Source organism: Schistocerca americana, chromosome 2 (assembly GCF_021461395.2).
Source record: "Schistocerca americana isolate TAMUIC-IGC-003095 chromosome 2, iqSchAmer2.1, whole genome shotgun sequence".
NCBI lineage: Eukaryota > Metazoa > Arthropoda > Insecta > Orthoptera > Acrididae > Schistocerca > Schistocerca americana.
Window position 1 is genome coordinate 1,049,468,872 of NC_060120.1, and position 138,602 is coordinate 1,049,607,473.

The 138,602-nt window shown below is 41.0% G+C and overlaps 1 protein-coding gene across 1 annotated transcript; it reads right to left on the bottom strand.

Moving 5' to 3' along the window:
* Nucleotides 1-14,074: 14,074 nt before the first annotated feature.
* On the bottom strand, nt 14,075-92,342 carry LOC124594928 (elongation factor G, mitochondrial). Its single transcript, XM_047133426.1, has 15 exons — nt 92,128-92,342; nt 91,832-91,987; nt 90,586-90,718; nt 76,711-76,915; nt 55,782-55,898; nt 55,548-55,666; nt 55,268-55,457; nt 55,005-55,176; nt 46,983-47,129; nt 32,820-33,014; nt 28,030-28,182; nt 27,797-27,914; nt 23,665-23,784; nt 16,440-16,600; nt 14,075-14,703 (listed from the first exon to the last, which is right to left on the bottom strand). Exons 1-15 carry the CDS (start codon nt 92,197-92,199, stop codon nt 14,521-14,523), a joined length of 2,241 nt encoding a protein of 746 aa, XP_046989382.1. The 5' UTR covers nt 92,200-92,342; the 3' UTR covers nt 14,075-14,520.
* Between the last annotated feature and the right edge of the window lie 46,260 nt (nt 92,343-138,602).

Below are 138,602 nucleotides of genomic sequence, written 5' to 3' on the forward strand. Positions count from 1 at the left end.
CCAGGGCAAGGTTCCTGAATTAGTATCTCTTATTGAAGGAAATAGTGCGCATATAGTATTAGGAACGGAAAGTTGGTTAAAACCGGAAGTGAACAGTAACGAAATCCTAGACACAGAATGGAATATATACCGCAAGGATAGGATAAACGCCAATGGTGGAGGAGTATTTATAGCAGTAAAGAATTCAATAATATCCAGTGAAGTTATTAGCGAATGCGAATGTGAAATAATCTGGGTTAAGTTAAGTATCAAAGGTGGGTCAGATATGATAGTCGGATGCTTCTATAGACCACCTGCATCAGCAACCGTAGTAGTTGAGCGCCTCAGAGAGAACCTGCAGAACGTCGTGAAGAAGTTTCGTGATCATACTATTGTAATAGGGGGAGACTTCAATCTACCAGGTATAGAATGGGATAGTCACACAATCAGAACTGGAGCCAGGGACAGAGACTCTTGTGACATTATCCTGACTGCCTTGTCCGAGAATTACTTCGAGCAGATAGTTAGAGAACCAACTCGTGAAGCTAACGTTTTAGACCTCATAGCAACAAATAGACCGGAACTTTTCGACTCCGTGAATGTAGAAGAGGGTATCAGTGATCATAAGTCAGTGGTTGCATCAATGACTACAAGTGTAATAAGAAATGCCAAGAAAGGAAGGAAAATATATTTGCTTAACAAGAGTGATAGGGCACAAATCGCAGAATATCTGAGTGACCACCATCAAACGTTCATTTCTGAGGAAGAGGATGTGGAACAAAAATGGAAAAAATTCAGAAACATCGTCCAGTACGCCTTAGATAAGTTCGTACCGACTAAGGTCCAAAGCGAGGGGAAAGATCCACCGTGGTATAACAATCATGTACGAAAGGTACTACGGAAACAAAGAAAGCTTCATCATAGGTTTAAGAGTAGTCGAATCATAGCTGATAAGGAAAAGCTGAACGAAGCGAAAAAGAGCGTAAAGAGAGCAATGAGAGAAGCATTCAACGTATTCGAACATAAAACATTGGCAAACAATCTAAACAAGAACCCTAAAAAGTTTTGGTCATATGTAAAATCGGTAAGCGGATCTAAATCCCCTATTCAGTCACTCGTTGACCACGATGGCACAGAAACAGAGGACGACCGAAGAAAGGCAGAAATACTGAATTCAGTGTTCCGAAACTGTTTCACTGCGGAAAATCGTAACACGGTCCCTGACTTCAGCCGTCGCACGGACGCCAAAATGGAAAATATTGAAATAAACGATATCGGAATTGAAAAACAACTGCTATCACTTAGTAGCGGAAAAGCATCCGGACCAGACGAGATACCCTTAAGATTCTACAGTGATTATGCTAAAGAACTTGCCCCCTTTCTATCAGCAATTTATCGTAGATCGCTGGAAGAACGTAAAGTACCTAGCGACTGGAAGAAAGCGCAGGTCGTTCCCATTTTCAAGAAGGGTCATAAATCAGATGCGAATAATTATAGGCCTATTTCGCTTACGTCAATCTGTTGTAGAATAATGGAACATGTTTTGTGTTCTCGTATTATGACGTTCTTAGATAATACAAATCTCCTTCATCATAACCAACATGGATTCCGCAAACAGAGATCATGTGGAACTCAGCTCGCCCTATTTGCCCAAGAAATTCACAGTGCCGTAGACACTGGCGAGCAGATTGATGCCGTATTCCTGGACTTCAGGAAGGCATTTGATACGGTTCCGCACTTACGTTTAGTGAAAAAAATACGAGCTTACGGAATATCGGACCAGGTTTGTGATTGGATTCAGGATTTCCTAGAAGAAAGAACACAACATGTCATTCTTAACGGTTCAAAATCTGCAGATGTAGAGGTAATTTCGGGAGTACCGCAGGGAAGCGTGATAGGACCTTTATTGTTTACAATATACATAAATGACTTAGTTGACAACATCGGTAGCTCCGTGAGGCTATTTGCAGATGACACGGTTGTCTACAAGAAAGTAGCAACATCAGAAGACTCGTACGTACTCCAGGAGGACCTGCAGAGGATTAATGCATGGTGCGACAGCTGGCAGCTTTCCCTAAACGTAGATAAATGTAATATAATGCGCATACATAGGGGCAGAAATCCATTCCAGTACGATTATGCCATAGGTGGTAAATCATTGGAAGCGGTAACGACCGTAAAATAGTTAGGAGTTACTATCCGGAGCGATCTGAAGTGGAATGATCACATAAAACAAATAGTGGGAAAAGCAGGCGCCAGGTTGAGATTCATAGGAAGAATTCTAAGAAAATGTGACTCATCGACGAAAGAAGTAGCTTACAAAACGCTTGTTCGTCCGATTCTTGAGTATTGCTCATCAGTATGGGACCCTTACCAGGTTAGATTAATAGAAGAGATAGACATGATCCAGCGAAAAGCAGCGCGATTCGTCATGGGGACATTTAGTCAGCGCGAGAGCGTTACGGAGATGCTGAACAAGCTCCAGTGGCGGACACTTCAAGAAAGGCGTTACACAATACGGAGAGGTTTATTATCGAAATTACGAGAGAGCACATTCCGGGAAGAGATGGGCAACATATTACTACCGCCCACATATATCTCGCGTAATGATCACAACGAAAAGATCCGAGAAATTAGAGCAAATACGGAGACTTACAAGCAGTCGTTCTTCCCACGCACAATTCGTGAATGGAACAGGGAAGGGGGGATCAGATAGTGGTACAATAAGTACCCTCCGCCACACACCGTAACGTGGCTCGCGGAGTATAGATGTAGATGTAGATGTAGATTACCAGTAGGTTGGTAACTGTGGTAGGTACTTACTGATTAAATAGTTGCACCCATAAGGCATTAACAGATGGTAGCATTGCTAGAGTATTGCCGTCGAAGACACCGTTTTTAAATTAGCTACATTTGCAGATAATTATCAAAATAGTGTGGAAAAAACAAATGGCATGGTACAATGGTCAGCACACTGGATGTGTGTTTGCGAGGACTAGAAAAAACCAATTTGTTTTACTATGATAAAGCTGTGTTTAGCACTGGCATGAAATAATTGAGAGTTGGGTGTTCCTAGTTACAATGTGTAGCTGCATAACAGACTTAAAGTTGCCTGGTTCTGTAGCAGCCACGTTATTTAAGGTGATTTCATTATTTGACTATCATCAGTGATTCCATATGTACATAATGTCAAGTACTGAATTAAATTATATTTAAAGAGAGCTGTATTACATGTTCTAAAATAGATAAATTGTCATATTGACATTTCCTACAGCCCTGGAAAAGCTTTTGTGGAGCTCATATCACATGATTATGGGAACTAATTGCAAGATGATATGACATCAATGACATTTGTGTACCCAGAATCTTACTTTCAAAACATAAGATGAGAGAGTCATATTTATGTGCTCCGTACTGGGAAGAAGACTGATAAAGAGTGAATCCACTGCCAGAAAAAGTAGCCGAACAAACACTGAAATTCATTCATATGAACACATTGGTAAATTAATGAAAATTAATAATTTGACATGCTTAGACCTTAAATACATCCATATGTACACACAAAATAACTTACATGTATAACATACTATCACTGGCTGTTATCTAGCAGTAGAAAACATTTCTGGAGTAAAACTGTGGTACTTAGCATCCAGAAATGACAATAACATTGTCATATGGAACTGATGGTTAAACGTTTTGTAGCTGCCATTTTGAGAATGAGAGGGGGCTTATGTTCACATCTTAGTGCATGGATTTTTACAGGTACCATAATATTAAAAGTCGTTTGTGGCTGTATTGTGATATGAACAGTCTCAGTGTGGCAGAAAGTCATATTATAATCAATGAATAGCTGCTCCAGTTAACAAATATAACTTTCAGATACACTAGTTAACGGCTTGAATATAATAGTCTGAACAGGTCGTAGACTATAATAAAAAACATATTAGTAACTGGTGTGACTATTCATTAATTCCAGTTACAGTTACAAAAGAACAGGACACTCTAAATGTGGAGCAACTATAAGTCTATTTCAGCTGTCAGCTGATGGAATCAGGGCTCAAAAAGCATAAAACAGTAGCAAGTGCTTACTCTAAAAGCAGACAACTTTGTAGATGTGGATGAAATACAGATCAGACTAACGACACATTGCTGGCATGGAATGATGAACCTACCAGCTGTTCTGAAAAATTCAACGTAGCAGAAAGAATATTTTCTACATGCACAAAAAAGGGTAATGTTGTGGGCATAAAGAACATTAAGCAATGGTCCAACTCCAGTCAAGCTTTAGCTGTATATTATTCAAACTGTACAAGCTATGTGATCAAAATCATGAGGCGGTACATCTAAGGACAGATCAGTATCTTGTATAGTGATACCTAGTTACAATGCATGGATTGCTATCATACTTTAGGTCAATATTGTTCCGTAGAAAAAACTTCAGGACAATGCAGCTAAGGTACAAAGTATTTATTTTACAGATACATATGGGTAAGAATATTATATAAAGTTAACAACCGAGTGTCTTACAAAAGCCTCTTCAGGAACTTCAGGATTCTTACTCTAATCTGCCAATACCTTTGTTCGCTATTGAAATTTGTGGTTAACAACAAGAGTGAATTTAGAACAAAATGTGAAATTTACAACCACAATTCTAGAATTAAAAATGATTTCCATGTAGATATGCATCCTAGTCTAGGGTACAAAATTGACGTTTGTAGACTGGTGCAGAAATCTTCAACAGGCTGGTGGTAGATGGTAGGAAGGAGCTGGAAATCCTCAGTCAGTCAAAAACAAAGTAAAACTGTACCTTATTAGCCACTATAATTTAGCAGAATATTCTGATCAAGGCATAATCTGCTCTGCTCACAGAACACACATTGTTCCATTCCTCTGTTCAATTGTACCTCAATACACTGTTAGACACAGGTTGCAAGGGGATGAAGTGTGAGAGCGAGTCTGATGAGTGGCACCGTAACAACAAGGCTTACGTAAAAAGTTCTTGACTTTCCTAACAGACATTCTAGAAGCAGCATTGGTCCAAATTTGTGCTGCAGACTAGACACAACTAGAAATAGCTGCTCAAATAGGGTGACATTAAAGTTCCAAATATGTACATTGCTTCCACCTCGAACCAGGATAATGAACACATGCACTCTCTTCTAGTACTGATAAACAGTTCATGCTCAACCAAATAGAAAACTGTATTCAATATTCCAGCCTTCCTCTCCATCTTCTGTTAACATGTCTGTTAGGAAAGTTGGGGTCGCAGTCACTGAAACAAAGGTGGTTTTCTTTGTGGTGTGATCTATTTTTGAAATTTCAATCACCAACTTTCTCTTCTGAATACGTAGATATTTTGTTGACACCCACCTACATAGGGAGAAATGATCATCATAATAAAATAAGAGAAATCAGAGCTCAAACGGAAAGATTTACGTGTTCCTTTTTCCCACGCGTCATTCGAGAATGGAATGGTAGTGTCGTAGTATGAAAATGGTTCAATGAACCCTCTTCCAGGCACTTAAGTGTGAATTGTAGAGTAACCATGTAGATGTAGACGTAGATATAGATAGGAAGCAATGTATCCTAATTCATGTTATTACATCCCAGGTTTTCCATCTTTTGCTGTGGGGTTACAGAACATGTTTTACCCATGTATTATGATCTTTTCAGAAAACAAAAATATATAGGAACAAAATGAATTTCAGAGAGGTATTTTAAAATTCAGCTCACTCTGTTAGTCCATGAGATACAGAGGGTCACAGATAAAAGTACATGATTTGGTGCGATTTTCCATAACATCCAGAAGGCATTCCGTGCAGTTCCACAGTTTCACTAAGTGAATAAAATAAAAGATTATGGAATACTGGATCAGCTATGCAGACATCGTAGTAGATGGGACTCAAAACATAATACGTAACAGGGTGACATTGTATGGTCTACAAGTAAATGCGAATCACAATATTCTCCTAAATAAATTTATTTTATGGGATTGACGGTGTGAATAATTTTTCATGTAAGCAAAAGAATGCAGAAAGTTGTACTTAATAATTCACACAGTCCAAGCAGTGGAGATTCTTCTGATTTGGAGAAATCACTTATGAGGTTCAGTCTTAGGTCCACTGTTGTTCTTCATTTATGTACGTTACCTTCCTTCTAATAAATAAACATAATGTGTTCCTTTTGCAGATGACACTACAACTGCAACCCTTTAGCAGATGACACTACGACTGTAATCAATCCAAACATACACTTGCAACAGACGAACTGGTAATAATGTTCTTAAATGTATTGTTGTGTGGTTTCTAGCAAGTGGTCACTCTCACAATTTCAGAAAGAAACAACATATTCAGTTCTGTACCTTTGTGGGCGCTACACCAATGATAAGGTGTGAAAACAATAAGCAAGATGAAAACTTCAAAATGTTTAGATGCCCAAACTGACAAGATATTAAATTGGAAAAATTCATTTCGGAACTCCTAGAAAACCACAGCTCAGCCACATCTGCACATTGAATCATTGCAAATATTGGAGAGAGACAAATCAGTAAGTCAACATGAAAACAAACTGAAAAAAATCCCTAAAATAATTTCTATTTTTTGTGATGTGTAGGTCTAAATGGTGCAATGAAATATGTGCAGATGTTTTAACAGAGTGGACCAAAGAATGGAAAAGTGGAAATGCTGAAGGAAAATTGAACACTGCAATCAATTGAAACAGTAAAGAAAGGAAAAGGAAAGGATAATTAGAGAGGCACTGAAAAGAGGAAACTGCAGAAATGGAAGAAAACTTTTCAAAAAATAATATCCATGATTTTATGAGCATACTGAAGTGATACCAATCCCAAGTGTCTGTTTCATAAATGAGAAAGGCAGACATAACTTAAGCAACAATGAAATTGTGAAATACCTGCAAAATATTGATTAGATTTTTAGCTGTCCAGAACCAATCCATAAGCTGGAATTAAACACTCATGAAAATCATGAAGAAGATTTATCTCAGACTTTCAAAGAAATTAGATAAGTAATTAAAGCTTTAACAACAATGAAGCTAGTGAATAAGACTATTACAGTGAAACCTTTAAAATTGTCACTACCATAAACAAAACAAAAAAGGGCTAAAATTAATTTTTGAAGAAATCTGAAAACAGAAAAACTCCCATGAGAGTGGAAGGTAGCCTTGATACATTCACTACATAATAAAGGCAATAAACCAGCTACTGTATTAACAGCTACAGATGAATTTCTTTGCTAACAGTTGCAAATAAAATATTATCCAATATTTTACTAAATAGAGTAGAAACAACATTGACCAACCATTTAGATGAATGTTAAGGCTGTTTTAGCAGGGCAGATCATGCTCTGAACAAATATTTAATGTGAAGTTAAAGCATACAACACAGATTACTGAATTCAGAAGGTACTGTCGCAATTTTTGTTGATTTCGAAAAGGCCTTTGATTCAGTTGAAAGAGGAACTAAAGATAAAATTATCCGAGAATTGATGTAAAGTCTAAATTAACAAATCTGATTCATGAAGAAGTTACAAACACAGTATCTAAAGTGAAATTTATTGGAGAAGTATCCAGCCCTTCAAAATAAGAACATGCGTACAGCAATGTGATTGCTTATCTCCAATTCTTCTTAATTGTGTACTAATAAAATCAGTGGGAACTGGGAGTGAAAAATTGAATGAATGGAAGATTTCATGTACAAGGTTGGAGAGAGGGGAAAAAATACTGGAATTAACTGGTTCACATTTGCAGATGACTTCCATATTATTCTGAAAATGTTACATCTGCTTTAATATAAATTAATCCTTTAGAGGAAATAGCCAGTAGGAGCATCTTAAGAATTTCTGGAGAGAAAACTACATTTTTAACAAACATTAAAAATGTCCTGAAACTCATGAAAAAGAGATATTGGACAAATAGAGAAGGTAAAAAAAAAATTAAATATCTTGGGAAGACAAGAAAACCGTTCAGAAAAAGCTGCTGTAGGGCAAAGGATACATAAAATAGGAAGGGCATATGGCACAACTATAAAAAATTTACAATAAAAAGTTCCTGTCTAAAAATTCATAAATAAGGCATTAGAATACATTAGTAAAACCAGAATGTCTATATGCTAGAGTATGTGTACCATTATACTATAATTAGATAAATTAGAAATGCTGCCAAGGTGATAATTACAAAAGTACCATAGAAAACATATCAAAGGTAAAGAGAAAAAACGTGGTATTTTTTTGGACATTAATATCAAATACAAGAGAGTATATCAACCGAAAAGATCTCGAAATATTTGTGTGATAATAAGTCAACAACACGTTGGAACCATAAAATAAAAAATAAATAAATAAAAAATATATATAAAAGCTGAAAAAACAGCTGACAGAGACATTCTGAGGGAAAAAGTGTTGTATATGGAAGGATTGCAAGGTAGGAGAGTGAAAAGATGAAAGTGTATGAAGAAAAGAACAACAAATAATGATGGAGGGAATAATGACCATGATGTTGTTACAGAAACAATGGTCACCAAAGGCATAAAGATCACCAAGAAAACTTGGAGAATTTCAATATTTGTTCCAACTGCTATAGTCACCAGCAACTTGCTTAAAGGATACGCTGAGAACATTTACTTTAGATGTGGCAAATACAAAACATATGTGGATAACCACTTAAGGAACCGCTGTGCACAGCAGCCGTATATCATTATGAGGAAGTGTAGGAACACACAGCAATCACTCGCAATCCCATTGCATTTTCAAATTTCAGTTATAAATGCACCGAAGATGGCTATTTATAGCTGAACTCTGTATATGCAAGAATAATAAGAAACCAATGGAATTGTGACTGATTGCTGTGTTCCTATCCTTCCTTGTAATTGTGGGTAAACCTGCAAGATAAACAGATACATACATGCATATCAAATAAATTAATGAAAAGTGACAAAGACACATCTTAGTTTGATTGTCACATACACTGTAGCCCATATGAAACTTCTAACTGAAATCCTTTGCAATTCTTGGAAGAAAGATAACACAGTTCTTGTGAAATCCTGTTGGGTAAATTCAGAGAATATTTACTCGAAGAAGACTGAGCAACAATTCTGGTGCCATCATTGTATATCTTACATAAGGATCATGAAAATAAGGTAACAGAGGGCACATACAAAGATGTATAGACAGTCATTTTTACTTTGTTCAACATGTGAATGGAATGGGACACAAAATCGACCTTATAAGTATAAAGTATCCTCCTCCATGCGTTGTACAGTGGCTTCTGGAATATATATATAGATGTAATTTTGGGAGTTTGCAGAGGGAGCATTATAGACCTTTTACTGTTCATGTTATATATAAATGACCAGGTGGATAACAATGGAAGCTCAGATAATGCTGTTGTATATAGGAATGTTGCTATTCCAAGAAACTGTAGCAAAATGCAGATACCCGCACAGGATTGATGCTTCGAGCAGGGCTATCAGTTGATCCCCAATAAATAAACATTACATACAAATGTAAATAGGTGGAAAGATACAAAACTATTCAATTCATTGAAGAAAGTTATATTTAGGAACCACCATGAGCTGCTTACAAAACAAACCTTTATTTGCTATCAGTTTCAATAAAATCTATCACAATAGGATGATATAAAATTATTTACATTGGCGTGTACTGCACTACAGGGCTGCTGTAAATAATTTTATATTGCCTGATGATGATCATTTTGATTGAAACTGGTAGCGAATGAAGCTATATTTTATCAGGACCTCTTCGTGGCTCATAAATATTACTCACTTCAAATATTTAGGAACTATAGCTCACCACTTTTATAAAGTTATATTATAGTACTCGTGATAAATCACTGGAAACAGCAATAACCACAAAACGTCAGAGAGTACCATCAGAAGTAACTTAAATTAGAACCACCATATACCACCTGTTGCTTGAAAGCAAATGCCAGACAGATTCATTGGAAGAATTGTAAGGAAATGTAGCTTATCTTCAAAAGAAATGGCTATAAAAAGCCTCACCAGTTCACGTTTAGTGTTTGTGTGTCTGGTTCATTAACAGGTAGGATTAATAGAAGAGATAATGGAGATTATAATATGAGTGGTGCATTCCGTCCTGGGCTTGATGAACAAGTGCAAAAATGTTACAGAAACCTCATCAGACTCCAGTGACAAATGGTATAACATAGGAATTGTGCACAGCAGGATGGATTATTGTTTAAATACTGAGATTTTATGTTCCAAGGACAGTCATGTAACATGCGAGTTGCCTCAAAATAATGTGTGCATATTTCTAAGTTTCTTAGTTACTAAACCTCATACATATACAATTTATGTCAGAAAATAATATATCCATTTTTTGAAACAGAATACTACATAAACTATTTGTGGCAGAATTATAAAAATCATGGTACAGTTATTTGAACAATGGAAGTGGGTAGTTAAGTGTTACTGGAAAAAGAGAAATTGTGAGTGAGGCTCCACAACATTACAGCACTGAATCTGGAACACATCCACTAACTAGGTTAAAGATTGGAAGAATCCCAGACAAGTTTGAAGTCAATGGAAAAGTACAGGGTGTAAAGCTGCAGATGATAGAGAAGTTTAATGACCAACAGAAATGTAGTTGTATTGAGTCAGGCTTTCACGTGATTCCTAGAGAATTCCGGGAGACAATATTATTGTAACATTGCACTCACGAGAGCAAGTGTTTGAAAAATTTTGTGAACTGAGGAAAGGGAGCTTTACATTTTGAGACTTCTCTGTGCTCCAAACAAGAACAATATCAATAGGCAAATAAAATTTTGTGATTGTGTCGAAAAAAGAAAAGTTTATAGATTTAATTTGTTTGTTGTATGAAGTAAACTTAACAGAACAGTAATGTGTCATAACAGCATGTACTAAGATAATGAAAATCCACACATTATTGAGCAGAAGCTTGTTAATTTACCACAAGTATCAGTGCTGTGTGTCTTCCACATGGCTGATTGGGTCATACTTCTTTGTATCGACTGTTATAGAATGTTTCACATTATCACTCCTGATCTTAAAGAATTTCTTGATGGTGTAGATTGTTACTTGGAATAGAATGGAGTATCTCTCCAATTTCAATTCAGTGTAAGGCGTTCCTGATCTCACATTCCCTGACAGATACACAGGACGAAAGTGGGGATATCTAGCTAAGTCTCTTGATTTACTGCTCCCTGTAGTCTTACCTTGGAGTAACTACAGAGAACAAATATATATTGCGAAGCCATAGATGCTGAGAGATTGTGACAGAGCTATTAGAGTACACATGTCAGGTAATTATATTGTTACTGATGATGCATTGTGGCAGGAGCTGTCATTTTGAACATTTAACATTGTGAGGTACACAGTACATCAGAAACTGCATATCTATGTGGTTTTTATTAAATGCAAAATCACTTGAGAAAACTATAAAATTAAGAGACAGAATGACAGGCCAGTAATTAGTTTCAAGAGATGAAATACTGCTGACACACACACACACACACACACACACACACACACACACACTTACAAGAAACTACAGTAACTTTTGAAATTATTTATTCCTACCTCAGGGAAAGTAGGGACAGGTCACTCAAGACACCAGCATGAGAGGAACTCATCTGTTGTCATCTTTGCAACATGTGGCTCCTACTCTTCCTGGGGTCTGAGTGAACTGCCCCTATCTTACCTGAGTCAGGAACAAACAGTTCCAAGCTAGGATAATTGTTTGTACTTTAGTTCCTGGTTTTTGGTAGCACTAAGAGTTTATCAGCTGAAGGTAACCACTGGCCACCCATTCTGTTTTGTAATTTTATCAATGCAATTTAATTAAACAAATATTGTTTTTCAGAGACTATATACATTATTTTTTACACATCTGTAAATAATTTTATATTTACATTGGCGTGCACTGCACTACAGGGCTGCTGTAAATAATTTTATATTGCCTGATGATGATCATTTTGATTGAAACTGGTAGCGAATGAAGCTATATTTTATCAGGACCTCTTCGTGGCTCATAAATATTACTCACTTTAAATATTTAGGAGCTATAGCTCACCACTTTTATAAAGTTATATTATAGTACTCGTGATAAATCACTGGAAACAGCAATAACCACAAAACGTCAGGGAGTACCATCAGAAGCACTCCCACGAGAAATTATGAGCTCATATGGATACTTTGTGACAGTTGTTCTTCCCATTCTCAAATGGAACAAGAGGGCAGGGCAGGGCAGCGTGGGGTGGGGGTTGGAGGGAATGACAGCAGTACCAGAAATACCTTGCACAATACTGATGGTTTGATAAGTGACCTACCTGGTGTTAATATTGGGGTTATTCTCACATGTTGCTCCACAGCTGATCTATGTACATGATTACTTAAGATATTTTGGGAAACTGTTACCACTGTTAGTATAAAGAAAAATACTCATTATTTTTTAAGTAGCTTTGACATGGCATAAGTCATCTTCAGATCTATATGGAGTGTTCAAATGAAAAAGTATGAAATGACATAAAAACCAGATCAACTGAATCTGCATATGCCGCTATGGAATAACATTGTGAGACACCTAGGCAACATGGCATGCGTCACCGCCTCCCCCTAAAAATTTTGAACTTTGGCCTCAGCAGGCAATGTGAAGCTCACCGCCTTTTTCTGATGTCAGAAGTCTGATACTCTGATCGAATTCCTCGAGCACAGAAATATCATTAATAGTGAAACTTACTGTGAGACACCTGATAACCCATGCAGATCTATCGAGAGCAAACAGCGTGGGAGTGATTCTGCTCAATAATGCCTGTCCACATATCTCCAAGGTCACACAGAGTGTAATGGCCAAGTTCTAGTGGGAACAGCTTCAACGTCTGGTGGCACACAACCTGGACATGTTGCCGTGTGAATTCCATGTGTTTGGTCCTCTAAAAAAAAAAGGGAAGGACTTCATCTCGGATGACAAACAGGACATAGTGGAGGACTGGCTTCTGTCACAGCCACAGGAATCCCGGGAACAGGGAATCCTATAGCTCGCGAAACACTGGGATAGTTACGCTTGAGCCTCTGGTGATTACTTCTGAATAAAGACTTCAGTTATACTCGCAGTGTTTTTTGTACTTTTACTTTTGAACGACCTGCATAAAAATAATAATGTAAAGCACACATTTGACAAGATGAGGATGGAAAAGTGAACTATAATTAAACTGTACTTTATTCATGCATTCATGGCACATTCCCCCCACGCAAAGGTTATGCATTCATACAGATATGCCTGTCTCAGTAAAATTACTGTGCGATTGTGGAAATGGTGGCCAGTAATGTAGATAACAGAGTGTGTGTCGAGGGCTCTGCCATCGTGGGAATAACGTGTAGTCCACTTGAGTGTACTGTGCAAGCTGGTGCATTGCCTTTAGCACAGATACCATTGATTTCCAGATAACTGTTAATATCTTTCATTTTCACCCTGTATACACCACATTCTCCTAAATAAAAAAGGGTTTAAATCATTTTACACACTATCCTTTTTCCCATGGATACTAATCCCATAGCAACTTGGGAGAGCCTGTGTGGCATTACGGAATGCAGCAGTAAAACATTGGTAATTTGAAGCTGTGAGCTGGAATGCATGTCATACTTGGATCGCTGTTTGGCAGCATGATGATGAATGGTGGAATGCTTTTTATTATTAAAACACAAAATACTGTGTCTTTGCTGGAGGAAGAGAATTATACAATATCCAATGTTTTAATTGTGTATAGGGAAAGGAAGATTTACAATTTCTGTCTGTAATAATTACGAAACAAAATGTATGTAATATTATTATGAGGCTGGCCCGCACAGAATTATACAAGGTGACAGGCATTACATTGCATATTCAAACATTCCAAATAGTCCTTGCAATTCTGTATTTATTATAAACAGATCACAATATACTCTGTTGTTACCAGTGAAAGGTATTCATCTTATGGAAGGTGAAGTTAACAATTTAAAATCTTTGAAAAGCTGAGAAATATGTCAACTGTAGTAACACAGAATTGAAAGTCAAACACAGTTTCTTAACTATGAACAACAACATCAAATGTCTCATACTTTTATTGACTGCTATATACAATATTTACATCTCATCCTGATACGAATAACTTACATTTCCAGATCAGAGAGATTGACTTCTAAAGTCCATCCAAAGTTTGTAATATAATACAAACACAATTGTCATTCAGCATAAATAGGTAACCTGTTCTTCAAATCACAGTTTTGTGGCAAAAGTTCTCTAGCCACATCTCTTCAACAAATAATCTCACAGACTGTATCTATGTCTTTAGACCACTGAATAATGTCTAGTAATCAGACATTCAAAATATCACAACTGATCGAGGAGAATACACTGAGTTATTACACAGTAACTCACAGAGACAGTAGTCAAATGGAACGAAAAGTGGAAAGGATATTGATTCCACAGTTTTCCCCCATTACTGTGATAACTAAATATAATTTGCTTAGATCAAATTATCTAAAGACTTTATTTAATTTTTCCTTTTCTTCTGCTGAGGTACATTTCCAATGCTTTCTTGATATTCTTGCATTAGCTGTTCTTGAACATCGGGTAGGCATGGTGAGTAGCGACTGTAATCCATGGCAAATTCCCCCTTCCCCTGTGTGGAGGAACGCAGCTCAGAGGCATAACCAAACATTTCATTGAGAGGTACCTGAAATCATAATATATGCATAATAATGATATACTCAACAGAGTATTAAAAATTTCAATTATACAGTATATTAAAACTGGTCCTTGAATTCATTTCAAACACTGCAGCATATCTGAAAGAAAGGGAGTCCTGTAACAAATGTAACACATCTACAAAATAAAGCAGGAAAAATAAATAAAAAGTGTGAATCAAAAAGGAGTTGATATGCTCTGGACTTCTTTTTCATTCCACATAAACACAATGGCTGCAATGTTATTTTTATTAAAACTGGTGACTATGTTAACAGGGACGGAGCTTATTAGCCATTAGCAGTGCTTTTGTAACTGTATCTGTCACATTCTTTTTGTTAGTTTACCCCTTGGTTAATAAACTGCCAATCTGACACCTACCATTATTTTGAAAATTGTATATGTTTTTATCATAAAAAATGCTTCCCATCAATCATTTTTATTTAATACTTTTCTGTATCAGAGAGACTGGCTTCAAAGGTCAAACCAAAGTTTGTGACATAATACGGACACAGTTGTCATTCAGCATAAATATCACTAGATCCTTCAATTAATACTGTTTCTTGAAACTTTGTACATAGGTTTTCATGGAATAATTAGCATATATTTTCAAGTGTCTGCCAATACAAATTTTTCAGTGTTTCCATGATCCCCTCCCATGAATCAAACAAACCTGTGACACTCTTCTTTCTTTTTTGGAAATCAAGCCATGGGTATTCTTTGTATTGGAATCAGTGCAGTGTCAGAAATGCTAGCGTTGTTTCTCAAATGAAAGATACTTAATCTGGTCAAGGGTTTGGGCTAAACTCTTTGTCTTTAAATATGTCTGCTTGTGTCTGTATGTGTGGATGGATATGTGCGTGTGTGCGAGTGTATACCTGTCCTTTTTTCCCCCTAAGGTAAGTCTTTCCGCTCCCGGGATTGGAATGACTCCTTACCCTCTCCTTTAAAACCCACTTCCTTTCGTCTTCCCCTCTCCTTCCCTCTTTCCTGATGAGGCAACAATTTGTTGCGAAAGCTTGAATTTTGTGTGTATGTTTGTGTTTGTTTGTGTGTCTATCGACCTGCCAGCGTTTTTGTTCGGTAAGTCACCTCATCTTTGTTTTTATATATAATTTTTCCCACGTGGAATGTTTCCTTCCATTATATATATATATATATATATATATAACACACACACACACACACAACCCTCCTTTCAAGTCACACTGCTATAGCCAGGTAGGATAATTTGCTTGCCTATTGGCAAATTCAGCTAAAGAAATGCATTTTAGTGGTCATATGATGGTGAACATATTTGATGTAGAAGCCTCTTGACATATGCAAGGCAAAAGTAAAATCAAGACTGGCAATAAAAATATTCAACCCCTTCTGAAAATACTTTGAAATATCACAAACCGACATTTCAGCAGTTCACTTCACCATCAATTCTGAACCAACAATAATGTTGAGACATTAATGTCATTTACCAACTAATTACATGTAAAGATAGTTTCCAATTCATTATTCTAAATCTTCTGTCAATAATCACAAGGATAAGACGGCGATTTTTGTGTAACAGCAAAGAAAGAAAATTATGCAAACAAACAAACATGAACACACATACAATAATTCATTTGTGACAGACACAAAAATTTATAGTATATTTTTCAAGTTTCATATCTGAAAAATCTAACATAAAACTGTAAATTTAAATTATAAAATCTATTAAGTGTAAAACTGGCAAACCTCAGCATAAATTGTAAACCAGCCTTCTTGACTGTCTGTCCCTGTTACGATTCCATGTCTCTTGCTTATATGTCCAGCAATGACTCCTTGAAATTCTTCCGGTGCAGTTATTTCAACTGACATGATTGGTTCCAATATTTGCCACACACCATTCTCAAACACTAAAATTACAAATGACAACAAATAAGTTCAAAATAACATATACAATAGAAAATAAACACTCCTGAAGCATAATTTTAATAACCAAATTAATTTATATGTAATTTGATACAATATGTCTACAGATTTTTTACATTTTACCCATTGCTAAGACTAATACAAGCCTTGACTGTGTTGACGTTTTGATACCATTTGCTATGGCCTGAAACAATGGCAACATGACCCATGCCAGCTTCTGTTGTCTAGAAGCCACAAGTGGCTCAGACTGCTATGAGTACACGAATATTGATGTGTGAAGTGGCAAACTGTTGTGTTTTGTGTTAAGTCTTGCAGTGGTGTCTGCACACTACTGTGGTGACCACAGTGTGGCAGTCTGCACTGCTGATAGGCAGAATAGGTAAATGATAGCTTTGATTGTGTAGGCCATCACATGAACAGATACAAGATGAAACACCTTGACTCCTACATACCGAAGGAACTCTTGAACAGCAATGGCTACTGCAGGAAGGTTTTGGAACAGAGAGTACTGTCCCTCCTTCACACCACTGCCAGAAGGGCAACACCCACTCATGCGTAGCAACAAATGTGTGAGACTTTTTATTAAGGAACAACATATTCCTGCCCTTACTTGTCACCCACTGAACATATATGACATACGTTTGGCCAACAACTCAATACTTGGTAATCTGCTCAAAACATCGTGTATCTTAACTTTGACAAGTGAATACTGTTAACAACCAGTTCTACACATAAAAATGCTTCCTAATTACAGTATGGACAGCTCTATCCATGATCATAGAAAAAGAACAGACTAATCTCACATTTACCAATTATTTTTTTAACAAAAAACTCAAAACAGAATTTTCTACCATGGAATAAAACTTTACAATAGACTGCCTGTTAAGATTAAAGTGATTACTATAACATACTTATTTTAAAAGGTACTTAAAAGCATATGTAAAGCAACGCATTCTATATAGTAAATTACTAGTCACACAGTAGGGACTTTGGCGTATAGATCTTTCATTTCACGACTCACCTTCACACTCATTTTTTGTTCTTTTTCTTCTTCATGTAGGCAACATTACACCACAGTTCTTTTGCTGAGCTGAATGTATCAGTCACTGTGGATGATGCTGAGTCAGATTTTTATTTAAACAAAGGGGAAGTTGTGGTACACAAAATAGAAACCAGACACCATTGTCATGGTCTTCTTGTTGGCTGATAGTGTGTATACTGACTGGTGCTAGGAAGTGAATGTACAGTACAGCACTAGCTTTTTACATTATGAAATAACTCCTTTACAATAATGTATAAACACAACACTAAACATTGGGGGTATGATGAATGTGCTTCATAATGCAGCTAATCTATGGTTTAAAGTTCAATCAAGTATATCCTTCTTGATATTGCAGTTCCTGGAGAACTGTGTTCCTGTGGGATGAATATTTCTTTTTTGTATACAAAAATGCAGAAAATTCAATGACTCCAGACTCTAATACAGACAATTATTTTTTTATAACACAAACTATTATACGTTGTGATTTCTATAGCAAGAAAACTCGCTGCCATTTTAGAATGAATGAAGGGACTTGATTGCCTCAATGCTACTGAGAAGACAAGAGAAAGAGATCTTGAAATGAGAATATGCGCTGACGAATTTGGCAATATTAACATTCAAATAGTTAAACCCAGACAACCATTCTGAGCAGTATTTGTGTTCAACTTTCTGGCAGATTAAAGCTGTATGCCAGACAAATAGTTGTACAGAATCTTACCTTTCACAGGCAATGTTCTTACTGACTGAGATATCCAGCCATGACTCATGACAAGTTACATACATGGGTCCAGCTGATAATGGGAAAGAGATGGCAGAGGGACAATGAAGAATGCAATTCATGTCCTTAAAGTAGGTAGTTAGATCGTACAGTGCAGGCTTTTACATCCAGTTTTGCATCTTCATTGAGTTTTGTTACATGGACAATAGACCATGGTGTAAGGCATGTTTCTGTGCCTAACATTTTGTCTCCTAATACTGGTGACATCGCCTGAGGGTATAAACACTCAGATAGTACCTTCAAACTCAAGAAACCTCAGCAAGCATCTGTAAAATTCAAGATTAAAACTACGAAGATTCAGAAAACTTAAAAGAGATCCCACAATTTCTGCTCTTGAGGTAATGAACAAGTGAATAAAAGCCCTATGGCTGCCATCATTGATTATAAAATTTTCTGAGTCATTAGGTGGCATCAAATTCCTCTTCAAACTTCTTCATTCCTTGAAGTTTTGATGGCATCTTCTTCAGGATTCCACTGGTCCGTTGATGGCAGAACACTCCAGACCACACGTGGAATTCTGAAGAGGATGCTAGCAGAGGGATCGAAATGTTGAGTAGTGAAGAAGTTTGAAGAGGAATTTGATGCTGCCTAACAACTAAGAAGACTCTGTTATCTAATAAAAAGCCTCTTTGATTTCTTCCACTGAAAGAAGTTGTTATCAAATTGGAAGTGTTGCCACCAAACTTGTATGGTTTATTAAAAATTCAAAAGCCTGGCATTCTGTAAAGGCCTACTGTTAGCATTATTGCCTGCCCGACCTATGGGATTACCAAACATTTGGCCACAGCCATTTATATGAAAAACTGACACTTATATTAACAGAAGAATAAAATTCAAAAGGTTTATCTTAATGAATTGATGTCACAGGTGGAATGTATTTTCACAAGGATATGGGAGATATCTCCAAACACTTAGTCAACTTATTTTCTATGGGACAACAAATTCTATGAGCAAACTGATGGTGTGGCTATGGGAAACCCACTCAGCACACTTGTGGTGAATTTGAAGTAACGGCCCTTCAGATGGCTAAGATGACTAAATCCAGTTTCGCCATGTTGATGCTGTTTGGCCCCGTGGAAAGAACAAACACTCTAAATTTTTAAAAAGTTCACAATAGACAAAGAGAAAGAAGGTCAAACTTCATTTTTAGAAGTACAGGTACTCCAAAAACATGACTGAACTTTGTACCCTAAAGTCTACAGAAATCCCATTCAGGAAGATAGGTTCCTTCACAAAAATTTCAATCACCATTCCAAACAGAAATGAGCAGTAATTAAGGTGTTGGTGGACTAGGCTAAAAGAATCTGTGAAAAACAGTACTTTGAGAAGAGCTTGATCGTTTAAGAATTACTTTCAGAAGAAATGTCTACTGTAATAAATGGTCCATTACATCCTAAAACATCTGGAGCTTCCAGCAGAAAAGAACAAGTTAACCAAATATTTTCCTTCTCCTCATAAAAAAAGTCATATGTCGTATTGTTAGGATGCTAAGAAATCACGGTACTGACTCAGTTTTTTTCAAACTGACAAGAAAAGTGCATCACTGGTTGAATACCGCAAAAGGACCTATGCGTGCCACTTGCCACATCACAGTTATACATAATATGTTTTATGAGGTGCATTCAAGTTCTAAGGCCTCCGATTTTTTTTCTCCGGACTGGAAAGAGATAGAAACATGCGCATTGTTTTAAAATGAGGCCGCGTTCATTGTCAATACGTCCCAGAGATGGCAGCACCGTACGGCAGATGGAATTTTACCGCCAGCGGCGAGAATGAGAACTGTTTTAAATACTTAAAATGGCGATGTTTTCCTTGCTTGAACAGCGTGCAATCATTCGTTTTCTGAATTTGCGTGGTGTGAAACAAATTGAAATTCATCGACAGTTGAAGGAGACATGTGGTGATGGAGTTATGGATGTGTCGAAAGTGCGTTCGTGGGTGCGACAGTTTAATGAAGGCAGAACATCGTGTGACAACAAACCGAAACAACCTCAGGCTCGCACAAGCCACTCTGACGACATGATCGAGGAAGTGGAGAGAATTGTTTTGGGGGATCGCCGAATGACTGTTGAACAGATTGCCTCCAGAGTTGGCATTTCTGTGCACACAATCCTGCATGACGACCTGAAAATGCGAAAAGTGTCATCCAGGTGGGTGCCACGAATGCTGACGGACGACCACATGGCTGCCTGTGTGGCATGTTGCCAAGCAATGTTGACGCGCAATGCCAGCATGAATGGGACTTTCTTTTCGTCGGTTGTGACAATGGATGAGACGTGGATGCCATTTTTCAATCCAGAAACAAAGCGCCAGCCAGCTCAATGGATGCACACAGATTCACCGCCACCAAAAAAATTTCGGGTAACCGCCAGTGCTGAAAAAATGATGGTGTCCATGTTCCGGGACAGCAAAGGCGTAATCCTTACCCATTGTGTTCCAAAGGGCATTACAGTGACAGGTGCATTCTACGAAAATGTTTTGAAGAACAAATTCCGTCCTGCATTGCAACAAAAACTTCCGGGAAGGGCTGCGCGTGTGCTGTTTCACCAAGACAACGCACCCGCACATCGAGCTAACGTTACGCAACAGTTTCTTCGTGATAACAACTTTGAAGTGATTCCTCATGCTCCCTACTCACCTGACCTGGCTCCTAGTGACTTTTGGCTTTTTCCAACAATGAAAGACACTCTCCGTGGCCGCACATTCACCAGCCGTGCTGCTATTGCCTCAGCGATTTTCCAATGGTCAAAACAGACTCCTAAAGAAGCCTTCGCCGCTGCCATGGAATCATGGCGTCAGCGTTGTGAAAAATGTGTACGTCTGCAGGGCGATTATGTCAAGAAGTAACGTCAGTTTCATCAATTTCGGGTGAATAGTTAATGAGAAAAAAAATCGGAGGCCTTAGAACTTGAATGCACCTCGTATATGCAGTCAAGTGAACATAGGAACAGCCAGAAGAAGCATTAACAACACCTGTCCTAAAGACAGAAATAGTTGTCCAAGAAACATGGATATATCAGCAGTAGCAGATCATGAACTGTAACCAGGAATCACGAAATTCATTCCTCCACTACTATTTGTTTTATCAAGATTCAATCATTACTGTGGTAGCACGTACGAAGAGACCACAAAATTGAAAAGCACGGAAACAATGTTAACAAAAAGAAGGCTTTAAATTAAACAAGTTGGTTGTCTTAGAACTAAATGAATCTAACAGCATCAACTCTTTCACCCTACAAGTTCCGTAACACAAGTTGGCACATCTCCGTGATCTTAGGAGGTGGCCTGATGATGCTACAACTCAGCCACTGCATGGATATGTATAAATAGTTTGGTTTGGTTGTAGCTACTATTCTAGTCTTTATAGCCTCTGATGATGTCTCCAACATTAGAAGACAAAAAGAAACAGACCTTAGACCACAGCCTAATGCCTATGTCATAAAAATGAACAAAGACAGGAAATTAGGTTTCAGGCAATAGGCTGGAGATGGTCAACTACAACAGAAATTCCTTTCTTGTGAGCATAGTGACTACCTACAATTTTTCTTCCAGGGTACTCGGTTCAGGTGATTTTATGGAACATATGTAAGATGTGGGTAGGGTACGGAAGTGTGTGTGTGTGTGTGTGTGTGTGTGTGTGTGTGTGTATTGGGGGGGGGGGGGGAGTTGGGCAGAGGAATGGATTTGGGGCAAGAGGTTCTAGGAAGCATCTAGGAATGAGAGTGGAGATTCGATGTTGTGCTCTACTTCTGGGATGAGATTACTATGGCAGAGTTTATTGGTGGAAAGAGTCCAACAGTTGGCAAAAACCTTTCATCAGGTAACATTGTGAGATCCAGGGCACTGATGGAATCTTTATCTGCAGGGGTGATGACAAAATACAGCTTCGCTTTCACACTGCAGATAGCCACCAGCTGTTATTGAAAAGGAACCTAGGGAAAGATAGTAAGACCATGTTGGAGGTGAATTCCTGGGATGTTAAGAGGGTGGTTACATGAGAGCGGGGAAGAGTGCAGTTGAAAAGAGGCATCAACTGAGAAAGGTAAGCAGCATAAAAGTGTTGCTATTGTAGGAATCAGAAGAATGATAATAGATCTTTGATGAGTCCGGCGTAACTGAATTTGGGTGGAATAGGTTGTCAAGTGTCCTGGGTTTCCCTGATTTCTACTTCTTGTGGGAAGGATGGAAGTGAGCTATGGGGAATTCAGCAGAGAGAAATAGTCCACATTGCAGGGTTTGTGTGACATGAGAGGTTGACAGGGCAGGAGATATGGGTGATGGAGTGTAGGAAATTGTATTTGCACAATAAGAGACAAAAGAAGCAGAAAAATTTCCATGATGCCTGAGCCATGGAAAAAAGATTCTGCACAAATTGATTTAAGAGAGATTAGGATTGGAGAATGTGATGACTAAAGAGGTCTTTGTCTGAGGAGGGGTTGGCATTCAGAATAAGGAATTTTTGTAAGAAGGCCATTGGGTGGATATCCTGGGTTAGGCAGTATTTCAGGAAGAGGATGGTTCTGTTAGAGGTGGGCTTTTCTGAAATGAATGTAGCAGGGATACATTAAGATTGCAATTAAGTTATTCATGTGTTCTTCCATTCATTGTTTACCTCCACAGCATTTATTACAATTTTTATCCTAAAAAATAATTCCTGAAGATCATTTATATTCCTTCCCTCTCCTCACCCATACATTCTATCCCTAATGGATCCCTGTTCTGGTTGGATTTCTCCAATGAACCTATGACTATGGCTGCTCTATATTGTGAAAAATACTATGTACCAGGAACCAAGACGTTGAATAGATTCCTGAATGTAAACAAGTACTACATACACTGACGAGTTAAACATTGCGACCACTGCTCAATGCAAGATTGAATGCCACCCACTGGCACAGCAGTAAACTCGCACTGATCTGAACCCAACTGAACGTATTTTGGACATTGGTAGGTGTCAGTTCTGTGTCCAAAAACAATCAGCATGTATTTTATGTGAATTGCAAGATTGGTGCATAGACATATAGTGCCACACACCTCCAGAAACCCACAAAGGACTTGTTGAATCTGTGTCATGTAGAATCATTGCTGTATCATATTCCAAATGTGGACCGGCATGTTATTAAGCAGGTGGTCATAATATTTCAGCTCATCAGCGTATGTAGCAACACTAAATGAAGCATTAAACTGGACAAATATAACAAAATGTAATGACAATGTTAGAATAATACCTTGTTTGACAGCTCCATGTGCTGCAAGCATGAATGCCAGTTCACTAGAGTCAACAATGTGGTGAGCACCATCAAATAATCTGAATTTCACCCCTGCTATTTTGTGGCCAGACAGAAGACCTAAGATGGAAAAAACACATTCAAAAAACAAGTACATTAGAAAAGCAAATTATCAGCCATCAAGATAATAGGCTGCAATTGCAAAAGAACAAACAAATAATTTTCTTCTGAGCTATTAGGACACTCATGACCACACGTTTACAAAATACTCTTGTTAATATTCTTTTTATTTTAAAATGTCAGAAATACTTACACAGTTGCTTATCAACCAATTATTATAAAAAAATTGTACATAGGATCTTTATCATTCGGAAGGTTCATGGCAATCATCTAATAAATTGTATTATAGAAGCTGAACCACAGTTTTAAACCATTTCAGATAAACATCAACCTTAGACCTATGGCTGCTGAACGACCAAATGGAGTTGAAAACTGTTGGTGAAATATGTAAGAACAGTTAGAAGATTGAGCATTCATTGGTGTCATTACACAAATAATGTATAGGTCGTCAACAATGTGAAGTGAATTATACAATACATTAATATTGTAAGTTAAGTCAGCTGCAGGGCATAGCCTGTGGATGATAACTCTGTCTTATTTTTGTCAATATCACATTCTGTATTGTAATAATGAAAGTCAGAAATAACGCCCACAATAATTGTGTATTCTGTGACAGTTTAGGTTCATACATAAAGATAGAAACTTTAAGTGGCAAAAATCTGACTGGAATCCAAGTAGTTTATTTGAAGTTTCTCATATATTAACACTGGACAGCAGTACACCTTCTCATTGAGCTAACGATTTTTGTGAAAGTTGTGTGAGCACAAACAATAAACTAAGATTAGCATAACCAAAAAACAACAGATGAATTCAGTGTGAAAATTGTGGCAGATGCTCTTGAAAATCATAGTGCAGCATGTGAGGAAATTTCTATCAACATCAGTATACCGTTTTTTAACAAATGAGTTGAACAAGAGAAAAATTTCTACACAGTGCTGAACATTGTGACTTTGTTGAAACAAATATTTGACACTGAAGGTCAACCTTTCTTGCACTGAAACATGACTATTGATGATATGTAAGTCAGGGACTTTTAGCAAGAGTTGAAATCACAGTCAAGTGGGGCAAGATCAACTGTCCCGAAGACCAAATTTTTTTGTAGAATCAAATGATGATCTTTAAAATGCATTTTTTATCACATGAACAAAGATAGCATTTTAAATAGAAGTTAGTAAAACCTTCTAAACTTTTGAATGCAGCAACTTAGTGTGTGTGTGCCCATACAAATGCGCACGCACCGCACATTACTCTGGTGATTAGAAAACTGAATCAATTTTAGAGAGAACATAGCAATATGCTCTCACTTATTAGCATGGCATTGCACCCTTACTGCCATGGATGTATGCACTGATCTATTTGAGAAGGGTGTCAAAGTCATATCTTTTTCTGAAATAAGTTGGCTCACAGCTGCTGTAACTGGTCCTTGATATCCTGGACACAGAAACAGAGCTGACATCCAAGCTGTTCCCACACATGTTCTGTCTGGGGCAGATTTGGGGATCTTACTGGCCACAGTCAAATCTCATCATGTAACATGAGCGGATGAGCATTGCCCTGTTCAAAAATGGCACCACAATGCTGTCACGAGAGAGAACACACGAGGACACGGGATGTCCATCCATGATATACCATTGTGCCATCAGCAATCTCTCAATAACTACCAGCCAACCAATAGCTGCCCACACCCTGATGCCACGAGTAACACTCTTGTGCCTCTCTAAAACATTAGAAGAATAAGACCTCTCTCTAGGTCACTGTCATACTCCATGGTGATGGTTTTCTTGGACTGCAATACTGGGGTCCATTGCTTAACAATGTGTGAAATAATTTGTCAGCAGTCCATGCTTCCCAGCCACAGCACAATTCCAAATGCAGCTGTTTGTGCTGTGGTGTTAATGGCAGCCTAAACATGGGATGGTAATTCCCTAATTTTGCTGCTGCAACACACTGACTAATAGTGCAGGATGACATAGAATGTCACAGGGTGTCCATTACTTGCTCTTGGATGGCAGGTGCAAATATGACAGTGTTCTTATGTGCTCAGTGCACAGTGTGGTAATTCCTCTTGTGGTGGTCAGATGTGGTCGAGGACCTTGACCTGTCCTTGTATTTCTGTGCACACCGACATCAGGCCACTGTCACATCCAAATGCCCCACAAATATATTGCACAAGTTGACAATCTGGCCAAACAGAGGTCCACAATGGAGCCAATTTCAAACTCTGTGAAGTGCTCGTAACACTGTTTCACATGAGCACAGGACAGCTCAGTGTCCTTCACAGTGATTACTCAACATATGACGCTGTTCATGACCCTTATAAACTCTACCAGGAGGTAGACATGTGGAATGCATGCAGAGAAGAGAGTAGGAAAAGAAAAATGAACTGGATGTGAAGAAGACTAGTAGGCACTAAGTTGTCTCTGAAATGGTGAAAAGTATATACCAAATTATAATTCTGAGGACTGCCAAGGCTCAGTTTGATTCAGTTAACCATAATGTACATTGGTTGGTTGGTTTGGGGTATAAACGGAACAAACTACAGAGTCATCAGTCCCTTTTTCCTGACGCAAACAAGGCTCGAGGTAAAACAACACCCAAATTAGTTTGGGAAAGTAAAAGGGGGTAAAAGGAATGTTTAAGCACACCGAAAGAGAAAATGAAAGAAATGAACAAAAAAGGGAGAAATGTACACAAGGAAAAGCAGATGAAGGTGTTGAAACCTTAGAGCAGATGGTCTGGACTGGCTGATCATAATAATAAAATAGGGTGAGCCAGCCACTCTGCACACTAAAATGTCCAGCCCAAAAAGACAACGCGAGATGAACACTCACAGGGAAAAAGACGAACAACAACACAAACAAAATGTAAAGATAGGGTGACAGAGAGTTAAATCAGAGGGAGGGTGGAGGCCTCTGAGAGAAGGCCAGACGCCCACCCTTAGATGGTATGATACAACCCCCCCCCCCCCCAATCATGAATAAAATGTAAAACTAAATCTACTGTTGAGACATTGGCACCCAATACTGAAGGTACAGTGCTGGGAAGGTTAAAAGTCCATCACAGAGCAGCTAAAACTGGGCAGTTAACAAGATGTGGACGGCAGTCATCGGGGAGTCACAGTGATACCGAGGTGGGTCCTCACGACGGAGGAGGTGACCATGTGTTAGCCACGTATGGCCAATGTGGAGCAGGCAAAGGACAACAGATTCCCTGCGAGTGGCTCGCACGGATGACTGCCACACATTTGTTGTCTCCTTGATAACATGAAGTTTATTTGGTGAACTGAGGGTGCGCCATTCAGTATCCCAGACCGCAAAAACTTTGCGGCTGAAGACCGATCGCAAATCAGTCTCCGGCAGGCCAATCTCCAGAGTTGTTTTACTGGTAGCCTGTTTGGCCAGGCGGTCAGCAAGTTCGTTGGTCAGTATCCCGATATGTCCTGGGGTCCAAATGAAAGTCACTGAACATCTACTGTTGTAAAAGGCATAAAGTCATTACCAAAGCATGTCGAGGGAAGCAGAGCCCTCAAACTTGCCGAGAAGAGAGAGAAAGTGCCCTAGGAGGGCTTCGGGTGGAACTGAGCCTTTGGGAGCTTGCAATAGGTCCAGCCGAAGCCGTGGCCGAGGTATGGACCGTGGAACTGTACGAAAGGGGACCACAGGAAAGGTGGTAGAGGGGAAGTGTCCAATTCAGCAAGAAACGACCGGACATGCACGACAAGGCGATTCCATATGTAGAACTTTCAACTATTTCATAAATGTGACTTTCACTGAACATACGAAGATCAAGTTTTTAATTGTATGTGACTCAACTCCCTATTTCATTACAGTCTTGTTTTCTTATTACACTCGTACCTAATAAATCATGAATTTGTTACACAATTGATACATACTACTTTCCAGCATAAAACTGTACAATGTGAAAGTGCAGCAATAACATAAAAGAAAAGAATGTAATGATTAGTACAGATAGAAACCTGATAAATATATGATGTAGTTTTGATTGCACAAACCTTTCTCTGCCATCTGACGAAATCCTTTCTCTACTCCAGGAATGAACTGCTTAGGCACATTTGTTCCCTTTGTTTCATCCGAAAACTCCAAAACTGTATTTGCCTCTGGAGGAAGTGGCTGGAAGAATTTTTTAAAATAATTTTTATGTTTGATGCAGTGTTCAGAAATTTTGCACTCCTTTGAGTTAATCAACATCACCTTAGCTTAATGCATTTGTCAATATCATTATTACCTCCAATACACCAATTACTCTTGCATACTGCCCAGCACCTCCAGACTGCTTCTTATGCAGATAGTCAAATTCACAGGATTTAACAAGAGTCTCTCTGAAGGAAACTTTGGGCTTACCAAGTACAACTTCACAGGAATACTCTCTTTGCATTCTCTGGAAATGCAGAATAAAATAAATACAATTTATCAAACAATGGAAAATACAGGATGAAATGTAACAATATAATGAAAAGGATAGTCGCTACTCACCATATAGCGGAGATGCTGAGTCGCAGAAAGGCATAACAAAAAGACTGTTGGACAGATAGCTTTGGGCCAACAAGGTCTTTGTCAAAAACAGACCCCCCCCCCCCCCCCCCACACACACACACGCATGCAAGCACAACTCACACGAACATGCCCAGTCTCTGGAAGCTGGAGCCAGACTGCAAGCAACAGTGCATTGTGGGATAGGCAACTGGGTCAGGGTAAAGGGGAGGCTTTCGCAGGGAGGGGGAAGGATAGCAAGGTAGGGATAGGGGACAGTAAAGTGCTGCTGGAAGTGTACAGGGACGAGGTGGATAGTAGAGCAGCTAGGTGCAGTCAGGAGCTTAGACGGAGGGCGAAGAAAAGGGGGGGAGGGGTGATAGTGGAAAAGAAGAGAAATAAGAAGACTGGGTGCAATGGTGGAGTAGAGGGTTGTTTAGTGCTGAAACGGGAAGAGGGCAGGGGCTAGATGGGTATGGACAATGACTAATGAAGGTTGAGACCAGGAGAGTTACGGGAACATAGGATATATTGCAGGGAGAGTTCCTACCTGCAAAATTCAGAAAAGCTGGGGTCGGTAGGAAGATTCACATGGCACAAGCTGTCAAGCACTCGTTGAAATGAAGGACACATTGTTGGGCAGCGTGCTCAGCGACAGGGTGGTCCAGTTGTTTCTATGCCACAGCTGACCTCCCAACCTTGTACAAAAACATGTCTCCTATGCCTTATCTTTCCAGTCACTCAACATCTCCCAAAGTCCCACCATCCGGCCACAGAGGAGCATTCCCCTCATGACTCAGTGCCATGCAAGACTGGAGCAACTGAATTACATTCTCCGCTAAGGTTTCGACTACCTCTCGTCATGCCCTGAAACGAGAAATGTCGCACCCACTATCCTCCCCAACACTCCCACAGTGGTACTCCGCAACCCACCAAACCTACATAATATCCTTGTACATCCCAACACAATCTCTACTCCCAACTCCATGCCTCATGGCTCATACCCCTGTAATAGACCTAGATGCAAGATCTGTCCCATACGTCCTCTCACCACCACCACCAACTCCAGTCTGGTCACATCCATCACGTATCCCATCAAAGGCAGGGTTACTTGTGAAACCAGCCATGTGATCTATAAGTTAAGCTGCAACCACTATGTTGCATTCTATGAGGGCATGGCAACCAACAAGCTATATCTCCACATGAATGGCCACCAACAAACTATGCCCAAGAAACAACTGGACCATCCTCTTGTTGTGCATGCCACCCAATACGATGTACTTCATTTCAATGACTGCTTCACAGTTTTTGCCATCTGGATACTTCCCATCAACATCGACTTTTCTGAAATGCGCAACTGGGAACTCTCTTTGCAATGTATCCTATATTCGCATAGCCCTCCTAGCCTCAACCGTTATTAGTCATTTTCCATACCCATCTAGCCTCTTCCCTGTTCCCATTACATCACCACACAGTCCTCTACTATTCCACCAATGCACCCAGTCTTTTTACTTTGCTCCTCTTTTGTTAACCCCCCCCCCCCCCCCCCCCAAGCTAACCTCCTGATCGTACCTAGCTGCTATACTCTCCACCTCATCCCTGCACACTCCCAGGAGCACTTTACATGTACCCCACCCCTACAACCCTATCCCTCCCCCCTTTCCACCCCTGCCTCCTCCTTACCCCCACCCAGTTGCCTCTTCCATAATGTACTGCTGCTCGCAGTCTGGCCACAGTTACAGACACTGTGGTCATGTTTGTGTGAGCTGTGTGTGTGTGTGTGTGTGTGTGTTGTGTTGTGTTGTCAATTTTTGACAAAGGCCTTGTTGGCCGAAAGCTAACTTCCTGACAGTCTTTGTGTTGGTGCCTTTTTTCAACTTAGGATCTCTGCTACATGGTGAGTAGCAACTATCCTTTTCATTATATAAATGCAATTTATCTCAGACTCTGAAATAACTAATTCCAAAAATTGTGTCAGTTGCTATCATCATATACACATTATTTATGAATAATTGTAAGAGCTGTCAACAAAAAGTGCTGAACATGAGACTGACAATGCTTGCATAAAGCCTTAAAAATTATTTGTGAGAGGTAGTTAGCAAACTGTAGTGTTCTTTAAGTCATAATACATTTGCACAATCTTCTTTATTATACATGTTGATAAAAACCTTAGAAGTATGGAAAACTGAAAAGTAGTAATCTGCAAAACGAAAAGCAGAATATTATGAAAACAATTTTACACGGCAAAACAAGAAAGTTCTGTAATTTGATGGTCCAAGTGGCCAAGAATTTTAAATTACTCTGAGTAACTTGTCAAACTGTTCGTAAAAAGCATCCTGGACACTAATAACTCACATAGAACTCGTCACGTGGAGAATCCCCAATTGAGCATGACAATAAGTTGGAGCTGATTTGTTCAAATTATTCTGCAAATAGTATTTGCTTGTGATTCATTCCTATTCTCTTGATCCAGAAAATGTACTGTTGCACCATTTAAACAAATCCTAAGTTGTCACACATTTAAACTTTATAATTTCAAAACATGGTACACTGCCGGAAACTGTGATGAGAATGGGACTATTAATCACATCAGAATACACGCAGTTTCAGAAGGACTGGAATTTCAAGCAAACAGTAATTAGTTTTAGTTAGTGTCGGAATCATTAAATGGAGTCTAACAACAAGTGATGCTGGAAACTGTGCTTTACAAAGCTACAGAGTAAAGGCAGTTTAAAGTGTATTTTCAGTAGACGCACTTTAAATTGGAAGACACATATAGACAGTGGTATGGATGGTGTAAAATCAGTTAGTACTGAAAATGTCACAAAAATATTGTTCAATAATGGGATCAAGAAAACTGAATGTATATAAAATTATTATTATGACAAATTACTCAGCACAAAATATTCCAGAATTAAAAAACGGAGTTAAGGTGTGGGAGAGTCACCAAACATACAAAAGTGTTACTGAAATTATATAAAAGTAAACTTGTCTGGAGGGTAGTGTAGTCGCAACTTAAAAGAAGAGATGTGTCATACGTTTGTTTGTCATACGTTTGTTTGTATTTACTCTTTTTGAATAATTTGCCAATACAGGGCTATTACAAATGATTGAAGCGATTTCATAAATTCACTGTAGCTCCATTCATTGACATATGGTCACGACACACTACAGATACGCAGAAAAACTCATAAAGTTTTGTTCGGCTGAAGCCGCACTTCAGGTTTCTGCCGCCAGAGTGCTCGAGAGCGCAGTGAGACAAAATGGCGACAGGAGCCGAGAAAGCGTATGTCGTGCTTGAAATGCACTCACAGCAGTCAGTCATAACAGTGCAACGACACTTCAGGATGAAGTTAAACAAAGATCCACCAACTGCTAACTCCGTTCGGCGATGGTATGCGCAGTTTAAAGCTTCTGGATGCCTCTGTAAGGGAAAATCAACGGGTCGGCCTGCAGTGAGCTAAACATACCACAGCCGACGGTTTGGAAAATCTTACGGAAAAGGCTAAAGCAGAAGCATTTCTTAAACAGGAGATTGGAAAACCGATGGATCGGTCGTGGTGGAGATCATGATTAACAATTCATGTCATGGCCTCCACGCTCTCCCGACTTAACCCCCATGCGATTTCTTTCTGTGGGGTTATGTGAAAGATTCAGTGTTTAAACCTCCTCTACCAAGAAACGCGCCAGAACTGCGAGCTCGAATCAACGATGCTTTCGAACTTATTGATGGGGACATGCTGCGCCGAGTGTGGGAGGAACTTGATTATCGGCTTGATGTCTGCCGAATCACTAAAGGGGCACATATCGAACATTTGTGAATGCCTAAAAAAAACTTTTTGAGTTTTTGTATGTGTGTGCAAAGCATTATGAAAATATCTCAAATAATAAAGTTATTGTAGAGCTGTGAAATCGCTTCAATCATTTGTAATAACCCTGTATATTATATTACTTCTAGCTGATTCCAACAACTATTAATCTACATTTACCCGGGGGTTCTTAAGTGAATGAAACAATAACTAATGTAATGGGAATGAAGAAAAACATGCTATTCAGAAAGAAATACATTTGGACTTTATGTTGTAATTAAATTGCAAGAAGTATTGTTTTCACCTGGTATAAAATCCCAGCACAGTTTATGTAAGTGACTGTCACTAACATTTACATGATCTATATTAAGGAATTGCCAGCATATGCCAAATATTAGTAAGTATGCCAACAATGACCACATCAGAAGTGGTGGCACTGGTTTGCTGTATCATTATTGAACAAATTGTCTTATATTATAATATGTGGTTTTGCTGTATCATTATTGAACAAATTGTCTTATATTATAATATGTGGTTGTCCCTAACTTGCAAATAAATATTACTACCAATGAAAAGAGGTGCAAACTTTATACAGAATGTTGGTCAATCATGTGGAAAACCAGCATTAAATTCTGTTGCGGCAGGCTTTTATTATGCACAGCTCTTGCTTATTTTCATAGTAATCATGATACGCAAAGTTAAAATCCTTGTAAAACACATGGCATAAGGAACTTACTTGTGCATAAATTTCCAAATGTAGCTCTCCCATGCCAGATACAATAGTCTCTTTGCTGTCTGGATCGTAATGAAAGCGGAATGTAGGATCCTCTTTTGTGAAACGTGCTACAGCCTTGCTGAAGTTATCTCTGTCTTTTGAATTCACTGGCTTAATAGACATTGAAACCACTGGGTCTGGTACGTAGATAGATTCCTACATAAAAAAAAGCACAAGACTATTACGATTTTTAGCACTGTATTAAAGCTTAAACACATACTTAATAAAAAAGTTATTACGATTTTTAGCACTGTATTAAAGCTTAAACACATACTTAATAAAAAAGTTTATATGCTGTTACTAACTTTTTATCAGGTTTTTAAATTTTATGTCTCTCATTGTAACAACTGTACTCATTTGAGCTCTGACTGCTCCCTACACATACAGCCACGCACGCATGTGAGTGCACGCATGTGCCCACACACACGTAATTGCAAATCGTGGTTGACAAAGAAGTATAGTTCACACTTTAGAAAGATAACCTATTTCATTTCTTCCATAAGATTTAACACACACTGCCAAATAAATTACCCATGTAACGAACTGCTTTTTGATTCAGAGAATATCACATTATTACTCACAGATCATGAAATATTATCGGTACAGAAGATTTCTTGTCCTCTGCACTTTTAACTTACCCTTGAGCCTCAAAAATCTTCTACTGCTAAGCTTCTGATCATTATTTAGTGCTTTAAGCAGTTATGAAATAACTGTACACAAAACTGTCACGTTTACTTTTCATTTTCTACTCATTTATTGATATTAAACACAGTTCTGCCTTTGATCAGGGTGGCTACTCAGACTTGGGGGAGGGCGGGGGGGGGGGGGGGGGGGGGGGGGGGGGGATGATGGTGTCAGGAGAAGCGCCTCAAAATACCACAATAAAGACTTTTCTTTCCTCTCGGCAGGCTGTGTGTCAACCATAAGCAGTAGTTTAACCACAAGTTTTAAACATCAATAATTTAGATGGAATAATACTCATATAATTAACACACTTTGAAATATTAAATATTTTAAAATTTGTGATTTATAAAAGTCAATAAAATTCAATTTCAGCACTGGGTAAAAATGCAGAATTCACTGATATTTTATGAAATTCCTGAAATTCCCTGAGATTTCCCCGATTTTTCCAGGTAAAATATAACTCCATGAAAATTCCAGGTTTTCGAGAAGAATAAAGATAAGTTACATAAATTTAACAAGCGAGATCAGTAAGCTCCAACGAATAGGAGTGGTCCAAAGAACATTCACAAAATTGGAAAAGACAGACTGGTATAGAACATTACATGATGTTTACAGACTGGCTCACTGACTAAACAAGTCAAATGGCACTGTGTTTGTACTAATTGAATTTCCACCACATACTGACATAGGAGTTTGTTCATTGACTGCTGGCATTTCTCACTCTTCATTTGGCTATAAAAATAACCCATTGTGTAATATATAGGGAGTCTTGTTTCTGCTCCACTCAAACAGCTGACCAAAACGTTTCAAATCTTGGTTGCAGTAACCCATAGATTACTATACCTTTGCCACCCCTACCGCAGCGTGCATCACTCAGTTTGAGGAGTGTACAGTTCGGCTGCTCCTGGCCCCTGCCAAAGATAACTGATCATGGTCCAGCACCTCAATCGCATGCAGCCATGAGCCAGCAGCCCCTGGAGAGCAAATACTCTTTATATTGCCGTGCTCTGGCTCCAGCCAGCAGTCTGTACTTGTCACCAGCTCTGTATGTGTCAACAAGTCTGTGCTCATCACTAGTCTTGAACATGACATTAAACTGTACTGTCTTACTTATGTTATGCAGTGAGGCAGTGACATAATAAATAATTGTTGGTTTTTCAAGACTGTGTCTCTTACTGTGTTTCAAGCCACACCATTAATCATAGGTGAAATATATGCCTCTTTGTATCCTATCACCTGCATCTGTTTCGATATCTTGAACAGTTTATGAATTATGACAATTTTTACAACCACATGGTTCCTGATGTGCAGCGATGGAATCTGGTGCACCGTCTGCCAAATATAAAATACAAAAACTCAAGAACTAAGACAGATATAATTCTGATTTTAGCTTTCAATAACATTTTGATGTGTTGGATACATTTCATATGCAGGCATGTATGATGGGTAAAATGAACTATATGTTAATTCTACACAATGCATTTTTACCTCTCCAAACAGGAAAATTGGAGCTACAAACCATACCACTGGCATTCTGACAGTATTCATTTTAAGGTTTGAATATTCTGGAATTCAATTATTTTGAATAGGAATAACTTCTTAAATGCATGCTTTTTTTAAAAAAAAGTAATATGTTCATTAGAAAGTGGAGAGAGGGTGGCTTTCAATTTATGTATGTCAATACTAAAACAAATAATTATCAGTGGGGCCAAATTTTGAATAGTGCAAGGTTTTCATGAATTGTAAATTTGGAATATTTATTTAAATGAAATATATCCTCAAAAACTAATTATACTGTTATCAGTGGTCTGAAAGTTATTCACTGAATAACAAAGTTTAGCAAAATACAGGGTGGGTAAGAATTCAGCAATTTCAAGTACCGCATTACATGGAGAACAGAAAATAGAAAATTAGAAAGTTACTTAACAAGCGAGGTTATTACATGTTGCTATGTCTCAAATTATAAAGAGCTGTTAAATGAAGGGAATGTAAAATGAGTATAGCACTGGGAGTGAGACTGAACTAGGAGAAGATAATTCTCTGAGAAATGTGTTTGTTACACTGTGATGCTTTGGCTTCGACAGGGTGTGTTCCTACAGCATTGATGCATGTTTGGAACCACTTGATGACGGAGGGAGGGAGGGAAGATTAGGGTTTAATGCACTATTGAAACTGAGACAGAACACAAGCTAGATGGTTTAGACGATGGGGAAGAAAATCGGCTTTGTCCTTTCAAAGGAACCATTCTGACATTTGCATGGAGCAATTTGGGGAAATCACAGCAAATCTACATAAGGACGATTGGACACAGATTTGAACTGTCATCCTCCCAGATATGAGTCCAGCGCATTAAGTTTGATGAAAGAGGGTCCTGTGCAGAACAAACAGATACTGTGTTCCACAGTATGGGAAAATATTATCTTGTCGGCAAAGGTGTAATGGAGCATACAGCTTCGTCTGCTTGGCAGTGGGAGGCACTGCATGATAAGTTCAATGCCAGTTCCTGTTGACTGGATTGCTGGCACAAATGCTATTCTGTCAGTTTCCATTGTGAAGAGAGACAAATGCATTAATCTGCAATAGGTGACTGAATGGTGTAGATGACTTGCTAAATGACAGACTGTAGTATTTTCATGTGAGCCCCTCTTCACACTGGCCAGTGTGTTTTAGGAGCTACCACGGTGACTGCAATTGGTACCCTTTGATCTTGGACAGCATATCTAAAAAGAAAAAGTCTTGATTTGCAGTACCACTGGATGCAACAGCTGATCTTGACACTTATTTGGTCATGGTAATCAGAAAGTACATCAAGGAGGCTGCACTGCTTGAGGTATGGTTCCCCTTCTCCATGTACCCTAGTTAAGGAAGACAAGGCCAGGCTACATGTGGTTGTGAACAATGTTGAGGTGCGTTGCTTCCTGGAAAGCACAATTGCCTGACATGCCACACCTAGAACATGCGTAGGATATAGTCGATTCATTAACACTGTTGATACATTGCAGGCTCACACAGAAGGAAGGTGATTTCTCACAAAAGTTTGCAGACCCCCAGTGAATCAATGCCATAGCATTTAGAGGTTAAGACTGGTTTGGAAGCTTCAGATCTAGGGAATTAACACAAAGACCATAATTGTGTGAAAATAATAATCACTTGAGTATTGTAATGTATTTAATATGAGGCATAATGTTCATTCCAGTAGCATGTATTCTTTGGATGTTATAATTTTCACAAGCATTAGTGTATAAATGAGTAATTATGGAATCATATGATTTGCATACTCTGTTTTTAGAAAAATTCTTTAATATTCTATATAATCAACAATTCCATAGAGAATATAGTTACATTACGTCACTACATTTATTATGTAACAGTCTAATTGTGTATCTTACAATCACTAATCTCTGTAACCAAGTAAGTACAATGTTGATATTTGACTATAGGGTCATTCCATCTCAAATCAACTAACAGTCTGAACCTTGATATCTCAGATTTGGATGATATTTTTTCTTTCTTTTTTTTTCAGGTAATGTACCCACTCACACTAGTTTAAATTTGAAATTTCAAATTTTTATGACCTTTGGTTTTTGAGTTTCAAGGGTTTAAAAATTAAAAAACCTCTGTTTTTGGACAGTCGATGATTGTTCTAAAATGCTGTAGCTAAAAAACTATGCACCTAGAGAGCTCAAACTTGCACCATTGTTTTACTCTAAAAATTACCTTCAATTTGATATGTAACGTGACTATGCTACCTAAATCTGAAAATTTTAAACTATTCCAAAAAACATTTTTTGAAATTTCCAAAATACGTACCCTCGGATTTTTTATAAAAATTGTATTGTTGTCCAGTCTAACTGACTACATGCATGCAAAATTTCAAGATGGGATCTCAATGGGTTCTTGTATAAAATAATATTTTACTACCGCAATATACACTAGTGAGGTGAAAAGCAGACTATTTCTAGGCTATGAATACTAAGGTAGGCCTATGTAATTCTGACAAACTTAAATTATTATGGTAGCCTTTTTATGCAACATTACCCTCTTATTGTTTGTTAATTCATTAAATGATATTTTAATGTGAGAATAAAATATATAAAAAAATAATAACTTAAGAATCTTACGATTTTATACAACATTCAACATGTGGTACATAAAAAAACGTGAGATTTTCATACAGGATCAAGGCTCTACCCCACTTATTGCCACCTTGATGTAACGGGTGCAATTTTAAGCTCCTTTGGAATACCAGCCAGTCCTACCATAGATTATAATAAGCAATATGAAAAGTGCTATTCAGTTATCTATAGAAACATTTCTTTGTTTGGTCTTGTTTGAAGTCACCATTTAATGAAACGATCTGTGTTGCATAAGTTGACTTATGTAGTGTTTTTCTTAAGCAACGCACAATCTGTCTATTTATTCATTTTTTTACAGAGCATCAGAAGAAACTTTATTTATTGAGAGGTAAGATTAAGTATTATATTTTCATTTCCTACAAGTTAAACATGATAAAACATAAAATACAATTATTTACTATATTTATTTTTTCTAGAATGTTCCAAATAATAGTAATGTAGTTATTTAAGTTGTGTGACTTACCAAATGAAAGTGCTGGCAGGTCGACAGACACACAAACAAACACAAACATACACACAAAATTCAAGCCTTCGCAACAAACTGTTGCCTCATCAGGAAAGAGGGAAGGAGAGGGAAAGACGAAAGGATGTGGGTTTTAAGGGAGAGGGTAAGGAGTCATTCCAATCCCAGGAGCGGAAAGACTTACCTTAGGGGGAAAAAAGGACGGGTATACACTCGTGCACACACACATATATCCATCCACACATATACAGACACAAGCAGACATATTTAAAGACGCAGGCATATATATATATGATGTGACTTACCATACGAAAGCGCTGGCAGGTCGATAGAAACACAAACAGACACATACATACACACAAAATTCAAGCTTTCGCAACAAACTGTTGCCTCATCAGGAAAGAGGGAAGGAGAGGGGAAGACGAAAGGAAGTGGGTTTTAAGGGAGAGGGTAAGGAGTCATTCCAATCCCGGGAGCGGAAAGACTTACCTTAGGGGGAAAAAAGGACGGGTATACACTCGCGCACACACACACATATCCATCCACACATATACAAACACAAGCAGACATATTTAAAGACAAAGAGTTTGGGCAGAGATGTCAGTCGAGGCGGAAGTGCAGAGGCAAAGATGATGTTGAATGACAGGTGAGGTATGAGTGGCGGCAACTTGAAATTAGCGGAGATTGAGGCCTGGTGGATAACGGGAAGAGAGGATGTATTGAAGAGCAAGTTCTCATCTCCAGAGTTCGGATAGGTTGGTGGTAGTGGGAAGTAACCAGATAACCCGGACGGTGTAACACTGTGCCAAGATGTGCTGGCTGTGCACCAAGGCATGTTTAGCCACAGGGTGATCCTCATTACCAACAAACACTGTCTGCCTGTGTCCATTCATGCGAATGGACAGTTTGTTGCTGGTCATTCCCACATAAAATGCGTCACAGTGTAGGCAGGTCAGTTGGTAGATCACGTGGGTGCTTTCACACGTGGCTCTGCCTTTGATCGTGTACACCTTCCGGGTTACAGGACTGCAGTAGGTGGTGGTGGGAGGGTGCATGGGACAGGTTTTACACCGGGGGCGGTTACAAGGGTAGGAGCCAGAGGGTAGGGAAGGTCGTTTGGGGATTTCATAGGGATGAACTAACAGGTTACGAAGGTTAGGTGGACGGCGGAAAGACACTCTTGGTGGAGTGGGGAGGATTTCATGAAGGATGGATCTCATTTCAGGGCAGGATTTGAGGAAGTCGTATCCCTGCTGGAGAGCCACATTCAGAATCTGATCCAGTCCCGGAAAGTATCCTGTCACAAGTGGGGCACTTTTGTGGTTCTTCTGTGGGAGGTTCTGGGTTTGAGAGGATGAGGAAGTGGCTCTGGTTATTTGCTTCTGTACCAGGTCGGGAGGGTAGTTGCGGGATGCGAAAGCTGTTGTCAGGTTGTTGGTGTAATGCTTCAGGGATTCCGGACTGGAGCAGATTCGTTTGCCACGAAGACCTAGGCTGTAGGGAAGGGACCGTCTGATGTGGAATGGGTGGCAGCTGTCGTAATGGAGGTACTGTTGCTTGTTGGTGGGTTTGATGTGGACGGACATGTGAAGCTAGCCATTGGACAGGTGGAGGTCAACATCAAGGAAAGTGGCATGGGATTTGGAGTAGGACCAGGTGAATCTGATGGAACCAAAGGAGTTGAGGTTGGAGAGGAAATTCTGGAGTTCTTCTTCACTGTGAGTCCAGATCATGAAGATGTCATCAATAAATCTGTACCAAACTTTGGGTTGGCAGGCCTGGGTAAGCAAGAAGGCTTCCTCTAAGCGACCCATGAATAGGTTGGTGTACGAAGGGGCCATCCTGGTACCCATGGCTGTTCCCTTTAACTGTTGGTATGTCTGGCCTTCAAAAGTGAAGAAGTTGTGGGTCAGGATGAAGCTGGCTAAGGTAATGAGGAAAGAGGTTTTAGGTAGGGTGGCAGGTGATCGGCGTGAAAGGAAAATTTGCGGTTGGCCTGTAGGAGGATGCTCTGAATGGCCGGTGTGGATGTGGTAGAGGAAAGATTGAGGACTTTTATTAAGGATAGGAGTTGACGGGTGTGTTCATTGGCTGAGTTGATGTGTAGGTGAAGGATTAGGTGGGTGAGGGCAATGGATTGTTCAGTTTGGAACTGGTATAGGGGCTGATGGAAAGAAGGGTTGCAGCCAGAGATGGGAACTTTAAGTGTGAGGCCTTCGGGGGTTATGCCAAATGTCAGACAAGCCTGAGAAAATAAAATATGCGAGCGTAATCTGGCTAGGGTGAAGGCATGTTTGCGGAGGGAATGTAAATAAAACTTAATGGGGTCGTTGTGAGGGTGACATGGCATTAGAAGGTGGAAAGTGTAACATGAGGTTGAAATGAAAATGAAAGATAAAAATATATGGGGAGAGATAAGGGTGAACTAGAAAGTAACTGGAGATCTGGTATGAAAAAAGGCGAAAAAGTGATGGTTAAGTTGATCCTGTGGTGAACTTGGGTTGGTAGACAGCGATGTGCATGAAGGTTAGGTGGTTGTGTTGCCGCTAAAACACGTAAAAGGACGGAGAAATTCGAGAAAATTTCGAAAAAACGTGTAAATGTATTAAAAGGAGTGGTGTTGTGGTGAAAGATTACGAAAACGGGGTTAACAATAGTCTGACGAAGAAATAATGACGTTAAAACCTGTGGGGAGCGGCTAAAAATGATCAGTGATGTGCGAAAAATGGAAGTGGAAATAAAGTGAAAGTAATTAGAACTAGCCGAAATGGTTGTTTAATCCGTGAAAGCAGCTGTTATTGAACTGCAAACGGTTAGAAGCGGTAGTGTTGAAAGCGGAAAATAAAAATTTAAATTTTTTTGGTTATGGTTTGGAAGTGGGTTACGTATTATTGGGTATATCTAGGCGGGATAAAATTGTATTATGGTAAAAAGGGGAAGATGAATACAAAGTGAGACTACTGGTAAAAACAGAAAGAGAAAATAAGACGACAGGAAAGATTTCGAAATGCAACAGCGACAATAATAAACGTAATTGTTGGGTTCAAATTAATGATATGGTTATAATAGAGGGAAACATTCCACGTAGGAAAAATATATCAAAAAACAAAGATGTAGTGACTTACCAAATGAAAGTGCTGGCAGGTCGACAGACACACAAAAAAACACAAACATACACACAAAATTCAAGCTTTTGCAACAAACTGTTGCCTCATCAGGAAAGAGGGAAGGAGAGGGAAAGACGAAAGGATGTGGGTTTTAAGGGAGAGGGTAAGGAGTCATTCCAATCCTGGGAGCGGAAAGACTTACCTTAGGGGGAAAAAAGGACGGGTATACACTCGCACACACACACATATCCATCCACACATATACAGACACAAGCAGACATATTATATATGTCCTCTCTTCCCGTTATCCACCAGGCCTCAATCTCCGCTAATTTCAAGTTGCCGCCACTCATACCTCACCTGCCATTCAACATCATCTTTGCCTCTGCACTTCCGCCTCGACTGACATCTCTGCCCAAACTCTTTGTCTTTAAATATGTCTGCTTGTGTCTGTATGTGTGGATGGATATGTGCGTGTGTGCGAGTGTATACCTGTCCTTTTTTCCCCCTAAGGTAAGTCTTTCCGCTCCTGGGATTGGAATGACTCCTTACCCTCTCCCTTAAAACCCACATCCTTTCGTCTTTCCCTCTCCTTCCCTCTTTCCTGATGAGGCAACAGTTTGTTGCGAAAGCTTGAATTTTGTGTGTATGTTTGTGTGTCTGTCGATCTGCCAGCACTTTCATTTGGTAAGTCACTACATCTTTGTTATATATATATATATATATATATATATATAATGGAAGGAAACATTCCACGTGGGAAAAATTATATATAAAAACAAAGATGAGGTGACTTACCGAACAAAAGCGCTGGCAGGTCGATAGACACACAAACAAACACAAACATACACACAAAATTCAAGCTTTCGCAACAAACTGTTGCCTCATCAGGAAAGAGGGAAGGAGAGGGGAAGACGAAAGGAAGTGGGTTTTAAGGGAGAGGGTAAGGAGTCATTCCAATCCTGGGAGCGGAAAGACTTACCTTAGGGGGAAAAAAGGACAGGTATACACTCGCACACACGCACATATCCATCCACACATACAGACACAAGCAGACATATTTAAAGACAAAGAGTTTGGGCAGAGATGTCAGTCGAGGTAGAAGTGTAGAGGCAAAGAAGTTGTTGAAAGACAGGTGAGGTATGAGTGGCGGCAACTTGAAATTAGCGGAGATTGAGGCCTGGCGGATGACGAGAAGAGAGGATATACTGAAGGGCAAGTTCCCATCTCCGGAGTTCGGATAGGTTGGTGTTGGTGGGAAGTATCCAGATAACCCGGACGGTGTAACACTGTGCCAAGATGTGCTGGCTGTGCACCAAGGCATGTTTAGCCACAGGGTGATCCTCATTACCAACAAACACTGTCTGCCTGTGTCCATTCATGCGAATGGACAGTTTGTTGCTGGTCATTCCCACATAGAATGCATCACAGTGTAGGCAGGTCAGTTGGTAAATCACGTGGGTGCTTTCACACGTGGCTCTGCCTCTGATCGTGTACACCTTCCGGGTTACAGGACTGGAGTAGGTGGTGGTGGGAGGGTGCATGGGACAGGTTTTGCATCGGGGGCGGTTACAAGGATAGGAGCCAGAGGGTAGGGAAGGTGGTTTGGGGATTTCGTAGGGATGAACTAACAGGTTACGAAGGTTAGGTGGACGGCGGAAAGACACTCTTGGCGGAGTGGGGAGGATTTCATGAAGGATGGATCTCATTTCAGGGCAGGATTTGAGGAGGTCGTATCCCTGCTGGAGAGCCACATTCAGAGTCTGGTCCAGTCCTGGAAAGTATCCTGTCACAAGTGGGGCACTTTTGTGGTTCTTCTGTGGGGGATTCTGGGTTTGAGGGGACGAGGAAGTGGCTCTGGTTATTTGCTTTTGTACCAGGTCGGGAGGGTAGTTGCGGGATGCGAAAGCTGTTTTCAGGTTGTTGGTGTAATGATTCAGGGATTCCGGACTGGAGCAGATTCGTTTGCCACGAAGACCTAGGCTGTAGGGAAGGGACCGTTTGATGTGGAATGGGTGGCAGCTGTCATAATGGAGGTACTGTTGCTTGTTGGTGGGTTTGATGTGGACGGACGTGTGAAGCTGGCCATTGGACAGGTGGAGGTCAACATCAAGGAAAGTGGCATGGGATTTGGAGTAGGACCAGGTGAATCTGATGGAACCATATATATATATATATATATATATATATATATATATATATATATATATATATATATATATATATTTGTTGGCTTACAGAAATGGCATCTCAGAAGAATTGGGCGATTATTGCTGCTAAATGTTGTAGCCCTTTTAACGTAGAACAACATAAGAAAGTCAGTGTACAATCACTAAGAAATGTAACAGACTGGATGTACTCTCTAGACTTAGGAATCATTAGCGGCATGAAAATATGTATGTAGGAAAAAGGTTAGTGACAAACACAAAACAGAAGATATAGTTTTACCTTACAGTAGCGAAAATGTAAACGATTCTTTTATTGATCCTCAATCTTCTGGAGACTATTTGAACAAGTCATTGGAACTCATTGGTGAGTCACCACCAAAGAAAAAGTTTGCTGTGCCTACCTACACACAGAGAAAAACTTGATAAAATAAAGTCTAGCTTAGAAAAAAACTTACTACCAGAATCGAGCCCTGAAGAAGTTATTACTGAACATTCTGAAGGTGAATCAGAGATTATTCAACACTTAAAAGAAAAGTTTGCTCAAACAACAAAAAGAAGTGAAAACATGATGATTTTGTCTATCTTACCTATGAGTTGGAGCTGTCAGGAAATAGAAGAAGAATTTGGAGTGACAAACTACATGGCTCGTGCAGTAAAACTGTTAGTAAAAGGAATAGGAATTTTGTCAAATCCTAATCCTAATCCTGGAAGAACTCTAAATGAGAATATTGTTGACTGTGTAAAAGACTTCTACAATTCTGACAATGTTAGTAGAATGATGCTGGGGAAAAAAGATTGTGTGACCATAAGAAATAAAGATGGAAAAATCCAGATTCAAAAGAGGCTAGTGTTGGCAAATTTGCAAGAAATATACCAATTATTTAAGGAAAAAATCCCTGCAAACAAAATTGGGTTTTCCAAGTTTTGCAAATTAAGACCAAGGAACTGTATCCTGGCTGGAAGAAGTGGCACACATACTGTTTGTGTGTGTACCTTTGTTTTGGATGGAGATAAAACTGCTTTGAAATCTTATGATTCCAGCCTAGTCAAGATGATGTGCAATCCACCATCGCAACAATGTTTTATGGATATCTGTAAAGAATTTCCTGGTGTCTCTACACTTAAAGATGAATTGAATGCAAAGTTCACTGACGATATGATTGATGAAGTTACCTACAAAAAGTGGGTAACTGTAGATAGGTGTTTGATGGAAACTGTAGTAAAAAGTACTGATGACTTTATGGATGAGTTTTTGGACACACTAATGAAGGTAAAAACTCATTCATTTATAGCTAGTCAGCAGGAAGAATACTACAGCGAAATCAAGGACAATTTAACTGAAGGCCATGTAGTAGTCAACTGTGATTTTGCAGAAAACTACTCTTTCGTAGTGCAAGATGAAATGCAATCATTCCAAGCTACACTGCATCCTATCATCATATATTATAAATGGGAGGGAAAACTAAAACATCTGCAGTATGTCTTCATATCAGATTGTCTGAAACATAATACAGTCGCTTTCTATGTATTCCAGAAAAAACTGCTAGAAATCATAAAGCAAACCTTGCCTTTTGCACTTAAAAAGATTACTTACTTCTCTGATGGCAGCGCTGCACAATATAAAAATAAGAAAAACTTCCTTAATTTGTGTTTGCATAAAACTCATTTTGAAATTGAGGCAGAGTGGGAGTTCTTTGCAACATCCCATGGCAAGAGTGCGTGCAATGGCCTTTGCGGTACTCTTAAGTGGCTAGCTGCTAAAGCCAGCTTACAAAGGCCATATGACCAACAAATCTTGACACCCAAATCACTTTATGTATTTGTCATGGAAAACATAAAAAACATTGACTTTGAATATTGCACAATAGAGGACTATGAACTGACCAAAGAATACTTACTTCCTCGGTTTAGTGAATCAAAAGCGATTGTGGGAACACAAAAGTTTCACTCACATAAACCCTGCACAGAGAGACAAATTACTGTCAAGCCTTACCATTTTAGTCTGAATGAGTTTCTTGAATATGTGACAACACTGAGCCAAATAACACCGTCACATATGGAAAATATTGCTGCTGGTTTTGCGACAGTAGCATATGATGACTCTTGGTGGCTAGGACGCATTGGAGAAAAATACAATGACGTGTACCGAATAAATTTTTTACACCCAAAGGGTCCAGCCCAGTATTTTTACTACCCACAACCAAGAGATATATTAGATGTCCCAGGAAATACTCTTTTCCAAACAGTGAATCCAACAACAGCTACGGGAAGAACATACACTTTAAGTGCTAAAGAAATAAAGCTGTCTTCTCTTGCTTTGAAAAAAATATCTTAAAAGATCATAAAAGAAGCACGTTTAAATTATGTTACACCTACCCTCACTAAACACTAAGTTGTATAAATACCACGTGTAGTAACTTTGTATCGACGCGCAGGTCGCCGAAGTGGCGTCAAATCGAAAGACCTGCACCAGGCGAACGGTCTACCCGACGGGAGGCCCTAGCCACAAGACATTTCATTTCATTTCATTTCAACTTTGTAAATACCAATTAGTATTAGAAATACAGTTCTATGCATGCAAATATCAACAGGTTAATCTTTTTCCCAAGTGAAATTACTTATATGCCAATTTCTAATATAAGGAACTTGTAAATGATTATATATAACACTGGAAAACCAAGAAAAAGATAATCTCTGCCATTTACAACTAAGGATGAAGGTGAGTGGCTTTATTCAATATTTTAACTTGTAGCACGTATGTTACCAATGAAAATGTGTTCACTTCCTTCTGATGCATAGTTAAAAGAATCATGAACATTAAATTAAAACAACACTATGTCATTTAATGAATTAACAAACAGTAAGAGGGTAATGTTGCACAAAACGGCTAACATAATAATTTAAGTTTGTTAGAATTACATAGGCCTACCTTAGTATTCATAGCCTAGAAATAGTCTGCTTTTCACCTCACTAGTGTGTACTGGGGTAGTAAAATATTGTTTTATACAAGAACCCATTGAGATCCCATCTTGAAATTTTGCATGCATGTAGTCAGTTAGACTGGACAACACATACAATTTTTATTAAAAAAATCCGAGGGTACGTATTTTGGAATTCCAAAAAATGTTTTTTGGAATAGTTTAAAATTTTCAGATTTAGGTAGCATAGTCATGTTGCATATCAAATTGAAGGTAATTTTTAGAGAGAGGGGGAAAAAAAAAAAGAGGTGCAAGTTTGAGCTCTCTAGGTTGTATAGTTTTTGAGGTACAGCATTTTAAAACAATCATCTATTGATCAAAAACAGAGGGGTTTTTATTTTTAAACCCTTGAAACTCAAAAACCAAAGCTCATAAAAATTTGAAATTTCAAATTTAACTAGTGTTAGTGGGTACATTACCTGAAAAAACATTCATCCGAATCTGAGAGGTCATGGTTCAAATCATGTAGTACAATTGGTTGATTTGACATGGAATGACCCTATAGTCACATGAATCAAGCACATTAACATGCCACACAAAGCAGAGTCCTTAGATGGTGCTTTATAATTATAAAATTGTGTCACTCACCATTGCAAGATTTAATTTTGGATCGAGAACAAAAGTATCACCACTAGCACAATCAACTCCAAACACAGCAAATATGTCTCCAGCATAAACCTCTGAAACATCTTCCATCTGATTAGCATGAAGACGAACTAGACGAGGAATTCGAACCTGTAACCAAATTTGAAAAATAAAGCAAAGATTTAATAGGAAATTATATTTAACTGTATGTGATAATTAAGAATATTACAAAGTGTATCATTCAGATCTCAAACTTAATGGCATGAGGAGAGGGGGGAAAGAGCATGGCAATGGAATTAAGGGGCCAAGGTTGAGCTATATTTGGTGCATTCACTTACATTTTATCCGGAATGCCCTTTTCGTGATGTAAGGGTTATTAAAGAATGAACAATTGTTCTGTTACAAGTGGTTGTGGAAATATTCTGGCAGAGTCTGGCCTCAGCAGTGGTCATCTGTGGGTGTGATTTACATTTGCGTGAGTGTGTTTGTTTAAGTTGTCTAATTCAGAATAAGGCCTTTCTGGCTGAAAGCTCACTTGTTTGACAGCTTTTTTGCTGTGCCTATCTGCGACTCAACATCTCTGCTATATGGTGAGTAGCAATCTATCCTTTTTGTAATATTATAATTATTCCATCCTGGGTTTTCCAATGTTTAATGACCTTGTAAGTTACTGTTGTTACAAACTGCACAATGCTACTTCCACAATGATATCTGCATATGCAATGAAACAATGAAAGGCAGGATTGGTTCAGATTGAGAAGGTGCAAAGAATGGATTAGCATATCAGGGTCTGTACAGTTTAAGGCCCCTACCATCGTCTTTGATGGTTGGTTGGTTGGTTGGTTGGTTTAAAAGGGACCAAACTGCTTGGTCACCAGTCCCTTGTTCCTGTTAAAACAATCATACAGGGGAAAGAAGAAAACAAACGAGATGTAGAGTACAATACCAAAAGGAAGGAAATACGACAAGAATGACAGAAAGACAACAAACAATACAAAGAACGAAAGAGGACAAGAAAACCGCAGAGAGACACAAGAAAGAGGTAGAAGAGATTAAAACAAGAAAGCAGATTACCATGTCTGGCTGACCATGAGAACGAAAAGGAGAAGCCAGCCACATGGCAACACATTAAAATTTCCACCGTAAAAGCACTAGGGTGGAGGACACAGAGGGACAAAGGACATGTGCAAAAACTTAGATCAAATGATAAAACACACTCTCATGAATAAAATGTAAAACTAAAGTTGCTGTTGAGGCATTGTCACCTAACACCATAGGTAGAGAGCTGGGAAAGTAAAAAGTCCGCCGCAGAGTGGCTAAAAGTGGTCAGTCAAGCAAGAGTTGGACGACCATCATTTGTGAGCCACAGCCACACTGAGGCGGGTCCTCGCGATGGAGGGGATAACAATGTGTTCGCCACATATGGCCAATGTGGAGCCGGCAGAGGACACCTGATTCCCTACGAAAAGCCAGCAGGGAAGACTTCCACACATTCGTAGTCTCCTTAATGACATGCAGTTTGTTGTGCGTACTGTTATGCCATTCCTTCTCTTAAAGGCTAAAAACCTTGCGGCGTAAGACAGAACGCAGGTCAGTTTCAGAGATGCCCACCTCCAGAAGTGGTTTCCGCATAGCCCGTTTGGCCACCCTGTCAGCAACTTCGTTGCCTGGGATTTTGATGTGTCCTGGGGTCCACACAAACACCACTGAACGACTGGACCATTCCAGTGCAGAGATGGACTCTTGGATGGTTGCTACCAAAGGATGGCAAGGGTAGCACTGGTTGATAGCTTTTAGGCTGCTCAGGGAGTCAGAACAGAGCAGAAACGACTCACCAGAACACAAATGGATGTACTGAAGTGCATGAGATACGGCCACAAGCTCTGCAGTGAATAGATTGCAGCCAGCGGGCAAGGAATGCTGTTCAATATGGTCTCTGTGGACATAGGCAAAGACAACATTACCATCAGCCGTTGAGCCATTGGTGAAAACAACTTCAGAGCCCCAGAACACATCAAGAATAAGTGACGCCAGAGAGTGGCGGGGTTAATGGAGTACATAGGGCCATGCAACAGATCCAGAAAAATCTTTGACAGAGGTGTACACTATGGATGTGTACGTGAATGGACCTCCAGTAGAGGTAGTAAAGGGAAGGACTCCAGTTCAGACAGGGGATCACATGTGAACCGCAATCATTAGCTCTGAGTTGGGCCGCCGATGCGGGAGATGAACTGCTATGGGGAGGGAGGAGAGGGCTGGGGGAGGATGGGGGGTGGGCGGAAAGGAGACGGTAATTTCTATGCTCAGGAGAACTACAAATGTATGCAACATAACTGGCAAGCAGTTGTGCACGTCAGATCTGCAATGAAGGGACTCCAGCCTCCACCAGGACACTGGGCACCGGGCTCATCCTAACAGTTGCCGTCGCTAGGCGAACACCACAGTGCTGCACTGGGTCGAGTAAACGCAATGTTGAGGGCACCACTGAACCGTAAACCAGACTTGCATAGTCAAGGCGGGACTGAACAAAGGCTCTGTAGAGCTGCAGCAGCATAGAGCGATCTGCACCCCAGTTGGTGTTGCTCAGGCAGTGGACGGCATTGAGGTGCTGCCAGCACTTCTGCTTAAGCTGACAAAGGTGAGGTAGCCAAGTCAATCGGGTATCAAGAATCAGTCCTAAGAATCAATAAGGTAAAGTTCTGGTTCCGGATGAATGGTACGATGCCAACAGAAGTGCATGACTCATGACCTTGCAGCTGAAAACTGGAAGCCGTGGGCTAGAACTGATGACTGCGCCTTGTGAATGGCTCCCTATAAGCACCACTCAGCAACACCAGTTCCGGAGGAACAGTACGAAATGCAGAAGTCATCAGCATACAGAGAAAGTGAGACCGATGGCCCTACAGCTGCTGCTAGACCATTAATAGCCACAAAAATTGAGAGAGACTCAATACGGAGCCCTGCGGAATGCCATGCTCCTGAATATGGGGAGAACTATGGGAGGCATCAACTTGGACATGGACAGTACGGAGCGATAGGAAATTTTGGATAGAAATCTGGAGTGGGCCTCAGAGACCCCACCTGTATAATGTGGCAAGAATATGATGTCACCAGGTAGTGTCATACACTTTGCGTAGATCAAAAAAGGCAGCAACCAGGTGTTGGCGTCTGGGAAAGGCTGTTTGGATGGCAGAGTTGAGAGACACAAGATTATCAGTGGTAGAGCGACCCTGGCGGAAGCTGCCCTGACATGGAGCCAGTAGGCCACATGACTCCAGGAGCCAACTGAACCGCCAACACACCATACATTCCAGCAGCTTACAAAGAATGTTGGCGAGGCTGATGAGCCAATAGCTATCCACATCATGCAGGTTTATACCGGGTTTTACCGCCGGAATGATGGTGCTCTCTCGTCATTGCGATGGAAAGATGTTATTGCACCACATCTGGGTGATGACAATGATGATGATGATGATGATGTCACTTGTAGTCGGATGAAAGATGTTTAATCATTGACTGTAGATCCAATCCGGCCTACGAGCTGTGTCAGGGCAATGTACAAGGGAGCTGAGGAGCTTCCACTCTGTAAATGGGGCGTTACAGGGTTCACTGTGGTGTGTATTGAACAAGAGGACTTCCTTTCCATCCGCCATTTGAGGGTGCGAAAGGCCAGGGGGTAGTTCTCCAATGCAGAGGCTCGAGCATAGTGCTCAGCAAAGTGCTCGGCAATCGCATTTGCGTCGGTAGAATACACGCCACTGATGTTAACGCCAGGGACACCTGTTGGGGTCTGCTGCCCAAAAAGACGTCTGATCTTCGTCCAGACTTGGGAAGGTGACTTATGGCACTCATGTTTCTGTCATTTTATAAGCTGGCGCTCGCGGGCACGGAGCCGCTTAAAGGCTATAAAGTGTTCCAGGGAAGGGTGCCGCTTACATAGCTGCAGAGCATGCCACTGCTCTTTAATTGCCTCAGTGACTTCCAGTGACCACCAAGGGACTGTCTTTCGCCGGGGGCAACCTAAAAATGAGGGATCGCGTCTTCCGCCACAGGAACGATCGTTGCAGTGACCTGCTCAACCACATCAATGGCACCGTGTGGGAGATACAATGGTGACAGCAGAGGTGAAAGCTTCCCAGTCTGCCTTGTTGAAAGCCCATCTGGGTAGGTGTCAGTGGGCATAACGTCACGTGAGTGACAGGAAGATGTGGAAGTGGTCACTACCACACTGGTCATCATGGGGTCTCCAGTGGATAGATGGGAGAAGTTCTGGGCTGCCCACAAGGGGTTATGAGTGTAAAAACCACCCAAAGTAGGCAGTTGATAAATCAGTGCAGCCAATGCAGTCAGGTGTACTGTGCCATCCGGAGCAAGATATACATTGCAGACAGTTATTTCCTGCATTGTCCTTATCCTGATAGCCACAGCTTCAAGAGGGGTTGAAGGGGCACCGATTCACCGCATACTGGGTTCAGGACATAGACACAAACTCCACCTGACACACTATTATAGTCACTACAGTTCTTGTAATATCCCCTATAGCCACCAAGGGCAAGGGTCCGTGCTGCCAGGCCAGGTTTCCTGGAGGGCAATGCATAATGCAGGTGTAAAGCTTGAAAGTTGCCGTAGCTCAGCCAGGTGGTGGAAAAAACTGCAGCAATTCCACTGGAGGGTGACGTTATCGTGAGGCTGGGAAGGCATGAAGAGTGCAAGGAGGCAGGTTATGCCCCAGGGTCACCTGCTGCCACTGACTAAGTATTTGTATCCATTCCTATGGTAGATGAGGCATCAGTGAGATCCAGGTCCTCAGGGGATGCTATGATCTCCACCTCATGCTCAGATGCAGAACTGGTAGGGAGTGGTGGTGTTGGGGCCACCAGAGGATCCCATTTCTTGAGGGTCCCATTTCTTAGCAGACTACTACTTTGTTTGCTTGCCCTCTTGCTTCTCTTTAGGAGCCCGCTGAGAGGACTTCTCTGATGTAGCTCCAGGCATGGAGGAAGACCGTGAAGCTCTTCGTCCAGCAGCTTTTTGCTCCTTTAGTCACTGGTGAGTGTCTTCCGTGGCATTAGTGAAAACCTTGGGAGAGAGGGTCCCAGGGGACCCCTTCTGCAAGAGAGGAGCTGGAGAAGGCTGTTGCTTCTCTGGCAGCGGGGAGGGAACCAATGTCCCCTCGTTTGGGGGGGGGGGGGGGGGGGGGCTGCTCCCGAAATGGGTACTTTGGGAGCAACAGAAGGAGATTTGTCCCGTACCACCAAGGGGGCAGAAGTTATCTCACGGCCCGGAGAGCCCACTGTTCGTGGCACAGACTGAGGAACCACTGGCACTTGGGACGGCGATGGTGACGTAGCTGCAGCATATGTTGATGTCAACCGAATGGGGTGTAATCTTTCAAATTTAGTTTAGCCTCTATGTATGTAAACCGGTCCAGGGTCTTGTACTCCATAATTTTCCGCTCCTTTTGGTGTACCGGGCAGTCTGCTCTCCACAGTTGATGCAAGTGGGAGGAGGCGCACACAGAGTATCTGGGTGCAATGGACATCTGCAGTCTTGACATGTGGCACTCGAAGTGCAGCGGGAAGACATGTGCCTGAATTTCCAGCACTTAAAAGCACCGCACAGGGGAGGGACTTATGGTTTAACGTCACAGTGGTAAACCATTACCTTGACCTTTTCAGGCAATGATCACCCTCAAAGGCCAAGATAAAGGCACCGGTAGCAACCCTGTTGTCTTTGGGTCCCCCGTAAAACGTGGCAGATGAAATGAACACCCTGCCGTTCTAAATTGGTGTGGCGCTCATCATCAGACTGCAACAGGAGATCGCAATGGAATATAATCCCCTGGACCATGTGAAGGCTTTTATGGGGAATGACGGAAACAGGACCATCACCCAGCTTGTCACAGGTGAGTGATGCTCGGGATTGGGCTGGGGATGCTGTTTAAATCAAGACTGCACTGTTTCGCATCTTGGACAGCGCTGTCACTTCTCCAAACTTATCCTCAAGGTATTCAACAAAATACTGAGGCTTCAAAGGTCGAAAGGAGTCTCCATCAGTTCTGCTGCAGACTAAAAACCAAGGCTAATATGGCTCTCTTCATCCCATTCTTCATCCCGTAGCCCTACGTTCCTCCCATGGTGTAGTGAGGGAGGGAAATGATTTAGGGTCATACCTGTCGGCATTGTATTTGATCTTGCCACCCACTCCGATCAGGGGCTCTCCCTATGGGCACCAAACAGCCACAGCAAATGCCACCTGGCATGATGGCCATTGCCGGGAGTCCTGATGCCCCAGGAAGACAGGAATACACTCCTTGGCATATGTGGGGAGTTTATAGCTCAGGCATCAGCAGTGCGAACCCTGTGTTGTCAGGGGATTACCACCAAATGGGTACATGACGGCCCCACCACAACGGACTGGCTACCGTTCTGGATATTGGGTGAAGTGAAATCCAATATTGTCATGGGGGCGAAAGACGACAGGAGACAACGGAAAGAGGATGACATACCCTGGAAAGTGTCCTCGCCCAAATAGTTGAATCACAGATGGAGATGCAAAGCCATGACAAGAGATTCAGGAGATCGAATCTAAGGGCACTATGGATGATTCGCGCACCATGTAAGGCATCCCTCCTCATATGGCCTGAACTACTGCAGAATTTTGAAAGTGGCAGGTCAAACCATAGAATGGGACCTTAACTCATAGGGCCGAAAAGTTTGAGACTCCTTTTAGTCACCTCTTACAACAGGCAAGAATACCTCAGCCCTATTCTAACCCCCAGACCCGCAGGGTGGCTACTGTTATCTTCTCCTTGATTATAACGTAATATTTTGACTGATTGGGTTACATCTAGTTTAGGTTCTTAATGACAAAATGCCTGATATTATTATTATTATTATATTATCTTAGTAGTTACAAATATAGAGTTTACTCATTTAGGATTTCTTTATGGACATAGTACCTCAAACGCACTTTGTCTGTCTAATGCTATGGCACTGAAACTGATTATTTAATTACAGTTCAGTACCCATATTTTGATCGAAATAAATTTTTTGATAGTTATTTTTTATTGAATAGACTTTCTAATTTCAGTCTTAGACTTTACTTTTACATTATCAAACCATGTAACAGAAATATACAGAGCCTTGATCTTAAATACCAATTGATGACATGGTCACATCAAACACAGAACAAAAGCTTGGGTTGGGGAATGACACCAGCTGTGTCTCTTTGTGGAAGTCATTGTGTCTTCTCAATAAGTACTTTACTCCGAACCATATCCAGACCTTGTCATTCTGGCAGCTTCTTTTATTTTATTTTTTACTGAATAGTAATGTTATGTTTGTCTCACCTCTGTGGTAGATGGCATGTGACTCCCACAAATGTAGCCCATTGCTGACACATACTCAAAAAGGGTAAAGAGACGTTTTCAGAAAAAAAGGCTACATCAAGTGAGAAACTGCTAAGAAAAAAGCATAGCAGCTTTAAGATATTTTTGTGTTACAATGAGTGAAAGACAAGTAGGTCGCATGAGGTAAGTGTGTGACGTGTGCTAAAATTTCCTTTTCAGAAGGCTGACTGCTGATACTGGTTGAGGTCTATTAAGAGTAGCCTAATGAGCAGTCAAGCATCTAATATCAGAAAGTACATTACATATCCTCATTACAAAACCAGACTACGTACAACTGTTGGTCCACACATTTTGCTTGCACCTGTAAGCAGTTATAGCTAGTAATTTCAGAATGTTCTTCACACTGTAGGACCCTGTGAACTGTCCCTTATCAGTATATGTATGTGCTTTCCTACACGTGTCTCTTTTTTGCATTTTTAATGCGGAATATGTCTTAGTTCTAGCAGACTTAACTGAAGAACTGGTAATGTGTGTGTGTGTGTGTGTGTGTGTGTGTGTGTGTGTAGGTTCTCTGATTTAGTTGGTTAAAATCTCTACTTCTGTTGCATTCTAACTTACTATAATTTTTTAAACATATTAATCAGCTCATGATATGTTACAGAATTATACCTTACCTTTTTATTTGTCCTGGCATTGAATATAGTGTCTCCTTTCTTCAGCATTCCTTGGTAACATCTTAGATATGTCAGCTGACCATATCTTCCTGCTTCTAGTTTAAATGCAAGTGCAACAAATGGAGTGCTTCCATCTCTCACAGGACTTAAAATTATTTTTTCTTGCTTCTTTCTAAAATGACAACACTGCAAATTTAATATTTTTGTTGTATATGCTATGAGTCATGTTATGATGCTACCATATTTTACATGAAGTAACTTACCCCTCCTCTTCTCTTAGTGCCACGTTTTGTACTTCTCCTGGGTTTGGCAGATAGTCAACTACACCATCCAAGAGTGGCTGAACACCTTTGTTCTTTAATGCTGTTCCAACCATAACAGGTGTGAATGAACGACGCAGGCATGCACGGCGTATAGCAGATTTCAAATCAGCTTCTGATGGAGTCTTTTCCTCTGTGAGTTTTCATAAAATATTCAAAAATAAATATGCCTTAAAGGAGGTAGCATTTGAAAGAACATATCAACATGTTAAATAAAAATTACCAAGAAACATTTCACCAAGAACATCATCTGCATTTGAAACATGTTCAATTAATTCTTGCCGTCTGTCCTCACATTCTGCTCTCATGCTTTGTGGCACTTCATCTTCTCTCACAACTTCCCTGAAAATTGACAAACAATTCCATGTATTTTTGAAAACACAACTGAAAGAAATAAAGAAAAAAACAGTAATGGCACATTTCTCATTATATTGGCATAAACTGAAATAATACCTACCCATGCTGTCCTTCGAAATACAGAGCCTTCCTTTCTATGAGATCTACAATCCCTTTTGTATCAGATTCTACACCAATGGGTAATTGAAGAAATGCTGCATTGTGCCCCAGTTTTGACCTGAAAATGCATCATAGTGAATTTGGTTATTCAATATGTATCTCCCTTTGCTTGTTCTCCTCCTCCTCAAACATGAAAATTTCAGATTTCCTCTGAACTACTACGAGGGTGGTTTGAAAAGTTCTCAGAATCACGAGGAGAGGTCAGCACTAGTGCAACAAGTTGTTCACGTCATATTCACTGGACTGTTGCGTGTAAACACGTGCCACGTCGGTGCTCTTGGAAGAGAACTGTGTTGGTGACGTGGCTCTGTTGTTCCTGTATAGTGATTTGCAAAGATGGGGGAGGGAAAAAAAAAATATTGAGATTCGAGCAGTGATTAACTACTTCGTAAAGAAAGGTACGAAAGCAAAGGACATTCATGCTGATTTCCAGAATACACTAAGGGAGTCTGTTCCTTCATAGTCAAATGTTGCCACGTGTACAACTGAATTCAAATTTGGTCGCTCGAGTTTAGAAGATGATCCAAGCAGTGGTCGGCCAAGGTTGTCACTACTCCAGAAACCATCGCAAAAGTGCACAAAATGGTCATGGAGGACCAGTGCGTGAAATTGCTCACACTTGCCAGATGTTATCTGAAAGGATATATCACATTTTAACTGAAGAATTAAAAATGAAAAAATTATCTGCAAGATGGGTGCCATGACTCTTGATGCTGGATCAAAAACGCATGAGAATAGACATATCAGAGCAATGTTTGGCCTGTTTCAGGAAAAACAAATAAGATTTTTTAGCACCGGTTTGTGACCACTGATGAAATTGGGTACACTACTATACCCCAGAGACAAAACAACTGGCATTAGTATTCAGGATGTGAATGGGATTCTGTTTGTAGATTATCTTGCCACTGGGCAAACAATTATTGGAGAATACTATGCTAACCACCTGGACAAATTGCAACAAAAGAAATGTGAAAAAAGGTCAGGTTTAGCAAAGAAGAAAGTTATCTTCCATCAAGACAATGTGCACCTGCAAATGTGCCATCACCATGGCAAAATTACATGAACTAAGGTCTGAATTTTTGAGACACCCACCTTATTCACCTGATATGGCTCTGTCATTTGATCTCCTCCCAAAACTGAAAATTTTTCTTGAGGCCTGGAGGAAACACATTTTTGAGATGGGATCAAGGCACTGGAACATCGTTGGACCAAGTGCATTAATCTACAAGGAGATTACATTGAAAAATAAAAAAAGTTTCAGTGATGTAAGTACTTTTTTTCTATTCTGTTCCGAGAACTTTTCAGGCCACCCTCGTAACAAGTATGTGAGAAATGATGTAAATCCTTTTTTGCGGGAAGATAAGCAGTTTTGATGTATGACAAAATAACAGAGGCCATATTGTGAGGAAACGGAAGGGAATTGGATAAAAGAAAAGATCAATGTGTTCAGCGGTGTGAGGGACAGAAAAGGAAATCTGTTTACAAAGATGAAACATTAAATGAGGAGCAGTGCTGATGAGGGAAACACTGACAACTTATAAATTATTTTAAAACTATATATATATATATATATATATATATATATATATATATATATATATATATATATATATATATATGAATATAATAGGGAAACATTCCACGCGGGAAAAATATATTTAAAAACAAAGATGATGTGACTTACCATACGAAAGCGCTGGCAGGTCGATAGAAACACAAACTGACACATACATACACACAAAATTCTAGCTTTCGCAACCAATGGTTGCTTCGTCAGGAAAGAGGGAAGGAGAGGGAAAGACGAAAGGAAGTGGGTTTTAAGGGAGAGGGTAAGGAGTCATTCCAATCCTGGGAGCGGAAAGACTTACCTTAGGGGGAAAAAAGGACAGGTATACTCTCGCGCACACACACACATATCCATCCGCACATACACAGAAAAATGTCTGCTTGTGTCTGTGTATGTACGGATGGATATGTGTGTGTGTGCGCAAGTGTATACCTGTCCTTTTTTCCCCCCTAAGGTAAGTCTTTCCGCTCCCGGGATTGGAATGACTCCTTACCCTCTCCCTTAAAACCCACAACCCACATCCTTTCGTCTTTCCCTCTCCTTCCCTCTTTCCTGATGAGGCAACAGTTTGTTGCGAAAGCTTGAATTTTGTGTGTATGTTTGTGTGTCTGTCGACCTGCCAGCACTTTCATTTGGTAAGTCACATCATCTTTGTTTATATATATATATATATATATATATATATATATATATATATAAAAAAAGAAAGATGATGAAACTTACCAAACAAAAGCGCTGGCAGGTCGATAGACACACAAACAAAAACAAACATACACACAAAATTCTAGCTTTCGCAACCAATGGTTGCCTCGTCAGGAAAGAGGGAAGGAGAAGGAAAGACAAAAGGATATGGGTTTTAAGGGAGAGGGTAAGGAGTCATTCCAATCCCGGGAGCGGAAAGACTTACCTTAGGGGGAAAAAAGGACAGGTATACACTCGCACACACACACATATCCATCCACACATACACAGACACAAGCAGACATTTCTGCTTGTGTCTGTGTATGTGTGGATGGATATGTGTGTGTGTGCGAGTGTATACCTGTCCTTTTTTCCCCCTAAGGTAAGTCTTTCCGCTCCCGGGATTGGAATGACTCCTTACCCTCTCCCTTAAAACCCATATCCTTTTGTCTTTCCTTCTCCTTCCCTCTTTCCTGACGAGGCAACCATTGGTTGCGAAAGCTAGAATTTTGTGTGTATGTTTGTTTTTGTTTGTGTGTCTATCGACCTGCCAGCGCTTTTGTTTGGTAAGTTTCATCATCTTTCTTTTTAGATATATTTTTCCCACGTGGAATGTTTCCCTCTATTATATATATATATATATATATATGGCACTGACCACAAAGCCATTAAAGATTTACATTAATGACAAGATCCGAGCATCCATGCCTAACTGTCTTTGAGCATTCTGCATTCATAATCACATTCTGTTGTCAGGAGGAACAATGAGATGGGTGACTTGTCAGACAGTAATATGTTTCACTAATAATCAGCAATCTGTATTTTATATTCTAAGTAACATTTGACCAAGGTGCTTGCCCTGCCTGTGATAGAGATGGGAGAATGTTGTGCTCGCCAGAGTCAGAATAATGCACTGCTCCTTTACTGATAGCTACGTTTTTAAATGAGAGGACACACCAGCATGTGATGCACGCAAAGTGTCTCTACCTGTGTATTTTATTTTGACAAATTTGTTTTATTTGTTAACAAGTGTGTGGCCTTCAAATTTCTTGAGGATTTAATACCAATTTTATCTGAAAACAATTCAAACATTGAAACAGTTTTAGAAGCTGCCTCTAAGCTGCTTAGGGATGGATTTTAATGTGCAATAGGATTATTGGCTCATCCATTTTTTTTGTCATATGATCCAGCACATAAATTTGTAGTACTAACCAATGTTACCTTTGAGGGTGGACACTATATGAAAGCATAGCAACAACTTAAGTCTTTAGAATGAAAGGCACAGTTTTAAGTCCTGGTCCAGCATGCAGTTTTAATCTGCCAGTAAGTTCCAAATCAGTGCAGACTCTGCTGCAAAGTGAAAATTAATTCTGGAAGCAATCCCCAGCAGTGTGCAGGATAACTTCTGTGAAGTTTGAGAGGTAAAAGATGAGGCACTGGCAGAAGTAAAGCAAGTTGTGAGTTGTGCTTAGATAGGTCAGTTGGTAGAGCGCTTGCTCACGAAAGGCAAAGATGTCAGTTCAGAGTCCTAGTCTGACACTCAGTTTTAGTATGCCAGGAAGATTCCACTTCAATCTTGTTTGTGCCCTGTTGTGAACACTTCATTTATGTGATGAGTAGTTGATGTTACTCCTTCCATAACTTTTATTACAATGGAACTTTACAGTATTATGTGTACAGATTAAATGATGAACAGAGCTCATGACAAACTAGGATAGTTTTAGTTCTCAAATTGTGCCTTAACATATAACGGCAAGATTCATCCGCATTACAGTGAGACAGACATCTGCGGATGCTGTATCTGCTTTACTGTTGCCTCAAATTCTCACTTTTCCTGGCATCTATCACATATTTTCCACTTTTGATTCTGAATGTTCAGAAAGTTGTCTTGAATGTTCTGACTCATCCTGTGTGTCAGCAGACCCAAAAAATAATATTGACATGTCATATATGCATACTGAGGTAAGGCAGCAAACTATCCAACCCACAGTGTTCCACTTCATCAATCGCTTATAGCATCCAGGCCCTGCCTAGCAGACCCTTTCAAATTGCCACATCTGCCCAAAATTCCCTACCAACACACTCCAAATCCAGACCCTAAACTATCCTGGGGCACTGTTGTTAATCTTTCCATCAAAATCCTCAGCCCCACATAAATTTACGCCCAATCCAAAAGCATCACTTTCAGCCCTACACCTACATTTAACCATGTTGGACTTGTCAAAGACCTACTCTTCTCCCAATCCCTGCAATAGGAACACTTCTTTGCCACCAATTCCTCCAACCAAAGGCAAACTAATTCCAATACTGAACCCTACCTCTCCCAGTTCATACTACCATCCAACCATGATTCTCCTCCTCTCTGACCTAACCATCCACAGCTCATGGTCTCACGGTCACGTTCTCGCTTCCTGAGCACGGGGTCCCGTGTTCGGTTCCCAGCGGGGTCAGGGAGTTTCCCGTCTCGAGATGACTGGGTGTTTGTGTTGTCCTCATTATTTCATCATCATTCATGAAAGTGGCGAGATTGGACTGAGCACAGTTTGGGAATTTGAAAGTGCACTAATAACCACGCAGTTGAGTGCCCCACAATCCAATCATCATCATCATCATCATCATCATCATCATCTGGCCTAACCACCCTCTGGTCATCTTCCAGGAATTACTTACCTGCAATCTGGCCTCACCATCCTTCCCCAGGTTCCTTCCTAAGAACACCAACCTTTCAGCAGAGAAAATGACAGCCATACAATCTCAAAACAGATCCTGACCTAATCATCCTCCCCACATACAAAGGCTCCACCACTGTTATGATGAGTCGCAGTGACTATCTGGCAGAACGCCTCATCCAATTGTCTGGCTCATCCACCTATAAGCTCTGCCAGAGTAATCCCAAGAGTCCAACATAACCTCCAGTCCCTCCTTGAAGCCTTATGCCTTTCCCAGAACCTCTCCCCTGAATCCATTTCCCTCCTTACCCCTTTGGACACCCAATACACTCACCTTCTACATGCTCCCCAAAATTCACTAACCCAACACTCCTGGACGCCCCCCCCCCCCCCCCCCATTGTACCTGGTTGTTTTGCCCCCACTGATAGGATTTCAGTCCTCACTGACCATCACCTCCAACCAACTGCCCGTAATTTAGCCTCCCACATCAAAGATATCAATCACTTCCTTTAACGGCTTTCTACCACCCCACCCCTATACTTCCTGGTTTCCTACTGGTTACTGCTGATGCCACTTCCCTATACACCAACATCCCTCATGCCCAAGGTCTTGCTGCAATTGAACATTACTTTTCGCACTACCTCTTTCCTTATACAGCTAACTAACTTTATCCTAAAACGTTTGAACACAACCTTTCCCATTACCTCATTCCTCACACACCTAATTAACTTTATCCTAACACCTAACTTCTCCTTTGACTAACTTTATCCTAACACCTAACTTCTCCTTCGACGGGAAAATATACAAAGGCACTCACCTGGCACCCGCCTGTGCCAATCTGTTTATGGGTCATCTAGAGGAGGCCTCCCTAGCCTCCAAAAACCCCAAACCCCTGGTCTGGTTCATATTCACTGGTGATATCTTCATGAACTGGACTCAGGGCCAAGACACCTTATCCTCATTCCTTCACTACCTCAACGCATTCTCTGCCATCTGCTTCAATTGGTCATCCTCAAGCCAGCATGCACATTCCTGGTCACTGACCTCCTCCTCTCTGATAGCTCCATCCACACCAATCACCAACAGTATCTGCATTCTGACAGCTGCCACCCCTTCCACACCAGATTAGCCATCTGGATACGACATATATCCAGTGACAAGAATTCCATTTCCCAGTATGCTGAAAGTCTCACCAAGGCCTTCACAGATAGGCACTATCCCCTGACCTAGTCCACAAACAGATTTTCCATACCATTTCTCCACCCCCACCCGCCAATCATCCTCCCCCCCCCCCCAAAGAGCAAGCTATAAAAAAGCTCCCTCTTCCACACAATACCACCCTGGAATGGAGCAACAGAACCACATCCTTCATCAGTATTTTATTTATCATCATGTCCTGAAATGGTGTTCTGTTGCACACCCAACCTTCATAACATTCTAGTCTATCCCTACCCTAGTCCAGTCCCAACCACTTGCCACAGGGATCATATTCCTGTGGAAGACCCAGATGCAAGACCTGCCTAATCCACCCACCCAGTACTTCCTATTCCAGTCCTGTCACAAGTTTATCTTAACTCATAAAAGACCAAGTGATCTGTGAAAGCAGCCATGTCATATACCAGCTCTCCTGCAACCATTGCACAGCTTCTGACTACCAACAGGCTGTACACCACGATGAATGGCCACTGCCAAACTGTGCCCAAGAGCAAAGTAGACCACTATCTGGTCAAACATGCAGCTGAACATAACATGCTTGATTTTAATGACTGATTCACTATCCGAGCCATCTGGATCCTCCCCTCCACCACCAGCTTTTCTGAACTGCCCACAAAATAATACCAGCCTCAACCTACAGTAACCTACTGTCCCTACACCTCTGGACATAATGCTGTTGGTGGCGATAGCAAAAATGGCTCCCTGCTTACACTTCCTTGGGGTACACTGCTTTCTTGAATGAAGCAGTTTGATATTATGTTTCCAAACCTATACCAAATCAATCAAAAAAAGAGTGTAAACTCAGGACATATAGTACATGAAAGGAAAAGTGTCCTCATATTCCCCATTTAAAATGATCTTCAAAAATATTATGCCAATAACTGCTGTCTTAGGCTTTCTTGATAACAACACACAGTGTCATTTGTGTTGGAACATTACCTGTACTGCTGACTCCAGCATGTTGAAATAATTTAGGCTGGATGTAGCTAAGTAGACTTCTGAACATCAGAACCCAAACAAAGTGATGAGCAATTATTTGTCAAGACCCTTTCCTATGTAAGATGTTAACACGAGGAGATAAAGTTACTTCTTATGGTAGTTTCTTAAGGGTGATGTGTGAGCATTAGTAACAGTCACTGACAACCACAGCCATTTTTCGCCACACAGGTCAGTCATCCTTCCTACAAAATGTTGTAACCTCTTTTGTACAGGAGCATTATATGATTTGAAGTATTTCTATAGGAGACATAAGGAGGCAGGTTTTAACTGTACTAGGATCTTCTCTCTATGAGCCCTGCAACAATTCTAATAAAATAATAATAATAATAATTTTTTGCTTTCAGATATTTGCTCTCTTTTATGTGAGAACACTCATAGGAAATATATCAAGTCCTGATGCAACCTTCGCAATGTGTCTTGCAAACAAAGAAAACAATAAAATAAAGACTAAGAAGACAAAAAAGCACAAAAAAACATTACTGAGAGTGACGAGAACTGGGTAACACTTTCACTGTCTGCAGTTCTCTGCATAGGCAATGTTTATGCTGCAAATAACTTACTTGACATGGTTGAGTGAAATTGACACTCTTTCCTTGGTAAACACAAGAAGCCAGGCAAACAGGTCAAGTAGGGCTGACCGAGCAAAGTTACCTCAAGAGATGCCTGCTGATGCAGTGAGCATTGTTGCCAAGGTGGCAAGATGGCTGCCTTGTGTTGTCACTAAGCATACAGAGCACCAGTGGAATAGTATTGACACAGCAGAAAGGCAGCACCAACATAGAGTGGATGGCCTGATTACTTCATGTCCGCACCATAGTTCTGTTGTGACTTGTGGTGGAACCCAGTGTCTTAGCAAAATGAGCACATGCCAGGACTGCATAAATATTCTTCATTTATAGTCAGAGGTACTGCAGTTTGCCAGCACCCAGTGCCAAGGAGAGACCTACAGCTGTCCACGAGTCTCCACAGTACTACAGGTTTTTCTCTCCAAACTTAGCCATTGCCAACTGCAGCACTGCTGTTCATGCCGAGTCTAATGCTGTTGGCCTGCTACCTCGGAAGTCTAGAGCTCAAGACTAGGGCCATGCAGCCACTCATCCATCATAACTTGCGCAAGAAAACTCCTTCCTGCTTGTATGGGTAGACACTTAAGGTTGGGAGCTGTCTCTTCTACAATGGGTCTACAACATGATCTCACGTGCCATGGCCTCATCTGGAGCTGCTTGGCTGTCGCTAGGTAGCAAGGCTGCCATTGTGGGATACTGTTTGTTGGTGTCAGCAGACTTGCCTTGCTGATGGCATCATTGCTTCCTTGCCTGCACAAAACTGCTGGCAGCCTATTACCATTACCCTCATGCTAACCATAGTACATTCCTTGCCAGCTGTGTACAGCTTATGTCTTGCAGGCATTAACCTCTCTGGACATTGTCACAACTAGTGTCACACTGAATAATAAATGAATGATTTAACAAGACTGTTTTCTTGACGATACATCATACAACTACCAGGCAACCACTCACTGCTACCCCGCCCTGTGTGGTGGACTACCAGCATCCTGACCTCCAATTGCCCTGTTCCATCACCCACAATGGCAGCCAACCATACCAGCCACTGTAGGTGGTGACAGTAGAGGTGAATGACCAGGATCGCGTGTCTGGCTGCCGCGTGCAGTTCGGCAGTATGGTTTTGGTGGATGAGTTTTTATTTTAGTCATCTTTTTTGCTTTTTTTTGTCCACAGCCATGATAAGTTACACAGGACGAGCATAGAACTCTGATGGTGTAATTCACAAAAGCAGATGGACCTGTGAAGTTTTCACAGTTTAAGGGGAATTGTAAAGCATATTATTCGCAGGCAGTCAGATACCAATACTGTAATTTAATGGTTGGTTGGTTGGTTTTGGGGAAGGAGACCAGACAGCGAGGTCATCGGTCTCATCGGAGTAGGGGAGGATGGGAAAGGAAGTCGGCCGTGCCCTTTCAAAGGAACCATCCCGGCATTTGCCTGGAGCGATTTAGGGAAATCACGGAAAACCTAAATCAGGATGGCCGGACGCGGGATTGGACCGTCGTCCTCCCGAACGCGAGTCCAGTGTCTAACCACTGCGCCACCTTGCTTGGTGGTGTAATTTAATGGGTCATAAATGACTGTGTAAGTAGGCAGTGCCAGTTATGTGTGGCATACACAGATGTTATGGACATGAAGTAAGTCAGTGCTCAGAATCTCAATGGACTATGATCTGTCATTTTTCTTGTATCTCAATCCAAGTGTTTGTAGTGGAAATCCTTGCTTTGCATGTACTTTAAGTATATTGTATTGTTAGATAGAGGTTGCGCAAATGCCAGAAACACAAGCAATGACGATGCAAGAACGCAGTTGAAGTTTTGGCGATATGGATGGATGAACCAATGCAGAAGAGTGCCATGTTACAATGCAGCCAGACCTTTTAATGGCATAAAGTGAGTATAAACAACCCGGAATGGTGGAGGCAAGGGCTTCGGTCGGTACAGCAGCTCCTTCTGTGAACCATGTTGCGGATCGTTTAGTGGCTCTTTTTCTGGGAAAACCAAGTAAGGATGCAAGCATAGGTTTCTGTGGCCATTGTCAAAGTCAATAAAATTGTTCTGTCTCTGTGACTGCATTGTCAATGTGTAAAACGTATGATGTCTTGACCATTAATACAAGTTGCCTTCCTCTGCTGACTGCTGAATGAGACAAGTTTGGTTCTTACATACTGCTGGAAGAGGCTGTTATTGAACTCTGGCAGGGTATTGAGCATGAGGAAGAGAGGTGTTTGATGTTCTTTATAGGTGTTTGCATTCTTTCTTTTCATTGGTAGAAATAGAGTTCATTGATTGGAGTTTGCTTTATTCCTTGCCACTGGTGGAAACAGGCAAATGGCAGTTGTGAAGTAGCACTGTTTACTTTTGGGCTCTGTGGTGTGTTGCTTCACAAAAGCTGCCATTCCATAGTGCTGTTACTACTTGCAGCCAAGACGCCAGAAGGCGGCACTTATCCTCTTCATTCACGTTGGTGGGTCACTTGGCTATTTTTATCGCCTTTCTAATCTTCCTCCTGAATGTAAAAAGCTGTTTCATCTGTATACAGGCTCCTCAAAATTCTGTTTGCCATACTCTTCCTGCTGTTCTGCCAATGCTGACTTGATACGTTGTCTAAATTGGATAAATCTTTCATTTCAGATACCGATGTGCTGATGGATGCTCCTTCTCACCTACATACACTAGTCCAAACTCAAACCTGATTTCGTAAACTCCAGTAGCATTTAGCATGTCAACTGCATATTTCACTGAGCCAAGAAATCTTTTATTCTGTTGCTGCTTCAAAAAATCAGCTTGATGCCTACTCGAGGGAATTTTGACGACATGTTCAGCAACCCCTTGAACATATGGTAGTACGATGATGATTTGGGCTTCCTTCTGCACTTCCCTCCTGCATTCATCCTTTGCCACTGTAGTTTTATCTATCATCTTCATCCCATAACCACTGGCTCCAACAATGGACCCGAGGTTTTTTAGTTCAGCCTTCAGACCTCCTCCTTCGCTGATCCTGGGACGCTCTTGGTTAAAGTGTGCAGGGCGGATTTCTCCTGCACAGGGTGGTGGTTGGTGGAGGCACGTAGGTACCTGTCTATACTGGTGGGCTTTCTATATACTCTATGCCCAATTTACCATCAGGCTTTTGGTAAATTTCCATTCCTTTCTCTGTCTGTAGTGAACTGGATTCTGCTGTGCTGCTGACAGAGGTGCTGGTGGAAGTTCTGTAGCTCCTCTTCTCTGTGTGGCCAGGTAATGAAGGTGTCATCAAAATACTGGAGCCAGCATTCTGGGCCATCAACACGTGGGTATCTGAACACGAAAGATATACCCAACTAAGACAACACATCAAGTCATTGGTGGCAGAACACCATGATGAGTGAGGCAAACAGATTGAATTCTGAGATTACTGTATACTGTTGAAACAGCCTCTTGCCTTCAGGAGGAAAATTAGAAACAGCCAAGTGGCCCACCAACATGAATAAAGAGGATGGGTACCAACTTCTGGCACCTCGGTTGCCGGGAGTAACAGTGCTACAGTACAAAAACTCATGCAAAGCAACAAACACAGGTGTGCCGGAGACCACAGGGGCTGAAGGTACACAGAGTACCGGCACGCCTCAGCCGGCACTAGTCGACAAGTGAAATGTTAAGTCACAACTGCCGCCCTATTTTCCATTTGCCTATTTCCACCAGTGGCATGCAATAAAACAAACACCAATCAAGAACCCTTACTTCCACCAACGAAATGAAGTAATGAAAACGCCAATACACAATGTCTAACACCCCTCCTCCTCATCCTGAATAGCCAATCAGAGTTTGATAACAGCCTCTTCCGCCAGTAAGTAAGAACCAAACTTTTCTCATTCAGCAGTTAGTGAAAATAATATCGTGAGGAAGGTCACTTACAATAGCAGAAGTTTTACACACTGATAATGCGGTCAAGATCCAGAAGAATATTGACTACAACTACGGATGTGTTAATGTTTACTGACTACCTGGAAGCTGCTGCTAGTCTGGGTAATTGGCCAGGCGATGTACATTTGCTTATGGCTAAGTTATGAGTAGTATGTGATACAAAGATGTACACCATGTAGCTTGTGGGGTTAAATAAGGTGCACACATTTGAACAACTTAGAAAGGGACTCTATCAGTGGTACTTCAAAAAGAATAGTGTAGATTCTTCAGGGAATAACTTAACAAAATGTCTCAGAAATGAAACAAATTGGTGCAGGCATTCTTAGAAACAATCAGAAAAATCAATGGACATACTTATGAACTGACACAGAATGAAGAGGCAGGTAAAATTATTTTACAAGAGGCAGAATAAAGGGCACTAGATATATGTTCGGAAACGATGCTGCTAACCGCAGTGTTATGAAGTTAGCACGGTGGGGCATTGGGCACGAGTCTGTCAAGTAAAAAGCACAGTGAATGGCATCATGGCAAGTGCTTGTTAAACGCCATCAGGAATTCCTCAACTGCTAGACATCATTTCCAGAAAATCAGAACGCTGAAAAAGCATTTGCAATGGCAGATTCAAGCCTGGCTGGGATTGTAAACAGAATGGAACATAGGTATTTATTGGACACAGGGGCTTATGTTTCAGTAACTAGTCCAGACCTCCTGGGAAGGCACAAACTGAAGTCTCTGCAATGTAGGTTATGTGGAGTAAGGACAAAGATTTTGTATCATTCAGGTCAGTACAGATAAATTTCTGTATTTTCAGGATTATATGGAAGTATTACCCCTTGTCAGTGAGGGATAGTGCACAACCTCGGGCTGGATTTTCTTAATAAGCATCAAGAAAAAGGTGATATATCCCAGCATACTTTTGATCTCAGTGGGATGTTTTTGTGACTGGGGGCAACCGCTGCAAGTGATACAGTGTCACAAGGCTCGTGATCATGAAGGTGGAAGCAAATAAATTGCACGCACATTCATTCATTAAAGCTCAATTTGCATGATAAAGTACCAAAAGGTACAGGAAAATTACTGTGGGTGAGTGTTGACACTGACGTAATGGACAACATGTTGTGTGTTATAGTGCCATTAGAACTTAATGATGAACTGGATACTTTGCACAATTTTCTGTGTAGAAATGTGGCAAGCACACAGGAAATGGACATTATATGGTTCTGATGAGTGTAGATAATTCTGGGTCTGGTGAAGAAGATCAGTCAAGATGCCTACTGATTGCCAATTTGAACATCCTAGATGGGGATGATTTGGATAGGTCGAGTAGGAACATTTGCCACAAGCAAATCATCAATGCATCTGCATTACACAATGAGGTAAAGCATTTAAAAGGAAAAGATAAGTCTGCTATGGAAACTCAATCAGTAAGATTTGCAGATTTGTTCAATCCCAGTGGCCCAATACCAGTGACACCCATGACTTAGCAAAATATTCAGATGTGGAATAACCCCCAGTCTACAGAAAGCTGTACAAAATACTTAAATGTCTGCAACCTATAAGAAAAATTCATCAATCAGCAATAAGCTGATGCCATACTGAGGAGAGTGCTGGTCCAGGGGCAGCAGCCATCATTGTTGTCCCAAAGAAATCACCAGATGGAACAAAGAAATACAAATTTAGTTGTGATTAAAAATACCTAATCACAAGAACAATCAAGGATGTGTATCCTACGCTGAACATAACAGAAACTTTGGACAACCTAGGTCAATGTAAATGCTTTTCCACAATGGAGTTGAAGAGTGGATATCATGGATTAGAATTGGTTCCACACGATTGGCCGCAGATTGCATTTACCATTCCATGAGGTCACAATCAGTATACACAGGTGCCATTCAGGTTCAAAAAAACACCATCTACATTGCAGAGGTTACTGAATGGAGCACTAAGGATATTAAAGTCATGGCAGTATACAGTCCATTTAGATGAAGATACTGTGTCTTCTAAAGATCTAAAGGTGCATGCCCAGTGACTGGAGAAAGTGTTCAAGAGGTTATGTTTGGCATGTTTAACATTAAGTATTGGAAAATGTCGCTTTACATCCTTGGAGGTAAACTATTTAGGTCATATAATTAACCCAGATGGCGTCAAGGCTGACACAAGGTTATGTGCTGTCCCTGAATTCTTACCGCCACAAACAACAAGCAGCTTCAATCATTTCTAAGACTGTGTTATTAGTATAGAAAATTGATTTAGCTGAAATTGCTAGACAGTCAACTCATTTGTTGAAAAAAGTGTGGAATTCCAGTGGTCAACTGTCCGACCACATTTGAAAAATAGAAAGAGGCTTAAAGACCAGCCAATATTAATATTTGCAAATTATGAGAAGAAATCTACAATTTCCTGTGACACAAGCAATCACGCAATTGGATATATTCTAAGTTAGGACACAGAAGGCAGGGAACACCCAGTAGCACACATGCATTGAGATAGTTCAATAAAGGTGAATGCAATTACAAAACCACAGAGAAAGATAAGGCGAGTGTTATATACGATATTATCTATTTCTGTTGTTACCTATATGGTGGGAAATACAAATTTATGATGGACTATGCAGCATTAAAGTGGTTTACAGGAATTGAAGATCCTTTGAGTTGATTAACGCACTGTGTTTTAAAACTTAGGGAATTCTATTACAAGATGGGACACAAGCCCCGCAGGAAAAACAGCAATGTTGATGGCTTGCACAGAAAGATTGGCAGAAACCTAGCTGTTTGGCAAGAAATGCTGCTTGCCGACGAAGACTGCCAGTTATTTAGCACACAGCCACAATTCGCGACACATAAGAGGCTATTGTGTAGGATGATGAAGTGCAAGCCACATATTGTGATATCTTCAGCTTTGAAGGTCGAAGTGTTGATGGAAGCACATGACCATGCATTAACAGGTACCAGAGTGCAAAGGATAACTAATGATTGAACAGCTGAGCAACACTGGCAGGGGACACAGAGGCAGGATGTCGACCAGTATGTGAGGAATGGTGTCCCTCATGCACAACATGCTGATCTGAGTTATCAATGAGTACCAGAGAGCTTTCCAGAGGCATCAGAATAATCTGAAATGGTGGGAATGGACATTTTGGGTCTGTTCAACGTAAAACTGGCAGGTAACCGCAATGTGTTAACCATCATAGACCACTTTTCAAATTATGTCACAATGACTGCAATCACGAAGCAACAAGCAAATAAAGTGGCACAGACTACGGTAAACAACTGGTTACTGAAGTTTGGCATTCCTGACAGTAATTACAGACCATGGCACCAACTTTATTTTGAGTTGATTAAACAGTTATGCTATCTATTACAGATGCAGAAGCTAAGAACTAGACCTTTTCACACCCCCACCAGGCTCCCGTCAAATGGGAGAAGGGAATGTGTACATCATACTGTTGGCAAGATGTTAAGTTGTTATATATACAGCCACTACAATGATTAGGATGTTTACCTGCCTTGTCACAGTTGTGTACACTTCTAAAGTACACAGCAGCATTGGACTTCCACTATACAATGTTGTTATACAGTAGAAAGATGGCAACACCTTTTGAAGTGAATAAGTCAAAAATTAGAAAAAAATGGAAAGTTGGTGAAGACATTATGGGAGGTTTGGAAACGGACAAAAAAAGTAAATATGATACCGCTCAAATGTCAAGAACAAGTGGGACAATATGTTGACAAATTACCTGAGTACAAAATCAGTCAATGGGTTATCCTGGTGAATCCCTGCAGACCAAAGGGTAAAATAAAAAAAAAATTTCTTCACTCAGTACTAAAGGCAATATCAAGTCATAGAAATGACTTCACTTGTGAATGTGAAGTTACAGTTATCAACAAAAACTTCCATCGTTCATGTAGGGTGCATCAAGCTTAAGAGAACTGTGGATGCTTTGCCATAAATACCAGTGTTGTTACCAGTGAAGAGAAGAAAAAAAAATGGGAGTTGACAAGCAGGATGTATGCAGAGTACCTTGAGCACCCAGATTACACCAACAGATATCTGCACCTAAATCTAGATATATCAGCAGGGCAGGATAAATGAAGTAGTTTTATGAGTAAAACATATGATGACTGTGGTACTATTTTATTGTAGTGGTGTTATGCTGCATTTTGTTAAGTTCCGTGATGGGTGTTTAGTTTGTAAGTGAAGGGGAGCATGCTACAATGATATGGTGGTAGTATGGTAATGAATTGTGTATGCCAACCTTTGTGAGATGGGAGGGGGAATGATGCAAATTCTTTTACCCCAGATGGTGTTACTGTGGTGTCTTCTGAAGATTGAGATGACAAAGCTAGGCTGACAAGTTGCAACACAACCACAAGAAACAACTGTCACTGTAAGCTGCATTGACGAATGGCTGACACAGCTATAGTCACGTCCACGAACATTTTGCTACGCCAATGCATCCACTCATCTACTTACAGCTGAGCACCAGGAAAACTTTATGTTATTATCTGGTAGACACTGGGTCTGATGTAAGCATGTTGCCAATAGACAGAGATATGTAACTCAAGGACAGTTTGTCAGTTCACCTCACAGCAGCAAACAGCTGATAACAACGTATGGCGGCTGCAGCAAAGATGTGAATTCAGGTTTTCATAATACTTGTCATTGCACATTTGTAGTGGCGGATATGCCGGAACCAATCTTAGGAGCAGATTTTCTGTACACATACAGTAACACCACCAATATTCAGTTGGCTCGACTCAGGAAAGGAGAAGAAATGGCAACTGGGTTTCTAGGAAAATTCAGAGAAAGAGGAGGCAGTTGGGTATAAGTGACAGAGGTAGACCACACAAATGCCGACCACAGTGGCACATAACACAATTCATCACATAAACACAGTGCCAAGCCCTCCAGTCTTTTTTAGAGTGAGAAGATTGGCAGCAGCACATTCATGGGCGCAAAGGCCGAGTTCAAATGTATGTTAGAAAAAGGAGTGATACGAAGATATGACAGTGCATGAGGCTCACCTTTATGTGTAGTAAAAAAAAGGGAGGGGGGGGGGGGGGGGGGGGAGGGAGGGAGAGGGAGAGGGAGAGATACGGAAGTTAGAGGCCTTGTGTGATTACAGGGAGTTGAATGCTTGCACAATGCCCTATCAATATCCATTGTCCAATATGTGTGATTTTATGAACGTACTAGTGGGAGCAAAATATTCCAGCATCATAGATTATCAAATGGTGTATCATCAAATACTGGTTGCAGACGCTGACATATTGAAGACAGGTGTCATTACACCTTTTGGCCTCTTAGAATTTTTACGTATGCCATTTGGCCTTAAAAATGTGGCTCAAATGTGGCAATGTTTCACTAATGAGGCGTTATGAGGATTAGACCTCATCTTCGCCTGTCTTGACGACATACTGGTGTTTTCAGCGACATAAATTCTCCGTGAGGTGCAGTTTAAAGCAGTTTTTGATAAGACTATGTAGGTACAGGAAGATAATTAATGAAAATAAGTGCAACTAGCAAAAAAATCCACATGACATACCTGGTTCACGCAGTTTCAGTAGACTACATCCGCCCATCGGAAGAGAAAGCAAAATTTATATAACAAACACCTTGGCCATTGAATTTGCGACAATTATGTAAGTTCTTAGGTGTTGTAAATTTTTACTGACATCTGCCGGGAGCAGCTCCTTTACAAGCACAACTCGCAGAGACGGTGACAGATTCTAGCACCAATAAACATCACAAGCTAGATTGGACACCCTGCATGCAGCAAGTCTGAACAGATCAAGACAAGTCTGAAGCAGGCAGTTTTACTGGCCCATCCTGAAAGAGATGCAACACTACCTAAAACAGTCGATCCAAATCAGCCAGCCATTGGAGCAGCGTTGCATAAAGGGTCTGTTGGGCACTGCCAGCCATTAGGGTTTTTATCACAAAAACTCATGGAAGCACATAGGAACTGGAGTGTGTAAAACCAAGAACTGCTAGCAGTACACAAGTCAAAAAGGCACTTTTGGCCTTATGTTGATGGTTGACCATTTTCAGTGTTCACAGACCTCAAACCACTCTCCATTGCATTCAGCAACCATACAGAGACTATCAGTTACGCAGTTCAGACAGAGTACATAAGCCTGTTCACCATTGGCTTATGTCGTGTAAAAGGAGCAGGGAATAACATATCAAAATATTTCTCAAGTGTTGCGGCGAGAACCAATTCTGTGGATTATGCGAGGTGGACAAGACAGCAAAGAGAAGACATACAACTTCACGTTTTTTGGCAGAGTACCTCCACAGTGTTGAGACTGCAAGAATATGTCTGGAAGGTGATTAAATTAAAATATGTGAGATACCTCACAAGGAAGACATATACCATTCATTTCTGAACGTTTATGGTGCGAGATATTCAAAAGCATATACAATTTGGCTCATCCAGGTACATGAACAAGTTGCTGATGGAATGCTTTGTTTGACCTGGAGTTAGGAATAAGTGTTGAAGGTGGACACAGGCATGCTCTGCCTGTCAACATTGTAATGTGGGATGTCATGTGAAGAAACCAGTGGGGCACTCTGATGAACCATCTGGTCGATTTGAACACGTGCATCTCAACATCTTTGGTCCACTACTGGTGTCTGAATGTTACTGTTATCTGCTAGCAGCGATTGACAGGTTAACGAGGCAGGCAGAAACTGTATTGATTCAAGACATATCAGCAGAGACAAAGTTGAAATTTCTTGGTGACATAGGTAGCAAGATTTGGATGCCCAGTGCAAGTCATGACTGACCAGGATTGTCAGTTCAAATCCTCATTATTTCTTGAACTGGCAAACATCTGTGGACTCTGACGTCACCATAGAACAAGTTATCGTCCAGAAAGTAAAGGAATGATAGCAATGGCACAGAACACTTAAAGCTGCATTGATGTGTCATGGTGACAGTTCGTCTCCTAAAGGGACATCCTGCTCTAGCATTACTTTGCCTCAACAGTAGTAGTCAATTTTGAGCAGGTCAATATTAGCTCTGCTGTTTTTCTAAAAACATTCATGTAATTTTATACACAATATGTTATATTTCAAGCTAAAATTTATGAATAGGAATTACTTTACTTTCAATGCTACAACTGATATGTACTAGCTATGAACATACACTCATTTTTTTCCCCTGGAAACATTTGAAATTACGAAATATTTGACACACTTCAAATTTCTATTATTAATTACGCAATCAAGTACTACTTATTATGTTTATTTCTGGATTCATTTATGAAATAATGATCGAATGTAACAGAAATTCATTTGTCAAGAAAAATTGTAAACCCTTTGGAATACTGTTATTACCACAGAGTGAAGTAGTAGTAAGCATGCCTCTGATGTGATTAGACACATTTTTTGTATGGGCAAACAATGTAATTTCAGCTTTGTTAATGTGAAAATTTAAAAGACTGTGTGATATATTAAAATGTGACAAAATAAATTAACGTAAAACAATGAGAACCTAAAATGTTAGAATTTCAGCTTCAGCTTCAAGGATCAGACCCCTAGACAAGGACAACTGGAGCTAAGTCTACAGGAAAAAGATAAGTAAACTAAAAAGTTTATTGTAATCTTACTCCTGTTAAATCTTCAGAAAAGACTTTACCATAGTTGACACTAGCAGCAATAAAGTAGGAGAGGGAAGATTACAGTCTACAGCATTGCCACTGGTGTTATTGGGTCTGTGCACTGTTTTCAAACCTGACCTAGGGGCATCCACAACAGAGCTTCTGCGCGGAGAAGTCTTGCACCTTCCTAGTGAGTTCTTTGAAGAGTGTATGAGTTAGACTGGCTTACTGCATTTATTGAAGGGGGTTAAAGCACAGCTGGCTAATCTCCACCACAACAGTTGAAATGGCATGGTGACACTCCTTTATTTGTGCACGGAGACTTAAGCAAGTGTTCACATGTGATGTTACGAACCAACACAGTAAGAGGCCCATTGCAGACTGGACTTTATAAAGTACAGCAATGTAAGGCGCACACAATGAAGCTCCAGGTTTACAATAAACCAGTGCTGTGTCAGTCGTTCGAGTGAAGCCTGCTCATTTACTGCTGGGAGACTTAAAGCATCAAGACGCACAAGACTCACAGTGGAATATGGTGCCAGAATAGGAGCAAGCATCTTCCAGAACAGCAAATAAACCAAATCTGGTGGAAGATATGGCAATAGAAGAACAAGACACACAACTAGTGATTTATATAAGGGCAGGTCAGAATACAATTTTCCACACATACCTGGAACTCCGCTCTACTGGGAGAGGGCTGCTTGGCAACGGGAAGATAGACAAAATAAATAAAGAGTTATGCACAGTTCAGCGGTCAGCATCAAAAAAACATTAACTATTTGAATACTGTTTATTCTTTGCCTTTGATGTTCCCTTGTTTGTTCCCTTTTATGTTTTACAAGAAAGAGAAACAAAGTTGTATGTTTTTGCATGTGCACGTAAGAAGTTATTATTTAATATGATGTTACATAGCAGCCAAAGGTTTATAAAGTCTATACATGTAGAGCCCTACTTGCCTGGTTAAATTTTACACAACTCAGGTGTGGAGGGCTTCCCAGAGGTTGCCAGTTAATGATCATTTTGCAACAACAGTCATTCCGCCCATCACTACGTAGCACATCTTGAGGTTAATGTTCTTTTTGAATACACGTTTGTACCTCCCTACAACCCAAATGTTTCTATATGAAACTCAATGTTCTGCCATTGCATCCTACAGTGTTTGCTGAAACATGAACAGATGGAGGATACAGCACTACAATTACTGGTTAAGCCCCTCAGGGGAGGAAGAGGATGGTCATAGGTTAGACTCGCAATGCAGAAAGAGTAATGGAAGTAGCAGAGCATGGTAAAGTCTCAGGGGCGCATGTTTATTAATCGCATACCCACGAAAGCGTTGTGAGCATTCTGGGGAGATCAATTGTGTTCCTAGTGATTTAGCTTTTCCTTGATACCAACAGCCTCCACAGAACTGTATGCCAATAAACTGATTAACTACATCACTCACTGAGTCATGTTTACATATAGAGTGTCACACATAAGAGTAGTAATAAAACTGACAAGAAATTAGATGCAACATAATATAAAAAATCAATAAAATGAACTATGCAATAAGTTTTCAAGGCATTTTTTCTGTTCAGTGTTTCTGAAAACAATTACAATACGGGTGAATTCAGTATAGCTATCTTTGTCTGTTGCAGTCTTGTTAGATAATTACCTTATTTACCTTATTTGTGAGAGAACTCTGACTGGATTTGCTCCCATCCTGTCAAGTTTGTTTATAAACGCGATGCAGGGTACACTGTAACGTTTCATTTGCCTGTTTACAGTTAGGGTCTGGCTCTGCACGCCACCTACAGCACACAAGACAAGTATTGCCCCATCAAGAACTCTGAGGGCACGTTCCACTTCAACAGTAAAGTCCACGTGACCTGTTAATCAGCAAAAGGAATAAACTGATGATGAATATAAAGGAAAATGGATAATTAATTATATACAAGAAAGTAGGCTACATTGTTGCATGTGTTATTACAGGAAACAAAGCTACACTAATTTGGATAATATGACCCACACAATATTTCGAGTTCATTCAAATTGCATGAATTAAAGCCTCCCCCCATGAACCATAAACCTTGCCGTTGGTGGGGGAGGCTTGCGTGCCTCAGCGACACAGATGTCCATACCGTAGGTGCAACCACAACAGAGGGGTATCTGTTGAGAGGCCAGACAAACGTATGGTTCCTGAAGAGGGGCAGCAGCCTTTTCAGTTGTTGCAGGGGCAACAGTCTGGATGATTGACTGATCTGGCCTTGTAACACTAACCAAAACGACCTTGCTGTGCTGGTACTGCGAACGGCTGAAAGCAAGGTGAAACTATGGCCGTAATTTTTTCCCAAGCGCATGCAGCTTTACTGTATGGTAAATGATGATGGCGTCCTCTTGGGTAAAATGTTCCAGAAGTAAAATAGTCCCCCATTTGGATCTCAGGGCAGGGACTACTCAGGAGGATGCCGTTATCAGGAGAAAGAAAACTGGCATTCTACGGATCGGAGCATGGAATATCAGATCCCTTAATTGGGTAGGTAGGTTAGAAAATTTAAAAAGGGAAATGGATAAGTTAAAGTTGGATATAGTGGGAATTAGTGAAGTTCGGTGGCAGGAGGAACAAGACTTTTGGTCAGGTGAAGACAGGGTTATAAATACAAAATCAAATAGGGGTAATGCAGGAGTAGGTTTAATAATGAATAAAGCAATAGGAATGCGAGTAAGCTACTACTAACAGCACAGCGAACGCATTGTTGCAGCCAAGATAGACACGAAGCCCACGCCTACAACAGTAGTACAAGTCTATATGCCTACTAGCTCTGCAGATGACGAAGAAATTGAAGAAATGTATGATGACATAAAAGAAATTATTCAGATAGTGAAGGGAGACGAAAATTTAATAGTCATGGGTGACTGGAATTCAATAGTAGGAAAAGGAAAAGAAGGAAACGTAGTAGGTGAATATGAATTGGGGTTAAGAAATGAAAGAGGAAGCTGCCTGGTGGAATTTTGCACAGAGGATAAGTTAATCATAGCTAACACTTGGTTTAAGAATCATAAAAGAAGGTTATATACATGGAAGAGGCCTTGAGATACCGACATGTTTCAGATAGATTATATAATGGTAAGACAGAGATTTAGGAACCAGGTTTTAAATTGTAAAACATTTCCAGGGGCAGATGTGGACTCTGACCACAATCTATTGGTTATGAACTGCAAATTAAAACTGAAGAAACTGCAGTAAGGTGGGAATCTAAGGAGATGGGACCTGGATAAACTGAAAGAAGCAGAGGTTGTACAGAGTTTCAGGGAGAGCATAAGGGAACAATTGACAGGAATGGGGGAAAGAAATACAGTAGAAGAACAATGGGTAGCTTTGAGGGATGAAGCAGTGAAGGCAGCAGAGGATCAAGTAGGTAAAAAGACGAGGGCTAGTAGAAATCCTTGGGTGACAGAAGAAATATTGAATTTAATTGACGAAAGGAGAAAATATAAAAATACATTAAGTGCAGCAGGCAAAAAGGAATAGAAACGTCTCAAAAATGAGATCAACAGGAAGTGCAAAATGGGTAAGCAGGGATGGCTAGAGGACAAATGTAAGGATGTAGAGGCTTATCTCACGAGGGGTAAGATAGATACTGCCCACAGGAAAATTAAAGAGACCTTTGGAGAAAAGAGAACCACTTGTATGAATATCAAGAGCTCAGATGGAAACCCAGTTCTAAGCAAAGAAGGGAAAGCAGAAAGGTGGAAGGAGTATATAGAGGGTCTATACAAGGGCGATGTACTTGAGGGCAATGTTATAGAAATGGAAGAGGATGTAGATGAAGATGAAATGGGAAATATCATACTGCGTGAAGAGTTTGATAGAGCACTGAAAGACCTAAGTCGAAAAAAGGCCCCGGGAGTAGACAACATTCCATTAGAACTACTGACAGCCTTAGGAGAGCCAGTCCTGACAAAACTCTACCATCTGGTGAGCAAAATGTATTAGACAGGCGAAATACCCTCAGACTTCAAGAAGAATATAATAATTCCAATCCCAAAGAAAGCAGGTGTTGACAGATGTGAAAATTACCGAACTATCAGTTTAATAAGTCACGGCTGCAAAATACTAACGCGAATTCTTTACAGACAAATGGAAAAACTGGTAGAAGCCGACCTCGGGAAAGATCAGTTTGGATTCCGTAGAAATATGGGAACACGTGAGGCAATACTGACCCTACGACTTATTTTAGAAGCTAGATTAAGAAAAGGCAAACCTACGCTTCTAGCATTTGTAGACTTAGAGAAAGCTTTTGACAATGTTGACTGGAATACTCTCTTTCAAATTCTGAAGGTGGCAGGGGTAAAATACAGGGAGCAAAAGGCTATTTACAATTTGTACAGAAACCAGATGGCAGTTATAAGAGTTGAGGGACATGAAAGGGAAGCAGTGGTTGGGAAGGGAGTGAGACAGGGTTGTAGCCTCTCCCCGATGTTATTCAATCTGTATATTGAGCAAGCAGTAAAAGAAACCAAAGAAAAATTCGAAGTAGGTATTAAAATCCACGGAGAAGAAATAAAAACTTTAAGGTTCGCCGATGACATTGTAATTCTGTCAGAGACAGCAAAGGACTTGGAAGAGCAGTTGAACGGAATGGACAGTGTCTTGAAAGGAGGATATAAGATGAACATCAACAAAAGCAAAACGAGGATAATGGAATGTAGTCGAATTAAGTCGGGTGATGCTGAGGGATTTAGATTGGGAAATGAGACACTTAAAGTAGTAAAGGAATTTTAGCTATTTGGGGAGCAAAATATCCGATGATTGTCGAAGTAGAGAGGATATAAAATGTAAACTGGCAATGGCAAGGAAAGCGTTTCTGAAGATGAAAAATTTGTTAACATCAAGTATAGATTTAAGTGTCAGGAAGTCATTTCTGAAAGTATATGTATGGAGTGTAGCCATGTATGGAAGTGAAACATGGACGATAAATAATTTGGACATGAAGAGAATAGAAGCTTCCGAAATGTGGTGCTACAGAAGAATGCTGAAGATTAAATGGAATTATCACATAACTAATGAGAAGGTATTGAATAGAATTGGGGAGAAGAGGAGTTTGTGGCACAACTTGACTAGAAGAAGGGATCGGTTGGTAGGTCATGTTCTGAGGCATCGAGGGATCACCAATTTAGTATTGGAGGGCAGAGTGGAGGATTAAAAATCGTAGAGGGAGACCAACAGATGAATACACTAAGCAGATTCAGAAGGATGTAGTCTGCAGTACGTACTGGGAGATGAAGAAGCTTGCACAGGATAGAGTAGCATGGAGAGCTGCATCAAACAAGTCTCAGGACTGAAGACCACAACAACAACAACAAAGCCAAGAGAAGAAAATTTGAACTCAGAGAACTGTAAAACACAGGCCACAGAGTTCAAAATTCTTTTAAGATTGGCATTAAAGTCTCCACAAGCAGTGATTCTCCACTTAGCAATGCCTCATTAAAACTGTTTCTAGCTACTAAGAGGCTTAACATATTTTCTGTTGGCTGCCTGCTACACATCACAGTCGTACAACAGGAATCTCTGACCCTCCACAGTCTTTTTCCAAGGGATCAAAGGCATGATAATCACACAGGATGAGATCACGACTAACGACGGGCGCTGTATTGTTTCTCTCTTGAGTTGGCGTAACTTCTGAGTTATGGCATTTGTGAAGGGTGCACCATTCCACAATAGTGGTTTCGTGGCAGATACGCTACCCCATATACAGTCTTCATTCTCTGATGAATGCCTACTGATGTTTGTCCTTTGGCTTTGTACTGGCTGTTACCTATCGCGTTTCTTAGATAACTGAACAATTGTGGAATCTTATGCAGTATATTGTGATAGGACCACAATCTCAGCATGTGTTTTTGAATGAGTATAATATGAATAGTTCCAGCACAATTTCGGCAAGACTTATTTATTAGTAGCTGCGAAAGATTACACCCTTGCAGATCTCATTTGTCTAGGGGTTCTCGAAGTTTTGTCTGCAAAATAATCATTCCAACAAGCATGGCCTGGGTTTTCTTCTTGTTTGAAATAAACACTACCGGATCTGAAATACTTTCTGCTAAAAATTATATTTATTCATACTTTTTGTTTAGTAACTACACCATTTTCACTATGAACATTGATACTCTAAATGCATTGTACTGCACTGGTCACATAAACACGCCCATCTCCCTCCAATACCGACAAAGAAGTGGCGGGCAAGCCAACATGTGCCCGGAAGTTGCAGACATTCCTGCATTCCAGATTCTTTGGTCTACTGACCTTAATAAACTCCAAAGATACATATAAATATACAACATTTAACATCTCAAATGAATCCATTATTTATCATAAAAGAAAATATTCATAATTAAATAAACACATTTTCTGGCAACATAATGAAGTTACCTTAACGCTTTACTGTGGGCATCATACTTTTTGCATGAGATAAACTTTATCTCCAACAGTTAATTACATTACAGCTTCCAGGAAAAGACTAACAATACATTGGTCCTGTTTGAATGCATTTGGTAATAACATCACCATAGTTAACATTTCTGCATTTACCGCATGCAAGTCAGAAAGATACAAATGCCACACTAATCTCTTGCCTACAAGTTTGTGCTTATATACTCGTATCGGAGTCATGCTATTTTGCATACATGCTACAACACACTCAAACAGAAACTTTTTGATTGCCCGTTACAGATCAGCATGATAGCCAAAGGAGTTGCCTTTCTCCTGCACTTTCCAAACTAAGCAGAACAAGAGTAAAACACCTGAGGCATTCATGCAATAAAGCAGTTATAGGTGTAAAAGACATATCATCTTCATCCTGACGATACTATGAAAGAATCACCCAATAAAACTGGTTGTGGGGAACATTGATGCCCCAGAGAGAGATTCCTTGAAAGAAACCTAAGAAAAGGTAATTCACGCACAAAAGAATTTGGTTACAGAACACTGATTTAACCACTTCCCAATTCTTGAGTGTTGCTTATTAATCTGGGACCCTTACTAGTTAATCTTAATACTGGATACAGGGAAGATTACAAGGGATGCAAATTTTGTCACTGTCATTTTGTAAATGCAAAAGCATAACGAAAATAGTAGCTGATGCTACAAGAGTTGAATTTTCCCTCATGGACGTGATTGTTGTTTAAATTCCAATACTGTGCATGCCAAGAACAGCCTGGCAACATATTACTTCCTCCTACACACGTCTCACACAAAACCTCATGATGAGAGAAACAAAAATACTAGACCTCATATGCAGCATTGGTGACGTACTTTCTCCCCATGTACCATTCTGAATGGTTGGTTGGTTGGTTTAAACGAGGGAGAGAGGGACCAAACTACGAGGTCATCCGTCCCTTGTTCCGAATAAAACAATTCCACAAGTGTGAGAATAAAATAAACGAGACTGACAACTCAAAACGGAATGAAAGGAAAAATCACAACAATGATGAAGGGCAACAAACATGTAAATGGACAAAAGGCGACAAGAAAACCACAGAAACAGAAGAAACCGGGTGATGAGATTAAAACAAAAAAGCAGATTACCATGGCTGGCTGACCATGAGAACAAAAAAGGAGAACACATTAAAACCTAAACCCTAGAAGCACTAGGGTGTGGGACACAGAGGGACAAAGGACATGCACTAAAACTTAGATTAAATGATAAAACCCACCCTCATGAATAAAACGTAAAACTAAATCGGCCGATGAGGCACTGTCAGATAAAATTAGCAGCACTGAGTCTGGTAACCCAAGATTTCGTCGCTGGGCAGTCAAAGTGGGACAGTGCAGCAGAATATGGGCCACTGTCAACCAGGTGCCGCAGGAGGTAACTGAGGGTCGACCAAGCGTGGCCAACGAGGAGCCGGCAGAGGCAACTGATTCCCTGCGAGAGGCCCACATGGAGGTCTTCCACACATTCTCCTTAATGACATGCAGTTTGTTGTGTGTACTGTTATGCCATTCCATCTCCCAAAGCCGAAAGACCCTACGACGTAAGTTAGAATGCAGGTCAGGTTCAGAGATGCCCATTTCCAGATGCAGTTTCCGCATAGTCTGTTTGTCCACCCCGTCAGCAAGTTCGTTGCCTGGGATGCCAACATGTCCTGGGATCCACACAAACACCTCTGAAAAACGGGACCGGTCCAGGGCATAGATGGACTCCTGGATGGACGCTACCAAAGGATGGCAAGGGCAGCACTGGTCGATAGTCTGTAGGCTGCTCAAAGAGTCAGTACACAGAAGAAACGATTCCGCGGGGCATGAACGGATACACTGAAGTGCATGAGAGATAGCCACAAGCTCTGCGGCGAATACACTGCAGCCATCGGGCAAAGGAATGCTGTTCAAAATGTCATCTGTGGAGTAGGTGAAGCCAACATGACCATCAGCCATAGAGCCGTCGGTGTAAACCACTTCAGAGCCCCGGAACACGTCAAGAGGAAGTGACAGCGGAGAGTGGCAGGAGTAACTGAGTCCTTAGGGTCATGCGACAGGTCCAGACGAATCTGCGGCCTAGGTGTACACCATGGAGGTGTATGTGGACGGACCTGGATGGGAGGCGGTAAAGGAAAGGACTCCAGTTCAGACAGAAGGGATCACACGTGAACCACAATTATTAGCCCTGACCTGTGCCGCCGATGTGGGAGATGAACAGCCATGGGTGGGAGAAGGAGACAGTAATTCGGATGCTCAGGAGAACTACAAATGTGTGCAACATAACTGGCAAGCAATTGTGCACGTTGGATCTGCAATGGAGTGACTCCAGACTCCACCAGGACACTGGGCACCGGATTCATTCTAAAAGCTCCCGTCGCAAGGCGAACACCACAGAAGTGCACTAAGCCGAGTAAACGCAATGCTGAGGGCACCACTAAACTGTAAACCAGACTTGCACAGTCAAGGCGAGGCTGAACAATGGCTCTGTAGAGCTGCAGCAACACAGAGCGATCTGCACCCCAGTTGGTGTTGCTCTGGCAGTGGACGGCATTGAGGTGCTGCCAGCACTTCTGCTTAAGCTGACAAAGGTCAGGTAGCCAAGTCAATCGGGTATAAGGAACCAGTCCTAAAAATCGATAAGGTAAAGTTCTGGTTCCGGATGAATGGTACGATGCCGACAGAAGTGCATGACACATGACTTTGCAGCTGAAAACTGGAAGCCGTGGGCTAGAACTAATAACTGCACCTTGTGAATGGCTCTCTATAAGCGCCAATCAGCAACACCAGTTCTGGAGGAGCAGTACGAAATGCAGAAGTCATCTGCATACACAGAAGGTGGATCAGATGTGGCCCAGGAGCTGTGTCAGGCAATGTGCAAGTGCGCTGAGGAGATCCCACTCCGTAAAAGGGGCATTGTAGGGTTCACCGTGGCCTGTAGTGAATGAGAGGACTTTCCTTTCCATCCACCGTATGAGGGTGCGAAAGGCTGGGGGGTAGTTCTCCGACGCAGAGGCTCGAGCTTAGTGCTCGGCAATCGCATTTGAGTCGGTACATAGCACGCCATTGTTGGTCACACCAGGGACACTTGTTTGGGTCTGGTACCCAAAAAGACATCTGATCTTCATCCAGACTTGGGAAGATGACATATGGCACCCAATGGTCAACACATACCTCTCCCAACGCTCCTGCTTCCGGCGTTTTATAAGCTGGCGTACACAGGCACAGAGCTGCTTAAAGGCTCTAGGGAAGGGTCCCGCTTATGTCACTGTAGAGCTTGCTGACACTCTGCAATTGCCTCAGCGACTTCCAGCGACCACCAAGGGAAAGTCTTTCGCCGGGGGCACGCTAAAGAGCGAAGGATTGCGTTTTCTGCCACAGAAACAATTGTGGTTGTCACATGCTCAACCATCACATCGATGTTACCATGTGGGGGAGAGTCAACAGTGACATCAGAGGTGAAAGTTTCTCAGTCTGCCTTGTTTAAAGCCCATCTGGGCACGCATCCGTGGGACTGATGCTGGGGCAGTGACAGGAAGGTGGGGAAGTGGTCACTACCCCACAGATCGTCATGTGCTCTCCAGTGGATAGATGGGAGAAGTCCTGGGCTGAAAACTGATAAATCAGTGGCCTAGTAACTACCTTGAGCCGAGCCACACTGAAATGTATGGCGACCCTAGTATTTAAGAGGCAGAGGTCGAACTGGGACAGTAAAGTTTTGACATCTCCGCCGCGGCTAGTAAGCACAGTGTCACCCCACAAGGGGTTATGGGCATTAAAATCTCCCAAAAGTAGGAAAGGTTTAGGGAGTTGATCAATCAGTGCAGCTAATACATTCAGGGATACTGCACAATCTGGACAAAGATGTACACTGCAGACAGTTATTTCTTGCATAGTCCGAATTCTGACAGCCACAGCTTCAAGAGGGGTTTGAAGGAGCACAGTTTCACTACATACTGAGTTTAGGACATAAACGCAAACTCCATCTGACACTTGATTATAGTCGCTGCGGTTCCTGTAATATCCTTTATAGTGGCGGACTGCAGGAGCCCGCATTGCCGAGAACCATGTTTGCTGGAGGGCAATGCAGAAAGCAAATGTAAAGCTTAACAGCTGCCATAGCTCAGCCAGGCAATGGAAAAAACCGCCGCAATTTCACTGGAGGATGACATCATCGTGAGACTGGGAAGGCATGGAACATTCAATGAGGCAGTTTATGCCTCAGGGTCACCTGCTGTCACCGACTTTTTGCCTAAGCAGTCTATATCCATTGTGTCTGAGGATCTAGCGAGATCCAGGTCCTCAGCAGATGCCAGAATCTCCACCCATCCTCAGACGCAGAGCTTTTAGGTAGCGGTGGTGTGGGTGGCACCACAAGTTCCTTGTTCTTGAGGGTCTCTTTTTCGATTTCTCGGGTTGTTCCTTAGGTTTACCTGGCTGCGAGGACTTCACTGAATCAGTCTCCGGGACTGAGGATGACTGTCTTTCCCACTAGAAGAAACCTGGGAAAGGAGTGACCCAAGGAAGCCTTACAATTCTCTAGCTCAGAAGTGGGGACTGAAATTCCCGATGGTTGGGGGATGTTGCTCCTGAAGTACGTGGTGCGGGACCAACAGGGAGGAAAGTCCCCCCCACCACCAAGGGGGCAGGTGTAGTCTCCCGGTTGTGAGAGGTGACAGGAATTCAAGGAACTGATGGAGCGACAACTGTTCTCGTAGCAGCGACATATGAGGTGGTCATGGCCACAGGATGTAGGCACTCAAATTTCCTCTTAGCCTCAGTGTAGGTCAGTCGGTCCAGGATCTTATATTCCATGATTTTCCTCTCTGGGTAAAATCCTGCAGTCTGCCAAGCAACGTGAATGATAATCTCCGCACTTGACACCGATGGGAGGCGGGGCACCTGGAGTATTGGGATGCGATTGACATCCACAGTCTTGATAGGTGGGGCTGGAAGTACAGCGGGAAGACATATGGCCGAACTTCCAGCAATTAAAGCACAGAATCAGGGGAGGGGTATATGGCTTGACGTCACAGCGGTAGACCATCACCTTGACCTTCTTGGGCAATGTGTCACCCTCGAAGGCCAAGATGAAGGCACTGGTGGCAACCTGGTTATCCCTCGGACCCCGATGGATGCGCCAGACAAAATGAACATCTCGCCACTCATCAGACTGCAAACCGAGGTCCCCCTGGATCATATTTAGGCTCTTATGAGGCGTGATGGTAACAGAAACACCTCCCAACTTGCCACAAGAGAGAAATGCCCATGTATGGGCAGAGGATGCTGTTTTTATCAAAACTGAACCAGGGCGCATTTTGGACAAGCCCTCCACGTCCCTAAACTTGTCCTCCAAATGCTCCATAAACTGAGGCTTCATGGACATGAAAGATTCCCCATCAACTCTCGAGCATACAAGGTAATGGAGCAAATAAACTTTACTGCCATTCTTAGCCTGGCATTCCTCCCATGGTGTGGCCAGGAAGGGGAATGACTTGGGGCCATATTTCTTAGCATTGTAGTTAGATTTTGCCTGCTTAGAGACTGCTGGCGGCGGACCACCAGCACGAGATGATGTACTATGCTTCATGGCATGTCACCAGCCCTGATGCCACCCACTCCAACCAGGGGCCCTCCCCACGGGTGCCACCCAGCCACAGCAAAGGCCACCTGGCAGAATGACCATTGCCAGGAGTCCTGATGCCCCAGGGTGACGGGCATCTACTCCTCAGCATACATGGGGAGTTAACGGTGCAGGCATCAGGGTACATGGCAGCCCCACCACCATGGACTGGCTACCGTGCTGGATATGAGGTGCAAAGAAGTCCATGGTCATCGTCGGCACAGAAAGTGACACTGCATAGTGTATGGTGGAAACGCACCCAGGAAGGTGTCCTCGCCCAAGAGATGGAGAATGGGGAGGACTGCAATGCAACGACAAGAAAGTGGGCTGAAGATCTCAATGCACAATGGACACAAGCACCATGTAAGACACCCTTCCCCAATTGACTCGCTCTTCGGGAAAATTTTGAAAAATGGAGGTCAAACCCCACAGGGGATCATCACAAAGGCCAAAACGTGTGAGACTCCTTTTAGTTGCCTCTTACGACAGGCAGGAATACCTTGGGCCTATTCTAAACCCCGGACCTGCAGGGGAGATTCATGAATGGCACAGGAAAGGGGTTGAAATCACCGCTATATCATACGTACCCTCCACAACACACCATAAGGTGGCTTTCGAAATATAGTTGTAGATCTAAAATAGCATCCTGATCATCAAAATTTAACTATTATGTCCATATTGGACAGCAGATTTAATGAAGACTCTACACCAGTTACATAATTTATGGAAGTTTGGGAAAGATAAACGAGAAAAAATTTTAAACTATAATTAATAATTCTTCATGCTCTCCTGGCGAGGTGTTGTCATATTGAACAATCTGATTTCTGCCAGTTATTCGGACCTTTCTTGCATGATATTTCAGCTGTGTGACTTGCAGCCTTCTTCAGGTACTATCTGATACTGATTCCAGCGTGGAACATGTCCGGTATTTATGCCATGTTGTGCTAGGCGCCCTGCCTATGGTCCATGTCGTGTCAGGTGCTCTGTCCGCAGTATGCACCCACCAATAGCAATGACTGTAGTATTTCCGTCTAGCTGTGGCTGCTTCAAATGCTCTGTGTGTACTTTGTGGTTATTATCCGTTGCTCAATCTTGCTATATGGAGTTCTAAATTATGTCCAAGACGTGTTAGACATTTTAGCTTCTGACTGTTGTCATTTATGGTCTCATGTGATCTAGGACATGCTGCGTGGGACACTCTGTCTGAGGTCCATGCCCACCAGGAATGGCTGTAGTGTTGCTTTCAGGCTCATAGTGTTCAAATTACTGCTCGAGACTCGGTAGAAGATCCTCCAGTATGCTGTCTGAGGTACCATCTCACATGCATCCTTTGCTGCACATACTGAGCTGTTTTTTTTCCTGACTCCACCTTTATGCCTGTGTCCCCTGGGATCTTGGTGTTGCCTCCACTGTATCTTCAGAAGATCGAGCACTGGGTTCCGGGAAGAGCTCAAGTGGAAACCGGTGTCACAGTTAATGAGATTCTGCATGACCTAATCCCAATAGGTTCTTTGATGACACTGTCCCAGTATCTCAATGTTTGTGTTAGAATCTTGGCAACATTATAGCTCAAGGAATGACTGAGTTCTAAACAATGCTCGGCAGTCACTGACTTGGTTGCCTGTCTGAGCCGAGTGTGCCTTTGGTGTTCTTTGCAGCTGATGTCAATGGTCCTAGTCGTCTGGCTGATGTATGCCATACCACATTCACATGGTATGTGGTGAAAGCCCAGTTTTTGTAATCCCAGGTCACCCTTCACAATCCCTAGTAGAGCCTTAATATTGGTGGGTGGCTGTAACATGCTATTGGTGTAATGTTTGACGAGAATTCTGCTGATTTTGGTAGATATCAGCCCAATATATGGCAAATATACAATATTCTCTGTTTCTTCTTGTACCTCTTCAGGAACCTCTGTTGGAGAGAGAGGGCACAGTGTCTTTTGAACATCTCTGAAAGAGTACTATCCTTTTTTTAAATGCAAGCAATACCATTTGATTGTATTGTTTATATATTTACAGCCCAGGTTCATCATCTTGTACGAAGATCAGTAAATAATATTTGGAGCAGGTCATATTTAATAAAAACAGATTTACTTTGGTATATAAAAGATGAACACATGTCCTTGAGTAGTAATGATTGTGAAATTTCGCTCTCGAGATGATGATTTTACATCTAACATAATTTGGCAATGGAGATAGAATACCTACAATCTGTCTTCTACAAAAATGGATACTCTCCTCGAGATGTTCAAAAGACACTGTGGCCTGTTTCCCCACCAGAGATTTCTGAAGAGATACAAAAAGAAATCAAGGAGATTGCATATTTGCCACATGTTGGGTTCACATCTGCCAAAATCAGCAGAATTCTCCTCAAACATAACATCAAGAGTGTGTTACAGCCATCCACCAAGATTAAGGCTCTACTAGGGGGTTTTAAGGATGACCTGGGTTTACAGAAATTGGGCCTTTACCACATACCATGTAAATGTGATATGGCATACAACGGCCAGATGACTAGGACTATTGACATCAGGTGCAAAGAACACCAAAGGCACAACCGGCTCAGACAGGCAACCAAGTCAGTGTCTGCCAAGCATTGTTTAGAACTCAGTCATTCCATGAGCTATAATGTTGCCAAGATCCTAACACAAACATTGAGATACTGGGACAGCATCATCAAAGAATCTATTGAGATTGAGCTCTGCCGGGAACCCTATCTTCTGAAGACGCAACAGAGGCAAAATCAAGACCCTGCAGGACATAGGTATAAAAGATGGAGTTAGAGAAAACAGCTCAGTACATGTAGCAAAGGATGCACATGAAATAGTACCTCAGACAAGAGACCCAATACCTGAGGACGTTCTACCAAGTCAAGAGCGGCAATATGAACACCAGCGGCCTGAAAATAACACGGCAGACCCTCCTGGTGGGCACGGACCTCGGACAGAACGCATGACATGGCATGCCACAATAACAGGATGTCCTAGATCACAGGATGGCTTAAATGACAACAATTGAAAGGCAATTCAGAACTCCATACAGCAAGACTGACAACGGACAAGAACACAAAATGTGCACATTGTTCAGAACAGACATGGCTAATAGAAAACAATACAGTTGCTGCTACTGGTTGGCACATACCACAGACAAGAGTGCCGGATACAGCATAGACCACAGAGAAACACCTAGCACAACATAAGCATAAATACCAGACTCGTTCCACACTGGAATCAGTATCAGACAGCACCTGAAGAAGACTGGGAGTCATGCAGTTGAAATAGCATGCAAGAAAGACACATATAACTGGCAGAAACTCAACTGTTCAACATAACAAAAAATAAATAAATAAAGATAAGTGTCCAAAGTCACTGACCATTCTAAACTACATGTTGAAAAATACATTTTGGGGGCAAAAGTTCTCTTTTACAATCAAATCATGAATATGAATACAAAGCTTTTTACCTGGTGTGTCAATAATATTTACGTTATATCCTTTCCAAAGTGTGTATGTAGCAGCAGATTGAATTGTGATGCCTCTCTGTCTTTCAAGTTCCATAGAGTCCATTGTGGCACCAACATTATCTTTTCCTTTTACCTGTGAAAAAATTTTGTATTCACACTCTGTGAAACTTAAAACTGTGTAACAAACTATGCAAATATATGACAAAGATCAGGTATAACAGCACTTGCAAAAGAACTGGTAGGAGCCAGTAAAGCTACATTACAAAAGCTCACGATAGCAATTTCTGTGTAAATATTGGTTTCCCAGTTCACAGTATATGTCTAGTATATTGATGATTGTGACACTGACACTCTGTTTTGAGTTTTTGCCAGCAGTTGTATTTGGGGACAGACTGATCTGAAATATAGTCTGAGGCCCAGGTTAGGTTGGGTGGTGATGGGTCAATTGTGAGTTTCCAGACTCAACAAATGTGTCAAACAATAAAAAGCTATTTTCAATGAAGACAGTAATGACTAACATATATTTTTTTTCACACACACACACTCCTCAAAGTTACAATTACGGCCCTGGTGAAAACCTCCATTTTTACTACTGTCGTCTGATATTTTCAAGGCTTTACAAACAAGAATATGCAAACCTAAATAAACTTATTCCTGTGGAAGCCTCACTACTTTGATGGTTTCTGTTTTGTTAATGGTTTCTTGTTGTTAGCGACAACATCCGTCAGATGTTTCTAGAAGTCACACCTCCATGTTAATGATGTCATCAATCTATTGGAGCAGTATTGGTTTGTTTATTAAAGCCAAAAAATTGCTGGCAGTACCAGAAACTTGAGCTTCAGTACTCCACAAATGAAACTCACTGATCTTTCAGTTAGGCCTGGAAATTAAAAGCATGGCCCATTTAACTTCGCTTGGTTCAATAAAATAGAGATACCACAGGTTTGCGCCTCACAGTCGAAATTATTCACCTGCTAGCTTGGTATCTAACGCTCACGAGCATCTTATGGACGAAATACTGAAGTAATATGTCGTACATAAGAAGAGAAAGCGGTGGCGGCGGCCTGGAACTGGAGGACTAAGGGACTTCCCTACCTACATGAAACGGAAGTACTTTATTGCAAACAGGGACACAGAAAGAAGACTGTACACATGGAGAACGTCGACACAACAGTGTGGACTCCTGGGATATAGTGAGACGTTTGTAGAATCCTCTAAATGTTACTGAGGCGGGTTTCTGACATACCTCGTGCATCTCTGAGATTCGCCCAGTATAAAACAATATTCTTTCGGTAAGAGTTGTTTTCCCGGAATCAATGTGTGCTGAGATGCCAATGTTCCGTATGTGATCCAATTCTTTATGTTCAGCATATTTGGCGTAGGATGAGAAAACATTTCTATCCTGTAAAAGAAAACAAGTTATCTACTAGCGTGAAAAAACTTGGGACAATAAGAACAAATCAAACAGTTATGGGGAGGCATACAGGATATAGGGCTACAGTATATTACATTCATGATATTTTACTATGTTTTCTGGTTTACCTCCTTAAAATTTGAGGTTAGCTTTAAGATTTTACGTAATGATTTTCGATCGATGTACTTAAAAACTGACATGTTTCCGTCTCACTAAATATTTAATATATAAACACGGAATTAGTATTTAGGACACAAATATTTGAATTTATTACTTCACTTTCATATATAACAACATTTTTACACTATTCACAGCACCGCTAATTACAAACACATGGTGTCAAACATTATCGACAAGAGGGATTGCAAAGACTTGCCCACTTACAACGAATGCACCAGTACAGCATGTTGATTAATGGCACCAAACCTACATGCAACAAAGCTGTCGGTGTCAACTTCAAATTCAACATCCTGGGCACAGTAAAGAAGGACTATCATCTCAGATTAAGTATACTAGTAGCTAAAGACGCTATAGCACACAGGCATCACTCATGTCGTTTAAAGCACTATACACAATGGATAAAAATGACGTTCATTTACTCTGCTGTGGTAAAACTGGTGAATTCCTGTTTCCCTTTGAGGAAACATGCTTGTAGAGGTACATAAATCTACTAATGTGTAACAATATATAATAAGCAACTCGCTGAATTATCTTTTGGTACATAAACGATATGATTTTGAGTTGCTACTGTAGTAAAGAGAGTGAATAGTTCTGGTGAGCTAGGGTAACAAATTGCTTGGATACTGGATTGTTTGTAAGATATCGTGATCTTCCGTCCTTATGGAGATAAGTAGAGGGCCATATCCACATTTTGCTTAATCACCTATTTTATAAAAGAAATAGTAAAAGCTGTACCTGTCCTCAACCAGACGGTTAGTGTGAATGGAGAAGTGTTTTATTAGGAATAATTCTATTGAAGGCATTTACCCTTATCTTCCTCTAACATTTGACCTAAATTACTCAACCAGTCATAGGGAGACTACACATTAATGCTGACTCTGAACCATGAGAAACTTGTCATTTTGCACACTGGCAGGTTATTGCTGTAGGTTTGTTGCAGGGCTAAATAACTCCATTAACCAGCACATTCAACAACAGTGTAAAACATATGTAAACATAAGTCAGTGATAGCACCAAAGATAATCATTAAAGTAGTTTTCACTCTCATATAGCATCACACGGCACATAATACGGCACTTCACCACTCCCCCTTACTGTCAATGATACTTTCTGTTGAATCAGATGTGCCGTCTGGACTCTGTAACAAGGGGTCATACACAAGTTACTGATGGCACATTAGAGGTTGCCTCCGATGTCTGTTGCAGCTGATCTGTAATGGATACTGGAGCAGCTAGAATGTTTGTTCAAGTCCATTGTGTGTGAAGATGAGTCTTTACCAATGTATGGTGCATGGGAAACAGGTTTAATCCTGTCAACAGAGATGATCGTTGGTGTACCCATCACATCAGGTTTGAATGTCATGTCTTCCCTCCTGATGACATCGAAGTGTGGCTGCAGTGGTTTGTGTACTGTGCCGTGCCATACAAAGACATGATGGCACTCCTGTAACTTCTCAAAAGCAAAAGGACGACGGCTCTGCTGATACCTTGGAGCAATGGTATGTAGTTGCAGGATTTGTGTACACAGCTTTTGTACGAAATCTACAGTCGTCTGGCATGTTAGCAAAGAACTCGCCAGGCAGTCGTATCGGCTGTTCATAAACAAGTTCTGCAGTCACAGCTTTCAGGTCTCCTTTCAGCGACACATGGTGACGCAGGAGGACGATGGACAACGTCGCTGTCCACCACTGTGAGTCGTGGCATCGAAGCAACACTTTCAGTTGGCGGTGCATGCATTGAATTAAACCATTTGCTGCTGGGTAGTAAGCTGTAGTTCTAATCCACTTCATACTGAGTAGGACGGCTAGTGCTTTGAACAGAAGCTACTCAAATTGTCTTCCCTGGTCTGTCGTAATTCATAGAGACACACCAAAACAGGTGATCCATCCCCAGAAGAAAGCAGTCGCGACAGTTTTGGCGGTATTGTCGGTGATTGGGAACACCTCGGGCCAGCATGTGCGACTATTGATGGATGTAAGGCAGTAGGTGCTTCCTTCTGATGGTGTGAGAGGTCCTAAGAGGTCTAGATGGACATGTTTAAGTCGATGACCTGGAGGAAGAAACATGCCAATAGTGACCTAATGTGCCATCTGACTTTATTTAATAAGCAGGCTATATATTGTCGAACATATTGACTGCAATCTTTGTCCATGTGTGGCCAACCAAAACTTTGTGTCACCATATTGGTAGTGGCTCCTACTCCATGGTGCGACTTGTTATGTGAACAGGCAATTTCCTGTTGGTGAAAGTCAATAGTCACAACATGGTGGCTGCTAGTTAGTGGTGATGTTATAATACAGCAGCGCAGTTGACAGTGGCAATGTAATATGACGGAGTTGTAGGCCAGATGGTTGCACTAACAAATCTTGTAACGCACTGCCTGACTGTTGAGCTTCAGCGAGATATTCAAAATCAACTACATCAGTGATTGCGTTGATCTGAGATAGAGTGTCAGTTCTCCATCAACATGAACAATATTGGTGTTGAACTGTCCAATATAGTCGAGATGTAGCAGCTGGCGAGGTGACGCTTTCCCAGGACGCTGCCGGAAAACATATGTTAATGGCTTGCGATTTGTGATGAGAGTGAACTGTTGTCCCTCCAACATGTGACGAAATTTCTTCATAGCATCATATGTAGTATACAGCTCAAGATCAAAGGTGGACCATTTCCATTGAGGTGACGATTACTTGTTACGTAAAAATGTTAAGGGCTGCCAGTGCTTTTCTATTTGCTCTTGCAGTGAAGCACTAATTGCAGTGGCAGGCACGTCAACCATCAAGAAGAGAGGCGCCTAGCAGTTTAGCTTCTGCAATGGCAGTCTTTAGCTCGGTAAATGCCACCTCAGCTTCACTATTTCACTACAGTTTTTCCGTTAGCTTCGCTGAACAATGCAAGAATTTGTTCAGAAGTGCAGCTAGGAAAGCATGATTTCTGTTGTGCTCTTCCAGTGTACGACCTGCTACGACAATATCGTCCAAATAGTTTGAACAGTTTGGTGTTTGAGCAGTCAGTTGTTCCAAATACCGTTGGAAAATGGCAGGTGCTTAAGCACTGCCAAAAATCAAACGCAATTATTTAAACAAGCCTAAATGAGTGTTCACTATACACACTTGATGAGATTCTTCATCTAGTGTATTTGAAGATATGTGTCTCACAAATCAATTTTTAAAAAGTAACGACCAGCGCCTGACCTGTCCATCACGGCCTCTGGGTGTGGCAGTGGATAAGTATCAATGACAGTTTGTGGGTTGACTTAAAATCAACACATAGGCGAATGCGACCAGAAGGTTTGGGGAGCAAAACCAGTGGACTTGTCCATTGACTAGCTCGTACAGGCGCAATAGCTCCACTATCTTGCAAGTCTTTTAAGTTCAGTAGCGACTGTGCCCCCTAATGCAATGGGAACAGTTCTGGCCTGGCAAAATTTCGGCTGAGGATTGTCTTTAAGGGGCTCCGGAAAGGCTCAAAATCATGAAAAGTTCAATTTTTACTTTTTTGCGTTTTCTGAATCTGCAGACTATTACCTTTTAATAGATATATAATTTATTCAATTCTGAAGACTATAACTGTTTTTAAATTTTTTTTGAAATGTGTTCTACATGGGCGTGAACCACTGTGGCGCTGTTAAACTGCTGTCAAATGGTGTTATTATTAACGTCCGTGTGCATCAGGTACATTTTAGTGATGTGAGATAAGGTACGTGTTGTGGCTAATCTGTGATGGTTCAATATATATCGCTGGTGTGATTGTCGATTGTTTCATGTTTATTTACTCTTTCGTTATCTCGAAAATATTCGTAATTAATTCTGTTTCTTGAGTCTCTGTTTTGTTGAAGTATAATAATGAGTAAAAGTAAAGTTATTAGAAATCCTCTGTAGGCTTTTAAGAAAAGCTGAAATGTTGGAAAGCCAAAGGTATGTGTTATTACTGTAAACAAGAAAGACGATAACCAAGTGAGTGAACCTAACCTCTCAAGTACACCTGCCCATAGCAGTCAAAGTGGGAAAGAAAATACTTCACAGAAGAAGCTTGGTTCAATGAGTGAAAACTATGAATGTTTTATGGGCGAATCGGATGTGAATGAAATATTTGATATGTCGGTTCTCAAAGGAATTTTTTCAAACTGTGTAAGATGTATTCATTGTAGTGAAGTTGGTCTGGAACTCTCCATAATAAAGCACGTAGGACTTGCTAGTGAAATACAACTGAAATGTGATAAGTGTTCATACATGACCACCTTTTGGAACAGTGTTGCAGTAACTGCAACTGAAGAAAATGGTAGCAAAATCTACGAACACAACAACGAGCGATGCTTGCTTTAGACAAGGAACGACTTCGGGCTGCAGACAGGGCTGTAAAGAGTCTAGAAATACAAGCAAGAGTAAACAGGAGGAGGAACAAGAGGAAGCTGGAGGAGGAGTTTGCAGAGTATGAAGATAATCCATCCTATGGACCTGGAATGCACTAAAAAGTTAATCCAATCTTTGTCGCTCGATTCCCAAAACTTTTATTTTCTCATACTAATTACATGTTTTCTAAGGATCTTCCAAACATATTTGTTTCAAACTTTCAGTAAATGTTACACAGTACCTTCTGCATAATTTAACACAGCCTTTTTCCAAAAAACTGTATATTTTTGAATATATAAATAAAAAATTGCAAAAAAATGTTGTGAATTTTCATTACAATTGAAAAAAAAATCATCTTTAATAACTGAACTAAAATTTTGTAAAATCCCTGTGTTAAGTTGTAGCCCATATTCCAATAAATAATCTGTAAAAAGTTCAACTTCCTACCTCAAATACTTTGAGAGGAAAGATGTAATTTATAAGCGTTATTTTAACATTGCAAGTATAGGGCGTTCCGGAGCCCCTTAAGGGTAGTATGTGTAACAAAATTATTGGCTTTGCCTAAACCTTCAGAAAAAAGTTCAAGGAATTTTTTAGCAAGCTAGCTACACTGTCTTTTGCATTGAATGCAGACACTAACAACACATTGTCCTGTATTTTAAAACCAAAAAAATCAAATGGATCAGGGCCAAATACGTTCTCACAATCGCGTGATTTCAGCACAGTGAAAGTTACAGTTCGCGTATGCGAGCGATACATTGCAGGCAAAATACATGGTCTGGGAAAGGGGATGTCTTGTCCATGATAAGCCGTCAGGTGCGTTTAGTTTTAGACAGGTGTGGGGAGCCTAACAGTTCATATGTGTTATAGTTCAGAAATGAAACAGAGGCACCCATGTCCAACTGAAATTTCACACATTTTCCACAAAGAATCAAATGAACAAAAAGTTTGTTGGCCTGGCGTAGCACTTAAGAAACTGTTTACTTTCCAGTTTTGTTAATGCCTGTTGCATATTTTGGATACACTGTATCAATTACATGGGCCTTGTGACTAGATGTACGTGAGTGGGTAGAATTTTTAAGTTTGTTCCGATGCAAACATATGGATGTACATGTCCCTTCTTGCCAAAAGTGTAGCACTGTGCTTGTCGGGACAGGCAGTCTTGGTGTTTGTGCCATGAATAGCACCACAGGCATGACTTAATTCTGTTCACCTGTGTAGAGAGTTGTTTATGGAGAGTTGTTTACTTGGGGAGGGGCGTGCAAGCTGCCGCTGCCTAATGGGCTGGTCGAGAGCAATGGACTCAACCCAACAAATTGCTGGCTGCTCAAACTTACAGGCCGACATGGCACCTGAATCATACTGATCTAGTATTATTACTATGTGCTGAAATGATGGATCAGATTGTTTCAAAATCTGTTCTCTAAGCCTGACATCCGTGGCATTGTACAAAATCGTACCACGTAACATTACATCTGAGTATAAAGTACCCAGCACATTTGAATTTGCATTTCTCCATCATACCCAACAAATCTGTTACCCACAAACGATAGGTTTGTTCTGACTGTTTTTTGCAATTACAGAATTGGTACCTAGCTGCTACCACTCTCACTTGTTGGTCATAATAGTTAGTTAGCGAATCAACAACCTGATCATACAAAAGTCCACTTGGAGTGGAGTTTTTGAATGAGTCAAAACACTCTCTACTGTTGACAATAAATAAGGCAATTTCACAGTACCTGGTACGTTGTGAGCAAGTAAGTCGACTTCAGATTGTTGCAAACACTCGAGCCATTTCTCTTCTTGGTCATGAAACTGTCGAAAAGACCGTATAGTACTCTGAGATACTGCAGGCGCCTGCTGTACTGCATTCGTTTGATTCGAAAGGAGTTGTTGTACCGTATTGAGTAGAGGGGCAATCTGTTGCGTCTGAAACTGAAACATCTGTCCTGAATGTTAAAGTCGAACAAATAAAAAGAATCAAGACCAAATATGTTTTCACAATCGCGTGATTTCAGCATTGTAAAAGTCCCTGTTAGCGTATGCGAGCGATACACGGCAGGCAAAGTACATGTTCTGAGAAAGGGATTGTCTTGCCCATTATAAGCCATCAGTTGCGTGGTAGTTTGAGAAAGGCGTGGGAAGCCTAACAGTTCATACGTGTGACTATTATCAATGTGACAGAGGCACCTGTGTCCAATTGAAATTTCACACATCTCCTATAAAGAAGTAAATGAACAAAAAGTTTGTTTGACTGGTGTATCGCTGAAGAAACTGCTCACGTGCCAGTTTGCGAATGCCTGTTGTAGACTTTGAATATACTGCATTAATGACATAGGCCTTCTGACTAGATTTTTGTGAGTGGGCTGAATTCTTATGTTTGTTCCATTGCAAACATACGGATTGTACACGTCCTTTCCTACCACAAACGTAACACTGAGCTTGTTGAAAGGGGCAGTCTTGGCATTTGTGCCATGAATAACACTGAGGACAAGACTTTATTCTGTTCACCTGTGCAGCCGCCTGTTTAACAAACTGCTTACATGGCGTGAAGCGTTATTTTTTCAGCGTGGCTAGTGCAAGCTGCCGCTGAGTGAGTCAATCACAAACAAGGCACTCAACCTGACACATCACTGGCTGCTCAAATTTATCAGATAAAGGGCATCTGACTCGTACTGGTCTAGTATTTGCACTACCTGCTGGAATGATGAACCAGACTGTTTCAAAATCTGTTCTCTAAGTTTGACATTAAGTACATTGTGCACGATCACATCACGCATCATTAACATCTGAATGTCCGCAGCTCGTGGTCTTGCGGTAGCGTTCTCGATTCCTGCGCATGGGGTCCCGGGTTCGATTCCCGGCGGGGTCAGGGATTTTCTCTACCTTGTGATGACTGGGTGTTCTGTGTTCTTCATCATCATTGACTTGCAAGTCGCCGTAAGTGGCGTCAACTATAAAGGACTTGCAATACGGCTGCCGAACTTCCCCGCAAGGGGCCTCCCGGCCAACAATGCCATACGCTCATTTCATTTTCAACATCTGAATATAAAGCACCGCTAGCACATTTCTATTTCCTTGTCATACCTGCAAATCTGTTACCCACTCGCGATAAGTTTGTTGTGTTTTTTGCAGTTAATGCATTTATACCCAGTTGCTACCACATTCACTTGTTGGGTATAATAGTTAGCCAATCTACCACCTGTTCATAAGACAGTTCACTCAGAGTGGTGTTAGGAAATAATTTTTTGATGAGGTGGAACACCACACTTCCTACTGCGGATAAGAAATAATGGCTTTTCACAATACCTGGTACTTTGTGAGCAAGTATGTGTTCTTCGAATTGTTGCAACCACTCGATCTGTTCCTCATTTTGTTCACCAAAACTGGCGAAAAGGCGTTATAGCTGTAGATGTTGCTGTAGGTGGTGTTTGTTCCGTCAGGCGTGCAGCGTTGGCCAGTAGCTGCAGCACCGTGTTGAGCATCATAGATATTTGCTGCATCTGGAAACTGAGTAGGGGGTGTGTCACGTCTGCTACAACGAACTGCCATTCCAGTTTGCGCCATAGGCCTAAGTTCAATACTGAAGTGACTTCACCAAACATTGTGTGTGTAGAACCATTGAATGCATAAAGGTGTCAGTCATCACAGCTGGGATGCAGCTGAGGGACAGATGGATAGACTGATATGTCAGCATGGGTGTCTGTCAAACACTGCAGTCAGTTTCAGTGTTCAGTTCCACTCCTCATCTTTGAGGAATGACGTAATGTGTGATATTTTGTTTATGTTGCAGACTGTAGTTGTGAATATGAAATGTTTTCTCTGGATTTATTCATTATATCAAGAGCTATTGGGGGCTGTAATATCTGTTGTACAGCGGGGAAAGAAAAGGATTCCAATGTGTCAAGACCATTTGGATGAATGCAGTTTGAGGAAGAGTTTTCGTAAAGGTTATTGCGTATTTCTAACATTTATGAGAATCAGATTACCTTCCAATAGGAACATGGGTGCACTCAGTGACTGATATGATTAATAAATTATAGAGTGCAGCAATCAGTCGTCCTTTTTTTGTAGGTTTTATTTGGCAAATCCAGATTTCCGCTAGTGCCTAGCCATTATCAACACTGTTTTCTATTCTCAATGCATGTCAGTTCCCTGTTGTTCAGGCGTCAGTTACAGTTCTTTGAATACCTGATATTCAAAGATCTGTGACTGATGCCTGAACAAAAGGGAACTGACATGCACTGAGAATAGAAAATAGTGCATTGATAATGGCTAGGCACTAGTGGAAATCTGGATTTGCCAAATAAAACCTGCAAAAAAAATTATGAGTACGGTCATCGAGAGGCACAAGTCCCTTTTTTTGTCAGATGAGGGTGAGTTCCATATTGTTTTTCTTGTTTTCCACTAGTTTTTTCTGTTACAGTGGTTTGTGGGTTTGGTACTTTTTTGATTTCTGTGGAGGGTGGTTTTTCTGTCATTTTAATGTTCTTTGGTACAATGGTGGGGCGAGGGGTTGGTTGTTGTTTCTTGTGGATCTCGGTTTCTGTGATTGGTTTGCGAAATTATTTGTGTTTTTTATTTTAAAATTTTGGAGTCAGGTGGGGGAGGGTGCTGGGGAAGAACTTGTCTGATTGGTACCTCCTTTATGCCTGGCATTTAGAGTTTCTTATTAATTTTTTGATCAATTATCTTGGTTTTTCCTTATTTTGTTACAGTTTGATCTCCTATCATTCTATTGCTTGTTATATCCACATCTTCTTCTTTTTAAACAACTTATGGGAATTCAGCCAGGTAACATTAACAGGTCTCTTATCTTGTTCCTGTCAGCCTCGATCTTTCACTCCTTTGGAAGTTGATATGCAAGGTGGTCCACTGATCGTGACCAGGCCAAATATCTCACGAAATAAGCATCAAACGAAAAAACTACAAAGAACGAAACTTGTCTAGCTTGAAGGGGGAAACCAGATGGCGCTATGGTTGGGCCACTAGATGGCGCTGCCATAGGTCAAACGAATATCAACTGCATTTTTTAAAAGAGGAACCCCCATTTTTATTACATATTCGTGTAGTACATAACAAAATATGAATGTTTTAGTTGGACCACTTTTTTGGCTTTGTGATAGATGGCGCTGTAATAGTCACAAACATGGCTCACAGTTTTAGATGAACAGTTGTTAACAGGTAGATTTTTTAAATTAAAACACAGGACGTAGGTATGTTTGAACATTTTATTTTGGTAGTTCCAATGTGATACATGTACATTTGTGAACTTATCATTTCTGAGAACGCATGCTGTTATAGCGTAATTACCTGTAAATACCACATTAATGCAAGAAATGCTCAAAATGATGTCCGTCAACCACAATGCATTTGGCAATACGTGCAACAACATTCCTCTCAACAGCGAGTAGTTCGCCTTCTGTAATGTTCGCACATGCATTGACAATGTGCTGACGCATGTTGTCAGGTGTTGTCGGTGGATCACGATAACAAATATCCTTCAACTTTCCCCACAGAATGAAATCCGGGGATGTCAGATCAGGTGAACGTGCGGGCCATGGTATGGTGCATCACGACCAATCCACCTGTCATGAAATATGCTATTCAATACCGCTTCAACTGCATGCGAGCTATGTGCCGGACATCCATCATGTTGGAAGTACGTCGTAATTCGGTCATGCAGTGAAACATCTTGTAGTAACATCAGTAGAACATTACGTAGGAAATCAGCAAACATTGCACCATTTAGATTGCCATCGATAAAATGGGGGCCAATTATCCTTCCTCCCATAATGCCGCACCATACATTAACCCGCCAAGGTCGCTGATGTTCCACTTGTCGCAGGTATCGTGGATTTTCCGTTGCCCAAAAGTGCATATTATGCTGGTTTACGTTACCGCTGTTGGTGAATGACGCTTCGTCGCTAAATAGAACGCGTGCAAAAAAATCTGTCACCGTCCCGTAATTGATCTTGTGCCCAGTGGCAGAACTGTACACAACGTTCAAAGTCGTCGTCATGCAATTCCTGGTGCACTGAAATATGGTACGGGTGCAATCGATGTTGATGCAGCGTTCTCAACATCGACGTTTTTGAGATTCCCGATTCTCGCGCAGTTTGTCTGCTACTGATCTGCGGATTAGCCGCGACGGCAGCTAAAACACCTACTTGGGCATCGTCATTTGTTGCAGGTCGTGGTTGACGTTTCACATGTGGCTGTACACTTCCTGTTTCCTTAAATAACGTAACTATCCGGCGATCGGTCCGGACACTTGGATGATGTCCAGGATACCGAGCAGCAGACATAGCACACGCTCATTGGGCATTTTGCTCACAATAGCCATACATCAACACGTTATCGACCTTTTCCGCAATTGGTAAACAGTCCATTTTAACACGGGTAATGTATCACGAAGCAGATACCGTCCGCTCTGGTGGAATTTTACGTGATACCACGTGACTATTACAGCGCTATCTATCACAAAGCGAAAAAAGTGTTTCAACTAAAACATTCATATTTCTTTACGTACTGCACGAATATGTGATAAAAAAGGGGGGTTCCTATTTAAAAAACGCAATTGATATCCATTTGACCTATGGCAGCGCCAACTAGCGGGCCAACCATAGCGCCATGTGGTTCTCCCCTTCAAGCTAGATAAGTTTCGTCATTGTAGTTTTTTCGTTTGATGCTTATTTCGTGAGATATTTGACCTGGTCACGATCAATGGACCACCCTGTATAGTAAGCTTCTCTATATGTAGCCATTTTTCCATTTTGATGTTTTTGCTATATTTCTATCAATTTTACTTACACTCCTCAGGTACAGATTCTATGGTTTGTCATTTTCGAGCTACTGCAGCTGCTGTGAGTTAAATGCAGTCTAGTTACCAGTTCCAAGGTTTGTAACTTTTCCATATTTTTGTCATTTCACCATAGTTATTTGGAGAGCAGTTACAAATGCAGAAACGTTATTACATTTCAGTGCATGTAACTCCTCCATAAACCATTTACATGTCAATCATAAAACGGTTGGAATCGGCAACTGGAGTTTACCAATATAGGTGAATTCTAGTTATGGATTCCAGTATTTGTTACTTGTTATGGATTTTTGTTACTTCCTTTTTTAGGATGTAGTTTGTCAGTCTGTGCATATTTAATGTTACTATTTCGTATTTACCATTCACTTTATTTTTCTATTGCCCTGTTGTAATTTAGTTTCTCCCACCCAAGACCCCAAACTTCCTGCGCTTGTCCCATTTGAATGAATAATTAATATTAAAATTAATGGAGTTTTATAATAGTATGACTTCACCATGTGCTATGTTGTAATGCAGTTGAGTGGTTTCTTGTGCTCCTCTACTCGCTTAAATTTCGATAATAATTCCTATCAGACATGAAGTTCTTTTGTCATTCTTACTCTTATTTATTTTTGTTATCTTAAATACATTTACAATGACTCGCACATAAATAAGTACTTGCTTTAAATGTGAGGTAATTTTATCGCATGCTACATTTGTTTGTTTGTGAGTATGATCTGCTCCTTTCACAGAATGCCTCTACGTAGCGGTTTTACCTCAGGTATGACGTCATTGCTCCAAGCCGACATATGGAATCAGACACTGGAATTTATCCAAAAATTATAACTTTCACCAATTTTCCATAGCAAATAGGCGACGACTGTCGTCTAGAGAGCCAGTGGCCACCATCACTAACTTCCTGCTGACTTTCTCTGTTGGCCTGGTGAGCTATGGTTCTGTGCCTCAGAACCATGCCATTGGTGGTGCCAGCAAAGTCTTGCTGACAAAGGTGAGCGGCTGCACTTTTACAATGAGCAGTGGCGACGGGGTCGGCGACTGGTAGTCTAGGTCCACATTGCAATAACTTGCGCAGTGTGCTTGGCAACCTGTGCTTGTAGTGCAGTGAAGACGCTATCTGCATGTGGGTGTGGACAAACAGTTGCGACGCATACAGATGGATACATTTCCGCTATGCGATCACCAGTTTGTGCGAGTGCATCTAGATCAACGCCGCTATGAAACACACCATGGCTACATCTGTTACCCTAAGAAAATGGCGGGAAAATAGGTCACTTGCGCTACCACCACTAACCTAAGTCATGCGACCGCCATCTCTTCCTAGGAATTGGTGGGAAATGAACTCAGCCTGTGCTGGACATAAGTCTTTATTTTGCATGCATTTAAACAATTAAAGGCAGTGCCACCATCAAGTGTGTTCAACATGAGATCTGGAGTCCAACTGACCCAGTACACAGTACTGTCAGCAGAGGGTGCTGCTACCCCTTTCATGACGTAATCCAAGATGGCGGTCTGGAGAGGGAAAATGGCGGGGAAATGACTCAGCCTGGGGTGGGCTGCTGGAGAGAGGAAGGAGTGTATTTTATTTATTTTTGGAACTATTCATTTAGGGACGGATTTCACCTAGTTTATTTATTACACTGATACAAGACACACGCTCTGACGTGCCTGGAGTCGCAATTCACAGCCTACAGATCCACTAATTATTCGTAAATTACCGAAATAATGTATGTTAAACGCTCTTCAGACACGCTCATTAATTCTGAACTGTCCAAATAATGCACTACACAGCACACAGAAGTGCAAACTTCTCTTAAACTATCAAAATAACGCAATACACTGATGTAATGGCACGAAATCAACTCGTAAATTACCGAAATAATGCATATATAACGCTCTGCCAACAACCTCACAACGTTTAAACAACCGAAAATAATGCACTACACAAACGCTCAGTGCACATAAAAAACGCTGTCGAACTATAGTCAATCATGACATATGAGAGGCTCCAAAGTGCACACGCATCAACGCCACCGCGAGTCACCACTGCTGCCAAGCCATGCACAGGTGTCTGTTCTGGTCCCACAAGCATGAGGCGGCGGCATCCCTTTCACATTTGACACCTGAGAAATCCCCGTAGAAAATACGTGTTCACCTAGACACCATTGCTGACGCGATGACACATACCTGTGGTGCGGTTCCAGCACCAAGAGAGATGTTTGCATAGCAGCTAAAAGGTTCGCAATGTCATACTGACGTGACAGATCATGCTATAGAAATATGTTCGACTGCGATCCTCATGGGCCAGCCCATTCGTCACTCAATTTACCGTCAAACTGCTGCCGGTGTGGGAGCACTGTCCGCCATTGTTTTCTGCCGACGAGACTTTCATCGGCAAGAAACTACATTTTTTTTACAAATCGCTATATTGCACTGACAGTTAAATCCTGCAAAAGAGCCCTACATATCGTCAAATACGGAAAGACTCTTACCCAATTACACTGCTCTGCCACTGAGGATGGGAGCGAAGACTGGATGGGAGTGAAGACCTATTTGCAGAGCGACTCACCCTCGCAGACGCTGCAGAAATCTATTCCTTTGCTTCCCAGAATAGCACAGGCTGCTTTCTCTTCCTCGCGATCCTAATGGGACATTCGAGCTGCGTCTAGCCATGCACAAGTTCATACCTGCCCAGCGTGATTGACACATCGCCGTGAAATGCGCATGCATAGCTACACACCATCACAAGTGCATCTAAAAATGTTCTCAATCTTATACTGATGTCACATGGCTGTGTAAAATAAGAACCAAGTCGACCTCTCGGAAATTGTATAGTGTCCCAGTAATAGTTAACACTCGCTTTTGTAGGAGCTTTCGTGATGTCACAGCTTGTATGCATGGAAATTCTTGCCCTAAAAGAACCTGTTTACGAAAATAGCGCAGAATAACGTCGAATGCATTCTTTCTCGCGGTCCTGCTTTCAACATATACAAACATTCTCATCGCTATATCCCAGCAAAAAGGATGTCTTGTGAATCAATGTGGCATTATGATTAGCTCTTATCGAATTTACCTGCTGAAATACTGATGCCGCCGGTATGGAAGGCACCGTCTGCCTTTTTTTTCTGCAGACAACACTTTCAGCGGCAAAAAAACTATGTTACAAAGATCACCATATTGCACCGACAATTAAACCTTTCAAAGTTCCCTACATACTGTCAAATACGGAAAGACTCTTACTCAATTACATTGCTCTCCCACTGAGGACAGGAGTTTGAATATTGGAGTGTGAAAGAGATCTCCCACCCAACAATATGTCACTGCGTACCGTGTCGATGTAGTAAGCATACAACTCGTATCCTGCGCCATACATCACCCCTTTTACATCATTTGTACATTTGCCGCGAAGACAGAAAGCACTGTATATACTCTTCGCAGCATTAGATATTTCCCTGCGAGGTCGGCGTTCATCCACTCCCGATGGGTGACCAGAGTGCCCTCAGTGGACCGAAGTCACTCTGAGAACTGTTCTACAAATTAGGGCTCGTTTCCCCTCGGCACATACGCATTACTGTTTCTGTTCCGGACCTACTTGCTTGCTTTTCTACACCCATCTCCAGACTCTGGGATTACAAGAACGCATGTATGGTTTGCCATTATACGAGGCTATTACAAATGATTGAAGCGATTTCATAAATTCACTGTAGCTCCATTCATTGACATATGGTCACGAGACACTACAGATACGTAGAAAAACTCATAAAGTTTTGTTCGGCTGAAGCCGCACTTCAGGTTTCTGCCGCCAGAGCGCTCGAGAGCGCAATGAGACAAAATGGCGACAGGAGCCGAGAAAGCGTATGTCGTGCTTGAAATGCACTCACATCAGTCAGTCATAACAGTGCAACAACACTTCAGGACGAAGTTCAACAAAGATCCACCAACTGCTAACTCCATTCGGCGATGGTATGCGCAGTTTAAAGCTTCTGGATGCCTCTGTAAGTGAAAATCAACGGGTCGGCCTGCAGTGAGCGAAGAAATGGTTGAACGCGTGCGGGCAAGTTTCACGCGTAGCCCGCGGAAGTCGACGAATAAAGCAAGCAGGGAGCTAAACGTACCACAGCCGACGGTTTGGAAAATCTTACGGAAAAGGCTAAAGCAGAAGCCTTACCGTTTACAATTGCTACAAGCCCTGACACCCGATGACAAAGTCAAACGCTTTGAATTTTCGGCGCGGGTGCAACAGCTCATGGAAGAGGATGCGTTCAGTGCGAAACTTGTTTTCAGTGATGAAGCAACATTTTTTCTTAATGATGAAGTGAACAGACACAACGTGCGAATCTGGGCGGTAGAGAATCCTCACGCATTCGTGCAGCAAATTCGCAATTCACCAAAAGTTAACGTGTTTTGTGCAGTCTCATGGTTTAAAGTTTACGGCCCCTTTTTCTTCTGCGAAAAAAACGTTACAGGACACGTGTATCTGGACATGCTGGAAAATTGGCTCATGCCACAACTGGAGACCGACAGCGCCGACTTCATCTTTCAACAGGATGGTGCTCCACCGCACTTCCATCACGATGTTCGGCATTTCTTAAACAGGAGATTGGAAAACCGATGGATCGGTCGTGGTGGAGATCATGATCAGCAATTCATGTCATGGCCTCCACGCTCTCCCAACTTAACCCCATGCGATTTCTTTCTGTGGGGTTATGTGAAAGATTCAGTGTTTGAACCTCCTCTACCAAGAAACGTGCCAGAACTGCGAGCTCGCATCAACGATGCTTTTGAACTCATTGACGGGGACATGCTGCGCCGAGTGTGGGAGGAACTTGATTATCGGCTTGATGTCTACCGAATCACTAAAGGGGCACGTATCGAACATTTGTGAATGCCTAAAAAAACTTTTTGAGTTTTTGTATGTGTGTGCAAAGCATTGTGAAAATATCTCAAATAATAAAGTTATTGTAGAGCTGTGAAATCGCTTCAATCATCTGTAATAACCCAGTATTGTACCATTTTCGCGATATTTATCGATATCAAGCACACAGCACTATCCTACCAATCGCTCGCTCAACATAATTCCGAAGATATAGACTGGAAATTACTTCTCTACAAACGCAAAACTTTAGCGAGGTGGGGCGTGCTGTAGAGCACTGAGTAACTAGAAACTTATCCCATATGTGAAGACCTTTACGTGAGAACTCGAAACAAATAGAGGAAACTGGTTATTTTCACTCGCGAATACCGATGTCGGTGATGTAACAGATTCCAAATCATCCCTACAATTTACAAACTCAACTAAGATGTTTCTCATGTCTAGAGAAGCAGCAAACGTGCCTTCAACCCGTCTTTTACCTGCTACATGCACACACCACAATCGATGTTCCCTCAACTAAATAAAGGCGCGAAATGTGCAGAAGCAGTCAACTGAACAATTTACATGGGAGGGAATAACCGCTATATGTTAGAAAAAAACACAACCATATTACTATCAGAAGCGGTCTTTGTTGCACAGGTGCACACAAGTATCCATGTTAAAAGCTATACCTGCTTTATTAATCCACATATGGCATTACCTATGAATGACGTGGTTTTTCCAGACAAATACCGTGACACTGAATATAGATGGTGATCCCTGGAGTGTATATTATCAGACCAGCAATGCGGTTACACATCGCCAACGGTGCACGCTCGTAATAAAATTACCGAATTTTGAAAGTTATTCAGCTAAGGAGCGTGGTATGAAACCGATATTTTCAACTCCCTCACGCCACCACCAGTATTTGTAACGCATTCTGTCTTGATGCCATGTCAGAGGTTCTGCGATACATCCACTGAGTTATAGGCGATGGCTTGCCGGGGTGGCCAAGCCGTTAAAGGCGCTACAGTCTGGAAAATATCTCTGCTTAGCAACGTAAACAGAGATTGCAGTTTGGTTCGCATTGTGAAATAATTTAAAAATATAGTTGTATTACAGACAGTTATACTTTGAGGGGTGTCCATTATCGTTCATACCCTTCTGACAAGCAATTACACAAAAGTTTCGTTTATCTGGGACCAGAATATCGGCTTTTCCGGCCGTCCTGAGCGGACGCGCTGTGACGCTTCTGTTTGGATTTCATGACTCTGCGTAACAATGTTGTGTAAAATTGTGATTGTGGTGATGCAGCATTTTAGTTTTCTTGTTTTCGCGAGCTGTTAACTGCTGATATGGCAACAATGTTTCCCTGAAAGCTTACCCTAAGATTTGGATTTGACAAAGCAACCGGTAATGTTCAGCCAAGTTCACTAGAAATTCATGACTGGATCGTTGACGTTATTGGCATTACTTCGGATGAGACGCACACTGCTTATTATGACTTGGAGCAATACTGCTTTTTTGTGAAGCTGCTTTCCGCGTTGGTGCTGGAACGGATTTTGCAGAAATTTGAAGGAAAAGCTGAATTCCGCCATCGCGATAATTCGGTGAGTACAGTTACCATTTCAAATGCTGATGTTGATTATAAACAAGTCAGAGTATTTAATTTGCCCCCTGAGGTAGAAAACTGCTACTTAAAAGACACATTATCTAAATACGGTGACATCAGGCAAATTCGTAATGAACGATGGTCAAGCCAGCATAGATTGCAATGCTTTAGTGGTGTTCGTTCTGTCGATATGCAAGTCAAACAAAACATTCCATCTCATATTTTGGTTTGTGGCTACAAAGAGCACGTTATATACAATGGACAGACTTTGACTTGTCATATATGTAATGAAAGTGGGCATCTCCGGCAAAACTGTCCAAAAAAGGTGTTTATATTGCAGAATAATTTACAACAGCGTAAAAGGTTAACATTGGCTGATCTTGTGACTGAAAATCAGATGACGGATGGTGAAGTTTCCAGCATTTCGGGGAATGTAGACGACAGGCCACAAAATACTCTTGAAGCATTTCCACCATTACTCAGGAAAGACACTGTAGACAATCCGGCTGGAAAAAGTAGTATAGCCACTAACAAGAGACGTCGAACTTGTGACGGCAGTAGCACAGATGAAGAAGATATCAACCTGTCGCTGAAAGCTGTAGGTGACATTCAGAAAACAGCACTGGAAACTGTTTCAGACAATATTGTCAGGATAGATTCGAACTCTGAGTCAAGTACATCAGTAGACAAATCGAATACGCTACCATCACCCTAACAGGTCGAAGTGACATCAGAGCCCCATTCTGTAGCGCTGGACGCGCCAGTAGATGGCAATGCGCTGCTCTTGGTGACGCCACAACCCCGCGCTGAAGTACCCGTACGTCAATCAATGCAGACAGATTCACTCGCGGATGCAACTAAAAGCAAACATGACGAGGTAGCGAGTGATTGTCAACAACAGGCGACGTCACAGCCCAAATCCCAAGACGAAGAAGCGGCGTTTTACAGCAATAATACACAAACAGTAAACGAAAGTGTTCATAGAAGTGATGGGGCACTGGAAGAATGTTTGCAAACTGCTTCTGCGCCGCCTTTGGCAGACGAGATGGTGGCACACGACTGCCCCTCAGATCCACCGACACCGCTCTCGGTGGAAAACTGCTCAGGGGGTGGGCGGAGGAGACATTCGGTGAAGGCTAGTGTCAATGCAAACCGCAAGAAAAGTAAAAAGAAAGGTTCTAATGCAAACCGTGACGGTGGTCTCCAGTGAGATTCTCAGGAAGTATCCGGCATGGAGTGGCATGAAATGATAGACTAGCGGGAAATAGGTCACTCCCCTATGTTACAGTCATATACGATTACCACGTTAAACATTAATAGGATACAGTCGGATGTTAGCTGCTCTGAAACAGTTTCTGTATGAGTCAGCGACGGATATTGCTCTCCTACAGGAAGTGGTATTCCCACAGTTAAATTTTTCCAATTACGTTGATTTTTACAATATTTCCACTGAAACGAATGTTGGCACGGCCATTTTAGTTAGAGAAGGCATCCCCGTACATGACGTTGATAAATTAGAATCGGGGCGAAGTATTGGAATAAATGTAGCAGGAGTTACTATAGTCAATTTATATGCTCCTTCTGGCAGCAGTAATAGAGCTGCAAGAGCCACATTCTTTAATGAAAGCGTAATTTATTTACTGAGGAAATACCCCCTCCAACTTATAATAGGGGGAGATTTTAATTGTGTATTGAGTCGAAAGGATCAAATCCCCAATTTCAATTACTCAACTGACTTGAGACGTCTTGTTGTTGATTTAGAATTAAAAGATGCGTGGGAAATAAAATACCCAACAATGGTGAACTTCACTCATATTGTTGCGAATTCCTGTAGTAGAATTGACAGAATTTACGTATCGGAAAATTTAGCAGATTAAGTACTGAAAACAGAAACTGTTAGTTTTTCCGATCACAGTGCGTTGTTGACCTGCGTAAATTTATCACCACAACCCACCCGAAGAGTAAGAAGCCAGTGGAATCTAAATATATCGTTATTATCAGAAGAAGACTTACAAGATGCCCTAACCATTGCTTGGGAAGTGTGTCTCCGTTCACTGAACAACTTTCCAAGTGTGATAGAATGGTGGACACAACGAGCGAAACCGAAGGTAAGGAAAGTTTTAATATCTTTTAGTATAGATATGGCCAGAGAAAGGAAACAGACTGTAGAATTCTACTACAGCGTCCTCAGGGACCTCTACGATCAGACAGATGCAATTCCTACAAGATTAAAAGACATCAAGAAAATAAAAGCAAAGTTAATAAGTCTGAAACGTAAGGAACTGGAGGGACATAAAATAAAATCCAAAGCAAAGTCAGTCACTGAAGATGAGACTGCTGCATTGTACCACCTTGTCAGACACGCCAAGAATAGCAGAAGAAGTTTCATGGATGAACTTCAAATAGATGATGGTACCATAATCACCACCCAGAAGGAAATAATTAAAGAGATCTCAGCGTACTATGAAAGTATGTATGCGTCAGGGGAAACAAATGAAGAAGAATACGATGAGCTCTTTGGTACATATCTTCCACGAATATCGCGAGATGATGATGAGAACATTTCTTCGGACATCACCAAGGAAGATGTATTAGAAATCGTGTGCAGCTCCCCTGCTAGAAAATCTTCAGGACCTGACGGATTGCCCATTGAATTCTATAAACGATTTTGGACCCTAATAGGAGAAAAGTTCACCGAAATTGTCAATGAAGTCTTACAAGGAAAGCCAGTGCCTACAGAGTTCAAACAATGCAAAATCGTGTTGATTCCGAAGAACAGAGGCTGCAAAAAAATAAACAACCTACGGCCGATTTCGCTTTTAAATTCAGGTTATAAAATTATAGCTCGAGTAATTAACAAGCGCTTTACACCATGCACTGCTGACATCATAGGCCAACAGCAGACTTGTGCTTTTAGAAGAACGATTTTACAAACTGTGGCTTTGTATCGCGATGTCATTGCGCTAGCGCAGGCTAGTAACATTAAATGTGGACTGCTTTTCATAGACGTCCATAAGGCATTTGATCAAATTAATCACAAATACCTGATAGAGCTAATGCGCCGAATGGACTTCCTGCCAAAAACCATCGACATCATCAAGAACATGGCTATAGGTGTTACTGCACAAATCTCCGTAAACTGTCAACTGACAAAAAAATTGAAATAAAAGGGGGTGTTACCCAAGGAAGTCCCTTATCCATGCTCCTGTTCGTTATATCGCTGGAACCTTTCCTGAGACAGCTACAGCACAGGCTGACAGGCATTACCATTCAAGGAACAAAGACCGTGGTTGGTGCTTACGCGGACGATGCAGGCGTAATCATCAGAGACCAAACAGATGTGACACAACTAGAGATGATACTCGCAAAATACTGTTCCGCATCAGGTGCGAGGGTAAATGAAAATAAAAGTAAATTTCTAAATATAAAGCAGCTTGCTAACTTACGCATTGAGTGGGCGAACCATGTTAATGAACACAAAGCTCTTGGAATGGCATTGACAACGTCCCTTTTAAAAATGATAGCAATAAATTGGCGGGAGGTGGCAAGAAAAATCAAAGGAGCTTTGATTGAAAACTGTCAACGTAGCATAGACCAGTTCCAGAGAATACTGTTTATCAACACGTATATTTTATCCAAGTCCTACTACATAGCACAGGTTCTCCCCATTCCATCAATGGTGGCGAAGACGACCATGTTCACCTTAGCAAAGTTCTTGTGGAAAGGGGAATTGTTTCGAGTGCCGGTGAAGACAGCAGCTTTGGATCCAAGCAATGGCGGAATGGGTCTAATCGACATCATGTCTAAAGCGATGGCATTGTACGTCAAACGAACATGGAGCATAATGTGTAATGATCCAGGGTGCATTACAGCAAAACTATACGATATTGTCAGGCCAGAAAGTGTAGAGCCGCCGATAAATATACAAAAAATAAGTTTTAAGCTGAAACACATTAGGGAGTAATATCTTGAACTAAGTTATCTCAGCAAAAAGATTTTAAACTCCTAAAACGTTACAGCTGAAAGACGGAAACATAACATAGAAACCAAATATGCTGGAATAGCATGGAATGTGGTCTGGAAAAACATCAGTAGTGATGTTCTTTCGTCTGACGTGAGAACAGCGTGGTACAAGGTAGTCAATGACATCATCAGCACTAATGAGCGTCTCTTTGCTATCGGTTTAAGTGACACAAACCTCTGCAGCAAATGCAACCTCGTTGATAGTGTGCCTCATCGTTACACTTGTGGAGATCGGATTATCAACTGGAGGAGGACCAGGGAGAAAATTGCTCAAATAACAAGAACTTCAGCAAACAATGTACCGACTAACATTTTCTTCAGACCAGAGGAAAGTTACTACCCTCAGGCAAAAAATAACGCAGTGATTTGGTTAATGGTCAAATATACAAGTTATGTATTTAACAATATTGGGAGCGATAAACATATTGAATACAATATGTATATGGAAAATGAATTCGAGAAAACACTCAAATATCAGAATCACAATAAGAAATATGGTAACATGCTCCGAATTGTCTTCAACCGAATGGGTATAGGTTAGGAACTGAATTCCTAGTAGAGAGGGAATGGATTGGGTCACGTTCCCGACCCAAACCTCACCTGCAAGTCACACATCAAAAATAAATCAGCAGTACAGCAGATACAAGAATATGGCGAGAAACATCTGGTGTCTGATATAAAGGAAGATCTTGAACTCCCTATAGATGCGTTTAGAAGGCTGGAACTGACAAAAATAACAAGGCAGTGAAAATTTTGCGATGTCGTTGTTCGGGACTTCTCTACTGTCCATGTAATTTACCCTGGAAGGAACACACATCAATGATTTACTGAATGATTAATTTTGGTCTGGGAAATGATGATGAGGAACCTCAGGCTCCAGAAGGAGAAAATGTGCGTGCTGAACTGCCACCAGTTGAAGGTGACAGTGAAGGTGCTGCTGCTAAAGACTCATCCTTTGAATGCTGTAATTTATGACTGCAATTATCTGTCACCTTATTTATGTCATTTCATTGTAGCCGTTTTTGTTACTGTTTTTGGTGAATAAAAAAAAAAGAAAAAAAGCGGTTGAAGGCGCTACAGTCTGGAACCGCGCGACCGCTACGGTCGCAGGTTCGAATCCTGCCTCGGGCATGGATGTGTGTGGTGTCCTTAGGTTAGTTAGGTTTAAGTAGTTCTAAGTTCTAAGGGAATGATGACCTTAGAAGTTAAGTCCCATAGTGCTCAGAGCCATTTTAACCATTTTTTATAGGCGATGATTGACTGAGAATGATCACAAACAGTAGTAGATGGTGTGATGACTGAGGTCGTGAGAAAGCTTTTCAGATCTCTAGTGCTACGCTCTCGGTAAAAATGATGTCTGTGATTTGGAATCAAGTCTTTCCATTCGACCACATAGCTGCGCTGGATCCTATGGAGAAGTCCTTTAATGATTACAGCCACTATTGAATCATTTTTCTGGCATTCTCATATCTCGAAACGAGCCACCTTTCTCGAACCTATCTGCTACAGTAAAATTCCAACATGGCTTTAGGTAGCCCCTATGCATCTTGCAACTTCCCCTCAGACTCTGCACTACCGTCCCTGCAGCTTTGCGCGTGTGATCGTTCTAATGTAAGTCGGAACTGAGTAGAAGTCGGAGAAAGCTATATCTACCACCTTCTGCAACCGTGTAGAAGCAGGCGAAGCTGAGTTACTGCGACAGAACTGTGTTTTTAGCATTCGGCGGAAACGAAGCCTGCTCCTGTAACATGAGTTACTATAAAGGACAGTACGGGAACTGGGGGAAGTATACGGATTTTGCTACTGCATTGTGGTGCTTCTCCAAACTACAAGCAGGTACTACAGATCCACGTCCCTCAGGTCCCGTTCATGTCTATCGCCCCAACATTCTATCATTGTTATTCGATACCATCCACCAGAGAAAAATTACGAACTATAAAAGCTCCACTAATTTCATCTGGTAGAGAACTCGATAAGATTTTTATCGCATCTCTCTCCTCCCATATATCTAAAACAAATACCGCATTTACTTAAACAGAAAATTTTTCTGTGCAAATGCATATAGCATATGTGGCGATGCTATTAAATATACAGGCATTGATCCACCGCACAAAAGTTTCATCACCTGTATTGTAGGAGGAGGACCATACCCCACAGACTATGCTGTAAGTCGCAAGAGACGCTCTCTGTGACCCTGTGTCGTTGTTTGAAACATTGTTTTTTTCTGCTGTAGCACCCTTTGTACACTGCCATATATTCTGCTTTTCCGCCACGACTTCGAGGTCTGTGTCAGGTTCTAAACTGACATTACCTCACGCAGAAAACTAGATATCGCACAGTGTAAATCATGTTGTTACTGTGGTTACTACAACACGCTACACACACTGGAAGAGTTAGAGTTGTGGAGAGTTTCCAAACTGCTGTCTGAAAGTGTTTGACACCCTCTACATTTAAACTCATCTGTCACAGTGACAGGATAGCTGATGGCTCTGCATTCCATTTCGACTGATTCCTCATATGACAGTCACGTACACGATCACTGTTTCGGTGCTATCGATCCCCAGAAGGTATTGTCCCTCCACCAAAACACTTTCTCCAACTCAAACAAGCGATGTCAGTCAATCATTATGTGGTAACCAACAGCGTACCAGTGGATGGATAGGGTGGAAAAGACACAATCAATGTACTCTAATAATAAGCATCACAGTTGATAGTGCGAACCATTTTAGCAATTTTACAGTAATTTCAACACCGAGCAATGATGTGACAGCATGTTTCTCAATTTCAGTATCATAGCTAAACCACCCCCTCTCTATTTTGTATCATTGCGAATGTAGACAGATGACTGCGCAGTATGTCCATTAATTGTTAATTCTCGATAACATACATGATCAAAGTATACCAGACAGCACTCTACATATTTCCAGCACCTCGAGCATAGTGCATAATTTACGATATATCTCTGTGCGGATGGGAGGCACAGAGCATTCTCACAGTCTGTTGTGTCTGATTTTCATCAGTTTGTGATGTTCATTAGGTAGCTAAACTTGTTGGATAGTACTTTACATAAAGAAGCATGCCATGCTAAACCTCTACACAGATTCATCAGATTATTGAAACCCTCAGTGGACCACACAGCTTCATTTTATTTAATTTTTGTTTGCTTAAGATCTAATATGGCTGACAGAATAATTTTCCTTTTGTAGGGCTAGGATATAACCACTAGGACTGCTCATGCCATGAGCTTTAGAATGTACATGTTTTGAGCTTTCTGAAGAACATGTAGCGCCACTATTGGACGTCCTTTCTTCAAAATCTCATGTCGTTCAGTTTAAAATTAACTTGAAAACGAAAGCTCCTGCAAGAAAGTGATGATGTCCTCACTCTAAAGCTATACATCAGTACTTATACAAGGTTCTGCTTCATTAATATTTACTGCATACACGGGACAACTGCTGAAAACGGGAAAACTAACTTAAAAGAACCCTAGAGGAACGGCCACACGTGGCGCCAAAACGCATGCCAACACGACCATGACAGCCTGTATAACTTCTTCTGTTCCTAGTAGTGACGCCATAGTTACCATGGCTGTTTCGGCGTACCGTCAAGCGCCGGCACGAAGATCGAGAACGATATAGCAGAGAGGGCTCTGAGACGACGTCAGCCAAAAGCACGCGGACTAGGACGCCACCACGACTGGAGCGGCATCTACACGAAGAGAATTAAAGCGACGCGGCATCTAGCCACACTAGAAGAGAAGAGAGCACTAGAAGAGCTGCAGTGATATTAACAATAGACGCAACTTATGAAATTGTGTGATTAGCTTGCATGGTAATTGTATATATCAAAGGACACTGATTATTTGCATGTTGCCAATTACTTGTGACCCACCATGTAGAAACGAAAGTTAAGTATTCTCAGTTCAATTACTGTAATAAACTCTATTAATATGATTTTGTGTGTTGTCTAGTTATCTGAGAAAACAGCTTCCTAAGCACTATATAAGCAGATGTTATGTTGAATGGTGCGATTGTGTATAATGTAACTGATGTCAAACTTAGAGTACAGATCTTGAAACAGTCCGTTCCATCATTTCAGCAAGTAGCGAAAATACTAGACCAGTACCATTCAGATGCCGCCAGTGATGCGTCAGGTTGAGGCCCTTGTTTGTGATCGACCCACTCAACGGTAGCTTGCACTAGCCACGCAGAGTAAATAACGCTTCACGCCGCGTAAACAGTTCGCTAAACAGGCGGCTACACAGGTGAACAGAATTAAGTCTTGCCCTCAGTGTTATTCACGGCACAAATGCCAAGACTGCCCCTCTTGACAAGCTCAGTGTTACGCTTGTGGTAGGAAAGGACGTGTACAATCCGTATGTTTGCAATGGAACAAACATAAGAATTCAGCCCACCCACAAAAATCTAGTCGCAAGGCCCATGTCATTAATGCAGTACATTCAAAGTCTGCAACAGACATTTGCAAACTGGCACATGAGCAGTTTCTTCAGTGATACACCAGTCAAACAAACGTTTTGTTCATTTACTCCATTGTGGGAAATATTGGAAATTTTAGTTGGACACAGATGTCTCTGTCACATTACTAAATCGTCACACACATGAACTGTTACGCGCCCCATGCCTTTCTCAAACTAGCACGCAACTGACGGCTTACATTATGTGATCAAAAGTATCCAGACACTCTCAAAACATAAGTTTTTCATATTAGGTGCATCGTGCTGCCACCTACAGCCTGGCACTCCATTTCAGCGACCTCATTAGTCATTAGACATCGTGAGAGAACAGAATGGGGCGCTCTGTGGAACTCACGGACTCCGAACGTGGTCACGTGATTGGGTGTCACTTGTTTCATACGTCTGTCCGCGAGATTTCCACACTCCTAAACATGCCTTGGTCAACTGCTTCCGATATGATAGTGAAGTGGAAACGTGAAGGGACACGTACAGCACAAAAGCGTACAGGACGACCTCGTCTGTTGAGTACCAGAGACTGCCGACAGTTGTAATGTGTAATAGGAATCCATATACCCACACCATCACACAGGAATTCCAAACTGCATCAGGATCGACTGCAAGTACTATGACAGTTAGGAGGGAGATGAGAAAACTTGGATTTCATAATCGAGCAGCGGCTCATATGCCACACATCACGCCTGTAAATGCCAAACGACGCCTCGCTTGGTGTAAGGACTGTAAACATTGGACGACTGAACAGTGGCAAAACGTTGTGTGGAGTGACGAATCACGGTACACAATGTGACGATCCGATGGCAGGGTGTGGGTTTGGCGAACTCCCGGTGAACATCACCTGCCAGCGTGTGTGGTGCCGACAGTAAAATTCGGAGACAATGGTGTTATGGTGTGGTCGTGTTTTTCATGGAGGGGTAATTGCACCCCTTGTTGTTTGTGTGGCACTGTCACAGCACAGGCCTACATTGAGGTTTTAAGCACCTTCTTGCTTCCCACAATTTGGGGATGGCGACTACATCTTTCAACACGATCGAGCACCTGTTCATAATGCACGGCCTGTGGCGGAGTGGTTACACGACAATAACATCCCTGTAATAGACTGGCCTGCACAGAGCCCTGACCTGAATCCTATAGAGCAACTTTGGGATGTTTTGGAACGCCGACTTCGTGCCAGGCCTCACCGACCGACATCGATATCTCTCCTCAGTGCAGCACTCCGTGTAGAATGGGTTGCCACTCTCCAAGAAACATTCTAGCGCTTGATTGAACGTATGCATGCGAGAGTGGAAGCTGTCATCAAGGCTAAGGGTTGGTCGACACCATACTGAATTCCAACATTAGAGTGGGAGGCGCCACGAACTTGTAAGTCATTTTCAGCCAGGTGTCCGGATACTTTTGATCACATAGTGCATAACGGACAAGACATTCCTGTTCTCGGAACATGTACATTGTCTGCCATGTATCGCTCGCATACGTGAAGAGAGACTTTTACAATGCTGAAATCACACGATTGTAAGAACATATTTGGTCTTGATTCTTTTGATCTGTTTGGCTTTAACATTCAGGACAATGTGTTGTCAGTGTCTGCATTCCATGCAAAAGACGATGTAGCTAGCTTGGTAAAAGAATTCCTGGGTCTCTTTTCTGAAGGTTTAGGAAAGGCTAATAATATTGTTACACATATTACTCTGAAAGAAATTGCTCAGCCGAACTATTCCGGGGCCAGAACTGTTCCCATTGCATTACGGGACAAAGTCGCATTTGAACTTACAGAATTGCAAGATAGCAGAGTTATTGCGCCTCTGTCAGCTAGTCAGTGAGCAAGTCCACACTAGCATTTGCCGGTGTGTTGACTATAAGTCTACAGTCAACCCACAAACTGCTTTTGACCCTTATCCATTGCCACGCTCTGAGGATCTCATGAACACATTAGGCGCTGGACTGTACTTTTCAAAAATTGATTTGCGCGACGCATATCTTCAAATACCACTAGATGAAGAATCTCAAAAAGTGAGTGTAGTGAATACTCTTTTGGGCTTGTTTAAATAATTACGTTTGCTTTTGGCAGTGCCTCCGCACCCGCCATTTTCCAACAGTATTTAGAACAACCGACTGCGCAAGTACCAAACTGTTCAAACTATTTGGAGAATGTTGTCGTAGCAGGTCGTGCAGCTGAAGAACACATTGAAAATTTGCGTGCTTTGTTTCGTGTGTTGTCTGATGCAGTGCAGACTGGACAAGTTTGATTTTTTTAAAACCTGAGTTGCAGTGTCTTGGTCATGTAATAAATGATAAGGGTGTACATCTTCTTCAGTTGCATTTGTTAGCCGTGAGAGATTTGCCAGTTCCTCGCAATGTCACAGAATTGCAGTCAGTCTCAGGGAAAATAAACTATTATATTCGGTTCATACCGAATGCTGTACAAATTGCGGCTCCATTGCATCGCTTGCGTCGCAAGAATGTCTCCTTTGTTTGGACAGATGAGTGCCAAGCAGCTTTTCAAAAACTTGATGATGCATTGCTCAGTGGTCGATGCTTAGTTCGCTTTGATCCTGACAAACCAACTGCATTGCAAGTTGACGCTTCCTCTTGCGGGATAGATGCAGTGCTTTTGCACTGAACTGGTGATGAAGACAAGCTCATTATTTCACGTAAAAAGTGTTGTCCAAAGTTCAGTGTAACTACTCACAAACTGAGAAAGAGGATTTTGCTATTGTGTATTGTGTCACCGAATTCCATCACTATTTGTATGGCAGAAAATTCTACTTAGTAACGAATCACAAGCCACTGCAGTCATTGTTTCATCCGATGAAACCGCTTCCTGTACAAACTGCCCAAAAATTGCAAAGATGGGCTTTGCTGCTGTCTCAATGCCAGTACTAGATTTTGTATCGTCCGACGGCTCGATGTGGTAATGCAGTCGCTCTTTCACGTCTTCCGATTGGTCCTGACACAGACGTTGACACTTCTGCTGCATCTTGTTGTCACATCGATGCTCAGGATTCTGAACTGCTTCAGTCTTTTCCGCTGAACTATAAGGAAATTGCACAGGCCAAGGCAGCTGATTCAGATTTGAACATTTTGCTAACATACATTCGCTCATCTTGGCCTCGTTCTTTGCATAGCATAAACATCTCTGTTGTGCGCCGATACTTTGCGCGTCGCCATAGCCTCGCAACACAGAAAGGAGTGATTCTTGTTCAAAATGACGGTGGACAGTCACGTGTGTTGATCCCTAAAGCTTTGCAAAATGTAGTGTGGCAGTTACTTCACGGACACTGGGGGATCGTTCGTACGAAACAGTTAGCGCGTCGACACTGTACTTCCTGTTAACTCGCAGTATGTGCTAACGAGAATTGCATCTTCCACTTGAATCTGCTATTATGAAGTCTTACTGATTAACAGTACTACAGCAAAATTTAATTTAAGATCAATACTCGATACAAATGGTATAACGGCTTGTTTATAGCATTTAGTCTCTTCTGCTCAACAGTACTCATTACATGTTGGAAATGGTGCCCTATGCAACTCATAATCATTTTAGCATGATTTTATTTTATTGTACGCCAGTACAGCCGCAACAACTTATAAGTAGGCCCATGGACTTCCCATCATTAAAGGACTAATAACAGTAAGATTCCATAATAGCGGATTCCAGTAGAAGATTCCGTTTTCGTTCGTACGGACACACCTAGTTACGAGTTAACAGGTGTAGAAAAGTAGTTTGTCTCCTGATTTGAGCGTGCGAGCGAGCGCAGGACTATCTTCGTGACGTACGCGCCGCGGCCTGTGTTTCTCGTAGGCCTCGTTCACGCATGTGCGGAAAGTCTGTCCTCTCCGCCACAAAAATTCCCTGCTTGGCATAAGTCGCAGGCACCGTGGCAACGTGTGCACATAGACTGTGCAGGACCTTTTTGAAACACTCGCTGGTTGATTGTGGTTGACTCATACAGCAACTTTCCTTTTGCTTTGCCAATGAACTCGACAACGTCAGGTAGCACAATTCAGGTGTTGTCCTCTATTTTTTGCCTCAAAGGTTTACCCTCAGTTCACGTCAAATGAATTTGAAACGTTCTGTGAACGCAATGGCATACAGCATCTAACTAATGCACCGTTCCATTCACTGTCAAATGGCGAAGCGGAACGTTTTGTCCGAAACTTTCAAGCAGCAGATGCCGAAGCTTCGCTCCGCACACACCAGGAATCAAGCATTGCAATTTTTTCTCGCCTTCTATCGTTCACACTCATGGGATGGACTGTCGCCTGGGGAATTGCTTCACAGCCGCCGCCATCGCACACTGCTCCACCTGCTCCACCCTCCTGAGCATCCGGCGCCGAAGGAAGGCCGCAAGTATCGATTCACATCGCATGATATTGTCTTTTACAGGGTTTTTAGCGGCAGCAGACCGTGTGCGCGAGGCGAGATCTCCGTCGACTTGGCGCTAACATGTATCTTATTTCAGGTCCAGATGGCCTGCAGCGCCGAAATCAAAATCAACGTCGCTCTGTCATGTGCTCGATGATCTTTCAGTGTCTCTTCCCCCAGATTCACGGATCCCGAGGACAGCGCGGCCGTAGCAGCCGCCAGAGGGTGTCATCACGACACCGCGGGACGACCCCATGGAGACGAACCCTTCGCCTCCTCCTCCGCCTCCTCTCTTCCTCCCGATGGAGCTGGACCCGCCCACACCGCAGCAGTCGCCACCTCCTTCATCTGGTTCATGGCATCAGGGCATCAGGAAGTGGACACGTACCCTTCTGGTCGTTTTCCGGCGAACGTTTCCGTCAGAACGAAAGCCGGATAACGGGTTACAACTGGAAGATTGACGTCCCCTGCAGCCAGCAGTGCGCCCACACTCTTGCCTCCCCCGTCGTTGTCGCACTACCTACACGACGACGGTACGTCGCTTTCCGGAGGTGGAGGCGGGAGGGGGGGGGGGGGGGGGAAGGGGGGAGGAATGTTCCGGCGTAACGACCAGCGCCAACACGAAGATCAAGGACGACACAGCAGGGAGGGCTGTGAGACGACGTCAAGCAGCAGCACGCTGACTAGGACGTCACCACGGCTGGAGCGGCATCTACTCGAAGAAAATAAGAGCGATGCGCCACCTAGCCGCGGCGGTACTGGTATAGGGGACTAGAAGAGTCACACTAGAGGAGGTGCACTAGAAAAGCTACAGTGATATTAACGATAGCAGTGACTTATGAACTTGTGTGATTAGCTTGCATTGTAATTGTATATATCAAAGGACATTGATTATTTGCATATCACCAATTAATTGCGACCCATCATGCAGACATGAAAGTTAAGTATTGTCTGTTCAATTACTGTAATAAACTCCATTAAAATGATTTGCTAGTGCGTTGTCTAGTTATCCAAGAAAACAGCTTCCTAGGCACCCTATAAGAGACGATTGGGCAGGATGCCACAGTGACAACCGAAAGTTTACAGACGGCCTAGCATGTGTCTAGCTTCCTCACGATATGCTTCGAACCTCCCCACCATAGGTTACTGTTAGCTTTCTTGCTGTGACTTGCTCTCTAATGTTCGTGATCAATGACAAAAGTTCATAAAGGTTTATTTTAAAAATTATTGCTGTTAATACTAGTACTATGCTGCTGTTACTACCACTTCTACCTCAGAAATGTGAGGAGGCCCAGCCTCCCTTGCGTCCTCTGAGAGGACTGCCCTCTGCTAGCCACTGCTCACACCCAACAATGACCCTGAAGTGGTTACAGAAACAGAACATGCACAACGAGTTTCTGCTAAAGTGCGATATCGGTGGTACGAGCAGGTCTATATCTGTAGCATGATGGGGTATATAGAGAAGACGACTGCTTATGGGGGTCAACTAAAGAATGGGATACAACCCATTGGCTTTGACCAGTGATATCATAGTTTACTCATAGATATTAATGCCTTTATTTTAGGCCATAGATAAAAAGTCGGTTATCTTCTGTAGCGAGGCGTCATCATTGTAAATCGAAATATATGAACGTATTTTTATGTGACAGGGTACATTGTGTACGATTTTTGTTGCTTGTATTAATTTAAATCGTTTGTTTGTTTTAGTTCGTTTGGTACTTGTTTTCATTCTTAGTGAGTTTGAGATATTTTTGAAGAATTGCTTTCCATTCTGGACAATTTTTACTTTTAGATTTTTGTTTGTGGGTATGGATTTATCTATTTCTATGAATATGGAAGATTTTAAGCAGGGTTCGTTAACTGCAGTATGGAATACTAATTTTACAGTTGTCACTGCAAAGGAATTTAAAACTGCACGCATGACGATACTGGTTGCTTCACTTTTGTATGCACAAAAAATTTGATCAGTATTTTGCCACTAATATTTATGGAATTAGTTGTAATAGTTCTGTGTGTGGCTTCATCAAAAACTTTAGAAAAATTTATGTGTATTTTAGTAGTGGAGGAAATCTCTTAAAATCCATCAAATTATGTCTTTTGAAAAAAGTGGTACATAGTAGCATCTTTCATAAAACATTCACAGGCAATAACCTACGTCATGTAGTCTGCCCATCTGGTAGTGAGCTGTAGAGTGGCTACCAGAGAGCTATCTTTCAACCACAAGCGTTCTTTGTCATGAACTGTAATGGAAGTTGTAAAACCTATATAAAGGGGTCTTAATGACACAAGATTACTAGCGAAATAGAATCCTATAACTCAAATAAGAGTTTTAACGTCTGTGCATGAGAACAGATTCAAAAAGCTGTTCTGGTAGTACTCAATACTCTTAAAATAAGCATGCTGGACGCTCTACCATGTTTTATTGATGGTGCAGTATCAAGGTTTAAGATTATGGAATTAATGATATTGTCTGATGCACTAAATATGCAAAGAGGTTTAATTATACAGACTGCTGGCGACTGTTCAAAATAGAGAAATCAGTGTTTGAACTCACCAAAGAAATATGAATAAGAAGGATAAGTCTGACAAAGAAAAGGGAGAAAGAATATCACTAGAAACAAAGCACTGGTTGGTGTCGCTGAGCAGTTCTAGGCACTTCAGTCTGGAACTGCATGACCGTTACGGTCGCAGGTTCGTATCCTACCTCGGGCATGGATGTGATGTGTGTGATGTCCTTAGTTTACTTAGGTTTAAGTAGTTCTAGGTTCAAAGGGACTGATGATCTCAGATGTTAAGTCCCATAGTGCTCAAAGCTATTTGAACCAGAGCCAGAAACAAAGTGAATATGGATCTGGGATGCATCAATGTTATGCAGGTTAGATAGCGACACAGGTTTTAACTTTAACTTGAATTTCCTTAAAGTTCACTTTTTTAAGCTATGGTATGCAGTGGCTAAAATCTGTTAAAGACGAAGGTCTGAAATTTCGTATACTGGCTTAAGACATACATAACTAAAATGTAGTCTATTCTTATGACTTAAATTTGAAAATTAAAGACGTTTTAAAGAAAAATTATGAAATATTTACTGAAACTTTTAATAGTCATTATTTAAATTTTTAACCATAATTTATGAAAGCTACACATTTTTTTAAAGTTCTGCTTTAAAGATAATAGTGCGAAGAGCTTCCAGAAAAAATCAAGCTTATAGTTCGTTTTTATTTCCAAATCTGTGAACCTACTTTGAATATAAATAATTAACATCCTTTATTTTACTTGCAACACAAAATAAAATTCAGAAAATAGCCATGAGGCCAAACCTGTGCTCCATACCCAAAAGTATCCCCAAAGGATCTGTTAAAAGATGGTACACATTGTATGGGCTTCCAGCTCTTATTATTTGAGCTACACTATTTAGAAAGTTATACCAGTCCCCTTAAGCTGCACAACAGAAGCACCCTTTAAACCCTGTCACAATCATAAGTAGTAAACAATTATAAACAATAATTATTGATTGTAAACAGAGAAAAGTCTGAAGTGGGCCAAACTTATAAGCTTCATAAACAAAAAAATAAGTGGCATACGCTGCTGAATGAAATTTCTTAACAAATGTACAATAAAATCGCTAATAAAAAATTTACACTGTACAACTAATGAACTATTACTGGGGAAACTCTGATATCAGAAGTTGCTTTATAATCCAAATTCGACTTAGAAGGATACAGAAATGCATCCTTCATGAGATTATGCAATCCACTTTTTATTTTATTTAATTTGTTCCTTAAATCATACCTATACAATGTTTGTTTGTTTGTTTGCTATTTTCTTTTTGTCTTATCTACATTGAAACGTCCCTTTTCAACAATTCTACACGAGACTGTGCTTAACCTGACACACAATATTTTGTTAGCGCAACGCAATCTGACTTTCAAAATTCCCTACAAAAGAATGGCCCTGACTAACATTAAACTATACCTTTCACAAATCACTTACCTCACAAAAATCTTCGCTGCTCAAGCTACTGCAATACAGCGAGCGCCACTACTGCCAGCTAAATAAAAGATTCAAACTATGGAAGGCACTAACTACTGATAGGGATAGTTAGCAAATGAAAGATATTAGTAGAGAACAAACAATGTATTTACCTTGATATCATCATATATAAATATAGCAGTTCATGAAAAATTTCAAAACTCCGCCATCTCTCTCCCCACATCCACCACTGCTGGCGGCTCACCTCCAACTGCCCAACGCTACGTGCTGTTCACATCCAGCTGCCGCTGCCCAACACTACAATGGCGAGTATTACAACAATGCAAAGCAGACACAGACTGCCCACAGCACAGCCAGTGATTTTCATACAGAGGTGGCGTTACCAATAAAAAAACCTAAACAGCCTACTTACATAGCCCCCATGCTCCCCACAAAAAATTTTTACAAATTGGATTGGGCAGTGGCCAATACAGATTTGAAAAAATTTTTTCATAATTACAATAACAAAGAAATCAAATGCACACACTTATTGATACAATGTTGGTCAAAAGCTAAAAATTTCTCACAGTCCATAAAGACAGTCCTAATCGTACATAACAGGAGAATAGCAGTGTTTTTCTCAATGTCTGAGCAGTAAAAGAAAATGCACACGGAAGTAGTGGATTTCCATGCAGTCTTGAAGAAGTAGTGTTGTCCTTCCAACGGAAAGACAGTGCTGACTCGACATGCAGACAGGTAATGGGCCACAACAGAGTAAACCCACAGCAGAGTCAGTCGAAATTTTGAAGAGTATTGGTAGGTAGGTCATCACAGAGCAGACCCACTGTAGTCCTGGTAGAGATTACGGTATTGGTGGGCCACCAGAGGTGCAGACCCACTGCAGTCCTTGTAGAAATAATGGCATGGTGGGTCATCATAGATGCAGACCCACTGTAGTCCTTGTAGAGATAATGGTACTGGTGGGTCATCAAAGATGCAGACCCACTGCAGTCCTTGTAGAAATAATGATATTGATGGATCATCAAAGATGTAGACCCACTGTAGTCCTTGTAGAGATAATGGTACTGGAGGGTCATCAAAGATGCAGACCCACTGTAGTTCTTGTAGAAATAGCCAGCAGCCATCTGTTGTGACTGTGCAGGTGCACAATCACCGTTGAAGAGTCTTGCGGATAATATAGCAAGTCCATAAACCACCACTTGTGCACTCACAAAGTTTTTGAAATTGTCCTTAGAACCAGCAATGCTGTTATCCAGTCCCTTGCTGAATCATTAACACACGTGCAAACACTATCAGTCCCGACTTCTCACATATTGTCCATGTACTATGACCAACAGAAACGTGTGCAGTGAAATGTTACTTAATTTGAAGAACTGGTAACAATTACAATTTGGTAACATAAAAATACAATAACAAAGGTACAAAATACATCATTAAAGAACATAATAATACAGATAACATTTGTAGTACAGGCTTTACAAAAGAATACAAATGAACATATACATCAGCATTACATGAATTATGACATGAGTACAAAAATAAAAGATCAGAATCACTTTCGAAACGTCAACTTCACACATGAGCATTAAAACGAAACAGAATAAATAATGTGTAAGCATATTTATAAGGTAAATAACATATTATTAATGCCAATTATATTCGAGGATAACAGTATTCCTCATCATAGTGAATGTAGCTTAATATTAAAAGAAAAAAAAATTCTATGAAACTACACAGAGACAGGAAGAAAACAAATACACAAGGGTACACAAACATATAGTGGGATAATACAAAAGGAAAGGACAGGGTTTGTTGTACTGCAGTATTTTGCAAACAAAACTCTCTTTACTTCTTGGAGATCTCCCTTCATTCAACACTATTCCCAAAAAGTCCTATCTATACCTGCTTTCTGTATTCTATTCATATTTTTTTTCAATATAATTATTTCTCAGTGCACAATACTCATTTTGGCCCAAGTCTGTTTCATATAACTTCGCAACGCATTCTTTACCTACTCTCCATAGTCAGTTTCTTATATAGTCTACCCCTCTTAAGCTAACTTAAATCTACTGAGCTCAGATGCTAAACTAAGGGACGAGGCAATGCAGCATCACATAACAAATTATCACAAACAGCAATGCAAAAAAATGGAAAATTGCAAAGCAAGCTACAGTAAATATAAATTACCAAGCAATGCAACATTACAACTAATATGAGCCAATGTACAGTAGCAAGAAAAATAAGTCAGTAGTAAAATTAGCTTAACAGAGTAACACAATTTAAAATTCAGTAGCACTATGCCTGGCAAACAGCAGCAGCAAATATAAAAAATATAAAACTTATATCTATACATGACAAAGCTCAAGCAGAAAAAATATTACAGTAAAAACAACAATGCAGATAAGGGAAATGTATATTCACATCTTAATATCTATGTAATTAAAGTGGTGCACCACAACAACTGATTGTAAAAAGAAATGTTACCATGTACTTGAAAAGAAAATTATGTGTTACTGTTACTAGTTCCTTCTTATTGTTCTTTCCTTTCCAAGTGCTCCTTTTTTAAAGAATGTGGATCATAAAATAATTATTTAATAGATCTGTTGACAGAAAGTGTTCACATTAGCAAATGCATTTTATTTTATAAAAGCAATGCTGCAACACAGCTGGAAACCAGATATCAAGTGAAATAAGCAACTACGAAAAGCAAAGCATAAAAATATCATTCAATAGTCATGTGGCATTTCGTAAGTCAGTAGCTCTCAACTCTCATAGAAAGACACTTGTCATAATCAGGTGTGCAGATGTACGAATATTTCCCATCAATTCATAAGCATTGCAGTAATTAGCACAAAGTACGAGTAATCATATGTTTTCAGGTAATGAGCATGTATTATTTGTGATGCTTTCTACAAAGGAATGTCAATAGCAAGGTTAATGGAAGTAATGAGGGTGTCGCATTTGCAATATTTTCTCTAAAGGAATGCCAATGGCGAGGATAAAGGCCTGCCTTTTTTCTTTTTTTTTCTTCCTGTGCTCTGAAAGGCACGATCTAATGGCTTTTTCTCCAGGCGTCTGACACAGCTGGGTGCCCACGACGCATTATGTGCAGGTAGTCACTTAATTTTCTTACGGAAATATTTACGACAACAGTTTCCGCTACAGTGGCAGTCTCATATAAAAAATTTCAGAGGTCAAGAATTAGAAACAAAACCCTATAAATATAACAGTGTCCAAAAAATTTTCGCCAGCATTGTGATACATTCACTCATATACACACATTTCATAACTCTTAAAGTACGATTCTTGGTTTCCAACAACCTTTTTCACAAATCAGAGTCCCTAATCACTACTCATTATTCCTTACCTTATTCGTCGACACTTCTTCAGTATTTCATCATAAGAAATACGTAGCATAATCAAACTCCTCATATAGCATCAGCTTATTAATCATAAACATACCTCAGCAGCATAATACACATCGTCGTCGTAATAATAACATCATAACACCTCAGTCAAATCTCAAAATCTTCGTAGCTTCCTCCAATAATTTCAAAACCTAAAAAAATTCTCTGCTCATGTCAATAGTGTCATCTACCTCAAACGTACTTTAAAAATCATGATCTCATACCAAATATATCATTCAAAGCTCTCATAGTATCACAATGGTTCCAAAAAAATATGAACAGTTCACTAAGTACAGACAAAATACAATTTCGTAAGTGTGAAGTTATCCAACGGTATAATTACGTAAACATCTGTCACTGATGTAGTAAAAAAAAGTTTGTCTCTCTCAGTTAAATGATCAGATAGCTGTGTAATTATGTGTTAGAGAAATATGGTACCGATGTGTAAAGTTGTATAAGCAAATACCATATTAGGTAGGGCTCCTTGTGGTTGCCACACACATGGTACACAAAGTAAGCGTGTACCCCCCTGAGGATTAATGTAATTATACCCTCAGGTGTTACAGATTACAGCAATGGAATGAAATGTATCACGGAAAACTTTCTTTGTAATTCAAAAATCTTTAAAAATAAATGTTTTAAGTACAACATTAATCACTGAAATGCGTGTCCTGCAGCGCTAAATGTGCATCTTGTTGTAAGATAATCTCTGTGGAAGTGTCGTAGTTATCGTCCTCCAAAAGCTAAGTTCTGCAGAAGCCAATGTACTTACCTCATGATAAACAAAAGTGAAATGCTTTGCGTATGGATATCTTAGTTATTACGCTTATTGTTGTGATGAAGAAATTACTGTGCTGTAACGTATTGTTGTGCTATGGAAAAGGCTGTCTCATTGTAGCTATACCACAAAAGTTACTACTAAAACGTGTTTTACTTTGCAGAATAAAACAGAAAAACTGTGTAGAAATAAAACAGAAACACTACAAAAGCAACATTGTAAATTGTCACTCATTAGAAGCGTCGTGATAAAACCGTGTAGTTGTCACTTAAACTAACCACGGTGTCGTCTGGTATCTCACAGAAAGTACATTAAACCCAGAATGTATTTTCAAGTAAACCAAAATGTTGCATTAAAATCTCATTAGCAGTACCAGTATGTGTCCTAAGTATGTAAGCCTGATAGTCGTTACGTAATCGTGCAACTAACAAGCAAGAATGTACAAATACAACACTGTGTCGTCTGTTCACTATAACAATGCATTCGTAATTTATGTTTAAATATGTTCCCTAGGTTCTAGACTGGATATTTAACTTCAAACATTGTTGTATGTTAGCAGTTTCTTAAGTCTAACACAGCATACTAGTAATGTAAAGTGAAAAGTTATATGGCAAAGACAAAGTTAAAAAGCAGATTATCTTTCAATAAACGGTTTTACATGTGAAATGTGGTGTAAACCTTTACTCTTTCTAGTGCGCAGCGTTTCAACTTTAACGCAATTATCATTTGGTATACGTCGGTAAAGGATACTGGAATTTTTCTCAAGGTTAGCGTCTGTGTTATTTTTCTCTGAGCCAGCCGGCGCACGTGGGTGCCTGCGGCGCGAGTCATTGTCTGCCTCTTTTTTGGCGCGCGTCGTTATTGGGATTAGGAGACCTAACTTCTACAAATTCGCCTTGCCGAGAGGGCCCAGCTCTGTTAGAGTCCCGCCAGTTCTGATGAAATTCACGTCTATCGTTATGATTATATCGTCTGTCGTCATGTCGGTAGTTCCTGTAGTTTCTTTCTTGTCGGTCATGTGGTGGAGAATTTCTCCCTGAATCGTAACTGCGCGCTGGACCGTTGCGTCTGAAATTATTCTGTCTCCCTTGATAATAACAGTTCTGGTTACCATATTGTCTGTTTCTATGATTGTCTCTGTCATATTCATTACTACGGAAATGTGATCTTTCTTTGTAACTATTATTACTCTGCCAGTGGTTGTCATATGGGTGGTGTCTGTTTTGGTCACGATTTGCATTGTAAGAATAGCCTTGTCGTGTCCAGTTATTGTTTCTGTCATCGCGGAATTGTGACGTATGTGACCTGTAGTGATTGTTTTCCTGTTTTCGCATCCCGCGACGGTCTGTGTCAATTTCCAGTTCTTGTAACAGTCCCTGAAATGCTTCAATGTCGTCTTTGCAACGTCCTGCTAAAATAATGTGTCGTAAATGTTCAGGCAATTTGAGTAAGCAAATGCGGATGAGTTCTGAGGGGCTGTATGGGTTTGAAAGATATTGATTCTTATGCAACATGTCCTCAAAATATTTGACAAGACTGGAAAATTCAGATTGTTCAAAGCGTTTCATCATCATGATGCTATGTTTCAAAGTGTTTCATCATCATGATGCTATGTTTTACACGGTCTTGTGTAGCGTGAGACCAATATGCTGAGAGGAAGGCATGGTAAAACTCTCCTTCACTGTGGCAATCGTGAATTACCGATCGCATTCTTACAGCTGGTTCATTCTCCAAGTAGCCACACATAAATTCTAATCTGTGTTCTGACGACCAGTTGGGAGGAAAACAATGCGAGAATTGATGAAGCCATGCTTGTGGATGAATGTCGTTGCCAGAATTCTTAAATGTTTTGAATTTACGTGTAGTAATGAACAGCTTATAGTCAAAGTCATCATGTCGGCGAGTCGCATATCGGTCATTGTTACGTCGTTTCGGCGGTTCCATTTCATAATTCGGTGCACATTCCCAATTTCTTTCATAACTTCCGAAATGCCCTGTGTTATTATTTTGTGGCTGTTCCGTATTTCTGTGTCCCTCTTCCCGTATTGGGGCGCGAGTATCCTCTGAAATACGTAATTCTTGTATTACCTGTGTCAGCTGATCTTGTACTTCTCGGATTTCTCTTTTGTACTGTGTATTGATTTGATTTTGATTCTGTTTGAATTTTTAATTTGTTCATACTCTTCTGTGTAAGTGAAGGCTACAGGTCTTGTGTCATTCAGATCATCATCTACCTTTGTAGATAAGTTAGTGACCTTATCCGAAAGTTCGGCTACTTTCTCCGATAGTGAACACATTTCCTCGGCGTGTTTTTCTGAATCAAGTTTCAGAGTGTCCATTTGTGTTGAAATCGTATCTACTGTGTCCTTTAAGTTTTCTTGAGTTTTTGCAAGTTGCGTAACCGAATCGGTAGATGCAACTAAGTCAGTTTTAGCTTGCAAGGTGTTGTGATTTTCATGAACAATGGTTTGCAGTTCTTTTATGGCTGCTTCGTGATTCTGTAATACATTTTCATGCCGCGAAAAAATGGGTTGAAAATGCTCACAAATTTGTGTTTTTATGTCATTACAGACTTTTTGACATTTCGATTCAATGTTATGTAACTCACTAGTTAAATCTTCACGTGTTTGTTCAAGTGTGGTATCTAACTTTTGAAGATTTTGTCCCATTGCGTCTAACTGTTGCTGTGTTTGTCTCTGGTGTTGCTCCATTGTGTCTAACTTTTGAAGATTTTGTTCCACTGTGTCTAACTTTTGCTGTGTTTGTCTCTGATTTTGTTCCATTGTGTCTAACTTTTCAAGCTTTTGTCCCATTTGTTGCATTAATTGTAATAACAATGCACTGGTGTCTGAAACATGTTCCTCAGTGCTTTTCGGCAGTGAATTTGCACCGGCAACATTCACATTTTGACAAGCGGAAAATGTGTCTTGACTCATTTGAGAAAACGGTGAGAACCCAAAACCTGAGTCTGCAGTATTTGCAATATTGTGTTCTGTCATTCCCGATTCCTGAGGCGAGCTGTTGCCGACCAATCGATCGATAACGCTTCTCTGTTCACTATTTGTTTCACTGTCTGCGCCATTGTTTGCCGCCCGCTCCATTTCCCTATGCGCAATTACCAAATTACTACTTTGAACATTAGTTAATTCATTACCCAGTGGTGCTGGCAAGCTACGCTCGTCGTCACTATCATTTCTCAATTTACTTTGGAGCCTAGTGTTACGTTTTTCACACGCCATAATTGTCACAATATTTCACACGATAACACAGAAAAGCACAATTTGAAGTGCAAAAATAGGAGAACACATTAACATAGCACTGAAAATAATATCTAGTTAATTGCAAGCGTAGCTGCGAAATACTTGGTGCAAATCTATATGCATGCCACAACTGTTTTACTGTACAACAATGAAAGGCTACAACTACAAAGGGGATTCTCTCTACAATTACGCGCTAGCAATAAACAAAAGCTACACTAAATACACAAACTACAAGAAAAAAATCAGAAGATTCCAGTGAGGTATCCTAGGCTAAGGGTCGACATATGAAACGTCCCCTTTCAACAATTATACATGACTGTGCTTAAACTGACACACAATATTTTGTTAGCGCAACGCAATCTGACTTTCAAAATTCCCTACAAAAGAATGGCCCTGACTAACATTAAACTATACCTTTCACAAATCACTTACCTCACAAAAATCTTCGCTGCTCAAGCTACTGCAATACAGCGAGCGCCACTACTGCCAGCTAAATAAAAGATTCAAACTATGGAAGGCACTAACTACTGATAGGGATAGTTAGCAAATGAAAGATATTAATAGAGAACAAACAATGTATTTACCTTGATATCATCATATATAAATATAGCAGTTCATGAAAAATTTCAAAACTCCGCCATCTCTCTCCCCACATCCACCACTGCTGGCGGCTCACCTCCAACTGCCCAACGCTACGTGCTGTTCACATCCAGCTGCCGCTGCCCAACACTACAATGGCGAGTATTACAACAATGCAAAGCAGACACAGACTTCCCACAGCACAGCCAGTGATTTTCATACAGAGGTGGCGTTACCAATAAAAAAAACCTAAACAGCCTACTTACAACATACATACAATGTTCACAGATATAACATGTGTTATGTCAGAAAACTGAAATAATGGTGGATCATGATTGTGAAATAATGGGTGGATATTGCAATTTTAGCAGCCATGAGATAGAATTTTATAAAGTATGTTTTCAAACTACACTACTGGCCATTAAAATTGCTACACTACGAAGATGGCGTGCTACAGACGCGAAATTTAACCGACAGGAATAAGATGCTGTGATATGCAAAAGATTAGCTTTTCAGAGCATTCATACAACGTTGGCGCCGGTGGCGACACCTACAATGTGCAGACATGAGGAAAGTTTCCAACCGATTTCTCATACACAAACAGCAGTTGACCGGCGTTGCCTGGTGAAACGTTGTGATGCCTCGTGTAAGGAGGAGAAATGGGTACAATCACGTTTCCGACTTTGGTAAAGGTCGGATTGGAGTCTATCGCGATTGCGGTTTATCGTATCGCGACATTGCTGCTCTCGTTGGTCGAGATCTAATGACTGTTAGCAGAATATGGAATCGGTGGGTTCAGGAGGGTAATAAGGAACGCCGTGCTGCTTCTCAACGACCTCGTATCACTAGCAGTCGAGATGACAGGCATCTTATCCTCATGGCTGTAACGGATCGTGTAGCCACGTCTCGATCCCTGAGTCAACAGATGGGGACGTTTGCAAAACAACAACCATCTGCACGAACAGTTCGACGACGTTTGCAGCAGCATGGACTATCAGCTTGGAGACCATGGCTGCGGTTACCCTTGACGCTGCATCACAGACAGGAACACCTGCGATGGTGCACTCAACGACGAACCTGGGTGCACGAATGGTAAAACGTCATTTTTTTCGGATGAATCCAAGTTCTGTTTACAGCATCATGATGGTGCATCCGTGCTTGGCGACATCGCGGTGAACGCACATTGGAAGTGTGTTTTCGTCATCGCCATACTGGCGTATCACCAGGCTTGATGGTATGGGGTGCCATTGGTTACACGTCTCGGTCACCTCTTGTTCGCACTGACGGCACTTTGAACAGTGGACGTTACATTTCAGATGTGTTACGACTCGTGGCTCTACCCTTCATTCGATCCCTGCGAAACCCTACTTATCAGCAGGATAATGCACGACCGCATGTTGCAGGTCGTGTACGGGCCTTTCTGGATATAGAAAATTTTCGACTGCTGCCCTGGCCAGCACATTCTCCAGATCTCTCACCAATTGAGAACGTCTGGTCAATGGTGGCCAAGCACCCGGCTCGTCACTATACGCTGGTCACTACTCTTGATGAACTGTGGTATCGTGCTGAAGCTGCATGGGCAGCTGTACCTGTACACGCCATCCAAGCTGTGTTTGACTCAATGCCCAGGCGTATCAAGGCCGTTATTATGGCCAGAGGTGGTTGTTCTGGGTACTGATTTCTCGGGATCTATGCACCCAAATTGCGTGAAAGCGTAATCACATGTCAGTTCTAGTATAATATATTTGTCCAATGAATACCCGTTCATCATCAGCATTTCTTATTGGTGTAGCAATTTTAATGGCCAGTAGTATACTTACAAGTCGCCATTTGTCTTCCAAAATACCAAAAATATAGTACCACCAGATCTAGGCCATCCTAATAAGTATTGTATGGACCCCCTTGTACAGAAATGACTGCTGCCTAACAGACGTATATCTCTCCATAATTTATGTAGCAACAGTGCATTTTGTTAACACAGTTACTTTCTACACAAATAGCAGAAGTTCAAGACCAGAATTCTTGCTGTTTTATAGGATCTGAAAGGTCAGCTAAAAGGTGTTGAAGCAAATATTCTTTTTGCTCCAGTATTGTCAATTTTTTTCGATTTCTGCAGATTGTGGACTGGAGTTCGATTGTTTGAACAAGAGTGCTTCAAAGTATTTCACAGAATAATAGATGGAAGAGAAAACAGATCTCACGCACATCACACAGTTTAATCTGATGTTAATTTCCTGTCAAGAAACGTCCTAAATTAAAACTCCTTATCGTATCTGCAATAATCGCCAGATGATTTTGCTGCCAAACATAGCGGAGGTATTGATATTATGGTGCTAGTCAATCCAATAGTTTTCAAATACAGATAAAAGAGCTGTTGTGGAACATTGGCATAGCTTCCTATCTGGATATTTTAAAGTTTTTTTTAGAGTATCAGTTAAGAGACGATTGTCCAAACATCAAACAAGCTATGAATATACTTATGACAAAACCATTAATTGTAGCATACTTTGAACGCAGTTTCAAAAAATTAAAGCCACATTCACACATTCAGCAAAAGTTTCGCCACAGCTAGTGGCATACTATTGCTGCATATGTGAACTCTCACTTTTTTTGACACAACTTAAGGGACTTAACTTTTATCAAGCGACAAAATGTTCAGCTTGTTTGTTCTTTGTTGCTCCACTTTCCTTCCGTCACTGCTCCCTGTTAGCTGTATTTTGAAACACGAGCATTCTGTCGCAGTTATAGCGGAGTAAGTGCTGGTGTACTCCATTCGATTTTAGTATGTTCACAGTTTATAGCTGTAAAAATTGAAAACTGGGATCAGCAAGTACATTTTCGCAGCCTCTGAAACTACAGAAGCAATAACCTATGTCTGATCTTCTGTAGCAGTGTTTGTGTGTTTCGGGGGGGGGGGGGGGGGGGGGAGGGTGAGCATGTGTGCGCGCCTGCACGTAATGTTTGCAAACCAATGAAGTACCTAACAACCTTAAAAGATTTTTGGATGAATAGAGAAAAAAATTTAATATGTAACAAAAAAGGGAGTCGTATAAAGTTCGGGATTTGCGAGACAAGACTCTGTATGCACTATATCAATTATGGATTATAAATGCGGGAAGTATCCCACGAGTGTGCTGTGCCAGCTGTTATTCGAATTGCCCACATCAAAGAACAGAATAAGATTCTAATCTCTTGGAAGTGTGACATGTATGCATATGATATTTACATGTCAGCTGTTGGTTAGTTTGCCATAGCAGACAGCATTTTCGTCTATGACTGCTATATTTTTTTATAAATGTGTATGTGGCCAGTGATTTATCCATCTTCAAAATCTATTTTTGGATGCAACATTTGGGTTTCGTTTTCCTTGTATTTAACTCTTGTCACTCCTTTAGTGTAATAACCTGTCCTATAACACTGATACTTGCTATATCGAAAGCTGTGTAACTGTATAGAATTTGTGGCGTCCTTTGTAAATGGTAGCTCACGGTGTCACTACAAAAAGCCACAAGCTATGACGTCATATTAGTTTCTTGCGCAAACCTGGCCTAAAGATGATGTGGATGCTCTTGAGGTTGAGTGTGGGTGAAAACAGATGTTGCGTTTAGAATATAACGCAGCTGCTAAATTTGACTTCCATGACATAATCAACGAGTTTGCTTCGCTCAAAGCCAGAAAATGAAGAGTAAAATTGTAATAAAGAACACGTCCTGGAAAGCGATATTTTCCCAGCTTTTCAATCCTTTTTCTTTTATTTCTAGTTAGTAATTTATGGACTATTAATAATCTGTAAGGAACTCATAAAATCTGTTATTTATTACACATCAAATCAAAATAAATGTACAGTTACTGCCCTAAACAGCCAGAAGTAGACTTTGTTCTATTTTTATTTTTTTAGA

Coding starts and splice junctions, on each gene's coding strand:
- LOC124594928 (XM_047133426.1), bottom strand. CDS start 92,199: ATGTCAGTTTTTAAGTACATCGATCGAAAATCATTACGTAAAATCTTA. Junction 55,458..55,547: donor TCTTGGTGAAATGTTTCTTG/GTAATTTTTATT, acceptor GAAAACTCACAG/AGGAAAAGACTCCATCAGAA. Junction 55,177..55,267: donor GCACTAAGAGAAGAGGAGGG/GTAAGTTACTTC, acceptor TTGTCATTTTAG/AAAGAAGCAAGAAAAAATAA.